At 41.7% G+C, this 141,256-nt stretch overlaps 9 protein-coding genes, 2 long non-coding RNA genes and 2 pseudogenes across 25 annotated transcripts; 6 read left to right on the plus strand and 7 right to left on the minus strand.

The window, feature by feature from the left end:
* Positions 1-2,955: 2,955 nt before the first annotated feature.
* Positions 2,956-17,648, minus strand: LOC115680702 (rust resistance kinase Lr10-like; annotated as a pseudogene).
* Positions 10,458-11,351, plus strand: LOC130135154 (ATP synthase subunit b', chloroplastic-like; annotated as a pseudogene).
* LOC115661892 (putative RING-H2 finger protein ATL21A) lies at positions 17,643-18,338 on the minus strand. Its single transcript, XM_030584085.2, has one exon. The coding sequence runs from the start codon at positions 18,336-18,338 to the stop codon at positions 17,643-17,645; it is 696 nt and encodes a 231-aa protein (XP_030439945.2).
* Positions 18,339-22,906: 4,568 nt separating this feature from the next.
* LOC115668385 (rust resistance kinase Lr10-like) lies at positions 22,907-25,607 on the minus strand. Its single transcript, XM_056303668.1, has 2 exons — positions 24,667-25,607; positions 22,907-24,257 (listed from the first exon to the last, which is right to left on the minus strand). Exons 1-2 carry the CDS (start codon positions 25,379-25,381, stop codon positions 23,128-23,130), a joined length of 1,845 nt encoding a protein of 614 aa, XP_056159643.1. The 5' UTR covers positions 25,382-25,607; the 3' UTR covers positions 22,907-23,127.
* Positions 25,608-33,606: 7,999 nt separating this feature from the next.
* LOC130135162 (rust resistance kinase Lr10-like) lies at positions 33,607-36,389 on the minus strand. The gene is made up of 2 exons (XM_056303669.1): positions 35,462-36,389; positions 33,607-35,050 (listed from the first exon to the last, which is right to left on the minus strand). The coding sequence occupies exons 1-2, from the start codon at positions 36,171-36,173 to the stop codon at positions 33,921-33,923; spliced, it is 1,842 nt and encodes a 613-aa protein (XP_056159644.1). The 5' UTR covers positions 36,174-36,389; the 3' UTR covers positions 33,607-33,920.
* An 8,051-nt stretch (positions 36,390-44,440) lies between these two features.
* On the minus strand, positions 44,441-47,207 carry LOC130135133 (rust resistance kinase Lr10-like). Its single transcript, XM_056303552.1, has 2 exons — positions 46,275-47,207; positions 44,441-45,865 (listed from the first exon to the last, which is right to left on the minus strand). The coding sequence occupies exons 1-2, from the start codon at positions 46,984-46,986 to the stop codon at positions 44,736-44,738; spliced, it is 1,842 nt and encodes a 613-aa protein (XP_056159527.1). The 5' UTR covers positions 46,987-47,207; the 3' UTR covers positions 44,441-44,735.
* A 4,116-nt stretch (positions 47,208-51,323) lies between these two features.
* On the minus strand, positions 51,324-53,072 carry LOC115668263 (nifU-like protein 2, chloroplastic). 6 transcript variants are annotated; one of them, XM_056303561.1, is made up of 3 exons: positions 52,746-53,072; positions 51,604-51,801; positions 51,324-51,475 (listed from the first exon to the last, which is right to left on the minus strand). In XM_056303561.1, exons 1-2 carry the CDS (start codon positions 53,025-53,027, stop codon positions 51,613-51,615), a joined length of 471 nt encoding a protein of 156 aa, XP_056159536.1. In that variant the 5' UTR covers positions 53,028-53,072; the 3' UTR covers positions 51,324-51,475; positions 51,604-51,612. The 6 variants fall into 6 exon arrangements, with proteins under 6 accessions (XP_056159536.1, XP_056159537.1, XP_056159533.1 ...); XM_056303562.1 differs by having other exon boundaries at positions 51,324-51,497; XM_056303558.1 differs by having other exon boundaries at positions 51,324-51,519.
* A 1,195-nt stretch (positions 53,073-54,267) lies between these two features.
* On the plus strand, positions 54,268-55,192 carry LOC130135137 (uncharacterized). The gene is made up of 2 exons (XR_008814626.1): positions 54,268-54,688; positions 54,725-55,192. It is a non-coding gene; the product is annotated as an uncharacterized LOC130135137 (long non-coding RNA).
* Positions 55,193-68,928: 13,736 nt separating this feature from the next.
* On the plus strand, positions 68,929-82,823 carry LOC130135165 (uncharacterized). The gene is made up of 2 exons (XR_008814638.1): positions 68,929-69,002; positions 82,729-82,823. It is a non-coding gene; the product is annotated as an uncharacterized LOC130135165 (long non-coding RNA).
* Positions 82,824-87,152: 4,329 nt separating this feature from the next.
* Positions 87,153-90,302, plus strand: LOC115675223 (probable protein phosphatase 2C 8). Its single transcript, XM_030597817.2, has 3 exons — positions 87,153-88,247; positions 89,187-89,292; positions 89,893-90,302. The coding sequence occupies exons 1-3, from the start codon at positions 87,543-87,545 to the stop codon at positions 90,192-90,194; spliced, it is 1,113 nt and encodes a 370-aa protein (XP_030453677.1). The 5' UTR covers positions 87,153-87,542; the 3' UTR covers positions 90,195-90,302.
* Positions 90,303-105,002: 14,700 nt separating this feature from the next.
* On the plus strand, positions 105,003-110,061 carry LOC115675323 (spermine synthase). 2 transcript variants are annotated; one of them, XM_030597929.2, is made up of 11 exons: positions 105,003-105,198; positions 106,279-106,499; positions 106,710-106,757; positions 107,169-107,245; positions 107,339-107,461; positions 107,799-107,903; positions 107,996-108,068; positions 108,174-108,245; positions 108,587-108,782; positions 108,984-109,113; positions 109,765-110,061. In XM_030597929.2, the coding sequence occupies exons 2-11, from the start codon at positions 106,310-106,312 to the stop codon at positions 109,846-109,848; spliced, it is 1,098 nt and encodes a 365-aa protein (XP_030453789.1). In that variant the 5' UTR covers positions 105,003-105,198; positions 106,279-106,309; the 3' UTR covers positions 109,849-110,061. The 2 variants fall into 2 exon arrangements, with proteins under 2 accessions (XP_030453789.1, XP_056159682.1); XM_056303707.1 differs by lacking the exon at positions 105,003-105,198 and adding an exon at positions 105,898-105,932.
* Positions 110,062-115,578: 5,517 nt separating this feature from the next.
* LOC115675228 (cyclic nucleotide-gated ion channel 1) lies at positions 115,579-121,243 on the minus strand. 2 transcript variants are annotated; one of them, XM_030597825.2, is made up of 8 exons: positions 120,959-121,242; positions 120,119-120,244; positions 119,243-119,810; positions 118,916-119,128; positions 118,420-118,700; positions 117,835-117,946; positions 117,257-117,493; positions 115,579-116,506 (listed from the first exon to the last, which is right to left on the minus strand). In XM_030597825.2, exons 2-8 carry the CDS (start codon positions 120,145-120,147, stop codon positions 115,808-115,810), a joined length of 2,139 nt encoding a protein of 712 aa, XP_030453685.1. In that variant the 5' UTR covers positions 120,148-120,244; positions 120,959-121,242; the 3' UTR covers positions 115,579-115,807. The 2 variants fall into 2 exon arrangements, with proteins under 2 accessions (XP_030453685.1, XP_056159684.1); XM_056303709.1 differs by lacking the exon at positions 120,119-120,244 and having other exon boundaries at positions 120,959-121,243.
* An 8,284-nt stretch (positions 121,244-129,527) lies between these two features.
* On the plus strand, positions 129,528-139,158 carry LOC115675229 (probable protein phosphatase 2C 76). 8 transcript variants are annotated; one of them, XR_008814633.1, is made up of 12 exons: positions 129,531-129,933; positions 130,218-130,534; positions 131,110-131,237; positions 132,169-132,267; positions 132,465-132,623; positions 132,958-133,044; positions 133,711-133,802; positions 134,242-134,316; positions 134,698-134,882; positions 135,133-135,224; positions 135,511-135,605; positions 138,617-139,158. XR_008814633.1 is itself a non-coding variant. In XM_056303646.1 (10 exons), exons 2-9 carry the CDS (start codon positions 130,275-130,277, stop codon positions 134,869-134,871), a joined length of 1,074 nt encoding a protein of 357 aa, XP_056159621.1. In that variant the 5' UTR covers positions 129,531-129,933; positions 130,218-130,274; the 3' UTR covers positions 134,872-134,882; positions 135,511-135,729. The 8 variants fall into 8 exon arrangements, 5 of the variants coding, with proteins under 5 accessions (XP_056159622.1, XP_056159621.1, XP_056159620.1 ...); XR_008814634.1 differs by lacking the exon at positions 135,133-135,224; XR_008814632.1 differs by lacking the exon at positions 138,617-139,158 and having other exon boundaries at positions 135,511-135,729.
* Positions 139,159-141,256: the final 2,098 nt, after the last annotated feature.

Raw genomic sequence — 141,256 nt, forward strand, 5'->3', positions numbered from 1 at the left:
TATTCGGTGGTCACGTGTATGTATTTTTTGCTGAAATCCAATCACAATGACGCGCGGCGATAACGCGGGTAAACATTAAAAAGATAAAAATCTGACTGTGGCTTTTGATTTGATGTTATACAGGCAGTCAATCGTTAGGAATGACTCATCAATGCGGTCATACATAAGTTTCCTCGTGCACCGAGTTGCTACGATCGCCATACGATACAAGCGGATTCTCACTGTTGCAACGTAGTAACACTGCAGATTATTCCCGCAGAGCAGGCTTGAATGGCTTCATCGTCTTCAGTAACGCTGTTGATATCACCAGGTTGTCGTCAGCACACCTTTCTCCCCGGCAGTTTTCATTAGGGTTGCGTCTGGATGTTCGATCGAGGCCCGTTTGGTTTGACTTTGAAGGAATGCATTTGGGAAATGTAAATACCTTTGGGTTAAAGGGATTTTTCGAAATGCAAATAGTGTTTGATAAGTGTTTTATAAAATTAACATGGGCTAAAGGACTTTGCTAATATTTAAAAAAAAAAAAAAAAGGCTCCGGTAGAGCTTAACCACCGGCCATCGCCGCCGGCCAGATCTGGTTGCCGGCCAACCGCCGACGGTCAGATCTGGTCTCTACCACCGCCGCTTGGGGTCGCGTAACCCCGGCGACCGCCGTGGTTGCCGAGGTCGGGCTAGCCCTCTGGCGGCGGTCACCGGCCGCTGGACCTGCCTCTGGGGAAAATGAACAGTGCAAGTTGTATTCCGAAAATGCAACTTCTCAAGGCACTTCTACTCTTGCATTGGCCAAAATTCTTTTGGAGAGCATTCCAAATGCAATTGTATCTTTCTAAAGTGAGTAAAAAAAGTTGCCAAATACTATTTACATTTGGCCAAGGGACTTTAGAGCCAAAATAAGCATTGCAAATATTGAATCAAATGAGGCCCAAAGCGCCAAGCGACGGCTTGTCCCACATATGAAACCCAAAAAGAAACGCCGATGCTTCTCGATAAGTCATATGAATTGTTAAATTATGATTCGAGTTTGAGCCGTTTACGAAACGTAACTCGCTTGGATAAATTCCCATATTTGACTCTGAAGATATCTTTACTGTTGGACATAATATTCAAGATTGCTCGCAAGAAATCCTCTTCTGGTACGTACTGTGGACGTCTTCAGCAAAAAAGGCATATTGGCACTACAGGACAAAAGATGGACACACATATTCTATAATTTATATATTTCATTTATGGGTAGTTTGTGGGCCCAAGCGTAAAAGAAAAGAAGACCAGAGCATTCACGTTGTTCGGTTGAAGAGTTTTGTTCTTTTGTCTTATCCAAGGGCATAAAGGTCATTGTGAGAGAAAACAGCAAAAACCAAGGGTTTGTTTTTCTCTTGTCTAACCTACAGTGGCCGCGTGGATATATAAGGGAAAAGAACTGTCGGTTTTTTCTTTTGAGCCATGAAGAGCCACACAAGAAGAAGTTGCGATCCCTGAACAGAAATCGTACGAAGGAATTCTCAAAACACGGTGATTTATGGGGTGAGTTTATTTCGTCCAATTAAGTTGTTTATTCGTAAACATTTTGAGTTTGGACTTAAATTTAGGTATGGAAAATATTCGAGCGTATGAGCAAATTGTAACTCTGTAGTAGATTATTTATTACTGATTCTTCCCGTGAATAGAGATACCGATATTCGGATCGAATCACGTAAATCTTTAATGTCATTTATCGTTCCTCATTTATTTTTTTGATTTTTTTATATTAATTTAATTCGTAAGATTTTACCGTTTTCGCGTTATATTTATATCCCGACACGGAGGAATCTCCTTCCCCCGCTTGTCTAAATCAAAAGAAAAAAGTGGACCTGAACTGTCATTTTTCCACGTTCGTATGTTGTCGGTTTGCGTGTACCGCACTAACGCACCATTATTGCTGAAGTGAGTGCGCACGCCACTTTGCCGGGTCAAGCTCCAAGTCGCGAAGCAAGTCAAGTCCTCCCCCCCTTCCTTTTCCTCGTCCGGCCCACCATCCACTCCACAGGCTCTGCCGATCGAGCTCAACCAGTGTTTTCTTCTTCCTGTTTGATTGGAGATGAGTTCTATTTTTCACAGGAGCAAAAGGGGTTTGGTCGATTCAATCGAACCCTTTTCGAGTTCAAATGAGAATTCTCCGAGAGGGCTGAGCAGGCCTTAGTAAATCACCAATCACCATGCGTGTGTAACCGAGTATTAGTGATGTAATCGAGCTACTCACATGAGATTTAGAAGGGGATGAAAAAACAAATTCATTTCGAGTCCCCAATAGACATGTGTGAGGGGATTAAATGTACGGGTTAAGTTCGATGTCTTGCATCATCGAGTGTGAAAAAGAGTTTAATAAAGCTCAGAGAACCCTCTCGAATAGAGGAAAATTTTAAATAAAGACTTGAAATGAGGTCATTTTCTTAAAACATGAGTCTAGAATGAACTTTGTTTCAAATTAGGGCATGAAGTGGCCGAGTTAATCTAAAATAGGTGCCTAGCTTACCATCTTCATCGGGGTCGGCATCCACGAAAATGTTGAGAAACTTCTGTGACTATGGCCTTGATATTGCCAACCTAGTGTCCCATCGGCTCGTCAAGACCGCTTTGGATTCTCAGCATACCTCCTTAAAACTTACAGCCAACATCTTCAGCTCGGCGTTCCTTAGCTCCTCCCAAGTAGACTGTTAGAATAATTAAATATTAAATCACGCCTTTATCTAACTGCTTAAGTTTTTAGAACAGTTAGCAGTGGTCCCACAAATCTCACACAGACAAAAAACACGATTCTTGTCCCAAAAACGAACTCCTGCTATATTTTCCGGATTTCAGGACATTAAATGCACACCAGAACGAACTGCATTTGCAATGGACGATCAAATCCCAGGACTAAAGTATCTCACAAACTTCCAATAAGTAGATAGATTCTAGTATTGCATCTAGTTACAAATATAAGACGAAAGGAATTCCTCTATACAATGGATCTGATACAACAGGCAAGTAGTGAGAGCGTATTCAGGCTATTTTTCGGTAGAGAGAGTTCCTAGATTTACAATATGGCTTCTTCATCACAGCTCTACTTATTTTCCAACTGTTTCACATCCATTTCGGTTAAGGAGAGATGACATAGTGCGAAAGGGCAATCGGACTTATTCCTCGATAATTTCTAGATTCGTGTTCCAGAGTCTCCCCTGCATGCTCGCAGCTTCCCCTGAACTGGAGGAAACGAAAGGATTTTTCGGCATGACGGGGCACTCTTCTCCCTCCAGCATCTGAACCACGACTTTCATGGGAGGCCGATCGGCCGGGTACCAGTGAATGCACCAGAGCCCTATGATTGCCAGTTTCGTGGCAATCTTATGGTCGCCGTCCTCTCGGATTCGTATTTCAAGCTCTTCACCCTTATTCAGATGGTTATAGACCCACTGCGGGAAGTACATCTGGCTCATGTTCTTCGCGTTCACGTCGACGTTTTTCCTGCCCCCGACCATTTCGAGCAGCAGCATTCCGAAGCTGTACACGTCCGACTTAGACGACACGCTTCCAAAGTTCCTGGAGAAGACTTCCGGGGCGATGTAGCCCATGGTACCTCTGGCCGCGGTCATGGACACCGCGCTTTTTTCCTTGGAACATAACTTTGCCAGGCCGAAATCTGCAATCTTAGGATTGAAGTTGCTATCCAGCAGGATATTGTGCGGCTTGATGTCGAAATGGAGGATCCTATGATCGCACCCCTGGTGAAGATACTCTATGCCTTTGGCCACTCCGAGAGCGATGTCGTGGAGCCTCTCCCAACTAAGGGAAGGGTTGAGAGCGTCTTCGCCCGGAAATATGAACTTCTCCAGAGACTCGTTCGGCAGGAACTCGTACACCAAGGCTCTTCGGAACCCGTCCGCGCAGAAACCAACCATCCGAACCACGTTGACGTGGTGAATCCTTCCCATAGTGCTCACTTCGTTGATGAACTCCTCTCCATTCCCGAACGCATCGTCCAGCATCTTTACAGCGACGAAAATCTCGTTCGAAAGCTTCCCTTTGTAGACCGTTCCGTAAGCCCCCTGGCCTAGTTTCTCCTCGAAGTCATTGGTTATCCTCTTGATGTCGTTGTAGGAGTAACGGGTCGGCTTGAGGGCCTCGTAGTCATGCAAGAAGCTCTCGATCTTGAGTCGGAATGCTTTATCTCTTCTTTTTTCGTTGAGGACATAGCCGAGTCCAATCAATCCAGCAAGAAGGAAAAACGTGCCCAGGACACCTCCGATCTCTAACCTTGTTTCTGCAGGATCAGAGAAGTCAGTACTGGAGCTTCCGCCGAAGTTCGTATGAATGACAAAAAAACTAGAAGGAAAGCCCTCAAAACTAGTTATATCAGCTTTTACTTAACACCGTGAGTGACCTTCACTTCAGGGCATCAGATAATTTCTATAGTAACTGGCAATCAGGATTCAGAACTCCATTCAATTTAAAGAACAGAAAGTATCATCTGAAACAAGACAAACTCGTGGAAATGCATCCACCCGACAGAACTGCACATATAAAAGTAATCTTAGTTTCGCAGAAACCCTTTTTCTTGTGTAGAAACTATGATTCTCCTTCCTCTGCGCTCCATGGATCTTATCTTTACTAAAGAGAAACTTGATGAATGTCAACAACCATAAGTCAGAAAGCAACCTTTCTATATCCATCACCAGAGTTTAAAAGGCTTTGGAACGAATGGCCTAAATAAAAGAACTTGAGGATTAACAATCACTTAAACTAAGAAAGTGAAATAACACAGAGTCAAGCAAAGTATCATGATGCAAAAAGAAGTTTCGGAACCGATAAACGCATGCGACTAGGATTGAAGCAATACCTTTGTGTCGATCATGACGCTTGGTGCAGCTGGTGCTGTTCCCGTTCCGTCGACACCACAACTCGGATCTCGTGCAGTTCCGGTAGTCCGGCTTGTCCCAGACCAATTGAGCCTCGCTCATCATGTACTCGATCGGCATAGGAAGCGAGTCTATGCTCCCGTTCCTTTCGCAGGACACCAGCGGCAAGTCTCCGACGTAGGAGTCGGATTCGACGGCGTAGACGTCGTACAACCCGGCTTGGCTCAGGCAATCCACCGAGGCCATGCCGTTCCTCGTGGCCGACGGCGGGCACTGGAACAGGGTATGGTTGTAGGGCGGGTTCGTAAACTGGTAGCGTTGTCTCTTGTCGTACGAGAAGCGAGTGTGGTTGAGGTTCGCCAGCAGGAAGGGGAGGCACCGGTTGGGGTCCTGCACGATGATGGACCGGTTGTCGTAATGGATGGACTTGACGAAGAGCGGTCGCGAGGTGTCTCGGAGCAAGAGCCGAGTGTGCCCATCCTGGTCGCAGAACAGGTTGAAGTCCGGATTGCAGCCGCAGTCGTCAAGTTGTTGTCTTCGTCTGAGCAGGAACGGGAACTGGACCAGCGGCCCGTGGCGGCAGCACCTTTCGGAGGCGCAACAGTCCTTGGCCGGCGCGGCGAGGACGGCGGTGCCATGGGCGAAGCAGAGGAGGAGGAGGATGAGGAAGAGGGAGGGATTGGAAGAGCGCATAGAGGATGTGCTGGTGTTTGACAAGCGCTCTCTCTCTCTCTCTCTCTCGTCGTTTATTCTCATCCAGGCCTGTCCGAGCGAGAGAGAAAAGCGAAGAAACCAATGTTCATCGACAAGCGCTACGGACGCATCGCATGACCTCCTTCCTCGGCTTGTCTAAATCGAGAGTTGACTTGGACTCTTGGAATTTACGCGGTCCATCCATTGTCGTCGGTGGCGAAGCGTATGCATGGAACTTTACTTAGTCAAGTTCGAGCTCACGCGGCAAGTTCCTCTTTTTTGGCCCCCATTTGACCGTCATCCTAGTCGGACTCTTGCTGATTGAGAGTTTCTCTAAGAGCCAAGCCGGCCTTGACAAATCAATCGCTAAGAGGTCGTGCACTGCACTGGCGTGATGCAGAATGCAGTGGTTGGTGGTGATGTGATCGAGCTATCAACACGGGAGTTAGGGGGAAAAAATTGCTGTTAAGAGTCCTTAGCAGACGTGTGTGAGGGGATTCGATGCCCGACCAAGGTTCGATTTCGCGCATCATCGGGTGTAACATGCGATGTTCCGGTGATCGCGATGTAAGAAACGTCCGATAAGGTTTGGAGAAGCCCTCTCGAATCAAATTTAGGGGCCTTTGGTTCATATCGATGTTCCCTCTCTGTGCATTTTTTTGCTCTCGGGCCACATTCAACCCAAGACGGAAAGGGTTACTCGCACCCGGCCCTCCTTTTTCTAGGCAGTGTCCGAGATTGAAAGATGGGTATAGTCGCGATGAACAGTGCAAGTTGCATTCCGAAAATATAACTTTTCAAGACACCTCTACCCTTGCATTGGCCAAAAGTCCCTTGGAGAGCATTCTAAATGCAATTGCATCTCCTCAAGGTGAGTAAAAAAAGTTGCCAAACACCATTTGCATTTGACCAGGAGACTTTAGAGCCCAAATGAGCATTCTAAATGTTGAACCAAATGGGGCCCAAAGTGCCAAACGACGGCTTGTCCCACAGATGAAACCCAAAAAGAAACGCCGATGCTTCTCGATAAGTCATATGAATTGTTAAATTATGATTCGAGTTTGAGCCGTTTATGAAACGTAACTCGCTTGGATAAATTCCCATATTTGACTGTGAAGATATCTTTACTGTTGGACATAATATTCAAGATTGCTCGCAAGAAATCCTCTTCTGGTACGTACTGTGGACGTCTTCAGCAAAAAGGGCATATTGGCACTACAGGACAAAAGATGGACACACATATTCTACAATTTATATATTTCTTTTATGGGTAGTTTGTGGGCCCAAGAAGAAGAACCGTGGGTTTTTTCTTTTGAGCCGTGAAGAGCCGCACAAGAAGAAGTTGCGATCCCCGAAGAGAAATTGTACGAAGGAATTCTCCAAACACGGTGATTTACGGGGTGAGTTTATTTCGTCCAATTAAATTGCTTATTCATAAATACTTTGAGTTTGGACATAAATTTAGGTATGAGAAATATTCGAGCGTATGAGCGAATTGTAACTCTATAGTAGATTATTTATTACTGACTCTTCCCGTGAATATAGGTACCGATATTCGAATCGAATTACGTAAATCTTTAATATCATTTATCATTCCTCATTTATTTTTTTGATTTTTTTATATTAATTTAATTTGTAAGATTTTATCGATTTCGCGTTATATTTATTTCCCGACATGGAGGAATCTCCTTCCCCGGCTTGTCTAAATCAAAAGAAAAAAAGTGGACCTGAACTGTCATTTTTCCACGTTCGTATGTTGTCGGTTTGCGTGTACCGCACTAACGCACTATTATTGCTGAAGTGAGTGCGCACGCCACTTTGCCGGGTCAAGCTCCAAGTCGCGAAGCAAGTCAAGTCCTCCCCCCGTTTCCTTTTCTTCATCCGACCCACCATCCACGGGCTCTGCTGATCGAGCTCAACCAGTGTTTTCTTCTTCCTTTTTGATTGGAGATGAGTTCTATTTTTCACGGGAGCAAAAGGGGTTTGGTCGATTCAAACGAACCCTTTTCGAGTTCAAATGAGAATTCTCCGAGAGAGCTGAGCAGGCCTTAGTAAATCATCAATCACCATGTGTGTGTAATCGAGTATTAGTGATGTAATCGAGCTACTTACATGAGATTTAGAAGGGGATGAAAAAACAATTCCGTTTCGAGTCCCCAGTAGACATGTGTGAGGGGATTAAATGTACGGGGCAAGTTTGATGTCTTGCATCATCGAGTGTGAAAAAAGAGTTTAATAAAGCTCACAGAACACTCTCGAATAGAGGAAAATTTCAAATAAAAACCTGAAATGAAGTCATTTTCTTAAAACATGGGTCTAGAAAGAACTTTGTTTCAAATTAAGGCATGAAGTGACTGAGTTAGTCTGAAATAGGTGCCTGGCTTACCAACTGGCCACAATGGCATGGGAATTTTGTCAAAGACATTTATTCTTTTTTTTCTTTTTTCCTTTTCATTTTCTTCCTTCTATTCTCTCTTTTTTTTCTCTTCCTCTTGCACATTGGTTGGCGAAGACTAGGGGTGAGCAACTTGGACCGCCCAAACCGGGACCGGACCGGACCGACTGGTTTGATCCAGTTCTTGGGACTATCGGTCCGGTCCCCAATTCTTAAAAGCGGAACCGGTTTCCGGGCAGTCCGGTTCCCGGTTCCAAGGGGGAACCGGACCGGACCGGACCAGACCGACCAGACTGGACAGACTATTTAATTTATATTTTTGTTATTTTTTTCTTTAAAAAAATTAATAAAATATGAACTAAACTTTAAGTGAACTTCATTATCATAAATTCATTGACAAAAATTAGTAAAATGTGAATTAAACCCTAAGTGAACTTCATTTACAGAAATTAGTAAAATGTGAACCAAGCCTTAAGTGTTTAACCAAAAAAAAAAAACTAAACTTTAAGTGACCGGTTCCATTGGACCGGACCGGCGGTCCAGTCCGGTTCCCAGTCCTAGAACCAACCGTTCCGGTCCGCGGTTCCCAAAATTGGGAACCAGTTCTCTCGGTCCGGTTCCCGGTTCCACCTTGGAACCAAACCGGACCGGGAATCGATCACCCCTAACGAAGATCGAGTCCCTAGCCGACTTTCTCTGCGACCCTCACCACATCTTCATTGGGGTTGGCATCCACGAAAATGTTGAGAAGCTTACGTGACTACGGCCTTGATATTGCCAACCTTGTGTCCCATCAGCTCGTCAAGACCGCTTCGGATTCTCAGCCTACCTCCTTAAAACTTCCGGCCAACGTCTTCAGCTAGGCGTTCCTTAGTTCCTCCCAAGCACACTGTTAGAATAATTAAATATTAAATTACGCATTTATCCAACAGCTTAAGTTTTTACACTACAAAAAAACTGGATTTTTGCCACGAATTTTTGCGACGAAAATTTTTCGTCGCAAATTTGCAACAAATTTTCCAACGAAAAGTAAAATTCGTCGGAAATTAGCGACGAAAAAATTTTCGTCGCAAAATTGGTTGGAAATTTCCAACGAAAAATTTTTCGTCGGAAAATTCGTTGGAAAATTATTTCGTGGGAAAATTCGTTGGAAATTTCCAACGAAAAATTTTTCGTTGGAAATTTCCAACGAATTTTGCGACGAAAATTGTACACACTAAAATAATTGCCTTGAAAATTGAAATTCGTGGGAAAATTCGTTGGAAATTTCCAACGAATTTTCCCACGAATTTCAAAAATGCCGAACAATACCGGGTTTTTTTTGAAATTTCCAACGAATTTTCCAACGAAAATTGTACACACTAAAATAATTGCCTTGAAAATTGAAATTTGTTGGAAAATTCGTTAGAAATTTCCAACGAATTTTCCCACAAATTTCAAAAATGCCGAACAATACCGGGTTGTTTTGAATTCGTTGGAAAATTCGTTGGAAATTTCCAACGAAAAATTTTTCGATGGAAATTTCCAACGAATTTTCCAACGAAAATTGTACACACTAAAATAATTGCCTTGAAAATTGAAATTCGTTGGAAATTTCCAACGAGTTTTCCAACGAAAATTGTACACACTAAAATAATTGCCTTGAAAATTGAAATTCGTCGGAAAATTCCAACGAATTTTCCCACGAATTTCAAAAATGCCGAACAATACCGGGTTTTTTTGAATTCGTTGGAAATTTCCAACGAATTTTCCAATGAAAATTGTACACACTAAAATAATTGCCTTGAAAATTGAAATTTGTCGGAAAATTCGTTGGAAATTTCCAACGAATTTTCCCACGAATTTCAAAAATGCCGAACAATACCGGTTTTTTTTGAATTCGTTGGAAATTTCCAACGAATTTTCCAACGAAAATTGTACACACTAAAATAATTACCTTGAAAATTGAAATTCGTCGGAAAATTCGTTGAAAATTTCCAACGAATTTTCCCACGAATTTCAAAAATGCCGAACAATACCGGGTTTTTTTGAATCGTCGGAAAATTCGTTGGAAATTTCCAACGAGTTTTCCAACGGAAATTGTACACAATAAAATAATTGCCTTGAAAATTGAAATTCGTCGGAAAATTCGATTGAAATTTCCAACGAATTTTCCCACGAATTTCAAAAATGCCGAACAATACCGGATTTTTTTTAATTCGTTGGAAAATTCGTTGGAAATTTCCAACGAATTTTCCAACGAATTAAAAAAAATCCGGTATTGTTCGGCATTTTTGAAATTTCCAACGAATTTTTCAACGAATTCAAAAAAACCGGTATTGTTCGGCATTTTTGAAATTTCAAAAATACAGAACAATACCGGGTTTTTTTGAATTCGTTGGAAAATTCGTTGGAAATTTCCAACGAAAAATTTTTCGTTGGAAATTTCCAACAAATTTTCCCCACGAAAATTTTTTCATTTTCCCCACGAAAAATCTGTCTCGTCTCCTTCTTCTCGTCTTCTTCTTCTTCCCTTTTATCAACATCTCTCCCTCTCTCTTTCTCTCTCCAAAACGCAGTCGGCAAAGAACCGTCGCTAGAGAGAGAAAGTCTCGCCGCCGCCGCCGTCCTCGGAATCGCAGCCATGGCCAAGATGATCGTGGCCTCCTCCTCCTCCTGCAAGACCCACATCCCACCTACCCTCTTCGCCTCAAAGCCCAAGCAGCAACCCCAAGTCACCCTCTCCGTCCCCAAGTTCAGGCTCCCGAAGCCCCTCGCCTCCCTCTCCGTGAAATCCCTGCCCCTCTTCGCCGCCGCCGCGTCCTCCGCCCTCCTGGCTCGCCGCTGTCGGCGCTGGCGGCGGAGATCGAGAAGGCGGCGCTGTTCGACTTCAACCTGACGCTGCCCGTCATCATGGGCGAGTTCCTGCTGCTGATGTTCGTGCTGGACAAGATCTACTTCTCCCCGCTCGGGCGCTTCATGGACGAGCGGGACGCGGCGATCAGGGAGAAGCTGAGCAGCGTGAAGGACACGTCGGCGGAGGTGAAGCAGCTGGAGGAGCAGGCGGCGGCGGCGATGCGGGCGGCGCGGGCGGAGATATCGGCGACGCTGAGCAAGATGAAGAAGGAGACGCAGGCGGAGTTGGAGCAGAAGCTGCTGGAGGGGCGGCGCAAGGTGGACGCGAAGCTGCAGTAGGCGCTGGCCACCCTGGAGAACCAGAAGGAGCAGACCATCAAGGCCCTCGACTCCCAGATTGCCGTCCTCAGCCAAGACATCGTCAACAAGGTCCTCCCCATCAAATGATTTTCACCATCTTCCGCTTTGCCCCACTCTGTAGTTGAAATCGATCATCAATGCCGGAGATTCTTCGCTCTGCATCTTTGAAAGAAGAAAAGGGAAAAGACTCTTGAATTGGGATGGATTTGGACGCAAGAATGTCTAGAATTCTTGAATTTTCTTATGTATCCGTGTAAAGAGATACTTTGCAAGTGAGTAATGTGAACCAGTTAGTGTATGCACAAACTTGTCCATTTCATGAATCAGCCCGGCACCCGATCCCCAGTCATGACGGCTCGAACATTTGACCAGGTCGTCGGGGCAGTCGGCCGGCTCGAAGGGCGACGAGGCTGGCCCTCGCCGGCCATGGCGAGGGCCGAGCTCGCCATGGTCGGCGAGCTCGAGGTCACCCAGAACTCGCCCAGATCTGGACGAGCTCGAGCTCGCCGGCCATGGCGAGCTCGGCCGTCGCCGGCGACGAGGCTGGCCATCACTGGCGGCGAGGCTGGCCCTCGCCCGCACGATTTTTGTCATGACGAATTTTGCAACAAATAATTACCAACTAATTTTGCCACAATTTTTCGACCCAAAAAAAAAAAATTTGTAGTTTTTCTAACAGATTTAGCAACGAATTTTCCAACGAAAATTGAAATTTTTCGTTGGAAAAATTTGCGACGACGAATTACCAACGAATTTTTTCAAATTTTTCGTTGGAAATTTCATCGGAAAAAAGATGTTTTTTTGTAGTGTTAGAACAGTTGGCATGGTCCCACAAATCTTATATAGACAAAAAGCACAATTCTTGTCCCAAAAACGAACTCCTGCTATATTTTCCGGATTTAAGGACATTAAATGCACACCAGAACGAACTGCATTTGCGATGGACGATCAAATCCCAGGACTAAAGTATCTCACAAACTTCCAATAAGTAGATAGATTCTAGTATTGCATCTAGTTACAAATATAAGACGAAAGGAATTCCTCTATATATTGGATCTGATACAACAGGCAAGTAGTGGGGAGCGTATTCAGGCTATTTTTCGGTAGAGAGAGTTCCTAGATTTACAATATGGCTTCTTAATCACAGCTCTACTTATTTTCCAACTGTTTCACATCCATTTCGGTCAAGGAGAGATGACATAGTGCGAAAGGGCAATCGGACTTATTCCTCGATAATTTCTAGATTCGTGTTCCAGAGTCTCCCCTGCATGCTCGCAGCTTCCCCTGAACTGGAGGAAACGAAAGGATTTTTCGGCATGACGGGGCACTCTTCTCCCTCCAGCATCTGAACCACGACTTTCATGGGAGGCCGATCGGCCGAGTACCAGTGAATGCACCAGAGCCCTATGATTGCCAGGAAAACCTGGCAATCTTATGGTCGCCGTCCTCTCGGATTCGTATTTCAAGCTCTTCGCCCTTATTCAGATGGTTATAGACCCACTGCGGGAAGTACATCTGGCTCATGTTCTTCGCGTTCACGTCGACGTTTTTCCTGCCCCCGACCATTTCGAGCAGCAGCATTCCGAAGCTCACTACAAAAAAACAAGGTTTTAGCGACGAATTTTGCGACGAAAAATTTGGCAAAATTCGTCGCTAAACGAATTTGCGACGAAATTTGCGACGGAAAAAAATCCGTCGCTAATTCGACGTCACAAAATTTAGCAACGGAAAATATCAATTTTCGTCGCTAATTTGCGACGAAAAAAAAATTCATCGCAAATTAGCCACGAACTGTATTCGTCGCAAAATTCGTCGCTAATTATTTGCTGCAAAATTCGTCGCAAATTAGCCACGAACTGTATTCGTCACAAAATTCGTCGCTAAAGTGCCACGGAATTTTTTTTTTTGTCTCTAAATTGCGACGAAATGTATTCGTGGCAAAATTTATCGCTAATTTTTGATGAATTTTTTTTTTTGGTCATTAATTTGCGACCAACTGATTCGTGGTGAAATTCGTCACTAATTTACCATTCCAAATTTTGACTTTTGCCACAGACGTTGGTCCGGAACGGATTTAGTGATGATTTTTTATTAATTCTTTAGCGACGAAGTGTGCGACGAATATTGTTTACGGACGATTTAGTTTTTAAATCTAATTAAAAGCAAAATTAATTTCTAGAATTTATATTTAACATTGATTAAATAATGGAGTAACTGCAGCTCCAACGGGCTCGGTGCGGTGGTCGGCACAACGGTCGGCCAATGAGCGATGCCTCGGCACGGTCGTCGGCACGGCCCTCGGCCACAGGCTAGGTGCTCGGCCACGGCAGGGCAAGTGGCCGGGCGAGCGGGGAGCGGCGACGGGCGACGGCTTGGGCGGCTAGACGACGAGCGGGCAAGCAGCACGGCCGGGAAGCGGCCAGGTGAGGGGTGAGTGGCCGAGGTAGTGGTTGGGACGGCGGTAGGCTCGGCCAGGCGAGTGGCCGGGCGAGCGGCTGGGCTGGCCGGGCGAGCGCGACGACGGCGAAGGCGTCGGCGATGAGAAGGCGAGTGATGGCGACGACGGCTGGCGAGCTGGTGACGACGGGGACGACGGGTTGGTGGTCTGGCGACGACGGGCTGGCCGGGACGGAGGGCGCGGCCAGAACAGGGGGGTCAGCGTTGATGGCAACAGCGTGCGGTGACTGGACGGCGGTTGGGGGCGGCACGGCGGCGTTGCCGGTGGCCGGACAACGCTGGGCGAGCGACTGGACGCGACGCGAGCGAAGGGCCGTGTGCGCGCGAAGGGGAGAGGAAGATAGCCGGCTAGGGAGCGAAAAACACGGCGGCGGACGGAGACAGCGTCGGCGACGGACGGCCGGACGAGCGCCGGCGCAAGGCGGACGGCGTGCGGCCACGGGGCGACGAGCGGCGGTTGCTGGTCTAGGCGGAAGGTCGCACTTGCGGTTGGCTCGGGGTGAGGCGCGGTCGAGGGGCGAAGGCCGTGGCACGTCGGCCGGGTGGAGCCTGACGGCCAGATGGCGACGCGGTGACCAGACGAGCGGCGGCGGCGGTGGGGGTCCCGTCGATGAGTTGTAGGCGGAGCAGCAGACGTGCGCGCAAGGAAGAAGAAGAAGAAGAAGAAGAAGAAGAAGAAGAAGAGGAGGAAGAAGACAAGAAAAAGAAAAAGGAAGAGAGAGAAGGGGGGAAAAGGACGGTCTGCATGGGCGGGAATTTTTTTTTTTTGGTCAAATGGGCGGCAATTAAAGAAGTGGCTTTTTGAGACGGGAATTAGCGACGGATATTCCGTCGCTAATTAGTGACGGAATTAGCAACGGATTCGAAAAATGGGCGCCATGTGCCGCGAAGATCACTTCGTCACTAATTCCGTCGCTAATTTGCGACGGAATTAGCGACGGATTCGAAAAATGAATCTGTCGCAAATTAACGACGGAAAAATAAATCCGTCGCAAATTAGCGACGAAATTTGCGACGGATTTATTTTCCGTCGCTAATTTGCGACGGAAATGATCTTCGCGGCACATGGTGCCCATTTTTTCGAGTCCGTCGCAAATTAGCGACGGAATTTGTGACGGATTTATTTTCCGTCGCTAATTTGCGACGGATTTATTTTCCGTCGCAAATTAGCGACGGATTTATTTTCCGTCGCAAATTAGCGACGGAAGTGATCTTCACGGCACATGGTGCCCATTTTTTCGAATCCGTCGATAATTAGCGACGGAAATGTTTATACCGACCAGTTTTTCGAATCCGTCGCTAATTCCGTCATTAATTAGCAACTGATTCGAAAAATGGGCGCCATGTGCCGCGAAGATCACTTCCGTCGCTAATTCCGTCGCTAATAATAACAACAATAATAATGATAATAACAATAACAATAACAACAAGAACAATAATAATTATTATGACAATCAAAATAACACATGCCGCAATAATAATTACACATAATTAGTGAAAAGTCACAAAAATTTTAATCTTCATCTTCATCTTCGTCTTGATCTTCATCTTCGTCCTCGTCTTGATTTTGATCTTCATCTTCTTCATGAGCATCATCTTCATCATCTGTCTCAAAATCAGATTTCTGTACCACATTCTACATTTGATTCGCGAATTTCAGTTGGATCCACATCTATCATTGCTCCACATGGATCTCGTAAAGTTGGAATGTTATATTACTCAGTTTCAACCGTGGTACAAACTTCCTCTTATTAATAGGCTCTATCTTTCCAGTGTTCCTCGATTTTTCTTCGTGCTTTGATTTTACATACAGCCCACCAATCAGCTTTGTCACGTTTCAAACTAGGATATGATGCATAACATACTTGAATTGCTTGTTGTGCCAAGACAAATGGTTCATATTTCATATACCTTTTCTTGTGATTTCTTTAGACCAAATTAAACTTCGTATGCACCTTCATTCCTTTGACGGGGTCGAACCACTTGCACTTAAATAACACAACCCGCATTAATGGTCTATGGTACTCTATCTCTATGATTTCATCCAACAAGCCATAAAAATCATCTTTTTAACTGCCACCATTAGATGACTGAATACACACCACTATTTATTGTAGCTTTTCCCATTCCATATTCTTGAGTGTGAAAATTATATCCGTTTATGAAATATGCTGGCCAACTTCGTACTCTTGACTTTGGACCCCATGACAGATGGTATAGCAATCCTTACTCTCCAACTTCATCATAATTACTGTGAACCTAAGGTCACACACGCAAAGTCAATAATATATATTTTAATAAATGATGTATAAAATATTAATAACTTGGTTTTGGTCCATAGGCAACTTACATATGTTTTGAACCATGCTGCAAATTGTTCATCGCACAAATGGTCAAACTCATTTGGTGGTAGTCCATACATTGAAGTTTGAAAAATCCTATTAGCGACGAATTTTTTTTCCGTCGCAAAATAGCGACCGAAAAAAAATTCGTCGCTAATTCCGTTGCAAAAATAGCGATGGAAAAAAATCCGTCGCAAATTAGCGATGGAATTTGCGACGGATTTATTTTCCGTCGCTAATTTGTGACGGATTTATTTTCCGTCGCTAATTTGTGACGAATTTTTATTTCGTGGCAAATTCCGTCGCAAATTAGCGACGAAATTCTGTCGCAAATTAGCGACGAAAAATTTTCCGTCGCTAAATTCCGTGGCAAAATCCTTGTTTTTTTGTAGTGGCTGTACACGTCCGACTTAGAGGACACGCTTCCAAAGTTCCCGGAGAAGACTTCCGGGGCGATGTAGCCCATGGTACCTCTGGCCGCGGTCATGGACACCGCGCTTTGTTCCTTGGAACATAACTTTGCCAGGCCGAAATCCGCATTCTTAGGATTGAAGTTGTTATCCAGCAAGATATTGTGCGGCTTAATGTCGAAATGGAGGATCCTATGATCGCACCCCTGGTGAAGATACTCTATGCCTTTGGCCACTCCGAGAGCGATGTCGTGGAGCCTCTCCCAACTAAGGGAAGGGTCGAGAGCATCTTCGCCCGGAAATATGAACTTCTCCAGAGACTCGTTCGGCAGGAACTCGTACACCAAGGCTCTTCGGAACCCGTCCGTGCAGAAACCAACCATCCGAACCACGTTGACGTGGTGAATCCTTCCCATAGTGCTCACTTCGTTGATGAACTCCTCTCCTTTTCCGAACGAATTGTCCAGCATCTTCACGGCGACGAAAATCTCGTTCGAAAGCTTCCTTTTGTAGACCGTTCCATAAGCCCCCTGGCCTAGTTTCTCCTCGAAGTCATTAGTTATCCTCTTGATGTCGTTGTAGGAATAACGGGTCGGCTTGAGGGCCTCCTAGTCATGCAAGAAGCTCTCGATCTTGAGTCGGAATGCTTTATCTCTTCTTCTTTCGTTGAGGACATAGCCTAGTCCAATCAATCCAACAAGAAAGAAAAACAAGCCCCCGACTCCTCCCCCGATTTCTCTTTCTGCAGAATCAGAGAAGTCAGTATTGGAGCTTCCGCCGAAGTTCGTATGAACGATGAAATAACTAGAAGAAAAGCCCTCAAAACTAGTTATATCAGCTTCTTCATTACAGGGCATCGGATCATTCTATATAACAGGCAATCAGGATTCAGAACTCCATTCAATTTAGAGTACAAACAGTATCATGTGAAATAAGACCAATTTATGGAAATACATCCATCCGACAGAACTGCACATATAAAAGTAATTTTAGTTTGGCAGAAGCCCTATTTCTTGTGCAGAAACTATGATTCTCCTTCCTCTGCGCTCCATGGATCTTATCTTTACAAAAGATAAACTTGACGAATTACGACAACCATAAGTCAGAAAGCAACTTTGCTATATCCATCACCCGAGTTTTAAAACTTTGGAATGAATGGCGTAAATAAAGTATGAAAGCATTAATAATCACTTGAACTAAAGAAAGTGAGATATCACAGAGTCAAGCAAAGTCTCATGAAAAATATCAAGTTTCGGAACCGTCCGCACGGGCCTTCGACTCATATTAAAACAATACCGGGGTGTCCATGAGGACGCGGAATGCATTCGATGTTGCTCCCGTTCCGTCGACACAACCTGTCCTTTGTGCACTCGCTACAGTCCGGCTCTTTCCAGTCGAAACGAGCCTTGGCGATCATGCTGGAGATCGGGTTTGGCAGCCAGTCGAGGCTCCCGTTCCTCTCGCAGTACACCAGCGGCCATTCTCCGACGTAGGTGGAGGAATCAACGGCGTAGACTTTGTATGACCCGGGCTCGCTTCGGCAAGCCAACTCTGTCATTTCGGTCCTCTCGGGCGACGGGCACTTGAACAGGGTGTAGTTGTAGGGGTCCTGGTACGAAGACGGTTCTTTGTAAGCGGAGAAGCCAAGGAGGCTGAGGTTCGGGATCCAGAAGGGGAGGCACTTGGTGGGGTCCTGCAGGATAACGAACTGGGAGTGGTAGTCGATGTTCTCGACGACTAGCCCTTGTGGGGTGTTTGGGACCGAGAGCTTAGTCTGCCCGTCCCTGTCGCAGGACAGGTTGAAGTCCCGATAGCCGCACTCGGGAGATTGTCGGTTTTTGAGCCAGAACGGGAAACGGACCTCTGGCCCGTGGCGGCACCTTTTGGCGCAGCAACCGTCGTGGTGGTGGCTGTCTGTGGTGCCATGGGCGAAGCAGAGGAAGAAGAGGAAGAGAGAGGGAAGAGGCGAGCGCATGGAGGATGTGCTGGTGTTGATGAAACTGAGATCTTACGTGAGGGTTTGTTTGGGTTATTGATAATGGATGGAGCGACTGGTTTTCCTTACACTTTCTTCTCTCGGAAGGAATGGTAGCTGATCTGGTGGCCCTTTTATTCTCATCTCTATAGGCAGTGGTCACGTACGGGTACCTTTTTTTTTTTTCTTTACTGAAATCCAATCACAAACTGACACGTGGCAACGACACGGGCAAGCGTAACGAAACCTCCCCTCGGCGTCGCTACCGGCGGAGTCTCGCTAGCACCACGTCCTAGCTGAGCCGCCTCCCGAGCCAGGGATGATGGAGGAGGAGGAAGACGGGAAACATTAGACGACAGAAGCTTTGCGGCCATGTCTTCTGAGGCCTCTCAGTACCTTTTGGCTGGTCCTAGGCCGAAAGATCCACTTTGTGTTTTGACCCATGTTGCTCCCTCCCCCAACTCTCAAATCTGAGATTCTTGCTCAAGGCCAAAAAAACCAGGGGCCATCTAAGCCGTGGATGATGGAGAGTAAAGCAGCCTCTTCATGTACGTCGCTAGAGGCCAAGGTCCCAGATCTAGATGACGCCGAGGACGGATCCTCGGCTGGGTGCTCCCCAGACTTCCAGATCCGGCCGAGGGTCTAGATGACCCCGCCGGCGGTGCCATGGCCGCGAGGGCCCAGATTGCCAGATCTGGACGGCCATGGACGAGTCAGGCTCGTGAGGATGATGGCCGGCGACGCTGCTGTTCATGGCCGCTAGCTTTTTGTCGTCCATGGCCTCAAAAAGCCAAAAGAAAAACAAGCAGCTCATTGGAGGTCCACGACCGCCGGTGGCTTCCAATGATTGCTTGTTTTAATTTGGAATAAGCGTAATGGAAGTCCTAAAACTTGTCATGAAGATATAATTGAGTCATAAAACTTTCAAAAAGTTCAATCAATTCTTAAAATTTGTCATGAAAGCGTAATTGAGTCCTATAACTTTTAAGAACTGTAATCGCATCCTAAAACTTTAAAAAATGCAGTCAATGAAAATTTGATTCGATTAATTTCATAAATTTTAAGATTTGATTTTATCTTTCTTTTTAAAAAATTTAAGGATTTAATTATATTTTTCGTGATAAATTTTGAGACTTTCCAAACAAAAAGTTGACTTGAACTGTCTTGTTTTTCACGTTCCTTTGCTGTCGGTTTGCGTTTACCGGACTAACGCACCATCATTGTTGGACTGAGTGCGCACGCAACTTTGCCGGGTCAAGCTCGAAGTCGTAATTTGATAAATTTTAAGATTTGATTTTACTTTTTTTTTTTAAAGTTTGACGATTTAATTATATTTTCGTGATAAGTTTTGAGACTTTCCAAACAAAAAGTTGACCTGAACTGTCTTGTTTTTCACGTTCCTCTGCTGTTGGTTTGCGTTTACCGGACTAACGCACCATCATTGCTGGACTGAGTGCGCACGCAACTTTGCCGGGTCAAGCTCGAAGTCGCAGAGCAAGTCCTCCCCCACGCCCCCTCTCTCTTTCTTCATCCGACCCACCATCCTTGGGGCTCTGCTGATCGAGCTCAACCAGCGTTTTTCTTTTTTTACCTTTTTGATTGGAGATGAGTTCTATTTTCCCAGGAGAAGAAGGGGGTTTGGTCGATAACCCTTTTTGAGTTCAAATGAGAATTCTCTGAGAGAGCTACGCAGGCCTTTATGAATCATCCAATCATCATTTGTGTAATCGAGTATTAGTGATGTAATCGAGCTATTTACACGAGATTTAGAAGGGGGACGGATAAACAATTCCGTTTCCAGTCCCTAATAGACATGCGCGAGGGGATTAAAGGTATGGGGTGGGTTCGATATTTCGCATCACCGAGTGTGACGTGCGATATCTTGGCAACCGCAGAATAAAAAAGTCCACTAAAGTTCAAGCAATCCTCTCGAATCATGCATTCCTAAAGTTCGAGCTGAGCCCCTTCCATACCTGAGCGGCTTAAACTTGAGCCTCTCAAATTAAATGTACAAGCCTTTAGTTTGTATGGATGTTCCGCTCTAATCTATTTAGAATTAGAAGTTCCATGTTTTAGTGCCAATCTTGCTCTCGGGCCACATGCAGCCCAAGACTGGAAATGTTTCTCAAACCTGGTCTTCTTCGTAAGCAATGTTCGAGATTGAAACACAGGTACTTTTTTTTTATGACATAATCGATGTTTGTTTGCCAATAGACATGCGGTCATGTTGGTAAATGGACTCGGGGGAGTGGGGATGCTAGTATTATAGGTGTGGGATTCGACTCCTACGCTATGCAAGAAGTAGAGCGGTTTCGAATTCTCTCATTTATGCTTACATTGAGCAAAATGTTTTCCTTTCTAGCAAAAGACTAGTTTTATTCTTCAGATTTTGTGTGGCCCGTCTGATTTGTTGTTCGGATGTTTGAAAGATCTCTAGATACTAGTTTTAGCAACAAAAAAAAAAAGATTTCTAAATATGAGATGAAAATTGCTTTGGCCGTGAAAGAAAAAATACTATACAAATGGACAATTACTGATAGGGTCTAGTTAAGAGAGCACTTGGCGTGAACATGTCGGGGGAAAATCGATATGTGGACGTATCCAAAAGAGGTGTCTATGAAAATCAACATTCACTAAAGTGATCAGGACATCGGACGATTGGAAAGTGATCGAGATCGCTTTGCGGTTATGTACTCGAGGACAAAACACGCTGAATGGGGCACCGTGCAATGAAAGGTTAATTACATTGAACTTTGCAATTATAAGGAAATGAAGTGCATATATTGGAAATTGCACGAAAGTGAATGCAGGGAATTGAAAGATACAATGAAAAGACAGAACTCCGGTGGCGTTAAAGTGGTAACACTTTAGTAGGGGAAATCAGTAATCACTACTTGCGCACTTGTCCCATGAACTTCCATCATGCTTTGACTTCTTTGACCAAATAACTTCCATCTAATGTTTGGTCAACAAGTCAAACTTGCAACCATTCAACTCCTTTTCCTTCCCCGCGATCTAGCATCGTTTCTCCAAAGTGCAACATCAGAGTACGGCCTGAACCCAATTGCCTGTCTCAGCGGCTCCAACTCCACGGTCTTCGCAACCTCCTCAACCTGGTGTCCTGAGCAGCCTCTCCTCCTCTTGCGCGCTCACGAAGACCGTCCCCGTCACGGTCGAATGGCCGTTCTACGAGCAGGTCATCTTGTCGGACCTCAGTGACGATCTCCGGTGCCGGCGGGGGTTGCTGCGGTGCGGGCTCAAGGGATTGCTCAGTTCCTAAACATCTCTGTCAGCAGTGGATAAAGTACTCCTATATTAGGTTAAATCTCGTTCTTTTACACTATTAACCACAGTAGATTGTTTCAGGTCTTGGAGAAAAAAACAGAGGTCCGACTCATTGGAGAGGGTTGTGGGACAGTGTACATTTGAAGTATACGCAAAGCGTGAAGTTTTGGGAGTTATGAAACGTCGAAGCAGATGACGGGTACATCTTGTCATTTACTTGATAATCCTGCAATTTTACATTTCGAGGACTCGAATTGATCGCCGCAGTATAAGACTCGTGATGGATAAACTCGAGACTTTAAGCTCTTGGTCCAGGTCGGAGGAGAGTAAATGATCTTGTATACTAGTGCAAAAGATTGTTCAACAGTCTGCCAAGTGGCCAATTATGCAGTGCATACGTCCAAATGAGACAGCCACCAACTGAAATTGGTCAAACAGGTTGAAGAAGTCTTCTCAAGAATTACTTTAGAATAAAATGCTCAGATGCGTCAAAAGGAGCATTTTCCATCTATGTGAGTTGGCTTTGAAGCCATTTTTTGGGTGGTGATTTTCCTGTTTCTGTGGTGCTTGAACTTTTGTGCATAGCGACTTCACAGTCAAAAAGTCTCCTTTTGTTGTATTTTTTAGCTGAAAGAGCTCAAGAGTGGTAGAAAAACCAGACGATTAGTTTTGCTTGGCTTGAATTGGAAGGCAATGATGGAGAGTTCAATCAAATGTACATGGATAAGATGAACGTCTTATTGTGTTCACTCAAAAGGACACGCAACTAGTTATTCGAAAGGACTGAAACGATAACGTTGTCCAGGTACGGCGCATATCAGTAACCAAATTCGTCAGCCGAGTCGCCATTCATTGGTAAGAACTCCCTCTGTCAATGAAGCCCTCGTGCTAGCCTTATTCACTGACGCAATCTCTTTCAAGCAGCTTCAAACCGAAGTCATTTCAAATCTTGATTGAATCGACCTCGAAAACATATTTCTTTTAGTGCTTCTGCAAATTTGTCGTCTGCGACTTATCATATTTTAAAATTTGTCATCCTCACGAGAAGGATCAATTTTTCTTGTAGTAGTACTTTCGTTCCTTCTTAAATTTGCTGAAGCTAGATATTTTCAACTCCTCAAGCAGACAAAAGCACAATTCTTGTCCCAAAAACCAACTGCTGCTGTATACCCCGGAGCATACAGGATGAACTGCATTTGCGATGGGTGATTAAATCCAGAATACTTAATATATTACAAACTTCCAATAAGTAGATAGATTCTAGTATTACGTAATAACTAACCTAGTTCGAAATATAAGAGGAAAGGAATTCCTCTATACATATTGCATCTGATACGAAAGGTAAGTAGTGGGTGCGCATCAATGGCTGTCAGGCTATTTCGCGGTAGAGAGAGTTCCTAAATTTAGCTGATGGCTTCTCGATCACAGATCTACTTACTTTTCTCACTTTTTGACATCCATTCCAGTCAAAGGGAGATGACATACTGCGAAAGAGCACTCAAACTTATTCTGCGATAACTTTTAGATCCGTGTTCCATAGTCTTCCCTGCATGGTCGCAGCATCCCCTGAACCGGAGGAAACGAAAGGATTTTTCGGCATGATGGGGCACTCTTCTCCCTCCAGCATCTGAACCACCACTTTCATGGGAGGCCGATCGGCCGGGTACCAGTGAATGCACCAGAGCCCTACGATTGCCAATTTCCTGGCAATCTTATGGTCACCGTCCTCTCGGATTCGTATTTCAAGCTCTTCACCCTTATTCAGATGGTTATAGACCCACTGCGGGAAGTACATCTGGCTCATGTTCTTCGCGTTCACATCGACGTTTTTCCTCCCCCCAACCATTTCGAGTAGCAGCATTCCGAAGCTGTACACGTCCGACTTAGAAGACACGCTTCCAAAGTTCCTGGAGAAGACTTCCGGGGCGATGTAGCCCATGGTACCTCTGGCCGCAGTCATGGACACCGCGCTTTTTTCCTTGGAACATAACTTTGCCAGACCGAAATCCGCAATCTTAGGATTGAAGTTGTCATCCAACAAGATGTTGTGGGGCTTGATGTCGAAATGGAGGATCCTATGATCGCACCCCTGGTGAAGATACTCTATGCCTTTGGCCACTCCGAGAGCGATGTCGTGGAGCCTCTCCCAACTAAGGGCAGCGTCGAGAGCGTCTTCGCCCGGAAATATGAACTTCTCCAGAGACTCGTTCGGCAGGAACTCGTACACCAAGGCTCTTCGGAAACCATCAGCGCAGAAACCGACCATCCGAACCACGTTGACGTGGTGAATCCTTCCCATCGTGCCTACTTCGTTGATGAACTCCTCACCTTTTCCGAACGAATTGTCCAGCATCTTCACGGCGACGAAAATCTCGTTCGAAAGCTTTCCTTTGTAGACAGTTCCGTAAGCCCCCTGGCCTAGTTTCTCCTCGAAGTCATTGGTTATCCTCTTGATGTCGTTGTAGGAGTAACGGGTCGGCTTGAGGGCCTCGTAGTCATGCAAGAAGCTCTCGATCTTGAGTTGGAATGCTTTATCTCTTCTTCTTTCGTTGAGGACATAGCCGACTCCAATCACAACAGCAAGAAGGAAAAACGAGCCCACGACTCCTCCGGCGATCTCTGCCCTTAATTTTTCTGCAGAATCAGAGAAGTCAGCACTTGAGCTTCCGCCTAAGTTCACGCGAATGATAAAATTACTAGAAGAAAAACCCTCAGAGCTAGTCATGTCAGCTTCACTTAACACCATGAGCGACCTTCATTACAGGACATCAGATCATTTATAGAGTAAGAGGCAATCAGGATTGAGGAACTCCTCCAAATTAAAGTACAAACGTATCGTGTGAAATAAAATCAACTTGTGGAAATGCATCCATCCAACGGAATTGCACATATAAATGTTTTCTTATATTCGCAGAAGCCCAAGCATCAATAATCACTTATACTAAGAAAGTGAAATAAGGCAAGAGTCGAGCAAAGTCTCACGAAACACAAAAAGTTTGGAACCGACAAAAGCACGCGCCTTCGACTAGGATTAAAGCAATACCGTAGTGTTTTCTAGGAGGCTCAGTGCATCTGATGTCGCTCCCGTTCGGTCGACACCACCAATTTACCTCCGTGCACTTCTGGCAGTCGGGCTTGTCCCAGGCCAAACGAACCTCGACCATCATGTTCTCGATCTCTGTCGGAAGTGCGTCAATGTTCCCGTTCCTCTCGCAGGACACCAGCGGCAAGTCTCCGACGTAGGAGCTGGACCTGACGGCGTAGACTTCGTACGACCCGGGAATGCTCAGGCAAACCACCCGGGTCATGCTGGTCCTCTCGGGAGGCGGGCACTTGAACAGGGTATAGTTTTGGTACCCGTATTGGTATCCATATGGGTCGTTGTTGTAAAGCCTTTGGTAGGAGAAGCGAGAGAGGTTGAGGTTGGCGAGCAGCAAGGGGAGGCACCGCTTGGGGTCCTGCACGACGACGGACCGGTTGGCGTAGTCGATGGACTGGACGAAGAGCGGCTCTGGGGTGTTTGGGAGCCAGAGCTGAGTGTTTCCATGCTCGTCACAGGAAAGGTCGAACCCCGGATGAAAGCTGCAGTTGGCAGGTTGGAAGGGTGCGAGCCTGAACGGGAACTGAACCTGCGGCCCCCGGCCGGGGCAGCTTGTGGGGTCGCAAGGGTCCTGGGTCGGGGCGGCATGGTGGGCGGTGCCATCCGCGAAGCAGAGGAAGAAGAAGAAGAAGAAGAGAGAGGGAATAGAAGAGAGCATGGCGGATGTCTTGGTGTTGATGAATACGAGGGGATATGCGTGACGTTTTGCGGTTTATGGGATGATGATGGATCAACTGCTTCCTCACACTCTCTTTCTCTAATTTATGCTCATTAGGATTGTCCGAGAGACGGAACCAGAACGGCAAATGTTCATCGACAAGCGATGTGAAGGCATGAATCTCCTTCCTCGGCTCGTCCAGATCAAGAGATGACTTTGACTTGGACTTTTAAGGGTCTACTCTGTTGTCAGTCGCCTCTGCGGAACTAGTATTGGTGAAGGGAGTTGCATGGAACTCACGAAGCAAGTTCCCCCCCTTTTCCTCAGTTGACCCTTCGCAGGGAAAAAAATGGTTTCGTCGATTAGACAAACCGTGTTCGAATGAGAATTCTAAATCACCAAGGGTCGGGCATGGTGCGATGTAGAATTCAGTGATTAGTGATGTGATCGAGCTATTAACACAAGACTTGAAAAAAAAAGAAGAAATTCCTTGTCGAGTCTCAAATAGACACTTGTGTGTTGAGATTAAATGCACGGTGTAGGTTCGATTTCTCACATCAACAAGTATACCGTGCTATATTTGCTCAACCACTGTATAATATAGTGCAAGAGAAGCCTCTCAAGTCACATGTATGGGACTTGCACTTCTTCCTAGTTGTTTGGCCTACAGTAGGCATCTGATTCATTGCTTTCGATGTTCAAATCTAATCTATATGGAATTAGAAATTCCATGATTTAGTGCCCTTTTAAGGTTTTCACTCTCGAGTAATCTATACTTGGTCTAACTTTGTTCAAAGTTTCATCAAATTGATTCATTCGACCAAATTTAAGGCATGGTTAAGCGGTTACCAACGGCTTATTTGCTTATGCTAAAAGTGTAAAATAGGAGTTTGAAAACTCAAAATGAGGGAAAGAAAAGAAAAAACCGTTGAAAAGTCAATAAAAAGAGAAAAAAAGGCACATTCGGCAATATAAGGCTTAGACGCACGCGAGAAAGGGGGAAAAAAAGAGAAAAGAAGGAGGAGGAGGAAAGGGAAAGACAGGAAAGGGAAAAAAAGGAAATGGATTTTTGCACATACACGCCAAGAACACATCACCGAGCTGGAAATGGTTACCAAGAAAGCGATGCAAGCAACTGTAATGAACGAAGAAGCAGTGACCTGTTAGGAAAGTTTATAAATCAAATTACTTTGGGATCTTGTACTACTTGTAGGAGACATCTTGGCAGCCCTTGTTACCGCAAGACGAGCATGCTTCCTTTGTGGCAAAATGGGACATATTGCACCTGATTGTCCTATGCAGAGGGATGTGCCTATGGATAGTAGAGTATGTTTTGTGTGTGGACAACCGGGACACTTAACACGCAATTGCTCCATGTGGAATAATGCTCTTGCAGTTGGTAGGCCTCAAGAAAATTTTCAAGGGCCATTGGAAAAGTTTTTGCGATAATGCGGGACAAGGAGGTAAGACGCAAATTCCCTCACTCGTTTACCAAATAATGTTTGGTGATTGAGGTATATTTAAATTTCGTAAAATATGGGTTTGAAAAGTCAAAAAAGGGGGAAAGAAAAAAAAAATTAACGTTGAACAGTCAACAAAAAGAGGAAAGAAGGCACAATATAAGGCCGAGACGCACGCGAGAAAGGGGAAAAGAAAGAGAAAAGAAGAAAAAAGAAAGGGAAAGAGAGGAACGGAAAGAAAGGAAAGGGGTTTTATGTGTACATGGCACAGACACATCGCCTAGCTGGATTATTACGTATCGCAAAGACCAGTAAGTCTTTGCGTCTTCTATTCATCCAATGGATGAAGTTTTCGAAATTAGGACTCAAACTCGAGCCTCGAAATTTAATTTTTGAGTTATTGAATTATGAGATTTCATGGAAATGGTGGAATATGGCATTATAGAGCTGTGGGTTTTAACGGGAGTCAATTTGGAGCAATGGATTCGTCGGAGCGAAATTTTTGGGTTTCGCATGTGAGTTTCGCGTTGCATTTAGGTTTGAGTAATCGTTTTGAGTTAGCGATTTGTTGTCGCGTAGAAGTCGTTTTGTTAGTGTTTAAGCCTAATTTAGCCGTTTCATAGATGTCGTAGTGTTTTACTTGGTTTTAACGTTGATTCTCGTTTAATTATTAGGATTACAAGATCGTCAGCTCATACAACTGCGCGCTGTTTGGTCTTTGGGCCTTCCCGAGTGAGTAGTACTTCTTTTCTTTGGTTTTATAAAACTCATATCTTGAAATGATAGAAATATACATATAATGAGTTAAAGAGGCATTACATGTTTGATATTATTTTGAAAAGGAAAAGTGATGTTTAAAGCATTAATGTTGCATAACTTCGAATCGAGCATTTACTATTCTAATTGTTATCTGAAATGGTTTAAGAAGTGTTTATTAAATGAGTTGCAAAAAGAATTTTGATGGATGAGTTCAGATGGGTTGTGGAAGGATTATGTGTTTTTGTTTGCGAAACCGATTTATAATATACATTTTTGGTTTGGCTTTGTGAATTGTGGATGATGCTGTTGTGAGTTTATGTTGGTGCTCAATATCGCCGCAAGCCTAATAAGGCGTTTGTGGGTATGCATACTAGTTTTGGATATCCTTATGAGCCAGCCACCGATAATATAGGTGGAGACCTTGCCAATGGAGAGCCTGGTCACCTTGTGTCAGTGCATTATGCATGATCATGGTTGATATTTGAGCTCGAGATTGGTCATTAGAATAGATCATTGACATATGTTTTGAGATTGATTAGTGGATTGGACCATTGATATTTGTTTCGATATTATTGATTTAAATGAGCAATTCTACTATGAATATGTTATGTTGAAGTAATACATACATATATATATATATATCTAATTTTGATATTGAAGTTTGTTGTATTTTGGATTCGGGCTAAATTAGTTAAGGTTTGGTTTTATAAATGTGGGCCTAATTCCTTAAAAAATCCTAAACTTTAGGTTTAGTCTCAATTTTACCCTAAACTTTTTTTCGTCTAAAAAAAACCCCAAACTCTCGCTTTAGTTCCAAATCTACCCTCGTTAATCTTCCATCCAAAATATCCGTGACTCGTCCAACGTGGCATTTCCACGTCAGCTGTAAATCCACACCATTTGCTTACGTGGGTTTTCTTCACTGTTCATCATCCTCATTTACTTCTTCTTCTTCTTTATTACCTCCATTAACGGAGGTGCTCAAGCACGGAGGCCAAATGCGGGTCGGCGATTTTATCGAAGCTTCCTCGCAATCTACCACGCAGCTTCCTCCTGCCTTACCGGAGCTGAAACTTGTTAGTTTCAACTCAGCAGTTTCTTGGTCAATCATTTCCAACTTAAAACCTGTTAAAGCTACGAATTTCTCAATCTCAGCTTCAAGAACTTGAATACAGTGGACTCGAACAACTGAAACTGAGAGCATTGATACTGACTAAAAGAGAACTCCTTGAGAGGTTAATCATCCCAGGAAGCTCAAAAAAGCTTAATGAATTGTGGGAATTGGAATGTCCAAAGTTAGTTGAGATTAAAGCCTCGTCACTGTTCATCGTCCTCTTCGCACGGATGCACTCGGCCACAGCTTCCCGGCGCTCATCCATCGTCACCCAGACCTCCGACGCCTTGCCACGACCTTTGACAACCCCTCCGTGACGGCTGGCAGTCGTCGGAATCATCTTCGGCCATTTCGACTAAGACCCTGTTTTCGATTCCTTCTATTTAAGCTTCAAGAAGCCATTTTTATAGGCCACCACCTCGCTCAGCCATCCCCGAAGCTTTGTAGACCCATTCCGTGCCCAGACAACAGCAAAACAACCCCAAGCTTTCCCTACAGCCACCGTCGCTGCGAAGGCACAAATAGTTTCCCCCACTATGTGCCCTTTGGTCGAACTCCATTAATGGAGGTTGACACCCGCGATTGATGCGTACGACCTCACATTCGAGGTCATGCGAACTTAGATCTAAGGTCGCACGACTCAAATCGGAGGTCGTGTAACCCAGAAGTGAGCTCCATGCCCGACCTCCATTAATGGAGGATGCAAGGAGCCAAGAAGAAGGAAAAGAACATAACGATGATGAACAGTGAAGAAAAATACACGAAAGCAAATGGTGTGGATTTACAGCTGACGTGGAAATACCACATTGGATGAGTAGCGGAGATCTTGGACGGAAAATTAAGGGGGGTAGATTTGGGACTAAAGTGAAAGTTTGGCGTCATTTTTTAGATAAAAAAAGTTCAGGTTAAAATTGGGACTAAATATAAAGTTTAGAGTTTTTTAGGGAATTAGGCCTATAAATGTGTATAGTGGTTGCTCGATCTATTTATAATAAATGTATTATTCGCTGAGCTGTGGTTGTTGCTCCATTCATCTTTCATGTTTTTCAGGTTCCTTAGCTAGCAGCCGATAATACAACAGCACTATCACGAGGACTTTTGGAAGTTGGATTTCGGGATGGCTTAAGGGAGTCGTAGAAATGGTTGTTGATAATTTGTTGGGCGCGCTGGGTTCTAAGTTGTACATAATCTTTTTGGTGGATTATAGAAACTTAGGGTGTGTTTGTTTCCCAGAAAACTTAATGATAAAGGAAAATATTTTTCGAAAAATCATTTTCCAGGAAAACGCTTCGTTTTCCTTTGTTTGGTGATACAAGATGGAAATCGTTTTCTAATGTTTGGATATCATTGGAAAATGATTTTAATCTCATGACTTTATTTCAGGCAAAAAAAAATCGAACTTTTTAATATTTCTTTTATTTTTAAAAAAATTGATATTTTTATTTTTATTTCTCATTTTTATTTTTTCTTTTCTTTTTTCAAAATATTGAAATTTTTTATTATTTTTAAATTTTCTTTTTTCTTTTCTTTCCTTTTCTTTTTCCTCTGCCAGGACCGGCCGGCGATGGCCACCGACGAGCTCGAGGCTTGCCCGGCGATGGCCACAAGCGAGCTTGAGCTTGCCGGCCTTGCCTGGATCTGGCGAGCCGCAAGCTCTCCGGCCTCGGCCAAGCCCAGGCTCGCCTGGATTTGGCATGTCACGAGCTCGCCAGCCTCGGCTGAAATCAATCGGCGGAGCTTGGGCTCGCCAGGATTCGTCGAGCCGTGAGCTCACCAACCTCGGCGAAGCTTGGGCTCGCTTGGATCGGCCGAGCCTCGAGCTTGCCGCTAGAGGCCGCCGCGGGCTCGCCGGCCATTGCTGTGGCCGGCAACCGGCTTGAGGTAGAAGAAAAAGGATGAAAAGAAAAGGAAAGAAAAAAAAAAAAAATAATTCGATTTTTTTTAAATAATAAAAAAATGTTTTTTAAAAAAAATGTGAAAAAAATAAAAAATCAATTTTTTAATTAAATATTTTTATAAGAACAAACGTTTCATTATTTATGGACCGAGCCGGAACACCAAGGACATGCGCACGACCTTTGTGGGATTGGGGTCAAAGGGTGGGTCGGGACTAAAGCTCGAGCATCGAGGACCTAAGCACTGCCTTTATGGACTCGAGTTTGGGTGCCGGAGCATCGGGTACGGGCACCAGGGGTTCGGGCTTAGCCTGGCATGAGCGCTGGGGGTGTAGGCCCTGGACACTGAGGTCTTGAGCTCGGCCGCTGAGACCTGGTCCAGAATGTCGGCACCTGAGAACTAACGTTGGAGTTTTTGTGTTCAAACGTAGATAGAAGTCATACTTCTGAAAAGGTTTTCCGGTTCTTTCAAAGGGGAAATTATGATCCAAAAAAAAAAGGGAAATCATTTTTCTGAATTTAAGCTTTAGGCTCTATTCGTTTCGCGGAAAATGTGACGATTCTGGAAAATATTTCCAAAGAAGCCATTTTCCAAGAAAATGACAATAATTTCCGCTATTCGGTTGAAACTTGAAAATGAACTGGAAAATATTTTCAATCGTTTGGTATGGACAAAATATTTTCTTCCTTGCACTCCTTTTAATAAAATTTTTAAAAAATTCGAATTTTTAATTTTTTAAATAATTTTTCATATTTCTTTTCTTTTCTATTCTTTTTCTCTTTATTTTTTTTCTCTTCTTCCTTCCTTTGCTGACCACGGCGACCGACCACAGGCCAGCCTTACCGGCCTTGAGCCAGGTCGAGCCAGATCCGGCGAGGCGAGGCTACTTTGGACCTTGCCTGAGGCCGGCGAGGCGAGGCTCGAGCTCGACCTCGCCTCGCCTCGCCAAATCTGGCTAGGCGAGGCTACTCTTGGCCTCGCCCAAGGCCGGCGAGTTGAGGCTCGAGCTCGTCGGCCTCACCTAAAGTCAGCGAGTGAGGTTGAGCCTCGCTTGCGACTGGTCGCCAGCCACAACCACTAGAGGAAGGAAGAAGAGGAAAAAAAAAAAAAGAAGAAGAGAAAGAAGAAGAAAAGAAGAAAAGAAATAGAAAAATATTAAAAATAATTAAAAATTAGATTTTTTAAAAAAAAAAGAAAAGAAAAGAAAAAATAAAAATAAAAATAAAAATAAATGTGTTTTGTGAAAGGAAGTGAGGTGAAATAAGATATGGAAACAAAGCCAAAAACATTTTCCTCACTATGGAAGGTGCTTTCTCTCTTGAGGGAAAATGTTTTCAATGACTAATTTATTTTCCGTGAAACGAACGTCGGAAAATCCGGAAAACGATTTATTGAAAGTTGTTTTCCGTGAAACGAACGGTGCCTTAGTAGGAAAACATTTTTCATTGACTCAATTTTTTAACAAAACCAAACGCTGGAAAATGAGGAAAGTGTTTTCTCGGAAAATGCTTTCCGCGAAACAAACGGACACTTTGTTTCTAGCATCGTTTCTCCAAAGTGCAACGTCAGAGTACGGCCTGAACCCAATTGCCTGTCTCAGCGGCTCCAACTCCACGGTCTTCGCAACCTCCTCAACCTGGTGTCCTGAGCAGCCTCTCCTCCTCTTGCGCGCTCACGAAGACCGTCCCCGTCACGGTCGAATGGCCGTTCTACGAGCAGGTCATCTTGTCGGACCTCAGTGACGATCTCCGGTGCTGGCGGGGGTTGCTGCGGTGCGGGCTCAAGGGATTGCTCAGTTCCTAAACATCTCTGTCAGCAGTGGATAAAGTACTCCTATATTAGGTTAAATCTCGTTCTTTTACACTATTAACAGTAGATTGTTTCAGGTCTTGGAGAAAAAAACAGAGGTCCGACTCATTGGAGAGGGTTGTGGGACAGTGTACATTTGAAGTATACGCAAAGCGTGACGTTTTGGGAGTTATGAAACGTCGAAGCAGATGACGGGTACATCTTGTCATTTACTTGATAATCCTGCAATTTTACATTTCGAGGACTCGAATTGATCGCCGCAGTATAAGACTCGTGATGGATAAACTCGAGACTTTAAGCTCTTTGTCCAGGTCGGAGGAGAGTAAATGATCTTGTATACTAGTGCAAAAGATTGTTCAACAGTCTGCCAAGTGGCCAATTATGCAGTGTATACGTCCAAATCAGACAGCCACCAACTGAAATTGGTCAAACAGGTTGAAGAAGTCTTCTCAAGAATTACTTTAGAATAAAATGCTCAGAAGCGTCAAAAGGTGCATTTTCCATCTATGTGAGTTGGCTTTGAAGCCATTTTTTGGGTGGTGCTTTTCCTGTTTCTGTGGTGCTTGAACTTTTGTGCATAGCGACTTGACAGTCAAAAAGTCTCCTTTTGTTGTATTTTTTAGCTGAAAGAGCTCAAGAGTTGTAGAAAAACCAGACGATTAGTTTTGCTTGGCTTGAATTGGAAGGCAATGATGGAGAGTTCAATCAAATGTACATGGATGAGATGAACGTCTTATTGTGTTCACTCAAAAGGACACGCAACTAGATATTCGAAAGGATTGAAACGATAACGTTGTCCAGTTACGGCGCATATCAGTAACCAAATTCGTCAGCCGAGTCGCCATTCATTGGTAAGAACTCCCTCTGTCAATGAAGCCCTCATGCTAGCCTTATTCACTGACGCAATCTCTTTCAAGCAGCTTCAAACCGATGTCATTTCAAATCTTGATTGAATCGACCTCGAAAACATATTTCTTTTAGTGCTTCTGCAAATTCGTCGTCTGCGACTTGTCATATTTTAAAATTTGTCATCCTCATGAGAAGGGTCAATTTTTCTTGCAGTAGTACTTTCGTTCCTTCTTAAATTTGCTGAAGCTAGATATTTTCAACTCCTCAAGCAGACCAAAGGCACAATTCTTGTCCCAAAAACCAACTGCTGCTGTATACCCCGGAGCACACAGGATGAGCTGCATTTGCGATGGGTGATTAAATCCAGAATACTTAATATATTACAAACTTCCAATAAGTAGATAGATTCTAGTATTACATAATAACTAACCTAGTTCGAAATATAAGAGGAAAGGAATTCCTCTATACATATTGCATCTGATACGAAAGGTAAGTAGTAGGTGCGCATCAAATGCTGACAGACTATTTCGCGGTAGAGAGAGTTCCTAAATTTAGCTGATGGCTTCTCGATCACAGATCTACTTACTTTTCTCACTTTTTGACATCCATTTCAGTCAAAGGGAGATGACATACTGCGAAAGAGCACTCAAACTTATTCTGCGATAACTTCTAGATCCGTGTTCCATAGTCTTCCCTGCATGGTCGCAGCATCCCCTGAACCGGAGGAAACGAAAGGATTTTTCGGCATGACGGGGCACTCTTCTCCCTCCAGCATCTGAACCACCACTTTCATGGGAGGCCGATCGGCCGGGTACCAGTGAATGCACCAGAGCCCTACGATTGCCAGTTTCCTGGCAATCTTATGGTCACCGTCCTCTCGGATTCGTATTTCAAGCTCTTCACCCTTATTCAGATGGTTATAGACCCACTGCGGGAAGTACATCTGGCTCATGTTCTTCGCGTTCACATCGACGTTTTTCCTCCCCCCAACCATTTCGAGTAGCAGCATTCCGAAGCTGTACACGTCCGACTTAGAAGACACGCTTCCAAAGTTCCTGGAGAAGACTTCCGGGGCGATGTAGCCCATGGTACCTCTGGCCGCAGTCATGGACACCGCGCTTTTTTCCTTGGAACATAACTTTGCCAGACCGAAATCCGCAATCTTAGGATTGAAGTTGTCATCCAACAAGATGTTGTGCGGCTTGATGTCGAAATGGAGGATCCTATGATCGCACCCCTGGTGAAGATACTCTATGCCTTTGGCCACTCCGAGAGCGATGTCATGGAGCCTCTCCCAACTAAGGGAAGCGTCGAGAGCGTCTTCGCCTGGAAATATGAACTTCTCCAGAGACTCGTTCGGCAGGAACTCGTACACCAAGGCTCTTCGGAAACCGTCAGCACAGAAACCGACCATCCGAACCACGTTGACGTGGTGAATCCTTCCCATCGTGCCTACTTCGTTGATGAACTCCTCACCTTTTCCGAACGAATTGTCCAGCATCTTCACGGCGACGAAAATCTCGTTGGAAAGCTTTCCTTTGTAGACAGTTCCGTAAGCCCCCTGGCCAAGTTTCTCCTCGAAGTCATTGGTTATCCTCTTGATGTCGTTGTAGGAGTAACGGGTCGGCTTGAGGGCCTCATAGTCATGCAAGAAGCTCTCGATCTTGAGTTGGAATGCTTTATCTCTTCTTCTTTCGTTGAGGACATAGCCGACTCCAATCACAACAGCAAGAAGGAAAAACGAGCCCACGACTCCTCCGGTGATCTCTGCCCTTAATTTTTCTGCAGAATCAGAGAAGTCAGTACTTGAGCTTCTGCCTAAGTTCACGCGAATGATAAAATTACTAGAAGAAAAACCCTCAGAGCTAGTCATGTCAGCTTCACTTAACACCATGAGCGACCTTCATTACAGGACATCAGATCATTTATAGAGAGTAAGAGGCAATCAGGATTGAGGAACTCCTCCAAATTAAAGTACAAACGTATCGTGTGAAATAAAATAAACTTGTGGAAATGCATCCATCCAACGGAATTGCACATATAAAAGTATTCTTATATTCGCAGAAGCCCAAGCATCAATAATCACTTATACTAAGAAAGTGAAATAAGGCAAGAGTCGAGCAAAGTCTCACGAAACACAAAAAGTTTGGAACCGACAAAAGCACGCGCCTTCGACTAGGATTAAAGCAATACCGTAGTGTTTTCTAGGAGGCTCAGTGCATCTGATGTCGCTCCCGTTCGGTCGACACCACCAATTTACCTCCGTGCACTTCTGGCAGTCGGGCTTGTCCCAGGCCAAACGAACCTCGACCATCATGATCGCGATCGCTGTCGGAAGTGCGTCAATGCTCCCGCTCCTCTCGCAAGACACCAGCGGCGAGTCTCCGACGTAGGAGCTGGACCTGACGGCGTAGACTTCGTACGACCCGGGAATGCTCAGGCAAACCACCCGGGTCATGCTGGTCCTCTCGGGAGGCGGGCACTTGAACAGGGTATAGTTATTGTACCCGTATTGGTATCCATATGGGTCGTTGTTGTAAAGCCTTTGGTAGGAGAAGCGAGAGAGGTTGAGGTTCGCGAGCAGCAAGGGGAGGCACCCCTTGGGGTCCTGCACGAGGACGGACCGGTTGGCGTAGTCGATGGACTGGACGAAGAGCGGCTCTGGGGTGTTTGGGAGCCAGAGCTGAGTGTTTCCATGCTCGTCACAGGAAAGGTCGAACCCCGGATGAAAGCTGCAGTTGGCAGGTTGGAAGGGTGCGAGCCTGAACGGGAACTGAACCTGCGGCCCCCGGCCGGGGCAGCTTGTGGGGTCGCAAGGGTCCTGGGTCGGGGCGGCATGGTGGGCGGTGCCATCCGCGAAGCAGAGGAAGAAGAAGAAGAAGAGAGAGGGAATAGAAGAGAGCATGGCGGATGTCTTGGTGTTGATGAATACGAGGGGATATGCGTGACGTTTTGCGGTTTATGGGATGATGATGGATCAACTGCTTCCTCACACTCTCTTTCTCTAATTTATGCTCATTAGGATTGTCCGAGAGACGGAACCAGAACGGCAAATGTTCATCGACAAGCGATGTGAAGGCATGGATCTCCTTCCTCGGCTCGTCCAGATCAAGAGATGACTTTGACTTGGACTTTTAAGGGTCTTACTCTGTTGTCAGTCGCCTCTGCGGAACTAGTATTGGTGAAGGGAGTTGCATGGAACTCACGAAGCAAGTTCCCCCCCTTTTCCTCAGTTGACCCTTCGCAGGGAAAAAAATGGTTTCGTCGATTAGACAAACCGTGTTCGAATGAGAATTCTAAATCACCAAGGGTCGGGCATGGTGCGATGTAGAATTCAGTGATTAGTGATGTGATCGGGCTATTAACACAAGACTTGAAAAAAAAAAGGAAAAAGAAACTCCTTGTCGAGTCTCAAATAAACACGTGTGTTGAGATTAAATGCACGGTGTAGGTTCGATTTCTCACATCAACAAGTATACCGTGCTATATTTGCTCAACCACTGTATAGTATAGTGCAAGAGAAGCCTCTCAAGTCACATGTATGGGACTTGCACTTCTTCCTAGTTGTTTGGCCTACAGTAGGTATCTGATTCACTGCTTTCGATGTTCAAATCTAATCTATATGGAATTAGAAATCCCACGATTTAGCGCCATTTTAAGGTTTTCACTCTCGAGTAATCTATACTTGGTCTAACTTTGTTCAAAGTTTCATCAAATTGATTCATTCGACCAAATTTAAGGCATGGTTAAGCGGTTACCAATGGCTTATTTGCTTATGCTAAAAGTGTAAAATAGGAGTTTGAAAACTCAAAATGAGGGAAAGAAAAAAAAAACCGTTGAAAAGTCAATAAAAAGAGAAAAAAAGGCACATTCGGCAATATAAGGCTTAGACGCACGCGAGAAAGGGGGAAAAAAAGAGAAAAGAAGAAGGAGGAGGAAAGGGAAAAAAAGGAAATGGATTTTTGCACATACACGCCAAGAACACATCACCGAGCTGGAAATGGTTACCAAGAAAGCGATGCAAGCAACTGTAATGAACGAAGAAGCAGTGACCTGTTAGGAAAGTTTATAAATCAAATTACTTTGGGATCTTGTACTACTTGTAGGAGACATCTTGGCAGCCCTTGTTACCGCAAGACGAGCATGCTTCCTTTGTGGCAAAATGGGACATATTGCACCTGATTGTCCTATGCAGAGGGATGTGCCTATGGATAGTAGAGTATGTTTTGTGTGTGGACAACCGGGACACTTAACACGCAATTGCTCCATGTGGAATAATGCTCTTGCAGTTGGTAGGCCTCAAGAAAATTTTCAAGGGCCACCGGAAAAGTTTTTGCGATAATGCGGGACAAGGAGGTAAGACGCAAATTCCCTCACTTGTTTACCAAATAATGTTTGGTGATTGAGGTATATTTAAATTTCGTAAAATATGGGTTTGAAAAGTCAAAAAAGGGTGAAAGAAAAAAAAAATTAACGTTGAACAGTCAACAAAAAGAGGAAAGAAGGCACAATATAAGGCCGAGACGCACGCGAGAAAGGGGAAAAGAAAGAGAAAAGAAGAAAAAAGAAAGGGAAAGAGAGGAACGGAAAGAAAGGAAAGGGGTTTTATGTGTACATGGCACGGACACATCGCCTAGCTAGATTATTACGTACCGCAAAGACCAGTAAGTCTTTGCGTCTTCTATTCATCCAATGGATGAAGTTTTCGAAATTAGGACTCAAACTCGAGCCGTGAAATTTAATTTTTGAGTTATTGAGTTATGAGATTTCATGGAAATGGTGGAATATGGCATTATAGAGCTGTGGGTTTTAACGGGAGTCAATTTGGAGCAATGGATTCGTCGGAGCGAAATTTTTGGGTTTCGCATGTGAGTTTCGCGTTGCATTTAGGTTTGAATAATCGTTTTGAGTGAGCGATTAGTTGTCGCGTAGAAGTCGTTTTGTTAGTGTTTAAGCGTAATTTAGCCGTTTCATAGTTGTCGTAGTGTTTTACTTGGTTTTAACGTTGATTCTCGTTTAATTATTAGGATTACAAGATCGTCAGCTCATACAACTGCGCGCTGTTTGGTCTTTGGGCATTCCCGAGTGAGTAGTACTTATTTTCTTTGGTTTTATAAAACTCATATCTTGAAATGATAGAAATATACATATAATGAGTTAAAGAGGCGTTACACGTTTGATATTATTTTGAAAAGGGAAAGTGATGTTTAAAGCATTAATGTTGCAAAACTTCGAATCGAGCATTTACTACTCTAATTGTTATCTGAAATGGTTTAAGAAGTGTTTATTAAATGAGTTGCAAAAAGAATTTTGATGGATGAGTTGAGATGGGTTGTGGAAGGATTATGTGTTTTGGTTTGCGAAACCGATTTATAATATACATTTTTGGTTTGGCTTTGTGAATTGTGGATAATGCTGTTGTGAGTTTATGTTGGTGCTCAATATCACCGCAAGCCCAAAAAGGGGTTTGTGAGTATGCATACTAGTTTTGGATATCCTTATGAGCCAGCCACCGACAATATAAGTGGAAACCTTGCCGATAGAGAGCTTGGTCACCTTGTGTCGGTGCATTATGCATGATCATGGTTGATATCTGAGCTCGAGATTGGTCATTAGAATAGATCATTACATATGTTTTGAGATTGATTAGTGGATTGGACCATTGATATTTGTTTCGATATTATTGATTTAAATGAGCAATTCTACTATGAATATGTTATGTTGAAGTAATACATACATACATACATACATACATACATACATACATATATATATATATATATATCTAATTTTGATATTGAAGTTTGTTGTATTTTGGATTCGGGCTAAATTAGTTAAGGTTTGGTTTTATAAATGTGGGCCTAATTCCTTAAAAAACCCTAAACTTTAGGTTTAGTCTCAATTTTACCCTAAACTTTTTTTCGTCTAAAAAAAACCCCAAACTCTCACTTTAGTTTCAAATCTACTCTCGTTAATCTTCCATCCAAAATCTCCGTGACTCGTCCAACGTGGCATTTCCACGTCAGCTGTAAATCCGCACCATTTGCTTACGTGGGTTTTCTTCACTGTTCATCATCCTCATTTACTTCTTCTTCTTCTTTATTACCTCCATTAACGGAGGTGCTCAAGCACGGAGGCCAAATGCGGGTCGGCGATTTTATCGAAGCTTCCTCGCAATCTACCACGCAGCTTCCTCCTGCCTTACCGGAGCTGAAACTTGTTAGTTTCAACTCAGCAGTTTCTTGGTCAATCATTTCCAACTTAAAACCTGTTAAAGCTACGAATTTCTCAATCTCAGCTTCAAGAACTTGAATACAGTGGACTCGAACAACTGAAACTGAGAGCACTGATACTGACTAAAAGAGAACTCCTTGAGAGGTTAATCATCCCAGGAAGCTCAAAGAAGCTTAATGAATTGTGGGAATTGGAATGTCCAAAGTTAGTTGAGATTAAAGCCTCGTCACTGTTCATCGTCCTCTTCGCACGGATGCACTCGGCCACAGCTTCCCGGCGCTCATCCATCGTCACCCAGAACTCCGACGCCTTGCCACGACCTTTGACAACCCCTCCGTGACGGCTGGCAGTCGTCGGAATCATCTTCGGCCATTTCGACTAAGACCCTGTTTTCGATTCCTTCTATTTAAGCTTCAAGAAGCCATTTTTATAGGCCACCACCTCGCTCAGCCATCCCCGAAGCTTTGTAGACCCATTCCGTGCCCAGACAACAGCAAAACAACCCCAAGCTTTCCCTACAGCCACCGTCGCTGCGAAGGCACAAATAGTTTCCCCCACTATGTGCCCTATGGTCGAACTCCATTAATGGAGGTTGACACCCGCGATTGATGCGTACGACCTCACATTCGAGGTCATGCGAACTTAGATCTAAGGTCGCACGACTCAAATCGGAGGTCGTGTAACCCAGAAGTGAGCTCCATGCCCGACCTTCATTAATGGAGGATGCAAGGAGCCAAGAAGAAGGAAAAGAACATAACGATGATGAACAGTGAAGAAAAATACACGAAAGCAAATGGTGTGGATTTACAGCTGACGTGGAAATACCACATTGGATGAGTAACGGAGATCTTGGACGGAAAATTAAGGGGGTAGATTTGGGACTAAAGTGAAAGTTTGGCGTCTTTTTTTAGATAAAAAAAGTTCAGGTTAAAATTGGGACTAAATATAAAGTTTAGAGTTTTTTAGGGAATTAGGCCTATAAATGTGTATAGTGGTTGCTCGATCTATTTATAATAAATGTATTATTCGCTGAGCTGTGGTTGTTGCTCCATTCATCTTTCATGTTTTTCAGGTTCCTTAGCTAGCAGCCGATAATACAACAGCACTATCACGAGGACTTTTGGAAGTTGGATTTCGGGATGGCTTAAGGGAGTCGTAGAAATGGTTGTTGATAATTTGCTGGGCGTGCTGGGTTCTAAGTTGTACATAATCTTTTTGGTGGATTATAGAAACTTAGGGTGTGTTTGTTTCCCGGAAAACTTAATGATAAAGGAAAATATTTTTCGAAAAATCATTTTCCAGGAAAACGCTTCGTTTTCCTTTGTTTGGTGATACAAGATGGAAATCGTTTTCTAATGTTTGGATATCATTGGAAAATGATTTTAATCTCATGACTTTATTTCAGGCAAAAAAAAATCGAACTTTTTAATATTTCTTTTATTTTTAAAAAAATCGATATTTTTATTTTTATTTCTCATTTTTATTTTTTCTTTTCTTTTTTCAAAATATTGAAATTTTTTATTATTTTTAAATTTTCTTTTTTCTTTTCTTTCCTTTTCTTTTTCCTCTGCCAGGACCGGCCGGCGATGGCCACCGACGAGCTCGAGGCTTGCCCAGCGATGGCCACAGGCGAGCTTGAGCTTGCCGGCCTTGCCTGGATCTGGCGAGCCGCAAGCTCTCCGGCCTCGGCCAAGCCCAGGCTCGCCTGGATCTGGCATGTCACGAGCTCGCCAGCCTTGGCCGAACTCGATCGGCGGAGCTTGGGCTCGCCTGGATTCGGCGAGCCGTGAGCTCACCGACCTCGGCGAAGCTTGGGCTCGCTTGGATCGGCCGAGCCTCGAGCTTGCCGCTAGAGGCCGCCGCGAGCTCGCCGGCCATTGCTGTGGCCGGCAACCAGCTTGAGGTAGAAGAAAAAAGGAAGAAAAGAAAAAGAAAGAAAAAAAAAGAATAAATAATAAATAATTCGATTTTTTTTAAATAATAAAAAAATGTTTTTTTAAAAAAAATTTGAAAAAAATAAATTTTTTTTTTAATTAAATATTTTTATAAGAACAAACGTTTCATTATTTATGGACCGAGCCGGAGCACCAAGGACATGCGCACGACCTTTGTGGGATTGGGGTCAAAGGGTCGGGACTAAAGCTCGAGCATCGAGGACCTAAGCACTGCCTTTATGGACTCGAGTTTGGGTGCCGAAGCATCGGGTACGGGCACCAGGGGTTCGGGCTTAGCCTGACATGAGCGTTGGGGGCGTAGGCCCTGGACACTGAGGTCTTGAGCCCGGCCGCTGAGACCTGGTCCAGAATGTCGGCACCTGAGAACTAACGTTGGAGTTTTTGTGTTCAAACGTAGATAGAAGTCATACTTCTGAAAAGGTTTTCCGGTTATTTCAAAGGGGAAATTATGATCCAAAAAAAAAAAGGGAAATCATTTTTCTGAATCTAAGCTTTAGGCTCTATTCGTTTCGCGGAAAATGTGACGATTCTGGAAAATTTTTCCAAAGAAGCCATTTTCCAAGAAAATGACAATAATTTCCGCTATTCGGTTGAAATTTGAAAATGAACTGGAAAATATTTTCAATCGTTTGGTATGGACAAAATATTTTCTTCCTTGCACTCCTTTTAATAAAATTTTTAAAAAATTCGAATTTTTAATTTTTTAAATAATTTTTCATATTTCTTTTCTTTTCTATTCTTTTTCTCTTCTTTTTTTTTTTTCTCTTCTTCCTTCCTTTGCTGACCACGGCGATCGACCACAGGCCAGCCTTACCGGCCTTGAGCCAGGTCGAGCCAGATCTGGCGAGGCAAGGCTACTTTGGACCTTGCCTGAGGCCGGCGAGGTGAGGCTCGAGCTCGACCTCGCCTCGCCAAATCTGGCTAGACGAGGCTACTCTTGGCCTCGCCCAAGGCCGGCGAGTTGAGGCTCAAGCTCGTCGGCCTCGAACTCGGCCTCACCTAAGGTCAGCGAGTGAGGTTGAGCCTCTCTTGCGACTGGTCGCCAGCCACGACCACTAGAGGAAGGAAGAAGAGAAAAAAAAAAATGAGAGAAAAAAGAAGAAAAGAAGAAAAGAAATAGAAAAATATTAAAAATAATTAAAAATTCGATTTTTTTAAAAAAAGAAAAGAAAAAATAAAAATAAAAATAAAAATAAATGTGTTTTGTGAAAGGAAGTGAGGTGAAATAAGATATGGAAACAAAGCCAAAAACATTTTCCTCACTATGGAAGGTGCTTTCTCTCTTGAGGGAAAATGTTTTCAATGACTAGTTTATTTTCCGTGAAACGAACGTCGGAAAATCCGGAAAACGATTTATTGAAAGTTGTTTTCCGTGAAACGAACGGTGTCTTAGTAGGAAAACATTTTCCATTGGCTCGATTTCTTAACAAAACCAAACGCTGGGAAATGAGGAAAGTGTTTTCTCGGAAAATGCTTTCCGCGAAACAATCGGACACTTTGTTTCTAGCATCGTTTCTCCAAAGCGCAACGTCAGAGTACGGCCTGAACCCAATTGCCTGTCTCAGCGGCTCCAACTCCACGGTCTTCGCAACCTCCTCAACCTGGTGTCCTGAGCAGCCTCTCCTCCTCTTGCGCGCTCACGAAGACCGTCCCCGTCACGGTCGAATGGCCATTCTACGAGCAGGTCATCTTGTCGGACCTCAGTGACGATCTCCGGTGCTGGCGGGGGTTGCTGCGGTGCGGGCTCAAGGGATTGCTCAGTTCCTAAACATCTCTGTCAGCAGTGGATAAAGTACTCCTATATTAGGTTAAATCTCGTTCTTTTACACTATTAACCACAGTAGATTGTTTCAGGTCTTGGAGAAAAAAACAGAGGTCCGACTCATTGGAGAGGGTTGTGGGACAGTGTACATTTGAAGTATACGCAAAGCGTGAAGTTTTGGGAGTTATGAAACGTCGAAGGAGATGACGGGTACATCTTGTCATTTACTTGATAATCCTGCAATTTTACATTTCGAGGACTCGAATTGATCGCCGCAGTATAAGACTCGTGATGGATAAACTCGAGACTTTAAGCTCTTTGTCCAGGTCGGAGGAGAGTAAATGATCTTGTATACTAGTGCAAAAGATTGTTCAACCGTCTGCCAAGTGGCCAATTATGCAGTGCATACGTCCAAATGAGACAGCCACCAACTGAAATTGGTCAAACAGGTTGAAGAAGTCTTCTCACGAATTACTTTAGAATAAAATGCTCAGATGCGTCAAAAGGAGCATTTTCCATCTATGTGAGTTGGCTTTGAAGCCATTTTTTGGGTGGTGATTTTCCTGTTTCTGTGGTGCTTGAACTTTTGTGCATAGCGACTTCACAGTCAAAAAGTCTCCTTTTGTTGTATTTTTTAGCTGAAAGAGCTCAAGAGTGGTAGAAAAACCAGACGATTAGTTTTGCTTGGCTTGAATTGGAAGGCAATGATGGAGAGTTCAATCAAATGTACATGGATGAGATGAACGTCTTATTGTGTTCACTCAAAAGGACACGCAACTAGATATTCGAAAGGATTGAAACAATAACGTTGTCCAGTTACGGCGCATATCAGTAACCAAATTCGTCAGCCGAGTCGCCATTCATTGGTAAGAACTCCCTCTGTCAATGAAGCCCTCGTGCTAGCCTGACTCACTGACGCAATCTCTTTCAAGCAGCTTCAAACCGAAGTCATTTCAAATCTTGATTGAATCGACCTCGAAAACATATTTCTTTTAGTGCTTCTGCAAATTCGTCGTCTGCGACTTATCATATTTTAAAATTTGTCATCCTCATGAGAAGGGTCAATTTTTCTTGTAGTAGTACTTTCGTTCCTTCTTAAATTTGCTGAAGCTAGATATTTTCAACTCCTCAAGCAGACCAAAGGCACAATTCTTGTCCCAAAAACCAACTGCTGCTGTATACCCCGGAGCATACAGGATGAACTGCATTTGCGATGGGTGATTAAATCCAGAATACTTAATATATTACAAACTTCCAATAAGTAGATAGATTCTAGTATTACATAATAACTAACCTAGTTCGAAATATAAGAGGAAAGGAATTCCTCTATACATATTGCATCTGATACGAAAGGTAAGTAGTGGGTGCGCATCAATGGCTGTCAGGCTATTTCGCGGTAGAGAGAGTTCCTAAATTTAGCTGATGGCTTCTCGATCACAGATCTACTTACTTTTCTCACTTTTTGACATCCATTCCAGTCAAAGGGAGATGACATACTGCGAAAGAGCACTCAAACTTATTCTGCGATAACTTTTAGATCCGTGTTCCATAGTCTTCCCTGCATGGTCGCAGCATCCCCTGAACCGGAGGAAACGAAAGGATTTTTCGGCATGATGGGGCACTCTTCTCCCTCCAGCATCTGAACCACCACTTTCATGGGAGGCCGATCGGCCGGGTACCAGTGAATGCACCAGAGCCCTACGATTGCCAATTTCCTGGCAATCTTATGGTCACCGTCCTCTCGGATTCGTATTTCAAGCTCTTCACCCTTATTCAGATGGTTATAGACCCACTGCGGGAAGTACATCTGGCTCATGTTCTTCGCGTTCACATCGACGTTTTTCCTCCCCCCAACCATTTCGAGTAGCAGCATTCCGAAGCTGTACACGTCCGACTTAGAAGACACGCTTCCAAAGTTCCTGGAGAAGACTTCCGGGGCGATGTAGCCCATGGTACCTCTGGCCGCAGTCATGGACACCGCGCTTTTTTCCTTGGAACATAACTTTGCCAGACCGAAATCCGCAATCTTAGGATTGAAGTTGTCATCCAACAAGATGTTGTGGGGCTTGATGTCGAAATGGAGGATCCTATGATCGCACCCCTGGTGAAGATACTCTATGCCTTTGGCCACTCCGAGAGCGATGTCGTGGAGCCTCTCCCAACTAAGGGCAGCGTCGAGAGCGTCTTCGCCCGGAAATATGAACTTCTCCAGAGACTCGTTCGGCAGGAACTCGTACACCAAGGCTCTTCGGAAACCATCAGCGCAGAAACCGACCATCCGAACCACGTTGACGTGGTGAATCCTTCCCATCGTGCCTACTTCGTTGATGAACTCCTCACCTTTTCCGAACGAATTGTCCAGCATCTTCACGGCGACGAAAATCTCGTTCGAAAGCTTTCCTTTGTAGACAGTTCCGTAAGCCCCCTGGCCTAGTTTCTCTTCGAAGTCATTGGTTATCCTCTTGATGTCGTTGTAGGAGTAACGGGTCGGCTTGAGGGCCTCGTAGTCATGCAAGAAGCTCTCGATCTTGAGTTGGAATGCTTTATCTCTTCTTCTTTCGTTGAGGACATAGCCGACTCCAATCACAACAGCAAGAAGGAAAAACGAGCCCACGACTCCTCCGGCGATCTCTGCCCTTAATTTTTCTGCAGAATCAGAGAAGTCAGTACTTGAGCTTCCGCCTAAGTTCACGCGAATGATAAAATTACTAGAAGAAAAACCCTCAGAGCTAGTCATGTCAGCTTCACTTAACACCATGAGCGACCTTCATTACAGGACATCAGATCATTTATAGAGTAAGAGGCGATCAGGATTGAGGAACTCCTCCAATTTAAAGTACAAACGTATCTTGTGAAATAAAATTAACTTGTGGAAATGCGTCCATCCAACGGAATTGCACATATAAATGTATTCTTATATTCGCAGAAGCCCAAGCATCAATAATCACTTATACTAAGAAAGTGAAATAAGGCAAGAGTCGAGCAAAGTCTCACGAAACACAAAAAGTTTGGAACCGACAAAAGCACGCGCCTTCGACTAGGATTAAAGCAATACCGTAGTGTTTTCTACGAGGCTCAGTGCATCTGATGTCGCTCCCGTTCGGTCGACACCACCAATTTACGTCCGTGCACTTCTGGCAGTCGGGCTTGTCCCAGGCCAAACGAACCTCGATCATCATGGTCTCGATCTCTGTCGGAAGTGCGTCAATGTTCCCGTTCCTCTCGCAGGACACCAGCGGCAAGTCTCCGACGTAAAAGCTGGACCTGACGGCGTAGACTTCGTACGACCCGGGAATGCTCAGGCAAACCACCGGGGTCATGCTGGTCCTCTCGGGAGGCGGGCACTTGAACAGGGTATAGTTATAGTACCCGTATTGGTATCCATATGGGTCGTTTTTGTAAAGCCTTTGGTAGGAGAAGCGAGAGAGGTTGAGGTTGGCGAGCAGCAAGGGGAGGCACCGCTTGGGGTCCTGCACGACGACGGACCGGTTGGCGTAGTCGATGGACTTGACGAAGAGCCGTCGTGTGGTGTTTGGGAGCAAGAGCAGAGTGTTCCCATGCCTATCGCAGGAAAGGTCGAACTCCGGATGAAAGCTGCAGTTGGCAGGTTGGAAGGGTGCGAGCCTGAACGGGAACTGAACCTGCGGCCCCCGGCCGGAGCAGCTTGTGGGGTCGCAAGGGTCCTGGGTCGGGGCGGTGTGGTGGGCGGTGCCATCCGCGAAGCAGAGGAAGAAGAAGAAGAAGAGAGAGGGAATAGAAGAGAGCATGGCGGATGTCTTGGTGTTGATGAATACGAGGGGATATGCGTGACGTTTTGCGGTTTATGGGATGATGATGGATCAACTGCTTCCTCACACTCTCTTTCTCTAATTTATGCTCATTAGGATTGTCCGAGAGACGGAACCAGAACGGCAAATGTTCATCGACAAGCGATGTGAAGGCATGGATCTCCTTCCTCGGCTCGTCCAGATCAAGAGATGACTTTGACTTGGACTTTTAATGGTCTTACTCTGTTGTCAGTCGCCTCTGCGGAACTAGTATTGGTGAAGGGAGTTGCATGGAACTCACGAAGCAAGTTCCCCCCCTTTTCCTCAGTTGACCCTTCGCAGGCAAAAAAATGGTTTCGTCGATTAGACAAACCGTGTTCGAATGAGAATTCTAAATCACCAAGGGTCGGGCATGGTGCGATGTAGAATTCAGTGATTAGTGATGTGATCGGGCTATTAACACAAGACTTGAAAAAAAAAAAGGAAAAAGAAACTCCTTGTCGAGTCTCAAATAAACACGTGTGTTGAGATTAAATGCACGGTGTAGGTTCGATTTTTCACATCAACAAGTATAACGGGCTATATTTGTTCAACCACTATATACTATAGTGCAAGAGAAGCCTCTCATGTCGCATGTATGGGACTTGCACTTCTTCCTAGTTGTTTGGCCTACAGTAGGTATCTGATTCACTGCTTTCGATGTTCAAATCTAATCTATATGGAATTAGAAATCCCACGATTTAGCGCCATTTTAAGGTTTTCACTCTCGAGTAATCTATACTTGGTCTAACTTTGTTCAAAGCTTCATCAAATTGATTCATTCGACCAAATTTAAGACATGGTTAAGTGGTTACCAATGACTTATTTGCTTATGCTAAAAGTGTAAAATAGGGGTTTGAAAATTCAAAATGAGGAAAAGAAAAGAAAAACGTTGAAAAGTCAATAAAAAGAGAAAAAAAAGGCACATTTGGCAATATAAGGCTTAGGCGCACGCGAGAAAGGGGGAAAAAAAGAGAAAAGAAGAAGGAGGAGGAAAGGGAAAGACAGGAAAGGGAAAAAAAGGAAATGGATTTTTGCACGTACACGCCAAGAACACATCACCGAGCTGGAAATGGTTACCAAGAAAGCGATGCAAGCAACTGTAATGAACGAAGAAGCATTGACCTGTTAGGAAAGTTTATGAATCAAATTACTTTGGGATCTTGTACTACTTGTGGGAGACATCTTGGCAGCCCTTGTTACCGCAAGACGAGCATGCTTCCTTTGTGGCAAAATGGGACATATTGCACCTGATTGTCCTATGCAGAGGGATGTGCCTATGGATAGTAGAGTATGTTTTGTGTGTGGACAACCGGAACACTTAACACGCAATTGCTCCATGTGGAATAATGCTCTTGCAGTTGGTAGGCCTCAAGAAAATTTTCAAGGGCCACTGGAAAAGTTTTTGCGATAATGCGGGACAAGGAGGTAAGATGCAAATTCCCTCACTCGTTTACCAAATAATGTTTGGTGATCGAGGTATATCTAAATTTCGTAAAATATGGGTTTGAAAAGTCAAAAAAGGAGAAAAGAAAAAAAAATTAACGTTGAACAGTCAACAAAAAGAGGAAAGAAGGCACAATATAGAGAAAATATTGGCTGCCCCTTGTGATTCCACCGTGGAGAAATAACAACCCTGAGGTGGCGACACGTGTGCCAGGGGACCCACCGTTGTCAGGAGGCCTCCACGGTGGAATCACTCTCACGGCAACGAGCTAAGAGCAGCTGAGCTGAAAATTTTTGAAAAACATCAAGCGCCCTCTCTCTCTCTTTCGCGCTCCCCATCCACATCTGCTCTGCACTCCGTCTCGCTCACGCCGCGCCGACGCCGACGCCGACGCCACCTCCGACGAGCGAGGCCCTAGCCTCCGCCTCCGCCCTAGCCTCCGATGCCGATGACGCCTCTGACGAGCAAGGTCCACCGCTGCCCACGAGCGACGTTCGTCGCCTCCCACGAGCAAGGTCCGCTGCCTCCGACGAGCGAGGTCCGTCTCCTCACGCTGACGCCGACGCCGCCTCCGACGAGCGACGCCCTTGCCTCTGATGCCGCCTCCGCCCTAGCCTCCGACGCCGACGCCGACGCTGACGCCTCCGACGGGCTGGGATTTTTCCACGGTGGAATCACAAGAGGCACCCCATATTTTCTCGACATCTCACAGTTCCGTTTTCTTGAGGGAGCCGACTAGAGTCCCACAAACTGAAATCCAAAGTCCGTCTCGCTCGCGCTGCGCCTCCGCCTCCGATGAGCGAGGCCCTAGCCTCCGACGAGCGAGGTCCGCCGCTGCCCACGAGCGACGTCCGTGGCCTCCCACGAGCAAGGTCCGCTGCCTCGGACGAGCGAGGTCCGTCTCCTCACGCCGAGCTTCCAATTTTGGCAATTGCTGCGTGAGTTCCAGTAATTTGTTGTTTAATCTCCAGCCTCATCCTGGCTTCACTGTTTATGTTGATATTTGTTTGCCTTGTTTGTCTTTGCAGGGGCCAAGATGTTCTACTTCTTAACACAGGACTGGGTAATGAAGAAGATCAGAAAAATATTAAGGAACTTCTCCAGGTTGAAATATCTGGGACAGCAGGTGACTCTGGTAAGGTTTAGTTACCATGTTTATGCAATTGCGAAGATCAGACAAGTTTCCTGACATTTTTGAGTCGGTGAAGATAGAGCTTAGCATGGTTTCACAATTCAATGAGGAGCTCTCATTGGATTGGGATTCTTCTCCTCATTGAGCAAGTAGTTTTATCCCCTTGGTGTCCTATAGTAAATTTCTCTCTTCTTTTATGAAGAATTAGTAGTCTTATTTATTTATTAGTAGGGTTTTTTTTTTTTGGTAAGGATTATTTATTTATTAGTAGGGTTAATACTACTAAAAACCCTAAACTGGTACACCTGTAATAATTTTTTCCCAAACTTTTTTTTTTACCACAAAAAACTCCAAACTAGTAAACCCCGTGACAAATTTATCCTAAACTATTTTTTTGACCACGAAAAACCTTAAACTGGTACACCTGTGACAATTTTATCCCGAACTAATAATTTTTAAATATTATTTTTTCGAATTTTTTTTATTTTTTCTTTTCTTTTTTTTTTCTTCATCTTCAACCTTTGGCCGGTCGCGGGAGGCGGAAGCCGGGAGGTCGGCCCCAGCCGGGCGGGCGGCCCTCGCCCCGACTCGAAGCGAGGGCGCCTCGCCGGATTTGCGAGGCCGCCGCCAGCGGCGTCGGCGAGGGCCGCCTTCGCGGCGTCCCAGCGAGGGCCGCCTTCGTCGGCGTTGGGTGAGGGGCCGCCCTCGCCCGAGGGCCACCCTCGCCCGAGGGCGGACCTCGCCCGACGCCGGCGAGGGCCGACCTCGCCAGATCTGGCGAGGGCTGTCCTCATCCGCCTAGGTGATGGCGACCCTCGCCTGAGTCGGGCGAGGGCTGTCCTTGCCCGACTCAGGCGAGGGTTGCCCTCGCCCACCCAGGCGAGGGCTGGCCTAGCCTGACGCCGGCGAGGGCAGCCCTCGCCCGACGCCGGCGAGGGCAGCCCTCGCCGATAGCTGACGGGGCCGACCTCGCCAACAGCCGGTAGGGTTGACCTCGCCGGCTTCCGCCTCTGGCTGGTCGCGACGACTGGCCAAAGGTTGAAGATGAAGAAAAAAAAATTAATAAAAATTTGAAAAAATAAAAAAATAATATTAAAATTTTAATTCAGGGTAAAATTATTACATGTGTACCAGTTTGAGGTTTTTTGTGGTATGTTCAGAGTAAAATTGTCACAAGTGTATCAGTTTGGGGTTTTTTAGGATATGTTCGAAGTAAAATTGTCACATTTGTACCAGTTTTGGGTTTTTGGTGATAAAAAAAAAATTCAGGATAAAATTGTCACACGTGTACCAGTTTAGGGTTTTTGGTGGTATTAACCCAATAAAGAACAATGACGAAAGAATCGAAGACCAACAAAAGGGAAGGGAGAGAGACTCCAGTAGAACAACCGGGATATAGGAGATTCAGTTCCAAAGCAGGAAAAGCAGAGGAAAAACTCTACAACCAACCTTTAATTCTATTATATACCCTACTACAACTATTATGTTGGCCTGTAAAAGTAAACTAAATCAAGATAAGCACTGTTGGAATTCCAGAAATATTTCTTATTTAACTAAAACATGAAAGTTATCACATAAAATTGTTAAAGAATCCCATCGAATATTGTTATGGTTTTAGTATTTCCTGTTAACTCATCAAGGTAAAATATATACGTGTATTCTGTTAAACCCCATGAATTCTACCAATGCTGTTGATCAATTCCACAATGACTGTTGCAGTAAGAATAAATGTGAGAATATTTACTTCCATAATATTGCTATTTTTTATTATTATTTAATAACTCGAGAAAATTCCCAAATAGATCGACCTTTTGAACTTGTGTACAACCTGGAATACAATCATAAAGTTGAATGCAGAGGCTCAACCACTGCTGCAGCTCAAGGTGGGAAAAGCTACACCAATGACGAATTATCTCTGCTTCAAAATTAGAGGACTTTTCAAAACTGTACACAATTTACTGCACTGATGAGACCTTAAATGCTTTATACCTTTCATTACCCAATGACATTACAGAAGTTGGACAGCTGCAATGGCTGGAATTTTCTCTCGTAGTTTCTGCGTGACAGCAACTCGAACAGTCATGACCCCAGCCGCAGGACCAGTTATTCTAACTTTAACTATTGGTTCTTCAATGGCCACTAGCTCAAGTGATCCGACAGCTGCACCAACAAGGTATGGCCTTAGCTCTTCAAGAACCTGAAATAATCAAGCAATAACATGTTAGCCAGCAGATTTCCAGGTCACGCGCATAAGGATATCTTAATGGGGTTGCCTAAGCGACCCGGGGCTTGTTCAAGCAAATGCAATTTGAGACAGACATATGGATAGACAAGGTCAGGAATGCTATGGCAAACAAGTGTGTGAGTTCAGTCCCAGGATAAAGAGAATATCTGAAAAAATGCATATCTCAACTTGCTAACTCCTTTTCTGACCAAAAAAAAAAATTGTTAACTCCTTTCAATGACCGTCTCTATTCTTTTGGTAAGTTCTAAATTTTAGTGCATGAGTTGCACACATGAATTTCCTACACTACATTTGTGTAGACCGAGATTCAATACTTTTGAGTTATTTGCAGTACAGCTCTTTGTGGACTCGAGGACCTGAACCTGATGCTAAGGGGTAAATAGAAAGACAGATCAAACTTAGCAGGAAAGGCAAAGGACAAACACACCATTACTTGAGTTGAGAGCCCAAGGATCCAAACCTATCATTAGTTAAAATATCCAAACTAATTCCAGGAGACCTAGTTGGCAATGTAGTCAGGCTCAACTGAAAAAGAGGTCAGCAATTAATCCTCAACTGGTGAAGGTTTCGTAAAGTTGAGGAGTACCACATGTTGAGCATTCATCATTAGCAAGGGATAGATAAGGACAGAAATCAAGCTTAGCAGGAAAGAAAAAATACAAACCAATCATTACTCGAGAGCATAGGGATCCAATACCACCATTACTAAAAATATCCAAAACCATTTGTTAAAAAAAGAAGCAAGTAGAGATACCTAATTAGAGACCCCGAAGCAGTTAACAAAAAGAAATTCTTTAAGGAGAAATATCCTAGAAAATCAGTCCTAACAGTTGGGGAAAAGGACAAAAGCGTTAATGATACCAAACAACATATATTTGCTGCAATATCTTACTTACCTTCTCTATGTTTTCCTCATTCATCTCAAGGCCAGTTTCTTCATCGGCTATTGGTTCCACTGCAACAATTTCGGGAATTTTCTCCATCAGACGACGCTCAATGCCCATCTTCATTGTCATTACAGAACTTGGACAAGAACCACATGCTCCTTGTAACTTCAACCTTACAACATTGCCATCAATCTCATGCAATGCAACATTACCCCCATTAGAAATTAGATAGGGTCGGATTTCATCAAGCACACTCTCAGCATTCTCTGCTGTCAGTGGAAGTTCCACCATTGACTCGGGTGTAGCGACAGCCTTCACAACTACAAGTCAAGAAAGGAGGAACACTTAGCAAAATTCACAGAAATCACAATCTTTATTCCCCGAAAAAAGAGTGCCCCAGATGAAGAAACAAGAACAGGATGCTGCTTGGGTTAAATCGGGAGCCAATTAGGGGAAAGTATGTTTCAACATTGAGTAGGATGGATGGCTCCTACTGTAGCTATCAATTCCAGAAGATACCTCTCAAAGATTGCCAGAGGAAGATAAGAAGAGATGTGCACAGATGCTTGGGTTGGTAGAACCATAGTAGAAGACTCACTGGTATGTCCAAGTAACCGATAGACCTTAACAAGGTCTTTCTTCACTTACCCAAGAGGAAACAAACCTTAAAGTTCTCTCTCCTCTCACTCTTATGCAGTGAAAGAGATGGCTAACCCAACCCAACCCAATGTCACCACGAAACGATGTAAACTGAATATTCTGACATTCAATATATAACCAGGTGCATGAGAATTCATCTGCAAATTCAGAGACCAGCATGTTAATCAAGGAACCAACAAGATGATCATCTTTTTTGCAGTTTCTTACAGTCAACACGCAAAACCAAAAGGTTAAATAAAATTGAAGTCTTCAGAGGTGTTTGAGAGGACTTTTCAACCCTCGCTTCTAGCTTTTAAGAGGTGCTATATTTCCAAAAACTATAGCAGTTAAAACAGATATAAGCTGATTTTTAATATCTGTCTATATGCACTTAACAGCTTCTAATCCTTCATTCTGAAAAGAAAATTTGATTACTTGGCATTGTGCAGAACAACTTGCGCAATGCCAAATCCTTGCACATAGCATTTTCTAAAAGTACAACACAGTAAAAGATCACTCAATCACTTCTGTGGCCATCACTACAACCATGCACAGGACAACAGAGCTCTAAAGCTACAACACCATAAAAAAATTGACAGCCACTCCACACCCACATTGCTTCCTTCCTCTCTTTTGAAAGAGAGATCAAATAGAGCATCCTCTGGGGCAATTGAAGCACAGCCGAACTGTGCCCTCCTTAAAATAGTGATCGAGAAAAGCCAAGAACCAAAAGAAAAACACAAGGAAGAAGAAATCCCTCCTCCAGATAACAAAATTAGAGTCAAGTTTAGATTTTTTTTTTTACCATTCCCTCGAAATACCATTCCAATCAGCACCACAAGCATGCACTCGGTCAACGTTCACACAGAACAAAACCCACTCCTCGAATTTATCAACAAAAAGCGAACTTTATCAACTGCAGACCTCGTCCCAGTCACGAATCATAAGCAGCAAATAACATCCCACCGCAATCGATTTCAAGAATCTAACAATTCATCACCCAATTTCAGGGACCAAAACAGGAAGTCAAAAGAGACCCAAGCAAAGAAAGAGCAAGAGAGATCGAGAGAAAGGGGGGAAAAACAACAAAAGCGAAGAATGTCATGCCTTATGGATCAGCTCTCAGATCAGGCGATGGCTTATCAAGCGATGCGAAGGGAAGCAAAAGAACACTCGGACTTCGGATTTCAGTTTGTGGGACTCTGGTCGGCTCCCTCAAGAAAACGGAACTGTGAGATGTCGAGAAAATATGGGTTGCCTCTTGTGATTCCACCGTGGAAAAATCCCAGCCCGTCGGAGGCGTCGGCGTCGGCGTCGGAGGCTAGGGCGGAGGCGGCGTCAGAGGCAAGGGCGTCGCTCGTCGGAGGCGGCGTCAGCGTCGGCGTGAGGAGACGGACCTCGCTCGTCGGAGGCAGCGGACCTTGCTCGTGGGAGGCGACGGCTCGTGGGAGGTGACGAACGTCGCTCGTGGGCAGCGGCGGACCTTGCTCGTCGGAGGCGTCATCGGCGTCGGAGGCTAGGGCGGAGGCGGAGGCTAGGGCCTCGCTCGTCGGAGGTGGCGTCGGCGTCGGCGCGGCGTGAGCGAGACGGAGTGCAGAGCAGATGTGGATGGGGAGCGCGAAAGAGAGAGAGAGGGCGCCTGATTTTTTTCAAAAATTTTCAGCTCAGCTGCTCTTAGCTCGTTGCCGTGAGAGTGATTCCACCGTGGAGGCCTCCTGACAACGGTGGGTCCCCTGGCACACGTGTCGCCACCTCAGGGTTGTTATTTCTCCACGGTGGAATCACAAGGGGCAGCCAATATTATCTCCACAATATAAGGCCGAGACGCACGCGAGAACGGGGAAAAGAAAGAGAAAAGAAGAAAAAAGAAAGGGAAAGAGAGGAACGGAAAGAAAGGAAAGGGGTTTTATGTGTACATGGCACAGACACATCGCCTAGCTGGATTATTACGTATCGCAAAGACCAGTAAGTCTTTTCGTCTTCTATTCATCCAATGGATGAAGTTTTCGAAATTAGGACTCAAACTCGAGCCTCGAAATTTAATTTTTGAGTTATTGAGTTATGAGATTTCATGGAAATGGTGGAATATGGCATTATAGAGCTGTGGGTTTTAACGGGAGTCAATTTGGAGCAATGGATTCGTCGGAGCGAAATTTTTGAGTTTCGCATGTGAGTTTCGCGTTGCATTTAGGTTTGAGTAATCGTTTTGAGTGAGCGATTTGTTGTCGCGTAGAAGTCGTTTTGTTAGTGTTGAAGCGTAATTTAGCCGTTTCATAGTTGTCGTAGTGTTTTACTTGGTTTTAACGTTAATTCTCGTTTAATTATTAGGATTACAAGATCGTCAGCTCATACAACTTCGCGCTGTTTGGTCTTTGGGCATTCCCGAGTGAGTAGTACTTCTTTTCTTTGGTTTTATAAAACTCATATCTGGAAATGATAGAAATATACATATAATGAGTTAAAGAGGCATTACATGTTTGATATTATTTTGAAAAGGAAAAGTGATGTTTAAAGCATTAATGTTGCATAACTTCGAATCAAGCATTTACTATTCTAATTGTTATCTGAAATGGTTTAAGAAGTGTTTATTAAATGAGTTGTAAAAAGAATTTTGATGGATGAGATGAGATGGGTTGTGGAAGGATTATGTGTTTTTGTTTGCGAAACCGATTTATAATATACATTTTTGGTTTGGCTTTGTGAATTGTAGATGATGCTGTTGTGAATTTATGTTGGTGCTCAATATCGCCGCAAGCCTAATAAGGGGTTTGTAGGTATGCATACTAGTTTTAGATATCCTTATGAGACAGCCACCGACAATATAAGTGGAGACCTTGCCAATGGAGAGCTTGGTCACCTTGTGTCGGTGCATTATGCATGATCATGGTTGATATCTGAGCTCGAGATTGGTCATTAGAATAGATCATTACATATGTTTTGAGATTGATTAGTGGATTGGACCATTGATATTTGTTTCGATATTATTGATTTAAATGAGCAATTCTACTATGAATATGTTATGTTGAAGTAATACATACATACATACATATATACATACATACATATATATATATATATATATATCTAATTTTGATATTGAAGTTTGTTGTATTTTGGATTTGGGCTAAATTAGTTAAGGTTTGGTTTTATAAATGTGGGCCTAATTCCTTAAAAAACCCTAAACTTTAAGTTTAGTCTCAATTTTACCCTAAACTTTTTTTCGTCTAAAAAAAACCCCAAACTCTCACTTTAGTTCCAAATCTACCCTCGTTAATCTTCTATCCAAAATCTCCATGACCCGTCCAACGTGGCATTTCCACGTCAGCTGTAAATCCGCACCATTTGCTTACGTGGGTTTTCTTCACTGTTCATCATCCTCCTTTACTTCTTCATCTTCTTTATTACCTCCATTAACGGAGGTGCTCAAGCATGGAGGCCAAATGCGGGTCGGCGATTTTATCGAAGCTTCCTCGCAATCTACCACGCAGCTTCCTCCTGCCTTACCAGAGCTGAAACTTGTTAGTTTCAACTCAGCAGTTTCTTGGTCAATCATTTCCAACTTAAAACCTGTTAAAGCTACGAATTTCTCAATCTCAGCTTCAAGAACTTGAATACAGTGGACTCGAACAACTGAAACTGAGAGCATTGATACTGACTAAAAGAGAACTCCTTGAGAGGTTAATCATCCCAGGAAGCTCAAAAAAGCTTAATGAATTGTGGGAATTGGAATGTCCAAAGTTAGTTGAGATTAAAGCCTCGTCACTGTTCATCGTCCTCTTCGCACGGATGCACTCGGCCACAGCTTCCCGGCGCTCATCCATCGTCACCCAGAACTCCGACGCCTTGCCACGACCTTTGACAACCCCTCCGTGACGGCTGGCAGTCGTCGGAATCATCTTCGGCCATTTCGACTAAGACCCTGTTTTCGATTCCTTCTATTTAAGCTTCAAGAAGCCATTTTTATAGGCCACCACCTCGCTCAGCCATCCCCGAAGCTTTGTAGACCCATTCCGTGCCCAGACAACAGCAAAACAACCCCAAGCTTTCCCTACAGCCACCGTCGCTGCGAAGGCACAAATAGTTTCCCCCACTATGTGCCCTTTGGTCGAACTCCATTAATGGAGGTTGACACCCGCGATTGATGCGTACGACCTCACATTCGAGGTCATGCGAACTTAGATCTAAGGTCGCACGACCCAAATCGGAGGTCATGCGAACTTAGATCTAAGGTCGCACGACTCAAATCCGAGGTCGTGTAACCCAGAAGTGAGCTCCATGCCCGACCTCCATTAATGGAGGATGCAAGGAGCCAAGAAGAAGGAAAAGAACATAACGATGATGAACAGTGAAGAAAAATACACGAAAGCAAATGGTGTGGATTTACAGCTTACGTGGAAATACCACATTGGATGAGTAACGGAGATCTTGGACGGAAAATTAACGGGGGTAGATTTGGGACTAAAGTGAAAGTTTGGCGTCTTTTTTTAGATGAAAAAAAGTTCAGGGTAAAATTGGGACTAAATCTAAAGTTTAAAGTTTTTTAGGGAATTAGGCCTATAAATGTGTAAAGTGGTTGCTCGATCTATTTATAATAAATGTATTATTCGCTGAGCTGTGGTTGTTGCTCCATTCATCTTTCATGTTTTTCAGGTTCCTTAGCTAGCAGCCGATAATACAACAGCACTATCACGAGGACTTTTGGAAGTTGGATTTCGGGATGGCTTAAGGGAGTCGTAGAAATGGTTGTTGATAATTTGCTAGGCGCGCTGGGTTCTAAGTTGTACATAATCTTTTTGGTGGATTATAGAAACTTAGGGTGTTTGTTTCCCGGAAAACTTAATGATAAAGGAAAATATTTTTCGAAAAATCATTTTCCAGGAAAACGCTTCGTTTTCCTTTGTTTGGTGATACAAGATGGAAATCGTTTTCTAATGTTTGGATATCATTGGAAAATGATTTTAATCTCATGACTTTATTTCAGGCAAAAAAAAATCAAACTTTTTAATATTTCTTTTATTTTTAAAAAAATCAATATTTTTTATTTTTATTTCTCATTTTTATTTTTTCTTTTCTTTTTTCAAAATATTGAAAATTTTTATTATTTTTTAATTTTCTTTTTTCTTTTCTTTCCTTTTCTTTTTCCTCTGCCAGGACCGGCCGGCGATGGCCACCGACGAGCTCGAGGCTTGCCCGGCGATGGCCACAGGCAAGCTTGATCTTGCCGGCCTTGCCTGGATCTGGCGAGCCGCAAGCTCTCCGGCCTCGGCCAAGCCCAGGCTCGCCTGGATCTGGCATGTCACGAGCTCGCCAGCCTTGGCCGAACTCGATCGACGGAGCTTGGGCTCGCCTGGATTCGGCGAGCCATGAGCTCACCGACCTCGGCGAAGCTTGGGCTTGCTTGGATCGGCCGAGCCTCGAGCTTGCCGCTAGAGGCCGCTGCGAGCTCGCCGGCCATTGCTGTGGCCGGCAACCGGCTTGAGGTAGAAGAAAAAGGAAGAAAAGAAAAAGAAAGAAAAAAAAAGAATAAATAATAAATAATTCGATTTTTTTAAATAATAAAAAAATGTTTTTTAAAAAAAAAATTGAAAAAAATAAAAAATCAATTTTTTTAATTAAATATTTTTATAAGAACAAACGTTTCATTATTTATGGACCGAGCCGGAGCACCAAGGACATGCGCACGACCTTTGTGGGATTGGGGTCAAAGGGTCGGGACTAAGCTCGAGCATCGAGGACCTAAGCACTGCCTTTATGGACTCGAGTTTGGGTGCCGGAGCATCGGGTACGGGCACCAGGGGTTCGGGCTTAGCCTGGCATGAGCGCTGGGGCCGTAGGCCTTGGACACTGAGGTCTTGAGCCCGGCCGCTGAGACCTGGTCCAGAATGTCGGCACCTGAGAACTAACGTTGGAGTTTTTGTGTTCAAACGTAGATAGAAGTCATACTTCTGAAAAGGTTTTCCGGTTCTTTCAAAGGGGAAATTATGATCCAAAAAAAAAAAAAGGGAAATCATTTTTCTGAATTTAAGCTTTAGGCTTTATTCGTTTCGCGGAAAATGTGACGATTCTGGAAAATATTTCCAAAGAAGCCATTTTCCAAGAAAATGACAATAATTTCCGCTATTCGGTTGAAACTTGAAAATGAACTGGAAAATATTTTCAATCGTTTGGTATGGACAAAATATTTTCTTCCTTGCACTCCTTTTAATAAAATTTTTAAAAAATTCGAATTTTTAATTTTTTAAATAATTTTTCATATTTCTTTTCTTTTCTATTCTTTTTCTCTTCTTTTTTTTTTTTTTCTCTTCTTCCTTCCTTTGCTGACCACGGCGACCGACCACAGGCCAGCCTTACCGGCCTTGAGCCAGGTCGAGCTAGATCCGGCGAGACGAGGCTACTTTGGACCTTGCCTGAGGCCGGCGAGGTGAGGCTCGAGCTCGACCTCGCCTCGCCAAATTTGGCTAGGCGAGGCTACTCTTGGCCTCGCCCAAGGCCGACGAGTTGAGGCTCGAGCTCGTCGGCCTCGAACTCGGCCTCACCTAAGGTCAGCGAGTGAGGTTGAGCCTCGCTTGTGACTGGTCGCCAGCCACGACCACTAGAGGAAGGAAGAAGAGAAAAAAAAAAAAAGAAGAAGAGAAAGAAGAAGAAAAGAAATAGAAAAATATTTAAAATAATTAAAAATTCGATTTTTTAAAAAAAAGAAAAGAAAAGAAAAAATAAAAATAAAAATAAAAATAAATGTGTTTTGTGAAAGGAAGTGAGGTGAAATAAGATATGGAAACAAAGCCAAAAACATTTTCCTCACTATGGAAGGTGCTTTCTATCTCGAAGGAAAATGTTTTCAATGACTAGTTTATTTTCCGTGAAACGAACGTCGGAAAATCCAGAAAACGATTTATTGAAAGTTGTTTTCCGTGAAACGAACGGTGCCTTAGTAGGAAAACATTTTCCATTGACTCAATTTCTTAACAAAACCAAATGCTGGAAAATGAGGAAAGTGTTTTCTCGGAAAATGCTTTCCGCGAAACAAACGGACACTTTGTTTCTAGCATCGTTTCTCCAAAGTGCAACGTCAGAGTACGGCCTGAACCCAATTGCCTGTCTCAGCGGCTCCAACTCCACGGTCTTCGCAACCTCCTCAACCTGGTGTCCTGAGCAGCCTCTCCTCCTCTTGCGCGCTCACGAAGACCGTCCCCGTCACGGTCGAATGGCCGTTCTACGAGCAGGTCATCTTGTCGGACCTCAGTGACGATCTCCGATGCCGGCGGGGGTTGCTGCGGTGCGGGCTCAAGGGATTGCTCAGTTCCTAAACATCTCTGTCAGCAGTGGATAAAGTACTCCTATATTAGGTTAAATCTCGTTCTTTTACACTATTAACCACAGTAGATTGTTTCAGGTCTTGGAGAAAAAAACAGAGGTCCGACTCATTGGAGAGGGTTGTGGGACAGTGTACATTTGAAGCATACGCAAAGCGTGAAGTTTTGGGAGTTATGAAACGTCGAAGCAGATGACGGGTACATCTTGTCATTTACTTGATAATCCCGCAATTTTACATAATGAGTTAAAGAGGCATTACATGTTTGATATTATTTTGAAAAGGAAAAGTGATGTTTAAAGCATTAATGTTGCATAACTTCGAATCGAGCATTTACCATTTTAATTGTTATCTGAAATGGTTTAAGAAGTGTTTATTAAATGAGTTGCAAAAAGAATTTTGATGGATGAGTTGAGATGGGTTGTGGAAGGATTATGTGTTTTTGTTTGCGAAACCGATTTATAATATACATTTTTGGTTTGGCTTTGTGAATTGTGGATGATGTTGTTGTGAGTTTATGTTGATGCTCAATATCGCCGCAAGCCTAATAAGGGGTTTGTGGGTATGCATACTAGTTTTGAATATCCTTATGAGCCAGCCACCGATAATATAGGTGGAGACCTTGCCAATGGAGAGCTTGGTCGCCTGGTGTCGGTGCATTATGCATGATCATGGTTGATATCTGAGCTCGAGATTGGTCATTAGAATAGATCATTGACATATGTTTTGAGATTGATTAGTGGATTGGACCATTGATATTTGTTTCGATATTATTGATTTAAATGAGCAATTCTACTATGAATATGTTATGTTGAAGTAATACATACATACATACATATATATATATATATATATATATATATATATATATCTAATTTTGATATTGAAGTTTGTTGTATTTTGGATTCAGGCTAAATTAGTTAAGGTTTGGTTCTATAAATGTGGGCCTAATTTCTTAAAAAACCCTAAACTTTAGGTATAGTCTCAATTTTACCCTAAACTTTTTTTCGTCTAAAAAAAACCCCAAACTCTCACTTTAGTTCCAAATCTACCCTCGTTAATCTTCCATCCAAAATCTCCGTGACTCGTCCAACGTGGCATTTCCACGTCAGCTGTAAATCCACACCATTTGCTTACGTGGGTTTTCTTCACTGTTCATCATCCTCATTTACTTCTTCATCTTCTTTATTACCTCCATTAACGGAGGTGCTCAAGCACGGAGGCCAAATGCGGGTCGGCGATTTTATCGAAGCTTCCTCGCAATCTACCACGCAGCTTCCTCCTGCCTTACCGGAGCTGAAACTTGTTAGTTTCAACTCAGCAGTTTCTTGATCAATCATTTCCAACTTAAAACCTGTTAAAGCTACGAATTTCTCAATCTCAGCTTCAAGAACTTGAATACAGTGGACTCGAACAACTGAAACTGAGAGCATTGATACTGACTAACTCCTTGAGAGGTTAATCATCCCAGGAAGCTCAAAGAAGCTTAATGAATTGTGGGAATTGGAATGTCCAAAGTTAGTTGAGATTAAAGCCTCGTCACTGTTCATCGTCCTCTTCGCACGGATGCACTCGGCCACAGCTTCCCGGCGCTCATCCATCGTCACCCAGACCTCCGACGCCTTGCCACGACCTTCGACAACCCCTCCGTGACGGTTGGCAGTCGTCGGAATCATCTTCGGCCATTTCGACTAAGACCCTGTTTTCGATTCCTTCTATTTAAGCTTCAAGAAGCCATTTTTATAGGCCACCACCTCGCTCAGCCATCCCCGAAGCTTTGTAGACCCATTCCGTGCCCAGACAACAGCAAAACAACCCCAAGCTTTCCCTACAACCACCGTCGCTGCGAAGGCACAAATAGTTTCCCCCACTATGTGCCCTTTGGTCGAACTCCATTAATGGAGGTTGACACCCGCGATTGATGCGTACGACCTCACATTCGAGGTCATGCGAACTTAGATCTAAGGTCGCACGACCCAAATCGGAGGTCATGCGAACTTAGATCTAAGGTCGCACGACTCAAATCCGAGGTCGTGTAACCCAGAAGTGAGCTCCATGCCCGACCTCCATTAATGGAGGTTGCAAGGAGCCAGGAAGAAGGAAAAGAACATAACGATGATGAACAGTGAAGAAAAATACACGAAAGCAAATGGTGTGGATTTACAGCTGACGTGGAAATACCACATTGGATGAGTAACGGAGATCTTGGACGAAAAATTAACGGGGTAGATTTGGGATTAAAGTGAAAGTTTGAGGTTTTTTTTTAAATGAAAAAAAGTTCAAGGTAAAATTGGGACTAAATCTAAAGTTTAGAGTTTTTAGGGAATTAGACCTATAAATGTATATAGTGGTTGCTCGATCTATTTATAATAAATGCAGTATTCACTGGGCTATGGTTGTTGCTCCATTCATCCTTCATGTTTTTCAGGTTCTTTAGCTAGCAGCCGATAATACAACAGCACTATCACGAGGACTTTTGGAAGTTGGATTTCGGGATGGCTTAAGGGAGTCGTAGAAATGGTTGTTGATAATTTGCTGGGCGCGCTGGGTTCTAAGTTGTACATAATCTTTTTAGTGGATTATAGAAACTTAGGCTCCGTTCGTTTGGCGGAAAATATTCTTCCGAAAAATATTTTTCGGGTTTTCCGGTGTTCGGGGGGCGGAAAACGTTTTCCGTGGAAAAATATTTTCCTTCCCTCCTCACAAAATAGTCTAAGTCTATGGAAAATGACTTCCGCTTCTTCAAAAGCGGAAATCATTTTCCGGAGCTTCTTCTTCTTCATTAAGGTCGCCGGCCGCCGCCGGTCAGCTTGTCGCCGCCCAGCCGCCTTGGCTGCCCAGCCCGCCCGCCCGACGCCGGCCGGCCGCCGCCGGCCGCCGCCGGTCGCTTGTCGCCGCCCGCCGCCGCCGACGCCGCCTCGCCGGCCGGCCGCCGCCGGTCGCCGGCCCGCCGCCCGCCGCCGCCCCGCCGCCGCCGGTTGATGCCGGACGTTGGCCGTCGGTCGCCCGCCGCCCGCCGCCGCCGCCGCCGGCGAAAAATATTTTTCGAAACTTTTTCATATTGGTCGCCGAACACCGGAAAATTATGTTCCGGGAAAACATTTTCCAGGAAAATGACTTCCGGGAAAATATTTTCCAAAAGGATAATATTTTCCGCCAAACGAACGGAGCCTTATGTGTTTGTTTTTCGGAAAACTTAACGATAAAGGAAAATATTTTTCGAAAAATCATTTTTCAGGAAAACGCTTAGTTTTCCTTTGTTTGGCGATACAAGATAGAAATCGTTTTCTAATGTTTGGATATCATTGGAAAATGATTTTAATCTCATGACTTTATTTGAGGCAAAAAAAATCGAACTTTTTAATATTTCTTTTATTTTAAAAAAAATCGATATTTTTATTTTTATTTTTTCTTTTCTTTTTTCAAAATATTGAAATTTTTATTATTTTTTAATTTTCTTTTTTCTTTTCTTTCCTTTTCTTTTTCCTCTGCCAGGACCGGCCGGCGACGGCCACCGACGAGCTCGAGGCTCGCCCGGCGATGGCCACAGGCGAGCTTGAGTTTGCCGGCCTTGCTTGGATCTGGCGAGCCACAAGCTCTCCGGCCTCGGCCAAGCCTAGGCTCACCTGGATCTGGCATGTCACGAGCTCGCCAGCCTCGGCCGAACTCGATCGGCGGAGCTTGGGCTCGCCTGGATTCGGTGAGCCGTGAGCTCACCGACCTCGGCGAAGCTTGGGCTCGCTTGGATCGGCCGAGCCTCGAGCTTGCCGCTAGAGGCCGCCACGAGCTCGCCGGCCATTGCTGTGACCGGCAACCGGCTTGAGGTAGAAGAAAAAGGAAGAAAAGAAAAAAAAAGAAAAAGAAAGAAAAAAAAGAATAAAGAATAAATAATTAAATTTTTTTAAAATAATAAAAAAATGTTTTTTAAAAAAAATTTGAAAAAAATAAAAAATCAATTTTTTTAATTAAATATTTTTATAAGAACAAACGTTTCATTATTTAAGGACCGAGCCGGAGCACCAAGGACATGCGCACCACCTTTGTGGGATTAGGGTCAAAGGGTCGAGACTAAAGCTCGAGCATCGAGGACCTGAGCACTGCCTTTATGGACTCGAGTTTGGGTGCCGGAGCATCGGGTACGAGCACCAGGGGTTCGGGCTCAGCCTGGCATGAGCGCTGGGGGCGTAGGCCCTAGACACTGAGGTCTGGAGCCCTGCCGCTGAGACCTGGTCCAAAATGTCGGCACCCGAGAACTAACGTTGGAGTTTTCGTGTTCAAGCGTAGATAAAAGTCATACTTTTGAAAAGGTTTTCCGGTTCTTTCAAAGGGGAAATTATGATCCCAAAAAAAAAAGGGGAAATTATTTTCCTGAATTTAAGCTTTAGGTTCTATTCGTTTCGCGGAAAATGTGACAATTCTAGAAAATATTTCCAAAGAAGCCACTTTCCAAGAAAATGACAATAATTTCCGCTATTCGGCTGAAACTTGAAAATGAACTGGAAGAAAATATTTTCAATCGTTCGGTATGGACAAAATATTTTCTTCCTTGCACTCCTTTTAATAAAATTTTTTAAAAATTCGAATTTTTAATTTTTTAAATAATTTTTCATATTTCTTTTCTTTTCTATTCTTTTTCTCTTCTTTTTTTTTTCTCTTCTCCTTCCTTTGCTGACCACGGCGACCAGCCATAGGCCAGCCTCACCGGCCTCGAGCCAGGTCGAGCCAGATCCGGCGAGGCGAGGCTACTTTGGACCTCGCCTGAGGTCGGCGAGGTGAGGCTCGAGTTCGACCTCGCCTCGCCAAATCTGGCTAGGCGAGGCTACTCTCGGCCTCGCCCAAGGCCGGCGAGTTGAGGCTCGAGCTCGGCCTCACCTAAGGTCAGCGAGTGAGGTTGAGCCTCGCTTGCGACTGGTCGCCGGCCACGACCAGTAGAGGAAGGAAGAAGAGAAAAAAAAAAAAGAAGAAGAGAAAGATGAAGAAAAGAAATAGAAAAATATTAAAAATAATTAAAAATTCGATTTTTTTAAAAAAAAGAAAAGAAAAGAAAAGAAAAAATAAAAATAAAAAAATAAAAATAAAAATAAATGTGTTTTGTGAAAGGAAGTGAGGGGAAATAAGATATGGAAACAAAGCCGAAAACATTTTCCTCACTATGGAAGGTGTTTTCTCTCTTGAGGGAAAATGTTTTCAATGACTAGTTTATTTTCCGTGAAATGAACATCGAAAAACGATTTTTTGGAAGTTGTTTTCCGTGAAACGAACGGTGCCTTAGTAGGAAAACATTTTCCATTGACTCAATTTCTTAACAAAACCAAACGCTGGAAAATGAGGAAAGTATTTTCTCGAAAAATGCTTTCCGCGAAACAAACGGACACTTTAATGTTGTAACCAACCTACATTTTGTCATATATATAGATGGAAATATATGTTGATAACATATTTTTTGTTTAAGACTGTGTCATTCAGGTGGAAAAACGGTCGTGTCATCCTCAATTCTTATTAGTTTTGGGTGTGACAAAAATTATATGATAAAAATGGTGTACTTATAGAAACTAAAGATAGAAAGAACTATTCTAAATGGACATTGACGAATATTGAATATTGAAAATCTATTCTCTTTTTAGTACGTCGTCGTAAATAAGGCATGTCTCAAAGTATAATCTTATAAAATGTCCTAGGGACAATCTTTAACAAAATCCTTATTTGTTAATTTTCTCGGGAGAACAAATCTCAATGCCTCCAGAACCGGAGCATTCACCTGGCGATTTATAGAACCAGATGTTGTCAATAATCAAACTACTAATGGCAGAATAAAAATTACCTATCACTTTTATGAATATTTTTTGAAGATTTTAAATGCTTTGTGTTAAGTAAAAGTTAATAGAGTGTGATCGCTGCAAAAATTCATAATAACCGTCATAAGTAAAATCCGAACCTTACATACACTACAAAAAAACAAGGATTTTGCCACGGAATTTAGCGACGGAAAATTTTTCGTCGCTAATTTGCGACGCAAAATAAATCCGTCGCAAATTAGCGACGGAAATTTTTCGTCGCTAATTTGCGACGGAATTTGCTACGAAATAAAAATTCGTCGCAAATTAGCAACGGAAAATAAATCCGTCGCAAAAATAGCGACCCAATTTGCGACGGAAAATAAATCCATCGCAAATTAGCAACGTAAAATAAATCCGTCGGAAATTTCGTCGCAAATTTGCGACGGAAAAATAAATTCGTCGCAAATTTGCGACGGAAAAATAAATTCGTCGCAAATTTGTGATGTATTTATTTTCCGTCGCAAATTCGTTTAGCGACGAATTTTGTCAAAAATTTCGTCGCAAAATTCGTCGCTAAAACCTTGTTTTTTTGTAGTGTTCTAAAACTAAACCTAAGTTCTTCTAAGTCTAATCACGATGATTACCATGTCTCAATCTCTCGTGATAAGGACGAGGACTACATAAGGAATATACTCCATCACAAGACAAACTAAATATTGCCTAATGAAATCAATCTAATGCAAACTAACAATTATTAATTGAAATTCAAACTAAATTGGATGATTGTAACAAGTTCAAATTCAAAAGAGATTGGACGATTTGCTACACGTCCAATTCTAAGAGAGATTAGATATTACAAATTCAAATTAGATAAGAAGATCTATTATAAACTCAAGATATTAGATAATTTCTTAAAATGTTCTCGTCCTAAATAAGCTTTTTTAGATTCGATAGGTGCAAATCTTATCTTATTTTTTTTTCAAGACTTAGATATAGATAACATAGATATCTATTTAGTTGAATATGGCGGTTTCCTCCGCACGTAGCTCTTATGTATGCGTAAATATATGGGTAAATAAATTATAGCAATTTTCAAATAGATCGGAATCGGGTGGATGTATCAAATGTAAAGTCAATGTATCTATATGGAGATATCTATAGGAGATCATATAAAAGAGATATTCTTATTTAGATCTAACCAATTTGATCTAACCAATTAGATGAATTACTCCTAAAGGGTTACATCCGAATGATGAGTGAATAGAAGGCATTAATTCCATTAGAGAAATATTTAGAAGATTCCCTATATTTCCTTTAATTGATTGTAATTGATATTTTCCCTTTTACATAGTCATCCTATAAAACCGATAAATAGGTTTGTGTACTCTTCATTTGACAATGATATATATATATATATATATTGCTCTTATTTTTTTTTATCACATTCTTGACTTGGTATCAGAGCCCTATTGTTATTTGAGAAAGCGTTAATCGAGTCTGTTTGTAACAACGACATCCACATCAGTCATGTTTCTCCACAGTGTTCATAATGCTAGTCACATTGGCCCATTTCGTAACAACGTCCCGTAGTTGTTTGACATTCCTCCGCTACTCTAATGAAAAAAAAAAACATTACCAGACTTGCCGCCCTTAGACGAATTAGATCATGACATTTACTAATTCGTCAAATATAAGTAATGTATCATTGTATGTAAAAGTGTAGAAGCATATCTACTCAAGGTTCCGACGGAATTAGCGACGGATTCGAAAAATTGGTTGGTATAAACATTTTCGTCGCTAATTCCGTTGCAAATTAGCGACAGATTTGAAAAAATGGGTACCATGTGCCGCGAAGATCACTTCCGTCGCAAATTTGCGAAGGAAAATAAACCCGTCGCAAATTTGCAACAGATTGGAAAATGCCCTTTATTTTTGGAATCCGTCGCAAATTTGCGACGGATTTATTAATCGCGACGAAAAATAAATCCGTTGCAAATTTACGACGGAAAATAAATTCGTCGCAAATTTGCGACGAATTTTGCGACGGATTTGACCAAAAAAAAAGAAAAATTCCCGCCCATTTGACCAAAAAAAAAAGAAAAATTGCCGCCTCCTTTTCCCCCCCTTCTCTCTCTTCCTTTTTCTTTTTCTTGTCTTCTTCCTCTTCTTCTTCTTCTTCTTCTTCTTCTTCTTCTCTTCTTCCTCCTCGCGCGCACGTCCGCTGTTCCGCCTACGACTCACCGATGGGACCCCCACCGCCGCGCGCCGCCGCTGCTCGTCTGGTTGCCGTGTCGCCATCCGGCTGTCAGGCTCCACCCGACCGCCGCGCCACCGCCGTCGCCCCTCGACCGCGCCTCGCCCCGAGCCAACCATGAGTGCGACCTTCCGCCCAGACCAGCAGCCGCCGCTCGTTGCCCTGTCGCCGCGCGCCGTCCGCCTTGCGCCGGGTCTCGTCCAGCCGCCCGTCGCCATCCTGGCCATGGAGATTCTTTTATGGGTTTTGGCGAAATTGACCCTTTTCGCGTAATGTCTGTTCAGGTTAGATGAGTAGTCTTGTTTAGATAGTTTTGTGTACTAGACGTAAAAAAACGAGGAAACAAGGTCCCCTGATGATCCAAATGGCTTTGAATTTTTCATATTAGTGTTCGCTCGTTTTATGACGAGGAATATCCTTCATCGAAACTTTGATTTTCGGTTTTTATTAAGGTAGGTTCTGTGGCTTGACTTCTAGGAGAATTGTGGCAAAAAAACAGAGTGTAACACAGGATTATATGGAATGGATAGAAATTGAATGGACTGGAAATGGATCTGAGATCAACAAAGTTCCAAGCTGCGTTACAATACTCCTATGAAAACTGTAAAGGACTTGAAAGTTAACTAAAGCTACAGGAAGGTGTAAATACAGGAAGTAAAGGTGCATAGGAAACTAAAGTGCAGATAAGCTTGAGTATTTTTGCATTGTTGTTGGTCGTGTCTTCCTCTTTGCTTCCTCTAAGTATTTGTATCTCTTCCTATCCTGTAACTGCTTGTCGGTTACTTCCATGTTTTCGAACTTTGAATTTTGGCGCTTCCAATAACTGCCTTTTCTAATCACGTTTTTCCAGTTTTATTGTTCACCAAAACTTGATCTCAACCGCTGAAATGACTTCAAATCTGGACAAGTAACTTCCCACGATATGCTCGTGCTCACTATCCCCGTTTTTGCTCACAACTTCTTGCTATCGTGATTTACGTGGCTGGGCTGTGATTCTTCAGTATATTCCCGAAGTGTAAACCTCCCGAGTTTCGGGAAAGGGTCGCCGTCTTGAGGCATAAATATTCCAACTTCCCGAACTATAACTTTCCATGTTTCGGTAAATATACATATTTTCATCAATTACCGAATTCAGGACATGATGCCATTCACGCTTGCTTCTCAGCATGTTTCCCAATTTGGTCCAGACGTGTTTCGGAAGATGGCTGATTTCCATTATACACCAAATTCGGCACTAAAGCCGACTCAGCGTTTATGCCGAATCTTATTTTGGTGTCAACATATGCCCCATTTTAAAAGGATTAAAAGAACTTTTAATTCTTTTAAATGCCAAAAGAAAAGACACTTACGTTGTATTCTTGCTGTCGCTTCGTCACCTTGCTTCGTGCGCTTTGCCCTTTCGTCTTCAAAACACTTCTTCTAAAAATCGTTCCTTTCTTCATTCCTTTGTATTCTCACCTTCTCGACTCTCTGCACTCTCTCTCGATATTCGTCTGAACCCAATGGCTTCCAAAGCTTCCAAGGATCAAACTTTTCCCTTTTCCGCATCAGACGCTCTTGATCGCTACCATATATTCCGAGATTCCGAAGATTTCAACGAAGAATTTCATCTGTTGTCCGTGGAGAATGACTTCGAGGATTCTTACATCCTTGGTCCAGCAGTTCACAATCATTTCTCTATTCCAATGTGCCTATCAAGCCACTTCCCACGTCACCAATTTGAGGTGCTTCCAGTCCACGAGTCATCTATCTTGGCATATCAGTGGCACTCTCGTCCCCCTCGCCTTAGGGCTTTTTCTGACTTTGAGCCAGATTTCTACCAATGGTATCTTCGACTCCTTCCTTCTAAGGGTCCTCTTTGGGATACCCTTTCGATTCATAATGATTTGCGTCTTAGCTGCTTTGATTACCATTTGAATCGCGAACTGATCGGAGCATTATCTTGCTTTTGGTTGACTTCCACTAACTGCTTCTTTTTCCCTTTCTCTCCTATGTCGGTAACTTTGCTTGATGTATACTGCCTTACTGGGCTCTCTCCTTTAGGTACAGACCCATCTACCCTGTCTCCAGATTCCCGCTCAATGCTTGGTAAATTATCTGATTCTGAAATGGCCTATGGGGCATTCATAAAAAAGTACTTCAAGAAGGAGAGTATAGTTACTGACGAGGAGTATACTGCTTTTCTTTTGTACTGGCTTTGTAAATTCTTTTTCTGCCACCCCATAGTTAGGATTTCGAATGATTTTGTTGTTGTTGCCTCCGCTCTAGCATCAGGGACCTCACTGGCACTAGGCAAAATCATGTTAGCTTTGCTATATCGGGGTTTAGCCCATGCTTCCTCCTCCATTGCTTCAGAAGAAGTTAGTGGAGTTTTTGGTGGTCCTCTTTGGCTTCTTCAAGCATGGGCGGCTTTCTATTTCTCTGCCTGGTTTTCTAAGGATCAAGTTATCCAACCCCTTTCAATTTCCATTCCTGACCAACCAGTCTGCCAGGCCTTGAGTAAGAATCCCTGTTCCCGAAGAGCTATCTTCTTATCTTCGGTATTTTATTTCTCAAATCTATTCTGTGGAAGAGAACCCATATTCCTTCTCTCCTTTCTTTGTTTCCCGATTCAAGTCCTACCTTTCTGCTTTCCAGAAAAATAGGAGTGACTTCTGGCAGACTGTTCTGACTTCTGTTGATCTTCCTGTAAGATTTTCAACAAATGGTAGATTCGTTGCTGGTTTTGAAATCTACTCTCCCCAATACTGTGCCAAACAGCTTGGGCTGATTCAAGGGGTCCCTGTTCCGGCCCTTTATACTTTCTCTTATGCTTCCTTTGATAAAATATCCTGCAAGCTAAAAGATAATCAACCTTTTGTTGAGCTGACCACACTGGTTCGGGGTATTCATCGATTGTCTCGTGTTGTCGAATTCACTGGATATCCCAACCATTCTTCAGCCGATTTTGACCTCTGGTGGGATGGTTATCGAAAGACCGTGTTTTCAGATTCTCTAGATCAAATTCTCCTGAAGATAAGGGATGATATTCCCCTTATAGTGTCAAAAACAATCGAAGCTGCAAATGTACCTTCAACCAAACCAACAAAGTCTTCTAAAGGTAACTTGATTCTGCTTTTCCATATTCATGTATTTTGTTTGATACTCAACCTCCATATGATAAAGCCACGCACTTCAAAAGGTAACTCTCATGCTTTACTTTTGGAGGTTATTACAGCACTAACTTGTTTATCTTCTGATTAATCCAGGAACTCTTAAGACCTATCAGCCCAGTACTGCTTCTCCTGTTTCTCTTTCTAGCAAGGCTCCTACCCCACCAGCTTCCAATCCTTTACCAATGTTGGCCTACCACCAAAGGATACTCTTGCCCCTGTTATAGGATCTGAAAAAGATCTTTCTTCATCTTTCATCGGTAAATATTACTATCTTTTGTTTGATTCAAGATTTTATGCTGTTATCTAATATACATAGGCCAACATTTGCAGTTACTGATGAGCCCACTCCGGTGCTTCAAGAAACTCCAATTTCTGAAGGAGCATCAAGTGTACCACTACTTGCAATTACCGATAAGCCCATCCCTGTACTTCAAGAGACTCCAATTTCTGAAAGAGCATCAAGTATACCACCACTTGCAGTTACTGATGAGCTCACTCCTATGCCTCAAGAGACTTCAATTTCCGAAAGAGCATCAAGTGTACCATTGCTACCTGCTACTTATACAGTTACTGTTTTGCCTCCCTCCACATCTCGTGCTGTGCCTAGTCCACCTGCCGAGATAGAAATTTTTTCTCAAGCTGAACAGGCAGAAATGGAAAGGATATTAGCAGGTACTCATCCTAGCTCTTCCACAGCTCCTGATTCTCCAGAGTCCTCAACTTTATCAATGTCTGCCGAAATTTCCAAAAAAATAGCCAAAGCTAAATGGGAAAAGCTCTTTAACTTATTGGAACCTGGCTATGAAAAATTGAACAATGACTCTGATAAGGAACGCCAGGCAAGGATTCTCTTCCAGGAAGTATGCTCTGGTAATCCATCCTTTGTTTTATCTTAGCCTTTCCAGGACAAGATTGATCTCTTTGCTGTTGGCTTTGTGGATGCTGTAGGCACAATAAGAGTCAACCTTGATCAACTCCCTTGCCTTCTCTTTGGGGAAAATCGAGGACTGGCAATCCAAGATGAGCTAGCTCGTAAGCGTGAAGATGCTCGTCTTTTCTACAACAATTTCAACGTTGAAGAGAGCAAACTTCAACGCATGGAGGCCAGGAAAGAAGAGCTTGAGGCAGAGCTGAGGATGGTGAATGCTCAATTAGAAGAACAGAAGCTCACAGTTTCGACTTTTTGTCCTACACTCAGACGCAAAATGAAGCAGTGTTGGGAGTTGGAGAAAGAATTTGATGCTTCTATTGGAATGGTCACAGTCCATGAAAAGAAGAGAGCTGAGATTATGGATGAAAACCATAGGCTTGAGACTGAATTGAGAGATTTTGTAATCGAGGCCAAAGCTCTATTGGCCAAATGGAAATAAATTGAAAGACCCACTTGCTGGATTTTGATCTCCTTTACATTCACTTAATATCTCGATGATACAAATTCCTGACGATGTGCTTTGTTCACATCAATAATTTAACCCTCTTAACCAAAGGTTAAACGTAATCTCCATTTGGCTCCTTTGACATTTAAACCAACTCAAAGAAAATTGTTCCATTGCAACTCTCATAACTTAAAGGTCAAATAATAACCTTCCTTTCTGCTTATCCTCTCTGAAATTACTAACTTCAAAGATAACTGTTTGTCCATATGCATAAACCACGTTCTGCCTCTATCTTAGTTCCCCAAAAAGAACTCTGGCGTATTACTACCCACGATCTGCTCCATATCCTTTACCTTTATAACTACCCAAGCTACCAAATCTTTCCTGGAAACTTACAGTCCTGTTCATGATGTCTTCACATGGCTCTTCATCTCAATTGCTTCTTTGGTCCCGATCATAAAGACGTCGCATTTCCTATGAAGGTAAATTTTCCACTGAACATTACCAGATTTGGGCTTTGACAACTATTTAACATGGGCACCTTGTTTATTCCACTATCTAGGTGATCGGTCCTTATGGAGGCGACTGCACAAATTACTGTCTCAAGGACATCATGCTTTATTATTGAATTACAAGCATAAGGTAGAAGTTACCGATTTGACAAACTTCTTTAGATCCAAAGTGTTTCTGTCTACAGATTCTGCCTTCTTGGATCTGGTTTGGGAGCTATGCTCTTTATTCCCTGCTAGCTTTGATGAATTCGAACATAATGTGAGGGAAATTTGGAATTTGGAGCCTATTATTGTGGAAGCTGACGCCCTTCATCTTCAAATTGAGGAAGAATCTTCTCGATTACGAAATTCCAAAGAGAAATATGCTCAAGCTCAAGACTCCTGTACTCAAGCTAGAGATGACATTGAGATGACACGTCAACTTCTCAATTTCTTTTCCAATCATCATCGTGTGGAGCGGAGGATACTCAGAGATGAAATTTCCCGTGTTAAGTCTATGGTTGAAGTTTCTTCAAACAAGTACAGGCAATTGCTTCAAGAAGCTTGGGAGAAGTTTGAAATCGTCCGCTTTCATTCTCGTCACCTGGAGTATCTCGAGGGACAACAATCTAAACTCCATCAGGATCTTGCCTTGCATTATCATTATGTAGCCCAAAACCTCAAACTTGTTAAGTCTATGGTTGAAGTTTCTTCAAACAAGTACAGGCAATTGCTTCAAGAAGCTTGGGAGAAGTTTGAAATCGTCCGCTTTCATTCTCGTCACCTGGAGTATCTCGAGGGACAACAATCTAAACTCCATCAGGATCTTGCCTTGCATTCTCATTATGTAGCCCAAAACCTCAAACTTGTTAATGATTTGCAGATTTTTGTTACCAAGATTAGAATGTACTTTCATTTCGAGTGAATAAATTAATTTTCTTGTGTTTCCCAGATTGATGGATGATATTTCTTCAAAAATTTCCCATTTATAGAACGTGATAGTTCTTTTCCATTGACATCCATCAATCGATATGCATTCCCACTGAGCACTTCAGTAACTAAATATGGGCCTTCCCAATTTGATGACCATTTACCGAATTTCCTGTTTTGGAGATTAAATGGAAAAATTGCTTTCCACACCAAATCCCCCATAATAAACTGTTTGACTTTAACCCTTTTATTAAAAGTTCTGGCTACTCTTTTCTTTTGTGCAATCAACTGATCCAAAGAAGCCGCACGAACTTCGTCTAGCTCATCCAAATTTATGTGCATCCAATCCCTATAATCTTCGGACAACATTTCGCTCTGCAATTGGACTCTTAAAGATTGTACTGTTATCTCCATCGGTAAAACTGCTTCTTGTCCGTATGTAAGCATATAAGGGCTGATACCTGTACTTGATCTTCGTGATGTTCGGTATGCCCACAACACCGTCGACAGTAGAACATCCCATTTTCTTGGATTTTCTTCTAGATGTTTCTTGATCAGTCTAATAACATCCTTATTAGTTGCTTCAGCTTGTCCATTCGCCTGGGGATAATATGGTGTGGAATAGACCATTTTGATTCCTCTTGATCGTGCAAATTCTATTACTTTTCTTCCAGTGAATACTATTCCTTGGTCCGCAGCAATTGACTCAGGCAGGCCAAACCGATGAATTATGTTTTCTTCAATAAACTTGATCACAGTCTTCTGTGTAATACTCTTATATGGAATGGCTTCCACCCACTTTGTAAAGTAATCCGTAGCCAATAAAATGTAACTATGCTTATGAGAAGAAGGTGGATACATCTTACCTATTATGTCCATTGCCCATCCCCTAAATGGCCATGGCTTTATGATAGAATGGAGCTCCATAGTAGGTACATGCTGCAACGGTCCATGCTTTTGACACGAAAGACATGCTTTGGCATAGTTAATACAATCCTGCATCATTGCTGGCAAAAAATATCCATACCTTTTTAACAGCCATCTCATCTTGATTCCTGTTTGATGTGCTCCACATATAACTTCATGTGCTTCTGCCATAACCAATTTCGCATTATCTTCATCAAGATAGCGTAAGAGCAATCTATCTGAGGATTTTCGGTATAATTCTTCTCCCAACATAACATATTTCTGGGCTTGCATCCTCAGCCTTCGATATCTTGAATCTAGGTTCTTCAAATATTCGATGATGGTTTGTCTCCAATCCTTTTCTCGAACTACTTTGCTAACTACTATCGGTATCTTTCTTTGTTCAATAGAAGGTACCGACAGCGTTATAGTAGTTGTGATGTCTGCCAACTCTTTTGATATTCGGTATCCAGAAGCTACTTGAGCCAACTCGTTAGCCTCGAAATTTGTGTCTCTTATAACATGGATTATGTCATACTCTCTGAATTGCTCTAATTGCTTCTTAGCCAAATAGTAATAACCAATTAAATTTTTATTTGAACATTGGTATTCTCCCTTTAACTGTTTCACCATCAATTGTGAACCACCAAATACTTTGATAAACTGTACTTTCAGCTCAATCAATATTCCCAAGCCAATAATTAGTGCTTCATATTCAGCCTGATTATTTGAACATTCAAAATCCAACTTACAAATGCACCTTGTAAATTCCCCATCGGGAGAAATTATTACCAATCCAGCTCCAGCCATACTCTTAGCACGCGAACCATCAAAATACATAGTCCATGGTAGCACTTGACTGAGGCTTTGCTCATTTTCTTCCATTTGTAAACATGGGTATTCGGTAAGAAAATCAACAATGGCTTGGCCTTTTACTGCTTTGATCGGCATATATATCAAATCAAACTCAGATAAAATAAATGCCTACTTGGCTATACGTCCTTTTATAACAGGTCGGGATAGCATATATTTTATTATATCGGTCTTACCGATCACATGTACTGTAGTTGGCAACAAATAATGCCTTAACTTCATACAAGCAAAGTACAAAGACAGACATAATTTTTCAATTGCGGTATATCTTTTTTCAACATCAGTTAATATCCTGCTCAAATAATATACCGCTTGTTCTTTTCCACTCTCATTCTCTTGTGCCAACATACTCCCGATAGTTATATCGGTAGCCGATAAATACAATCTCAGGGGTTTGCCTGCTTTCGGCGGCATTAATACAGGAGGATTCATTAGATAGGCTTTGATCAAATCAAACGCTTTTTATTGTTTCTCTCCCCATATGAATTCGTCCTGATTTTTAAGACGCAGAAGCTGTGTCATCGGCTCCATTTTACTAGACAAATTGGCAATGAATCTTCTATGAAAGTTTATTTTTCCAATCACCATCCGCAATTGTTTCTTTGACGTAGGATGGGAAAGCTCCATGATAGACCTTGTTTTGTTCTTGTCAATTTCAATTCTCCTCTGATTGACCAAAAATCCCAGGAAATTTCCTGCTTGCACTCCAAAGGCGCACTTGGTTGGATTCATCTTCAATTTGTACTTCCTCATCCTAATAAATGCCCGTTCGAGATAATCCAGATGATCTTCTTGGGCTGACTTAACCACCACGTCGTCAATATAAACTTCTAAGAATTTACCGATCATATCATGAAAAATAAAGTTCATTGCCCGCTGGTATGTAGCTCCTGCATTCTTCAATCAGAAAGGCATAACTACCCACTGAAAAGTCCCGATCGCACCAGGACATCTAAATGCTGTCTTCGGGACGTCTTTTTTAGCAATAAAAAATCTGGTTATAATCCGAATGACCATCCATCAATGATAACATCTCATTTCCCGACGCTGAGTCTACTAACATATCTGCCATAGGCATTTGGTATTCATCCTTTGGAGTGGCATTATTTAGATCCCGAAAATCAATACAAACTCTCAGCTTTCTATTCTTCTTTTTCACAAGGACAATATTTGAAAGCCACTCAACATACCTGGCTGTTTCAATAAATTTTGCCTTCAGCAACCTTTCTATTTCCTCTTTGACTTTATCAACCACATCTGGAGCAAATCTTCTTGCTAACTGTTTATGCGGACGAAACCCTTTCTTGATTGGAATGCGATGTTCTACAATATCTCTTGACAAACCAGGCATTTCATGATAGTCCCATGCAAAGCAATCTTTGTACCCTTTGATCAGGTTAACCAATTTTTCTTTCATGCCCCCTTGCAAAAACATACTTACATACACTGGACGGAAACAACCAGGTTCTTCTCTATCAACCTCTAATAATGGATCTTGAGCCTCCATTGTTCTGTTTTCTTTGACTAACAACTCTTCCCATTCATCAATACAATCTGAGGCTTCGACATTTTGCTGTGCCATTTCTGCCAAATGTGTGAAGTACCTTTCACAAACTTCTTGCAATACGAAATCGTTTTCCATAAAGAATGTCTAATTCTTCTAATGCCAAGCTTGACTTGGGGATCTATTCAGCTTTCATATCCCCGAAGCGGCAATAAGCAAAGGACTGTAGATCTGTCGTTGGTGATTCGACAGCATAACCCTTATGTGAACAATCTCGAATATCAATCCATCCGATTGAAGCATATCCCAAATCTGCCTCAACATATTCCACTTTCTCGCCATTCCAAAATGCCAATATTTGATGCAAAGTTGAAGGTACACACTGATTAGAGTGTATATAATCTCTTCCGAGCAACAGATTATATGAACCATCAGATTTTACTACAAAGAAAGTCGTTTTGGACGACTTGGACCCTATAGTTAAATCAAGTACTATTGCCCCCTTGACTTCGGTAACTTCCCCAAGAAAATTAGATAACTGAACATTGGATGAGATAATGTCGTCGTCATCTTTCCCTAATTTCTTGAAGTATTTATAAGATATAAGGTTTAAAGTAGCTCCAGCATCTACAAAGATTTTACCGACAGACCTACCATTGACCCTGCCTGAAACAATCAAGGATCTTAATGCTTTGCTTTTTCAGAAGGTACCTTATCAAACTTGATGGCTTCTTTGTCGGGGAACTGAAATTCTGCCATGGCTATCTCCTTTTCTGAAATGTGTTCGATATCTTCTTCCACTATCAAATTAGTTTCATACTTCGCTGGAAGTTTAGCATACACCATGTTTATCCGTAATGGAGAACCATATTTCTTTGATATCTTGGAGTAGCCAGTTCGGTAACTTCCGCCATCTTCTTGTGACAATTTAGGATCCAAGTTCTTTCGCTCCACTTTTCTTTGTTGTTTTGGGTTGAGAGCTACTGTGATCTGCCCAAAATTAATTGTCTGTGGAACCTGAGAGACTCCCTTTTTTACTTCAATGTGAGAGCTACTTCCCGAATCACCTGGTTCTGGTTTAATCCGATCTTTTTCATCAGGGTTTCTTTTTCAGACCCAATTACCTTTTCTACTGACAGATGTGAAAGGTAAATTTTGCCTTACTGTACCTTTAGCTCGACCACTCTGAAAATTCCTTTATCTGTTTCTCATTAGTTGGAAACGCCTTTTGATGGTTATGTAAGATGTCTGTCCCGGCGCTCTAACTGTTGACTATTTTCCTTCGGGAGGGTCATACGGCACCTTAACTGTTTTTCTTTTGTGGACTTCCTGAGAAATTGATGGTGGTGGATCATCAAATTCATCTCCCCAGCCAGTCGGCTCGATTGGTAATGATGGAGGTGGATAATCATCCGTATCTCCATAATTGACCACATAGTCAAATTTCCCACTAGGCTCTCCAAGTAATCTGACTTTGGGATCACCTTCCTTGTATAGCTGCCATAAACTTTTTTTCTTTGCAGGCTTTGGTAATGTTTCGTTTTCCTCATGAACTTGCGTAACCAATTCCCGACTTGGAGGGGCTAGTTGAGATGAATCAGGGTGGTATTCCTTCCTTTCACCGATATCTTTTCTTTCAAATGCTTGTGCTGTCTATCTTGGGTGAATTTCCTCCTCTCTTACTTGTACCGAAGAGTTTTCGGTTGCTACAATCTCAGATTTCACCAGTGGTCTACCTATCCTGCGGACAAACGATCCCGATCTGTATCTCCCTCTCGTTCCTCTCATGTATTGGAACCTAGGAAACTCCCGATCTTGCCGAGTCAGCTCTTGGTGACAACGAGTGCAAAGTTGTTTGTTGTCACTGTCTGTCGTCTCTCGTATATTAACCATGCTGATCATGTTCGGGAAATGGTCTGTGTCTACTTCCATTAGGGCTTTGCCTTTGTCTTCGGCAAATTTAATCTTGCCTTGGCGAATTGCCTCTTGGATAGTCTTCCTAAACACAATGCAATTCACCGTATCATGAGTTGTAGAGTGATGCCATTTGCAATATCTCTTGTTTGTTATTTCCTCCTTTGACGGGATTACTTGTCTTTCAGATAATTTGATCATTCCATCTTTCAACAGCAGGTCAAATATTTCATCTAACTTGTAGATATCAAAGGAGTAGTTATTTGTCTCCTTAGCCTTGAACTTGGACACATCTCTCACTCTAGCCAGTTTAAGTGCTGGACACACATACGGTTTTTCAAGCACCATGGTTGCTACGGCTATCTCATTCTCCTCTTCGGCTGTAGCACCATGTTCGGTACTTTCAGAAAGTGCCACTGTCTGCCGATTGTCCTTACTCGGCTTCTTATCTTTCTCCTTCAACAAGTGTTCGTACTTAGAAACATGAGCATTTAACTGAAAGACATCATCAAAGGCTTGTCTTTCAAATCTTTCCTTAAGGTTAAACCTCAAACCATTAAAAGCCAAATCTGTGAACTCCTTCTCAGTGAGTGATGTTAAACATCGATTTCTGGATTTCTTGAAACGTGCAATAAACTGATCTACTGTCTCGGTACTATATTGATACATCCTGGCCAAATCGGCTACCGTTACCTCTGGTACCGTTCGGTAAAATTGAGAATGAAACTGCCTTTCCATCTCGACCCATGTTTGAATAGAATTCGTGGGCAAATTTGTATACCAAGTGAATGCTGTTTTGGACAAAGACAATGGGAACAACCTTAGCCTTAAATACTCATTAGTTCCGGCTTCTCCACATTGTGCCAAGAATCGACCCACATGCTCCACAGTTGACTGATCCTCCTCTCCGGTAAATACAACAAAATCTGGCATCTTGAAACCCTTTGGATATGGTATCTTATCAACCCAATCGGGATGTGGCTTCCTATATACTGGCCTTGGCAATCCTCTCTCTGCTCCCAATTGTTGCATTACCAATTCTGCGACTCTATCTGGGTTCCATGGCCTTAAATTTTGCTGGCCTAACCAAGGATCTTGACCTCTAGGATCGAACTGTTGAGGTCGATTCACCCCTTGCTGCTCCATGTTGAAATTAACGGGTAGTGGTGGCCTTATTTATAGCATTGATCACGATGGGCTTCATCACATCAGTCACATGTCGCACTATATGATTGGTAAGGTCGTTCTGCTGTTCCTCAAACATTCTTTTCATCGTGGCTACCAAGGTATTATCTGGTGCCAACGCGCGGGCTTGTTCTTCAGTTAATTGCCGAGGAATGTCGGCATTCTCCTCAACTTGATTAGCCGCATAATGCTCAGAATGTGCTCCATCAACTGGATTGTTGATGTTACCCACCGGTATTCCTTCAGATTGCCTGGTTCTCACCATTTCTCCAAATCTTACCACGCAAGTCCCACCGGGCGTGCCAAAAAGATGTTCACTCGTTTTACGACGAGGAATATCCTTCACCGAAACTTCGATTTTCGGTTTTTATTAAGGTAGGTTCTGTGGCTTGACTTCTAGGAGAATTGTGGCAAAAAAATAGAGTGTAACACAGGATTATATGGAATTGATAGAAATTGAATGGACTGGAAATGGATCTGAGATCAACAAAGTTCCAAGCTACGTTACAATACTCCTATGAAAGCTGTAAAGGACTTGAAAGTTAACTAAAGCTACAAGAAGCTGTAAATACAGAAAGTAAAGGTGCATAGGAAACTAAAGTGCAGATAAGCTTGAGTATTTTTGCATTGTTATTGGTCGTATCTTCCTCTTTGCTTCCTCTGAGTATTTGTATCTCCTCTTATCCTGTAACTGCTTGTCGGTTACTTCCATGTTTTCGAACTTTGAATTTTGGCGCTTCCAATAACTACCTTTTCTAACCACGTTTTTCCAGTTTTATTGTCCGCCAAAACTTGATCTCAACCGCTGAAATGACTTCAAATCTGGACAAGTAACTTCCCACGATATGCTCGTGCTCACCATTCCCGCTTTTGCTCACAACTTCTTGCTATCGTGATTTACGTGACTGGGCTGTGATTCTTCAGTATATTCCCGAAGTGTAAACCTCTCGAGTTTCGGGAAAAGGTCGCCGTCCTGAGGCATAAATATTCCAACTTCCCAAACTATAACTTTCCATGTTTCGGTAAATATACATATTTTCATCAATTACCGAATTTGGGACATGATGCCATTCACGCTTGCTTCTCAACATGTTTCCGAATTTGGTCCAGACGTGTTTCGGAAGATGGCTGATTTCCATTATACACCAAATTCGGCACTAAAGCCGACTCAGCATTTATGCCGAATCTTATTTTGGTGTCAACAATTAGTCTTGGCTTTCTTTACTGGGGTCTGGTTCATTGTGCTTTTTGAGTTACATTTTGTCACTAAACGCTATGGGTGACCAGGCTAATGCAAGTTCTGGTCATCTGTTGGTTTAATGCGAGGACAACCGTTCCAAAGAGATCGATTCCGTGTAAGGGACCTCTGATTGTAACCTTGTTTCTGGATTTCATGACCACACCGGAGAATGATATCATCCATATGGGAAGGTTTAGAATAGTGGATTCCGTTATTCAATCATATTGTCGGTGCCGACCACTTTCTTTACATTGCTCGGGACGTATTTCTGATGCTCCGATTCCATGAATGTCGCTAGTGATCTGCACAGATGTCTGACAAGTCTCTTTGCATTTATGGGTTGCTGATGAATGTTTGGTCTAGCCAATCATGGACAATTTAGCTGAATTTTGGGATATGAATGGTTTATTAACCTCATTCTTTTGTTTGGTGGAAGGTTCTTATTGAGGAGTGCATTTGGCAGTGGAGATTGTCCCTGTTTGCCAGAGAGGATTTTGGCTATTCAGCAAATGACAGGAAACAGAAAGGGACTAGATATTGATGATTTTGAGAAGCTTCTCTGTGAAATACCCAATGGTACTTCTGGATTTCGACAGCCTGAGGATACTGGACTTGAAAGGGTGTCTTTGGGCGATTCGATGTCTCCTATCTTGGTTGAGTCTAGTAAAGGGCCTCACAGTGAGAATTTTCCAAACAATGGCGGTTTGCCCGGGAGAAAAGCATCAGCTGATTAAGTTGACAAGAACCCTCAAGTGAATGAAATAAGACTGCCTGATGAACAATCTGTTGCTTTTGCATTTGCAGATTTGAATTTAGAGAATGGTTTGGCTGGGGAAGCTGTGTGTATTCCTTCAGCTAATGGTATGCCTATGCACAGTAATGCCTTTTTATTGGAAAGCCAATATTGCAACAACTTAAAGATTCATAATCTAGCTGCACATTCACAATGGAACACTGTCTATCCTTTTCAGACAAGAATTAGTGCTCCCTCTGGTTTTGATGACTTCTCTGGGACCCAAATTGGCCAAGGGTGTCTGGATTTGAGTAAATTTGATGCTCAAGGTCTAAAAAAGTGGCAAGTTAGTGGTTTTCAGTCGGTTGGTAACTCCAATGCTTCATCAACGGCAGCAACTAATGGGGTCCATTTGCAGCAACTAAATCCGTTCCGGACCAACGTCTGTGGCACAAGTTAAAATTTGGAATGGCAAATTAGTGACGAATTTCACCACGGATCAGTTGGTCGCAAATTAATGACCAAAAAAAAAATTCATCAAAAATTTACGACGAATTTTGCCACGAATACATTTCGTCACAATTTTTAGACAAAAAAAAAACATTTCGTCACAATTTAGAAACCAAAAAAAAATTTCGTGGCACATTAGCGACGAATTTTGCGACGATTACAGTTCGTGGCTAATTTGCGACGAATTTTGCCACGAATAATTAGCGACGAATACAATTCGTGGCTAATTTGCGACGAATTTTGCGATGGACAATTAGCGACGAATACAGTTCGTGGCTAATTTGCGACGAATTTTTTTTCGTCGCAAATTAGCGACGAAAATTGATATTTTCCGTCGCTAAATTTTGCGACGCCGAATTAGCGACGGATTTTTTTCCGTCGCAAAATTCGTCGCTAAAACCTTGTTTTTTTGTAGTGATATCTTTCATCAAGTTGATTATGTGGTAACATATGCTGTTCACTTGGATGATTACAGAAATGAGGCCACTCCTATGCATGCGAGCCTTCCTTCCGTAAAAAAAAAGGAAAAATTAGAACATCTTGCGTTAGTGTGAAGAAAACTCTTAAGTAAGCGGTCAAATGCATCCACTATGCCCATTTTGCCGTCAAGCCCCAGAAACAGTAGAACACCTCTTCCTGCTATGCCGATGGACAAAGGAAATTTGGTCAGACCCGCGCATCAATATTTCCATCTCCAGACTTACAATGACAAGAATTGAACTATGGATACAGGAAGTTACGGAGTGTAACGACAACACACCTTCCTGGGAGATAATGGCTAGTGTTTTGTGGGAGATCTGGAAATCAGGGAACGCATTCATGTTCCAAAACCTGAAGCCGGACCTAAGCACAATAGTGGAGGCAGCGTTCGCTACAAACAAAAGCTACACGCGTTGGAACCTCACGAAGGACTCGAAGCTGATAGAGAGAGATAGCAAACCTGCGAGGTGGAAACCGCCTAAAAATGGCGCCTTTAAGCTGAATGTTGACGGATCTTTCGTCGAGGGTGAACCGGACGGAGCGATTGCTGGCATACTTCGAGATTCGAGAGGGATTGTTGTCGCCGGGTTTGCGAAATTGATCCCCTTTGCAACGGCTGAAGAAGCGGAAGCCCTAATTGATATGAAGGTAAAGATCGAAAGTGATAGCTTATCAGTATGTGGGCTCATAGTAGGCACTTATCCAAGCCCATGGCGCATCCGGGCTGTTATAGAGGATTGTAAAAGGAGTTTGGCCCAGTTTAAAAGTGCTTCGTTGGCTTAGGCTGCTCATGACAACTTGCCAAATAGTATTTGATTCTGTTCTTTTGTTCCCAGAATCAGTTTGGGAACAGAAATGCGTTTGTTTAAATTTTTGATTCTGGGCACAATTTTGTCAAAAATTGTTCCCAGAATCAGTTTTAGAGCAGAATCAAGAATAAAAAAAAGTAGCTTCTTGATTCTAGGAACAATTTTGAGAATCAATTTTTTTTTCTTCTTCCTTTTCTTGGTTTTTAATTTAGCTTCTAATGTCCGGCCCGAGGACCGCCCTCGCCGGATCTGACGAGAATAAAATATTTTAATAAAAAATATTTTACCGGCCATGGCCAGCGACCAGGCCATGACCATAAAAAAGAAAAAATATATATTTTTAATAAAAATATTTTAATAAAAAATATTATTACTAAAAAAAATATTTTACCTGCCATGGCCGGTGACCAGGACATGGCAGAAAAAGAAAAAATATATATTTTTAATAAAAATATTTTAATAAAAAATATTATTAATAAAAAAAATATTTTACAGGCCATGGCCGGTAATCAGGCCATGGCAAAAAAAAAGAAAAAAATATATTTTTAATAAAAATATTTTAATAAAAAATATATTTTACCATCCATGGCCGGCGACCAGGCCATGGGCAAAAAAATAAAAATATATATTTTTAATAAAAATATTATTAATAAAAAAAATATTTTACCGGCCGTGGCCGGCAACCAGGCCATGGCCCAAAAAAATAAAAATGTATATTTTTAATAAAAAATATTATTAATAAAAAAATTATTTTACCGGCCATGGCCCAAAAAAATAAAAATGTATATTTTAAATAAAAATATTTTAATAAAAAATATTATTAATAAAAAAAATATTTTACCGGCCATGGCCGGCAACCAGGCCATGGCAAAAAAAAATAATAATATATATTTTTAATAAAAATATTTTAATAAAAAATATTTTACCGGTCATGGCCGACGACCAGGCCATGGCAAAAAAAAAGAAAAAATACTTTTAATAAAAATATTATTAATAAAAAAATATTTTACCTGTCATGGCCGGCGAGCAGGCTATGGCCAAGAAGGAGGAAAAGAAAAAAAGAAAAAAAAAAAGAAAGAAATATTAAAATATTTAAAAATATTATTAATAAAAAGAAATTTTGTGGCGTTACCAAACGCATTTGCATTCTTTTTCTATTCCAGGGATGGAATTTTGGACCGTTAACAAACGCCTTAAAATGCTCAGAATCAATTCCGGGCACAGAATCAAAAAGAATCATTTCTGAGCAGAATCTGTTCCCGGGCACAGAATCGTTGTCATGCGCAGCCTTATTGTCCGCGAGAAGCAAATCATGTGGTGGATTGGATCGCTAAAGCTCTATGTAGAAATGTCCTCCCCTCTAATTAGATTACTAAACCCTCCCAACCCCCTTGGGATATTTTATGTTTCGATATTAAACATCTTTATTTTGATCATGGCACTTAATGACTTTTTCGACCAAAAAAAAAAAAAGTAGTCAAATGCATCCTTAATTTGCTTCTCCATCATATTCTTTTTCTCGTGCATTATCGATGGCAATGTGCAACTGTGGACTGATGCAGGCACGATTTAAAGCGCTCATTCAGGTGCATAAGCACGACTCCAGTTAGTAAAGAGGAGAAAGGACGAGATGGGTTCGATAGAAAGACCGAACTCCGTGGCATTCTCTCTTTGCGTTTCCTTCTTGCGATGCTTTGCCCAACTGCTCAGCCATTTCTGGACTCTCGTGATTTATTTCTCCTCTGACCTCCACCATACGAGAGAGAGAGAGAGAAATAGAAGACAAAAACATAGTCCCAATGCGAATTCTCCAGTTCATGCGTCACATGCGCGGAGCCATCGAGATCTGCTGTCATCCTGCGACCCGTGCGATCGGTGCATGCAACGAAAACAACACCATCTTTTGACCACAATCCCTCTTACGTATCATACTCTCACGGCGCATCGTATTGCACAAGGTTGTCAAAATTTGAACTCACGAGAACCAATCAAGATAGGCCAGCTGGATTCCCGGCGATGCTCCGGACCAATCGGCCCTCGACGCGCGAACGAAAACAGGGCCTACGCATGCACGAAAGGAGGGAGGAAATATCTTGGTCATAGCCTGACACATGGTACGTAGGTACATGCTCTTTCGAAACGGCGACCGCCGTGTGTTCCGACACGTGTCCCCGGGAAGCCCCGACGGGTCAACATTCCTTGTCAGAGGCAAAAACACTCGAAAGCCGTGAAATGTCTCCCCCTCCCGGGCCTCCCTAACCCCTTCGCTTTGCTTCACGAATAATATAATAAAAAAGGTGGAAACCCACATAACGCAAGCATCGCAGATCCTCCACGTTTTACCCCTCCGTGGGCCCCGGCCGTACGAGTACCCAGGATTACTAGCCTCGAGATCCGGCCTCCGCGTGTCCGGCCAGCCCGATCCGAGCCGTCCACGTCTCCGTTTTGCCGATATCCAAGTAAAGAGGCGCGTAGCCTGCCCATGTGGCGACCACCGGCGGACGGACCCCCTTCGAGCTGGACGGCCACGATTCGATTGCCTTTTTCGTGCTGTCGCATCAAATAAATGCCCCACACATCGGTGTCGTCGCTGCTCCGATCGCGCGCTGTGCACACTGCATCATCACCACCCTTTTCTTTTCCTCTTTGCTTTTTTCTGCATGCAATGAACAAGGACCGAAAGCTGTACCCGCCGGCGAAGAGAGCGATTCCCGGAGGATGACGACGGCCGCCGACGGAATGATGTTTCCGGGGGCGGCGGCCCCGGAGAAGGCCGGGAACGGCTCCCGGAGGAGGTTCAAGATCCGGAGAGCTCACCGAAGCGGCCGTCGGCGCGCGCGGAAGAGAGAACCGGTCGCGAAGCGTCCGGATGGGGAGGAGAAGCCGATCGAGATATCCCTTTCGTTCTCTTCCTCGTCGTCCGAGAACGACGGGGTTGTGGTGGGCGAAGAGGAAGACGGAGCCCGCGAGAAGAGAAGCGAGCGCTCGATCAATCACGGGTCGCTCTCGGTGATAGGGAGGAGGAGAGAGATGGAGGACGCGGTGAGGGTGGAGCTAGGGTTCGCGAAGAGGCTGAAGGCGGGCGAGGTGTACGATTTCTTCGGGGTCTACGACGGGCACGGCGGGGCGCGGGTGGCGGAGGCGTGCAGGGAGAGGCTGCACCGGCTGGTGGCGGAGGAGTTGGAGGGCCTTGACCAGGAGGCCGGGTGGGAAATGGACTGGAAGGGGACGATGGTGGGGTGTTTCGAGAAGATGGACGGAGAGGTGACGGGCGGCGGCGCGGCGGAGGAGATGAACACGGTGGGGTCGACGGCGGTGGTGGCGGTGGTGGGGAGGGAGGTGGTGGTGGCGGCGAATTGCGGGGACTCGAGGGCGGTGTTGTGTAGAGGAGGTGTTGCTATGGCCTTGACGGATGACCATAAGGTATATATATGTATAAATACACACAACATATATGGTAGGTTCTAGGTTTCATATTTGACCGTTACAGTAGTTGCTTTAGCTAGAAGCGCGATTTCTTTTGTCAAACATTTTTGTGATGTCTTTCTTGATCTTTGTATTGTTCACGAGGGTTTAGGCAATCTTGATCTTTGGCGAAACTGAGATTTTCCAAGAGGATTTTCCCTTGGGAATCATACATCGTGGAGATCATGGACTAGATTGGAGCAACTTCAATTTGTCATTTTGAGCTTAGTCCTTTAATTTGTGGAATAAGAAGCATTCCAATTCTGGAAATCCACGATACTTGTTGGATCAAAAGATGTACCAAATTGAAATTTGCGATTGCCACCGGATCCAAAAGAGGGTAGCATACACCGTGGCATGAAGTGCTTTCTCGTGATTTTACCGCAACAATAGAAATACGCTCCGCTTGCGTAAAATGAAAGGTGAACTATATAGTAAAGGCCCCATGGGATTATAAAGTGGGGCATCCGATGGACCTTTCGGCGATTTTAAGGATGCTGCATTTCTCATTTTCCCCCCTCAATTCATTTGGCTAATGCTATTCTTTTAATAGATTTAGATCTCGTTTGGTACCCATATAACTTAGTCATGATAGGCACTTCACAACGGTTCCGGTTAACCCCGATGTAGACGTCAAAATTAATCTAATTCTTATCAAACTCTCAGATGTATTTGTCTTGCTGTTTATTCATCTGTTCGGTCCCATCTGATAACCCCTTTTGCTAGAGTTTTCTGGTCGAAACTTTTTTATCTGTTTAAACAGTGTTAGTTCTTTAGGCCAAGAATGAAATTAGAAATCAGTATGCTAACAATGCTGGGTATCATTTCCATGTACAAACCGTTTTAGGTTTTGCATACGTTGATATTTTTAATGACTCTTGCTCATGCTTTGTGCAGCCTAATCGGCCCGATGAATTGAAGAGAGTTGAAGCTGCTGGGGGACGGGTCATAAACTGGAACGGGCACCGCATTCTCGGTGTCCTCTCTACCTCGAGATCTATAGGTCCGTAGGCGCATTGTGTTCGGGTTCTTCATGAACATTATATAACTTGCGATTGAAAGTCGTCCCCAAAGTGCCCAGCTTTGTTTTCTCGCAATAGAGTAGAGATGGTGTATTAGTATTTGCGAGTCTTTTGGCATCAACTGGTTGCATAATGGTCTCTCGTTCTGTCTTAATAGGTTTCTTAAGATATCATAAGAAGAATTAAACGCGTCAATAGGGGAGAGAGATGTTTGAAGATGCAAATTAGAAGTTGGTTAATATAATGTGAGATTATTGTCGATGGTAGTAAAAACTATGAAAGTTTAAGCTGTGAAATGAAGGCTGATTTGATATTTAAATATTTTAACGGCACGATACTCATGAGATCAATTCACATTTATCTTTATTATTTAAATTATGCTATTTGTCCATTTTATTACTATACTTGTACAGTTTGCTTTTATACAGAAGAGGATATCTAAATAAATTTATTTTTGAATTACTTTAAGTCGAGAAATGCATATCCCTTATAGCACTAGCGTGGGGGAGTTTCTATATTTATTGCAATTCAAAAGATTATAATTTCGGGACGACTCTTCCGTGCGTGTTTCTTACATGTAGGAGATCAATATATGAAACCATTTGTGATCCCGGAACCGGAGATCAACGTGAGCAGACGAACCGACGCGGACGAATTTCTGATCCTTGCCAGCGACGGCCTGTGGGACGTCGTCTCGAACGAGTTTGCCTGCCAGGTCGTGCGCCAATGCCTGGCGGGCCGGATGAGGAGGAGAACTCGGGAGGGCGACGCGATCAAGAACCGCGCCGCCGAAGCGGCGGCCATGTTGGCTGAGCTCGCAATGGCGCGGGGAAGCAAAGACAACATCAGCGTCATCGTGGTGGAGCTCGCCGGACCGAGCTAGCGGTTCCCTTTTTAATTATCGAACTGGATTTGTTGTGTTTCTTGATGCTACTCTGGACATACTTGTCGATCTTGCTTAAAGGTTGCCTTCTCTGGGTTCACGCTTGAATATCCTGTACGATTCACCGAGTCAATCCAGGAACTCTGGAGGGATCTGTGCAGTTGCAGTGTCCCTGATCCTGATTTTCTCTCTTTTCGGATCCGTGGCTCGTGGTCATGTGCTCCGATTCTCTGAGCTACGGGCAGCCTCATGGTTCGTCGAAAGGAGCGGAAAAGTTTTCGCGAAGAATAATCCCTAATGGTTTCATTGTAAAACGAAGGTGAACGATGGGTAGGTTCTTAACTTGAAATTTTGAAGAAATCATGTAGAACTAGGAATTTATCAGTAGTAATGGCGATGAAAAGGCAAATGAAAGCGGTCATCAAAAAAAAAAAAAAACGGCAAATGAAAGTTGATAAAAGATTATAAAGAGATGTAATATGCATACTTTTAAAAGAAGAAGATAATTTCATAAGAGTTTGGGTATGGTATCTACTATTTATTGGGGAATGGGGCAATACGTAATTTCTTTCACGGTTAATACCACGAAAAACCCTAAATTGGTACATATGTGATAAAATTTATTTCAAATTAATTATTTAACTACCAAAAATCTCAAAATAATACACTTGTGACGAATTTACCGCAAATTAATTCTTTGACCTTAAAAAACTACAAACTTTTACATCTATGACAAACAAAGGGAAAAACCTCAAACCGGTACATTCATAATTTATTACATGTCATCCAACTTAGAAATTTGATGATAAAATTTAACAGAAACTAATGAAAGGTAAATTTATCATGGATGTACCAGTTTGGGGTTTTTGGTAGTTAAAAAATTTATTTGTAGTATATTTGTCACAAATGTACCAGTTTAGGTTTTTCGGGGTATTAACCCTTTCGTTTACAATATTTTTTTTGACACTTCTCAAATTTTTTAGACATGTGTCATTACGAAAAAGTGTCGATTTTTGTGGACCGGGAGAGTTGAATTGTTCGATTAATGTTTTTATTTTTTATTTTTGAGTAAGGTTAAATCAATTTATCGTAGCATTTCATGGGAAAATTGTCTAAAAAAACCTAAACATGTCGTGCGAATGCCAATTTAGTCTTAAGCTTTACAATTTAGCCAATGCAGTCTTAAACATTTTGATGGAATGTTGCCTTCGGACAATTCTTTGCAAAGTGACCTTTTTTGTTGCAGTCAGTCTTTATTGTCGCTTGATAGAGTTTTCTTTGTTGTCTCATATTTTACCGCCAAGATTTCCTTGAAGGTTGAGTGATAATGCATTTCACTTAGCGTAAATTTTCCACTTTTGTGTCCACAGATCTTACGCTTGCCATCAATTTCTTCAAATAAAGCAGCAGTCCAATATTTTCTGGCCATTTAGTATATGGAATATCATCAAGAGTGAAATAGTATTTGGAGGTCGAAGACTCAGAACAAGAGTTTTCTTTGGTGGGATTGATATCTTCATTTTTCTTGAAAGGTAAATGGATATGAATTTTTCCTAATCCATTTTTTGGATGGGTTTATAGAAGAGTATTCACATCTTAGAACTGCTTTATAGTAGCAGAATTCTGATGCACAGGTTCCATACTGTGGCAAGTGCAGAGCATGCTACCAGGACTAATCAGCGCAAGTATATTTGTTTAGAGAATCATATCAGGCAGAAAGGTAGAAGTGAAGATTCAGGGTTTCATAATACACACAAGTTTTATTTCTTGAGGAGCGGATTCTGTCCGCTAATATTACAAGTGTGGCATTTTATAGGCACGAATACAGACCTAGAGGAGTTTAATTTTCCTATGTAACTTTTCCATTTCAGTAGTTTTGTCTTCCAAATAATAATGGGAAATATATTTACCTGATTCCATCTGCTGCAATTTTTTCTAGAACGTCTCAAGCAATTTGTTTGTGATCAAACGGCCCTCGGACTTTCCGCCTTTGGAAAGGACCTCTCTTGAGAGAAAAGAAGTTTAAGCATTTGGGTGACATGTTTAAATGACAAGCGACACATAAAGACTTTTACAACTAATAGACGACTGAAACACTTTTAGACGATGGGACCTTCTTTTGGGGCTTCTGCAATGATTGAGGCAACTGAACTGCACATGCTGCAAGAAGGGTTTGGATGATAGGATCTAAATTTGGAAACAGTGTAACAAACACTGTTTTGGCATTTAGAGTGCTTTGGATTGTACCAATGCAGGCATGTCGGTAATCCAAGAAATAGGAATAAATTTTCCTTCCTGGATGAGTTTAATTTGCTTACGTAACTTTTCCATTTCAGTAGTCTGGTCTGCCAAATAATGATGGAGAATACATTTACCCGATTCCATTTGCTGCAATTTTTGTCTGTCAAAAACACTTTTAGACTACAGTTTTTCTTCGTTTCTGCATGTTTTTCTTCTTGCTGCAGTGTTGCTACAATGCCGAACAGTGTATTAACAGTACATGAATAGTGCCAAACAGTGCATGAACAGTGATTTCCCGAAAATTGGGCTGGTTTTTCAAACACAATGAGCTGATTTTTTCAACACGCTTGGCAAGGCTTCAAAGATCATATTTATGGATAGGTTCCTCAGTGTTGTCATCATCAGAGCTGTTCGAACTACCTCTGTCCTTTTGTCTCATGTAATTCCTCAGGGAATTCATCTTCAAAATTGAGGGAGATAGGATGAATGAAAGGATATTCTGGATACAGCCCGTTGAGTTTGAGACTTAATCCTCCGAACTTGCTGAAAATTAACGGTTGATATTTTCACATTAATGATGGCAGATTTTCATAGCTATGTGCAAAATCTTCTGGCCTATTTTGGCCAACGCTTAAATTTACATTGATGATATCCTTCTCTACAACGCAGATGAGGATTCTCATTGCAAATTATTAAGCCAATTTGCTGAATTGGTCCAAAAATATGGCATCATGCTGGAATTTCTCTTTCAAACAGGTACAATAATTTCTTGGGATAGTAAATTTTTTCGGAAATTTCGTTCCCAGCTTTGAGGTCAAATTTGGAATAGACCTTAGCTTGAGTAAGGCTGGAGAATTTAGGCTACAAAGTTAGCGACTGCCGTCCTATGTCGCCCAACCGGTGACTAATGTGATGGCCCAGAATGTCACGTGCAACACGTGCATATTTTATTTATTTTTTTATTTTTTATGCAAGCGGAAAACATAATGAAATATTCACATCATTCCATACAAGAAATCCAACAAGTTTAAAATTAATATACATATGTACCTTTATATTAACATTTGTAACTATTATTTGATACGGACATCCAAACAAAACATAATACATTACATAAATTCTAGGAAGATGGTTTGGCTAACTACCACTACTATACTCATACTAACCCAAAAGCGAGCATGTACATATCCAAACCACCATCCAACGCGGGGTTGATGGCCTCTGGCACCATCACGTCCCCTCCATCGTCATGCTCAAGGGGACCATCAAATCCTCTCAAAGGTCCAACCGTCTCGCCATTTACATCTACATCTACATCTACATATCATGCAACGGTTGTGTAGGCATACTTTATGCATCTTGACACATGTTGTAAATGTCACAAGCATTCATTCACAATAAATTATGAAGAGGTGGACAAAAACTGCAAAACAAGGGACTATGTTGGACAAAGCTCTCCTGATGAGGTAAAGCCAAAACGTTGCGCTTGAAGAGGTTGATTCGATTGGCTTTCAGTGTTATGAATGTTAGTGCAAATCATGATATTACGGAGGAGCTTGCAACTACAACCTTGCTGCGTCTTCGCTCCCGTATCACAAACAAAATGCAATCTTTGACTAGTAATGATTATATTAATTTCTTGGAGAAAAGTGATGAATCTGAAGATGCAGAAAATTGTGAAAATTCAAATACTTGATCCCCTTCGGAGAAGGCCAACAGGTGTACCAATTACTCGGTTGAAGGGCACTAGTGATAGCGAAAGAGAAAAGCCTCTTCATGCACAAGAGGCACCTCACACAAGTTATGATGCTTGTAATGTTAAATTGGTGGATTGTGCGCCCGCATGGTCACCCCATATGTTAGTAACTAGGTAATAAAATGGATCCAAACTGCCTGCTTAAATATTGTTTTTTGAAAAGAAAAGGTACCGAAAGGGCTTTAGATTAAATATAGCGTAACCAAGTCCCCGAACTCAAAATCTCTAGTTCGTAGAAATAAAACATATTTCCCTATGTTTTATTTGGGTTTCTAATTGACCCACCGCAAATAGATTAGTGGCGACTCTAGCATGAAAATATTTGCATGTTAAGAACTTAAACCCTAAGTTGCGAATTGATAGGGCTTGGGAGGGCCTGAATTAGGTTTTGACTTAATAATCCATTAGCCGAACCCCTAAGTGGTGCACCGCGGGAGGTGAGGTCATGACAAATACATAATTGGAAGTTTCAGCAAGCCTTCTGCAACATAATTGGAAGTTTGCAGCACTTGAACAAAGTTGTAGAGGTACAGATCAACATAATTTGAAACTGTTGTGAAGTGAGGGCAAGCACTTTTGCATTTCGATACACTTCATCGCCAAATAATTACCCTTAATTGAGGATGATACCCAAATTTAGATAACCCGCAAGGAGCTCGAATGCATCGTGGACAACACAGCTCGTCCTGAAATCCCAATCAATCCCCAAAATGGGGACTACACGTAAGAAAAATTGTGGCACGCGTGATATTATTAACGGTTTAATATTTATTTAAATGCTAAAAACATATAAGCTATGGAAGTTGCAATTTTTACAAAGATATCATATGACAAATTGCAACTTTTATGAAGATAGAATATAAGAATTTGCCACTTTTATGAAAATAGAATATTTTATGTGTTTTGATGGGAGGCATTTATTGAAGGCATCTATTGATAACTTATAAAAGAAGTATGGTCCTCTCTTCACCTACATTGTATTCCATCATCCATCTAATAAGAAATCGGATTTCATCGTTTCTCCTATTTCTGCAACAATCAAAAGCTCGGGGTTATTGCTTTATCAAAAATATTACTTTCTCAAGTTTATTGCTATGGACTAAGGTATTGCCTTAATCCCTATTATCGTGAATAAATCATGAAGATCTAAGATTATTTTATAATGAATTTCTGCATTATCGATTGCATTATTGCTAACACTACATAGTAGATACGCTGTGTGTTGGTATGAAATCAATGTGTTGTTTGTATCTTAGACAGTCTGTCATTTATAATATTGTCACATATTATACCCAAATTCAATTGTCTAATTGTGGACTCAAAAGAAATCAATTTATTTTTGGGAAAATTAAGGGTTTGAAGTGCCCTTATTTTCTCAAATAAGATCTGAAGTGGCCAAATTGTCTCAAATATGGACTTTTGGCCGGCCGGTGACTATTTTTTTACTTTCTTTTTCTTTTCCTTTTCCTTTTCTTTTTCTTTTCATTTCATTTCTTTTTTTCTTTTTCCCTCTTTCCTCCCCTAACCATCGCCGGCGACCTTCGCCGGCCTCAAGTGAGGCAGCAAGGGCGACCCTCGGCCTCGCCTGGGCGGGCAAGAGCAGCCCTCGCCTAGGCTAGTGAGGGTGACCCTCAGCCTCGCCTGGCCTACGAGTGCGAGGGTTGTCGGCCGCTCTTGCGCAAAGAAGATAAACAGTAACAATAATGGGCAAAACTGGAATATTGGAGAATAAGCTAGGCTAGTTTGGGAAGAAAAAAAAATTAGTTTCAGCATTTACCAAATACTGAAAGTTCAAAGCTGGTTCGGACCAGCTTTGAGCTTTGAGCATTCCCAATGCTGGCTTTTGGCCAAAAGCTCATTGGGAATGCTTGCCAAACGCCCTAGCATTTCCCCAAGGGGCTTTCGAGGCCGAAAGCCCCTTGGGAATACTGAACCAAACGGGGCCAATCTTCGAATTCCAACCATAAAAGCACCGAAAAGATGATGGGATTGATTACTCTCCTTCGGGTCTAGCCTTTTTTAGGGACTCTTCTATCGACTTTTTTACAATATGTCGTGACTCATAAAGCTGATAACCCCAAAACGAGTATGGCAGCCAATTCAATTATAAACCTTTTAATTGTGTCAATTTGATCCTAAATCTTTTGACAAATTATTAATGTAGTTTTTTCGGCTAATTTTGGCTAGAAATCGCTGACATGGCGGTCCAACCAGTACTAGCCGTCCTACGTTAGCCCACGACTGGCGTGGCCAGCGCTGACGTGAACAATCTTTTTAATTTTTTTAGTTTCCCTTATTCTTTATTTTTTGTTTTCTTGTTCCTCTTTTATCCAAAGGGCAGGCGACCTATGCCGGCCACTAAGCGCAGACCGGCGGGGATCAGGCCCTTGCCGGCCACAACGACCATCTACAACCGTCAACGCGACTGCGGATGTCCACATCTTGGAGAAAAGAGGAGGACCAATCATTGTGACTGTTGAAGATAAAGCTCTCATGTACGAGGCCACTTTGGATTCTTCTCTATCTCTCTCGTATCACGTGTTTTGCATGGACTCACCGCGTGGGGACTCTCGCACGGGATCCCACAGAACACTGGCGCATTAAGACCACAAAAGGATCGTGCATACAGTATCAGCCACTATTCTATGAAATATTCAGGTGTAATCAAGAATCACGTGTAAGAGATATCATGTCCGCACTTCGTGGAGATCGCTTCTGATCGCTTCTTTTTGCCCTTGATATTCAATTGCGTTAGCCTCTCGATCGCCGGGTGGCTTTTTACTTGTTCTGCTGTAAACTTCCCTTTCATAAGCCGCATTTGACATCGCTAGGATTTATATACTCTTTATATGCACGCGCTCTCTCTTCGATCTTTATTCTCGAGTTTAAATTTTTGGGTTAGATTTTTCATTATCTTGGATATGTTCTTCGGCACCTTTCCAACCAAATAGGTCAGATTAGGTAGAAAAATGAACGATGGATTTCAATCCTTGTGATTATTATGCTAACTCGATGATTTTCTCATCATGATAGTGCGATTCGAATTTTTTTCCTTTAAATATTTGTGTGGACGGTAGAGAAAAGCAGGGGAAAGTGGGTGGAGCCGTGGAGGGGCAACCCATCATCCATCGTGAATATGTCGCGGACGTTATTTTGCCTTGGACCGACCACATGGTGCAATTTCCAGTCTTCACAATTTCTGTCGCCTTTTTCCCATGGTTTAAAGATGATTAGTGACATAAAATTATTGATAAGGGTAAGTAGGGACCTTTTTGCCTTTTCTACGATGTGTTTGTAATTATTTGTTGCTTGTCTAATCATTACCTGAAATGGGGCATTCCCCTGAGGATCGAATGCGATTCTAGAGCAATTGCTATTGAAAAAATTATAGGGTTAATATCACAAAATTTTTTAAATTGGTATACATATGACAATTTTACCCCAAATTATTTTTTTAATCAACAAAAACCCTAAACTTGTACATTTGTGATAAATTTATCATCAGTTAATTTCCGTTAAATTTTACCGTCAAATTGCTTTGTTAAATGACACGTGATAGTTGGCGGATGTATTATTTTGGGTTTTACCCTCCGTTTGTCACAGGTGTACCTGTTTCTTATTTTTTGTGATATTAATCCAATTTAACGGAAACTAACGGAGAATAAATTATCACAAATATACTAGTTTGAAGTTTTTGATGGTCAAAAAATTAATTTAGGGTAAATTTGTCACAGGTGTACCAATTTGGGTCTTTTCATGGTATTAACCCAATATTATATAATTATTTTATCATTTTTATTTTTTTCAACAATTTAAAATTGTAATTATGTATCTTTTAAAATCAAAGAATGAAGAGTTATCGTATGCAGGCTCTAAATCCAAGCCTACCAAAACATGACCTAGTAAGTACTTAAGAAGTAAAGGATGGGTTGTAAAGGCATCAAGATGTAAGACCCTCCTCCTAAACTGAGTTTTTAACCTCTCATTCCCCTTTTTGGGAAATCCTATATTCGATGCCCTTTACTCTTGTAATTGAGCTCGGGTTTAATGAAATGATATCTTTGTTTCGACAAAAAAAAAAGGACTTAAGAGATGGTTTTTTTTTCTTTTTATGTCTACTTTGCTTTAGGATAAGATCATGTTTTTTTTCTTTATAAGGAGATTGTACTTTATATGTCATGTGAAAAAGAAGCACCACCTGATCCTTCTGATGAACCCTAATGTGATTTCCTCTAGCCACCACCGCGTGAGAAAACGGAAGAGAGCAAAAAGTGATGGCAGAATTGATATAAAAAAGCAAATTAAGATAGCATTTCCTTGCTGCCATATAAAGATGTTAAAGTATATCACATTGCTTGTTTACGGATTTATGTGCTCTTTATATACATGTATCTCCCTTCATATATTAATTTAAATTCTTAGGTTGGACATTCTAACATACTATAAGAGTCGGGTTTTGCGTCAGTTTGTTTTGCTTGTGTGGGTTCCAATTTGTCAGATTCTATGTATCATTCTATATCCAGTTTGCCTGTGAATGGAGTGTTAAAGTATTTCACGCCATTTGTTAAGCAGGGTTTGTATGCTTTTAACATATATATCTTCTCTCTCTAACTATTAGCTTAAACTTTAAAATTGGACATTCTAACATAAGCTTCGCAAAAATCAATTTCTACCAAGTTGGGGCACGTGAAAATCTAGAGTTACCTTGGATGTATGAAAAAGTAAAAACAACCATATAACAGAAGTGTTGAAATTGATTTCATGCTACTCATGGATCTTATTATCATTTCACCTTCGAGCATATAGTAGATTTGTTAAAATAGGTCATAGACCTATTTCTTAACCCATATTTAATGGGCTGAATCATTATATAGGTTAACTAAATGTAGTAAATGGGTTGTGAATGGGTTTAGAATGACAAAACCCCAAAAAAAATATAGGTATTAAATGGATTCTCAGTTTACCCAAATCCAACTCACCTCTACAATTATCTCTTTACCCTCTATGAAAAAATAATGGACTCCTCGTACTGTTCCAAATTTAGAGAAGTCTTAGTAAGCCCGCAAGATGGGCTGACTTCACCTTTATTAAAAAATATCAAGATGGTTTCTTTCTTTCCCTATTATTTTTTATTTTTATTAATATTGTAAGTTTCGTTTGTATTCGACAAATATTAGTTCTTGTCATTGCAATCCAAGATTAGCATAAATCATCTTTTTCAATATCATACATTCCATTAATTAAAATTTCAATTCCTCCACATTATTTGTTGCTGTAATTTTATAAATTCACTACCAAGTACTAAATTTCTCTTTTTTTTTTTATTTCCACAAAAATTGAAAATTGTATGCAATGTTAAAGCCATAGCATCTTGTAGTCGAAATAGCGATTTTATCTAAATAACATATACAGTGGGTTAACTAGGTGAATACGGATTTTCATAGGTTGGATTAAATATGAAAATATTTTAATAAATGGGTCGGGTCGAGTATGGGTCACTAAATTTGTATTGCATTAAAAAGGGAAAATTTGAATCGGACCATATTCGACCCGATCTAAACCCAACCCAACCCACCCATCTGACGTAGGGGTGAACGGTTCCAAGTTTCTTATAGGTTCTACTTGGAACCTGGAATTTACCATCGGTACAGGTTCCTCATTTTTTGGAACTTGGAACTTACCCGTTGGAACTTGGAACCTAGAACCTAACCTGTCACAAGTTTCAGGGTAGGTTCCAAGGTCTAACAGGTTCTTTTTTTTATTTATTTCATTTGTAGTTAAACAAGAAGAAAATGAACACAACAATAATGAACAAGCTTGTCATTCACCAAAGAGAATACAAAAAACTAGTTTTTCCGGCATTACGGTTCAAATAAATACAATTAAAATGAGAATTCATTATGTGAATCAATACTAGGAGTGAGCGATTCCATGTTCCGTACAGGTTTCACCTGGAACCTACTCATGAGAATAGATCCCTCATTTTTTGGAACTTGAAACCTACTCTATCAAGTTCCAAGTCGATTATAGGGTCTACCTAAGTTTTGCATGTATTATTAATTGAACAATTGCAGTGAATCATCACCTTTAATGATCACCACTTGCTGTTATGATCCACTGGCCATAACTTATATTTTGACACACGAAGAGTATGAAATATTAACTAGTCATAAAATGAAAGCTCAGACTAGTGATTCTAGATTATTCACTCATCATCTAACGCCATAAAACACCGCAAGATCACCCGAAGACATAAACCAAGAAAAAACATAAAAAACTATTTAGGTTTTAGGTTCCAAGTTCCCCCTATCTATAACCTGGAACCTACCCGTCGAAACAGGTTCCTCAATTTTTGGAACCTGGAACCTACCATGTATACCTTGAAACCTGAAACTTACAGGTTCCCACCGGTCAGGTTCTCAGGTTCCAGGTTCTACCCTAGAACTATGTTCACCCCTAATCTAAAGGCCCTAAGCATAGTATCCCGACAGAGGGGTTTTGTTAACTTGTGCCTTGTTATGAAAATCGAATTGGAATAGAAAGAGGGCTAGTTCCACCTAAGGATTCACATCTATTTTTTTTCCCTTTTTTTATGACGAAGAAGTCTGCAGTAGCTTTGTCGGTCGTACTTCTGCTAAATATAAAATTAGGGAGAGTTGCAAGTAAACTTGACATCTTACAAGTCTCCACATACTGTTCGTCCACAAATATGATATGAACTTTTGACATTTTTTTTGCCCTCCGTTTCTGGTAAAATTGCATTTGCAGCGTATAGCTTGAGCAATGAGCATGACAAGTTGCTATCTTATGACAGCAATGACGAATATTTCCATTTCTTTTTCCTCTTTTATTTTCTATTTTTATGTTTTTGACCTGTTGAAAATCAGGTGTGAAAAATGGTAGGACGAGCAAGACTTCTATCACTCTTAGTTCGTGCATAAGAGCCTAATTGCACACAGAATTTGGAGTACAACAATAAAACCTTGGGGCTTGATCTAACAATTGTAAAGCCAATAAACTATTATATGCTTTGTGAAATTTGTTTTGAAATCATCGAGAGATACAAATAGAAGCTTTTTTGTTTAGAATTCAGTTAAAGTAAAAAAATAAAAGTATTTATTTCTCGTTTTTCTGTCAAAACTTAAGATATTGTTCAATTTTTGGAAAATTGCAAAAAAAAAAAACATACACCTAAATCAAAATGTCAACAATTGCATATTGTAAACTTAGGGTTAAGAAAAAATCGAATTGCAACTATCGCAAGATTTAAATTAAACGAATAGTAAAGAGCAAAAGTTAATTCAGACACGTTATGAAATCGAGACCGTAGGCATGTGCAAAAAATGACGGATCCATTGATCATGAAATGACCTGATTCTTTTTTTTTCTTTCCTCTCTTTCTTCTTAATTTATATGACTTATTTTTAGAAAAATTTAGTCTGCGTGTGTCGAAAAAGTTGAAATGATGGAAAAAAGAAGATATAAAAATAAAATTTGAGAGCCGACGATCGTGTTTTGAATTGATGCCAACATTAAAAAATCGGATCTTTAGCCCAAAAAACAAAGACATTAAAAATCGGGTCCCGACCTCTCTGGTCACTGCCAAAGTCCTGTTAGTTGAGCTGTCCACGTCGATTTGAAACGTGCGCATCTCAAATCCAAACCATATTTGACAGATTTCAAGTGCGCCATTCCTTGATTACCAAAAGTGGGTCATGTTCAAGAATTCGATTTTCGTATTTATGGATTGAGGTGTATTCAAGTAGATATTAAACTATGCATCGAATAACCCGACTCAAACTTTTGAGGTCATGGCAAAATATCGTATCTATATACCACTTTTGTCATTTTCTCCTAAGAAATACGGTGTCATCTGGTTGTTGCCGACGTGCCTGTGCCGTCTTTTGGCTCAAGCCGACATGTCTTCTATACATGTCAGCACTGTAGCCACGTCACATGCCACATCAACTAGCATGAAAGGAAAATTTAACAATGGCCAATTTTATCCCTTGGGGCTTTTTTTGAGTCATTTGAAAAGTCGGGGTAATTTTGTCCATCAAGTAAAATTTCGTGAGTTTTATGTTTTTGGGGATTCGGCTTGAAAAGTTGTGTACTAGCCATCTCCTAAACTCTTAAAAGTAAGTCTCGCTTTGTCTTCATTTCTTTTAATGATGTGAATTCTTCCGTCGATGGATTTAGTCCGAATTCATAAAATGCCGACTAATCTCATGAATTAGGTAAAAAAGAAGATTTCAAGAGAATGATCCAAATATGCAATTATTTACACTTAGCAACACGAGGGATGAAATGAAGTGTCAAGTTCTTCCGTAACCTTATGCTCGTGCTCTGTCACTTTCTTCTTTGATTTCGATTACTCAAGAATCGAGAAAATTATCAAAGTAGTCCTAAACCGATTATAAGAATGCAAATTTAGTTCTAAACCTTTTAATTTAGCCAATTTAATCCTAAACCTTTTGACAATTTGTCAATGAAGTTTTTCAGGCCAATTTTGGCCGAAAATGACTAACGTGGACCCTGACCGTCCTACGTGGCACTGTCATATTGGCCAAATTGAAAGGTATATTACTGAATCGATATTCGCACAGTTAAGTTTATGATCGTTTTGATAATTATCACTACGAGAATGTCCCATTTTTCTATGTGGATGGCTCATGTTGGTGCTCTAGAAGTAGATGCGATGCTCATCCAGGCATGATGATCACGAACTCAAAAGCATCGCATTATCATATACGTGATGCCTCTTTCCTCTACCGAGCAAGAGGTGCCTTTTAGCTTTTGACAAGAATGAGAAAAGAAGCTAGAGGGCCCTGAAAATGCACTTGCTATACCTCGCAAAAGCACACACGACAACGGGGAACATACGTACATTCTCAACATCTCTATTCTTTAAAGACTTAATCAATCAAAAGGAAGAGTGATTATTTTCCCAACTCCATATATGCCCGACAGTGTAAAAGAATGGCTTGTATATATGGAGAGCTCGAACAGTCCATCTGGGGAATCATATTCTCTTCCCCTTTGTAATTGTTGCAATTTTAAACTCGTGTAGTAAGCGCAGGTAAGAGAACAATCCCAATAACTTTCATTATATAACGATCATCCGACTAGATATTCGTAGCTTACCCTATTGTAAGTCTTTGTTATTTGAAGCTTTCGAGGCATGACTTTAGTCTGAAAGATGTTCAATAGATTCATCCTAGGTATGATTTTACTTGACCAATAGTGGTGCAATCAAGCAAATACGTTTTTCTGATTATAAGCATCCCGTCTAATTTTGCTTTGGGAAAATGATATTAATAGTCCCTGAATTTTGGCCCAATGTGCAATATAGTTCTAAAACTTTTAATTTGTTTAATGTTGTTCTTAAACTTTTGATCTATTGTTCAATGTAATCAGTGACTACAGTTTAGGGACTATATTAAACATGTACCAAAAGTTTATGAACCACATTGAATAAATTAAAAGTTTAGGGACCACATTGGGTTAAAGTTCATGGACCCTATTGAACAAATTGGAAATTCAAGCATCACATTGCACATTTGGACAAAGTTCATAAATTATTTGTGTCATTATCCCTTTTGCTTTTGAATCTAGATGATTGCCTCGGATGTCTCTCTCCCTCAGCGCTGCTCGGTAACAAGGCCCGATCTCGAGGCTAACATCCCGCACAATCCGATCAGGTCCGAAACCACCATAGACCCACCTAGGCTCATCGAGATTAAACCCTCTTCTAGACCCGATATCCGATCCGTCCCATCCGGTACCGTCCATTCATCACATCTACTCGCAGACTTCTCCCTTTCCTTTCGTCCACGCACGCACGCACGCACGCTCGCAAGACCTGTGCTAACTACTGGCTCGGAAGAGCGAAAGAACTTAGGATCCGACAGGTCGGTGTCAAAGCGTGGTCGGAGAGGAGACGAACGTAATTTCCGAACTCTCTCCATCATCCACCGCAAAGACCATCATCATTCAGCTCATCAGATTCCACGGGAAAGATGATTTGCGAATCATGCCCTTCTCTCCTTTTTCTCGATAAACCGCGAACACTCTCTTTTGTGGGGGGAGCGACCTCGCCTCTTTTGTCTCGACTTTACTTTTCCCTCGCGTGCGTTTGGACCAACCATCCCTTCGATTCTTCATTCCCCACCTCATCATAAACAGAAAAAAGAAAAAATTTCTTTACGGCCAATCACATCAAACAAAAAAATAAATTAATTAATATCACGAAAAATTTCAAATTGATACGTTCATAATAAATTTACTCAAAATTAATTTTTTGATCATAAAAAACCAAAAACTGGTATATTTGTGACAAATTTACCTTCCGTATATTTCCGTTAAATTGGAACAATACCGCAAAAAATCACAAATTGGTACACATGCGACGAACGGGGATAAAACTCCAAACAGGTATATCCGTCAACTGTCACGTGCCGTCCAACTCAATAATTTGACGATAAAATTTTACAAAAATTAATATTAGATAAATTTATCACGGGTGTATTAACTTGGGATTTTTCGTGGTGTTAACCGATTGCGAAAAAGAGAGCGGAAGAAAATTGACCCTTTCCCATTCGGGCGACGACTGAGCATGCCAGTCTTTAAAGATCGAATTTTGCTCAATATTATAAAGGAAGTACGTGGGAAAAGGAATAAGAGTTCACGGTGGGAAAAGCGCGGGGCTTGAACACGTTTTTGATATTGTAATCTAATTAGCATTTATATATTTTGCGCCATATTTATTATTTATATTCCCTGATGTTACAAATTTGCAGGTGTATATATACTTTCATCTGGGGCTCGAGCAGAAGCTGCAGAAGGGAAGAGAGAGAAATCTGCAGGCGGAAAGGGAGAGGGAAGCAAGAGGCAAAGGAAAATTTCGTTACTGCTTCTTCCTCTCGGTTTACCTCTTCGTTATTTGCTTCCTCTTGCTAGATTTCTTGGCAAAGATTACGTCTTAGTCCCAACTGTTATTAACCACAGGCAAGATCTCTCTGTCTCTCTGTCTCACTTCATCTGTCTTCGAAAGTTGTTTGCTTTTTTCCCTTCGAATGAGCTGCTCCTGGATTCTCTGTTTGCGTCCTCGATGTGTTTTTTGAGCCCGGGCTCTCTTCGAGCTTGGTTAAAACGAAGTGGGTGTGGATAAAAATCGATGCTTGAGTCCTTTCGCGCTGGAAAAATTGAATTTTTTTTCGTTTTTTTTTTCTCGTTTTCTGTTGAAGGTATTGAAATGGGTATGCCGCTAAATGCTGCGTATGCGTGAAAAGAAAGGGAAAAGAAAGTTGTTTTCACTCCACCGAGCTGACGGGGACTGTTTGGATTTGGATTTGAATTTGATGATGTCGGTGTTCTCATTTTATATGTTTGACTTTGATCACTAGTTGCTTGGGGAATTTTAATAGAATGGGAAGTTATTCTTAATGAATTTTATATCCTTGGTTTTAAAAGGGCACTTGTGTTGTTTAGTGTTGATTATCGTAGATCTTCTTGGTGTAAATTGGGGTATAAAATGTGCTTCATACTTTGCTTGATATTGAGACCTGACATGCCCATTATTCTGTTTTGTTATTTCAATCGATTCTTTCCTAATTCATAGCCAAAGTGGCAAAAATTTCCTATTTTGTTGCTGGATCTGTTCTCGATAAAATATTCTGTTTTGGGATTGCACAGTTCTTGGGATTGCACAGTTCGTAGTTCTTTGGAGTTCTCCCCAACAGGTATAGTTCTTCCATTGTCTTGTGGCTTTGGTGCTCGCTGAGTAGCTTACGATCTGGTACTATTGTTTGAACTTGGCGATCAAGATGTGTCGTGCAAGCTCTGTTTTTTTAAAATCTCGTGAATGATCGATTTGATATCTTCGTCCTGTGTATTATATGGCCTTTCAGAACTTTTCCAATCCCTGACCTTAAAATTCTGATTGTATGTTCGTTATCTATTGTCAGATGTAAATGGATGCTGTAATCTAAAGCAGCTTGTATGTCTGTGGGTGCTTCTGTGCAATGATACTTGAGCCGTTCTATTTCAAAGATCATCTAATTTCTAACTATTTGGTGGAACGTTCAGAGACTGGAGCCTGAGAAGAAAAGGATTATATATGGAGGGAGGCGCAGAAAGAGGTTTGGAATGCCTGAAGACTATGGATGGGAGGGAGAATAACGGGAATGGTTCGGAGAAGGTGATTCCTTCTTGTTGCTTAAAGGCTATGGCCTCCGCCCCCGAGCTTGATGCGAAGTGCCACTCCACTGTTGTTTCAGGGTGGTTTTCGGAGTTCAAAACTTTTGCTGGTCTGTTTGTTGACTCTCACTGTTTGTATCTTTGATGTTTTAGTCCAATGCTCAGGTTTTAGATCATTTGATTATTAGGTTTTCTCTGTGGGACCAACATCTAATTATCAGGTTAATTAAGAACTTTATCCAATGTATTATACATAGGGTTTAGGAGCTTAAGATAGGTATGAGTTTATATTGACACTTCTCGAATGTTGATCTCTGCAGCCGATGAAGCTGGCAAAGAGGTTTACTTCAACAACCCAATGTGGCCAGGTGGTTATTAATCTCTGTTCTTTTATTTTGCAAGATTTATGTTCTACCAGTATTCGTTTCCTGGCGGCGAACTGTTGACACATGAAGAGTTGCTTAACCGCTAGCATTTAGAGATTGAGGTTCTGCATCGTTATATCAAGGAGTAGGGAACTTTGATTGTTATTTTTGTATATCTAGCACGGTCGAGATTGCTGAATTCCTGTTGAGATTCCTAACTCCTTAGGTTTAGTTTTTACCCTTGTTGTTCAGCCTGATTTAGCTTGGCATGATTGGGTGATTCTTTGGAAGTATCTTATGGGTACCTTTGTTTTCTTTTCTAGCTGAGTTTTGGATATAGCATTTTGCTGGAAAATGCAACACTTCCTATGGTCATCATGCATAAGTAGTGATGACTTGCATTTTCTTTGGCAGGGGAAGCACATTCTCTGAAAGTAGAGAAGATATTGTACAAGGGAAAGTCGGAATATCAGGAGGTTCTGGTTTTTCAGGTGCTTTTCTTCATTTTATCTTTGATGCTCCGCTAAAAGTTGAGTTGGACTTAGAGAATGTGGCAATCAGTTTCACAGAAAATTTTTCTGCAGTCCTCAGCATATGGTAAGGTGCTGGTTCTAGATGGCATTGTACAACTGACTGAGAAAGACGAATGTGCCTACCAAGAGATGATTACACATCTTCCCTTGTGTTCAATACCATCGCCGAAGAAGGTAACTTACATTGACTTATTCCTGATTCTGTCCTATATCTCGAGAAAGGCAAAGGAAGAGGAGAAATTATATATGAGCTATATCTTTGTCGCTAATCCTTTTCATCGTTATTCTTTTATAATCAATTGATAATATTCCTCTGATGGTAAAATTGCGCGACCAATCATAATTCAGAGATGGAGGAAAATTTTGCTTATTTTCTGTGGGCATAGCCAGTTACTCTGAACCTCTATGCCTAAATAAGTTAGACTATCGATCCTTGGGTATATTTTACATTGTATTAGGTTTTGTTTTGTTTGATGTTAGTTCAGCGGCGTAAAAATACTTTTTGATGCAGGTTTTAGTTGTTGGTGGAGGTGATGGTGGGGTACTGAGAGAAGTTTCTCGACATATCTCTGTAGAGCTTATTGATATCTGTGAGATAGATCAATTGGTAATTGATGTAAGTAACTTTTTTGCTATTCTTTGACTTTTGACAATTTTGTTGGTTCTTTCCAAGTTAGCGAGCTGATCTTTTTAGCATCTAATCTTCAGGTGTCTAAGAAATTTTTTCCAGAGTTAGCAGTTGGATTTGAGGATCCCCGGGTTCACCTGCATGTTGGTGATGGTATTCAAATATCCATGTCTCTTGTTTGCTCTCTTGGTTTTGTACTATCCTTTATGCAATTTGCTAGTGTATCTTATTATTTAACTCTTTTGGTATGTATTCAAGCCGTGGAATTTCTTCGGAGAGCTCCTGAGGGCAAGTATGATGCAATTATTGTTGATTCATCGGACCCTGTGGGTATGTGAATTGTGATCTGTGTTAATAATTCTGTTTTATTTGTCGAATGTGGTTATGGATATAATCTATTCTGGATTCACCTTGAGTTCAAAGTAAAATTTGTGAGAAGGAATTCTAGATATCTGCAACGATGTGGAGCAAATTATGTTTTGTACACTTGTTTTAAACAATATTTCTACTGCCTTGATGTTTAAGTAGAATTTTTTGACGTTTTTTTATGCGATTTGAATTTGTTGATAACTATGCATTAAGTTTTTCGGCTTCTGGGTCTCCTAAAATGCTAGCATCTAAGAAAAATATCAAGAAGAAATGTTCTCATCAGATTGCACATCTGTGTGCAGGTCCCGCTCAGGAGCTGGTGGAGAAGCCATTTTTTGAGACCATAGCTAGGGCATTAAGACCAGGTGGTGTTCTCTGCAACATGGCAGAAAGCATGTGGCTCCACACGCATCTTATAGAAGCCATGTTCTCTATCTGCCGTGAAACATTTAAAGGATCAGTCCACTATGCATGGGCAAGCGTTCCTACATATCCAAGGTAATTGTTGAAGCAGTCCTGCTGAAGTTTTAAAGAATCATTATCACATGATTTGTTGAAATAATCACGGTAATGTTTGTGTAAAGTGGTTTCTTTAGCTTCTTGTAGGTATTGATGTGATATAACATGAGTAGGTGTGTAAATGCCGATATGAATACTATGGAAATATTTCTCACTTTGGGCTGTTTACTTGCGATGCAGTGGAGTGATTGGATTTCTGTTATGCTCGACAGAGGGCCCACCTGTTGATTTCATTCATCCTGTTAACCCTATTGAGAAGTTAGAAGGAGCCACAAAGCATAAAAGAGAACTTAGGTTTTACAATTCGGAGGTAAGCACTTTTGGTCTGGCTGAAATTCAATTAGATTGCATCGGTGACTTCAATCTTGTGTAATTCACAGTATGTTTTGCTGACCTAAGATCATGGATGGGATCTATACCTAGTGGGAAGATTAAAGATGCATAAGTTATGCTTAGCAAAATGTGAGCCATGCTGATTTGAGGCATTTTTTGGCAGTGATATTTATTTGATCTTTGATAATATAAGTAACCATCGATTATATTGAGAATCAGCAAAATCCTGGCAGTTGCAACTGCTCCTTGCGTTCAGTTTGTTTGTGGCAGTTTAATTCTTGGCTTCTATCTCCTGTTTTCTCACCACTTAACTACTGCAGTCTCATGACCCAAAAAAAAAATAAAAAACTACTGCAGTCTAAACATAGGTTGATAGCATTTCTGGTGCTGAAACAGTATAAATTTCGTGAGAAGGGCTTGGCCCAAAAATATTTTTCTAGGGCTAGAATCTCTTTTTTTTTTCCTTTTGTCACAAAACATGTTAAAGTTTTTTCTATACATGGTATCGATCAGCCATGGGGCAATAAACACAGTTCTATGCAGGGGATTGCTAGAGAAAATTTAAGGATATAATTCTAACAAAATTACTCTAAAATGAAATGACGTATTTTTATTCGTGAAATGCCAGATGCACTCAGCTGCGTTTGCACTGCCGACATTTCTGAAGCGGGAGGTGAGCTCACTGCGAGAAATTCTGAATCCAGTGCGATGAAGTTGTGCTCTCTTGCGGGTCGAAGCAGCAACTCTATTATTTAGCAGTATAGGATTATCCCATACGGAAAATTATGATTATTGCTGAATATTGAATTTGAGTGAATCATGGAGACCTAGCTTTGAGGCTCTTGTGCAATGATGACTTCTTATGTACTGTTTCTTACAATTTCTATGCACATGATATAAAGTATTGTTAGTATTCTTAGGATCACACTTGCGAGTACTGATGTCTGATCATCCATAGGAGTAGACTTCCAGAAAAGAAACAACACGCTAGAGCTTCTTGGCTGTTAAAATACGAGCTATTTGTGCGGATTAGATAAACAAGTCAGTTTTTATGGATGGTTTTTCTCATCTGATAGAGATGAGGTCCGGCTTTTGTCGTGGTGATACATGGTTTGATTTCATCGCTGGCAGTTCACATTGACAGCGAACTTGAGCCAAAACTCCATTGATGGTTTATGCAGGCCTTTGTTTTTGTTGTATTTGTGATACTGTGGAATTGAGTAAGTTATACCATCATGTTGTCGCTTAACCCAGGAGACATTGCACCCTATTTCAACTGTTTTGCCCGAATGATAGTGTTGAAAGCAGCATATATGATGTGCAGTCTTCCTGCGCTATAATTGACGAAGGGATACTAAAATTGCCAGTGCGAACCATTTTGACCTGATGGACTACATTTACAAGAGGAGCAACAGGATTGCAATCTCAGATAACCTGAAGAAATTAGAGCACATACAGAGTCTAGACACAGGAATGATGGCACACAACCCTGTGTTCATCACGTTATCAGTGTCTTATCACTCACCGTCATTGGCATCATGACCAACCAGTATGACCTGTTGCTGCGTAATGGAAGACGACAGCATCAAGTCCAAGGGGTCCTCCCTTCCCAGCTTAAGAAACTTACCCTCTTGCCTCGCTGGGGCACATTATTCGTTGCTTCCTTGATGCTTTGGCCATGCTCTTTGTATGGTTTAGGCTGCCAGAATCTCTTTCCGCTCCAGACGGATGAGCACGTCCCTCAACTCATCTGCTGTTACAAGGCTGGGACTTCCCCTAAGGCTTTGGATAATTAGGGCGGCCAGAGGTAGTTTGAATGAAGGGAAATGCATGAACCGCTCTAAGTGTCTCTGAGATGGTTGCCACATGACCCCCAAGCCCATAACGCTTGTTGACGAAGGATGAAATCTCGCCTTCTAATATAAAGACCCTCTTGTGGACTAGGTCTCCGGCGTGAAGGATATAGCTTCTTTCTGCAAAGTGCACTGGCTTGAGACGGTCGCAGAGGCTTTCCCACTTGGAAGATCCTTTAACTAGCGCTTGGAAAGTCGGCGCCTTCATATGCATGCAAGAGGAGGAAATTTCTATGTGACTGATGTCATGAAATGGTCAAAGCCTGCATAATGCTTCAACCTCTTTCTTCCAAATGTGAAGCAGGAATGCTCGACTAACGCAGCATTTCATGGAAACATGTATCTTTGGACCAGATGCGAGGTTTATATAACTTAGAGAACTCACTCTTTTCAAGACCTCCTTGCAGAGATGGGGCTTCATGTCCCTCCTCAAGTCCAGAAGGATATTGTGGAGCAATTTCTCAAGTTTGACACCTCTAGTCTCCTGCCATCTGATGGCTTGACACCAACTTATTTGCTTCCTCAGTTTCTTCAGGATTAAAGGCTACTGTGTTCACCTCTCCAATTCTCGCTTTTTCTCCCACATTTTCTCCAATTTCGATGGCGTCTTCGTCTGAAGATACGAATGCCTCAACTGGAAGCTGACGCAACACATTTTCTCCAGGTAAAGCTGAATTATGCAGCAGAAATTATTTGCATGGTCTCAAAATGGGGACAGTCTAAATAACAGGCATAAATATCAGGTACAGGTGCTCATAACCATCTTTTCTCTCCCTTTGGCAAAGTACCAACCTGCATATTTTCAATAAGCAGAGATACGACCAAGCCCGAGATGGAAATACAAACCGCACAGCAGATTTCCCATCGATAAGCACTTGATTTCAGGTTCTGACCAAGAGTACTGCAAAAGATTTGCCAGTAGTGTGCACTAGCCAGAAGATAAGCCCTGAAGCCGAGTCATAAATGAAGCTTCTAATTTAGGAACTTTAACTTCTGTTAATTTAGCATGGGATAAAACCCATGAAGAAATTTTAAGAGGCTCTAATGGAGCACAAGGTCAGGTTTGGCGGGCACCATCAAAAGCAGTAATAGGACTCGTTCTCCAAATCAGTGGAGCCCTGAATGCAAGATTGAAGGCATCGAGGCATTCACCGTCTGTGCTTGAAAAGGGGAAAGATCTTCCAGGAATATCTTATCTCCTGAAGTGCATCACTGTGCAATGATGCAACAACACAATTCACGCGGCTTTTGCATGCTTGTGTCCAACACACCATGTTTCTTTGACGACAAGTACCAAGGGGCTCCAAATACCTAGAATACAAGCAAGCCACCAGATAGAAATGTTAAACTAAGTAAGAGGTTTACGAGATTCTGATTAAATTTGCATTGCATGACGAATTGAGAACCTCTCCCATCTCCTTGGGGACACAGGTCTATTACCTGTTTCTCAACATGTTCATTCCTTCCTAAAAAGATGCAACAAACCTCAGAAGATGCCCATTTCCAATGACATACAAGCCAAGATGTGGCGTTTTGCTCAGATTTCTAGAGAAAACCATTTGGCTAGCAATACTTACATGACTAGCAAACATGTAAAGGATGAGATTTAGTGCAGCATCAGCCCATCCATATTTAGAAAGTGGACCAGATGTTTTTTGGCTATCACATATGAGGGGATGATTCAAAGAACACGGGAACATGTTGGAAAAGCGCAACTACTTTCAGTATATTCATTGCTGGAAGGATCTTGGGCCTCTCATTAATGAAATGACAACTAAAATCATCACCTAACCGTTAAAACAGCATAACATCGACACTAGCTGCGTGATTTTAAGGAGGGTCTCTTTTGAATAAGCGTTGGATAACATAATTCTACTAAATCAACATAGCATCGAGTAGGCAATTGAAAATATCAGCTAACAATTGAGCTGTTGGGTCCTTTTTATCTGTGGTGATAGAGGTATGGTTTAAATCTTCCACTATCTGACATACGATGAGTCATTTAATTGATGACTCCCGTAGGAACATGAGAAAGCATTTAAATTTAGTTTACCAAAAACTTCGGGCATTTGCTTTTTAGCTTCTGCAGAAAAAGTTTTCTTCTTAACTGAGGAAGGGAAAGATCTGCAAGAAGGCTGATTAGCTGGGCAATTCTATTAGATCCAGGTGATGGGTTTTCAGTACAGAGTGAAAGCAGCAGAAGTACCGCATGAAGAAGATCTACTGCTGAGTGCATGACAATTGCTGCAGTCCTTAGGCTTTTGTCCAACTCGAGGTGTTTGAACCATCTTTGATCTTCGATATATAAAAGAGAAAAGGATCCACTGAGACTCAGACGGTACACAACACCAAGATATCTTCCTTGACAGAAGCCTCCATCGGCCTTAACAAAATATTCTTCATCCTAATAAGGATTGCAGATAAGACCACGGTCATGGCCACAATGCAGAGTTCCTGTCAGGTTCTTTTTTCTTTTTTCTTTTTTTTGCAATCGTTGCACAGTCGAGTCCAGTAATATTAGGATACTCCTCAACACGCTTCTCAGGTTTCTGACTCTGAATCCTGAGGGGAAAAAAGACCTTTAAGAATAGTTCCCTCGTTTTACATCTGTACAAATCTATAATCCCAGAAAGATGAGAAATGCCTTTTTGCCAACATGTTCGAGTTTCCATATTAGAATTGGCAATGGCTTTTTCTTCAGAGTTAGGTTCTCAGATATCATAGAGGCATTATGCTCTAGAAGATTAGGGCTCACAATCATACAGGTGAAATGTAAACCAAGTGAACTGATGCATATCAACATCACAAGAATAGCAAATTTTGCGACAAACAATATGCACAACTTCTTATTTTCATGATGATTTTTGTAAACAGGAGTTCGGGATTTCTCTTATAAGGCCCCTATAATAAGTTTCTTCTGCAAGAGAATATGTGGAAACTGTCGAATTACGACTGTGATCAGCACGCAGGATTTCATCTCCCATAGTTATTTCCTTCGGATGCACAGTGATTCAGCTCCAGAATTATTAGTGGACCCACGGATTTTTCTTGTCTAGCCGCAAGTCTATCAGAAACTGAGAACCATCTTAATACTTTGGTTGACTCATGTCCAAAACACGTGAACATAGATGGTTAACTTGTCCCATAAGCACATAATCCTCCCTTGTTCAGCTTCAGTTTTTTGTTTGCTGAGTGAGACATGGAAATTTCCAACTTGATTTTACCGAGTCATGGCTCTCGGAACTTTCATTCGCTAAAGATTTGTTTGACAAGCACAAGTTTTGAGGGTGTGAACGAGATAAAGCATTGTCGTAGGCCCGTAGTAACATCAATATTGTCCAGATTTATTCTACCAGATCAGGTCTTCTTCAACTCGAGATATTGAGTTTCAGCACCATTTTTTCTCTTGCTGATTGGTGACAAAGAATATTAGAGGCATAAATAGACTCGTAATTCCTTCACATATTTTTCTTTCTATTCCAGGATAATAAAACAGCTCAAAGCGAGTATATTCTTCTGCAGAGTAGCATAGAGAATCAATCTTTTTCCAGTTGAATGGAACATAGTACAAGGTGTCATCACAGCAAGCATCGACTTCACAGAACTAGAGTGAAAAACACTCACTTCCAAGTCCTTTTCTTTTCGTTGTTTCTGCTTGATTTTTCGACAACCCAACAGAATCACTTTATGAAGTCTAGAGCGAAGCATCTCATGTCCACAACTATCACTCTAGCCGTGAAAGGAAAGTCTAGTTACTGGATCCCCTTCCCAAATTGGGCGAGGGCAGCTATATTGCCTGCGCTTAGGCCAGCGACCTCCGCCGGCCATTGACGATCCCCTGCATAGTGAAAAAGGGAACAACAAAAAAAAGAAGAAGAATAGAAACACAGAAAAAAGTGAAATAAATATTATCTATGTTAGTGCTGACTATTCCACGAAGGACGGCCAGGGCTAACTTGACCATCACGTCAGCAATTTCTAGCTAAAATTGACAAATCGTTAAAATTTTTAGAATTAAATTGGCAAATCATCTAAAAGTTTGAAAGATTTAGGACTAAATTATCATAATTGAAAGATTTAAAACTGACCTGGCCCGCCGTGAAATAAATTTAGGACTTTTTGGACAATGCAAGAGCATATATCTGCTCCTCTGAGTCAACAGTGGATATGCAAAATTTGGAAACCCTCAAGTCTTATCCTCTCAACATCAATTGCTGCATTATTGACAAGAAAATAACAGAAGTTGGTGACTGAAGTGTGACTTTCGCTCTGGACAAGTGGGCACCAAAGGTCTTTTTTTCTTATTAATTTCTTCATGTTCCCTCCAGAAAAGGGTGGGAACAGAAAAATAGAAAAGAAAGAAGCAATCAGCTACACAAAACAACACGGTCTCTGTAACACCGGGATGAATGCTTGCATTCAAGTTGGTTTTTTCATTACAGAAAAAAAAAAAAAAACATGATTTTCGGCACTATATAATCTGCAAATAGTGGCTGACATAATAGTACTTTGGGATAGAGGGACAAGGTAACATCATCAAGGAGACTAATCGTGGTTCTTCCAACACTTAAGCTGGAGAAATCCAGAGAGAAAATACGAATCTCACCGATTTTTTTTGGCTGTGAAATGACTGATTACATATGATTCGGTTTAATCACCTGTCTTAACTCCATATGACAAACAGCGGCAGCAGTGACCGTATATAAAATATCAAAAAAGATATACACAGACCTATGGCAAGCGACGCAACATTGCTCTAATGCAATGAAATTTTCTTTTTTATACATCAGCATCACATAAATCACCGAATGCTACCGACTATTGCTCTTCAGCAGTAAAGTCGGGCTCTGCCGGCTTCTGAAGTAGTATTGGAGGTATTCTCTCCGGCATCCTCGCCTTCCTCACCCCTTTACTTCGTAAGGCGCGAAGGGCATTTGCTGCAAAACGTGATGCATAGATGGTGGCACCTAAACTTGGTGAGCTCCCACCACCATTCGCCAAAGCATCATGTAACCTGTTTTCCTCCTCTCGAAGAGACTCTTCCAGCTTCTTTCTCGTGTAGCGCCTCCACGCGGCTTGTATAAAACAAGCTGCCCATGTCCTCCACTGCTGTGAGTAAAACCTGAAAGTGTGTCGTAGCTGCTTGCTGTGAAGCCGCCGAAATTGAGAGGCAACAAACTTAAGGTCATCTGCGACCAGGGCAAAAGCTTCCACTTCTATTAAGGCTTGGACAGTTCTGGTCGAGATTGGGAGGTTTGACGAGGAATGTGGGTCAAGTGCCCATGTGAGAAGTTCTTCTCCACAAAAGTCGCCAGCTTTGAGATATTCCAAGTTGAAAAATCCCGTCCTCCCACCATTGGTGGTCGTGGTCAATAGCCTGCCTCGCATGATAAAGAGCATCACGTCAACTGGGTCCCCTTCCCGAACGATATAGCTGTCCTCCGTGTAAAGAACTGGCTTAAGACGGTCGCACATTGCATCTAACAGTTGCTCATCCATTTTCTCGAACATTGGCACCTTTTTGCATTGAAAAAAGGGAGAAAATAACAATCAGTGTTTTCACGATCCGGTAAAGCACCACTTATAACAAGAGATACCCATTAACACTTACTCTTTTCTCCCCCATTCATAGGATTTATATCTAAAGATAAGACTTATATCCGTCCTACAATCACAATGCCATATTACAATTGGGAAAATGACACAATCCGTTCTTGAATTTGGGCCCAATATGCAATGTGGTCCATGAACTTTTAATTTGTTTAATGTAGTTCTTGAACTTTAGCCTAATTTTTAATGTAGTCCTTGAACTTTTAATTTGTTCAAAGTGATCCCTGGACTTTTGGTACATGTTCAATGTAATCCCCGAATTATAGGAAAATGTTCAATGTAGTCCTTAAACTAATTCAAGTTTAAGGACTACATTAAACATTTTCCTATAGTTCGGGGACAACATTCAACATGTATCAAAAGTTCAAGGACCACATTGAATATTAGGCTAAAGTCCAAGGACAACATTGAATATTAAGCTAAAGTTCAGGGATAACATTGAACAAATAAAAAGTTCAGAGACCACATTACATATTGGGCCAAAATTCAGGAATTGTTTGTGTTATTATCCTATTATATTACAATTCTCAAATATTAGCACCCATTATGAAACTCTAGCCAAATGCTCATGCTAACAATAAGAAAATCAAACAAAAATATAGAAGAGATGAATAAGCACTATGATAGATGAAAACAAATTAATTCAAAAACACTCACTCTCATGAGAAGAGCCAAACAGAGATGGCGTTTAATGTCCCTTCTAAGATCCTTGGGTAGATTGCGTAGAAGATTCTCTTCATCAACACCTCTGGTTTCCTGCCATTTGTAGTGTTCGTACCTCCTAATCCTGTCCTTCAAATTCTCAGGCAGCAGACGATGGGACATCCACTGCTCCGCATCTCTTCTTTTTACTCTCATCTCCTCCAATCTTGTTGTTGTTGATTGCAAATATGTCTGTTTCAAAGAAAAGATCTCGCCTATCAGTACAGACTTCAGCTAACAAGATCATTAGTAATAAAGACACAACTAACCAATACAAAACAGAACTTTTCCTAGACATTCATAGCCCAGATTAGCTTCACTAAACATTCTAACAGTACAGTCCATGGGATACAAGATCAGAATCCACAAACTGAGTGACAGGGAATTGGATGGAGGCGGCATGGTAACCCTGAGTTGAAAGCTTATGAGGACACTCCTTCAGACAAGGAGTAAGCCCGACTTTACAAGTGGCCCATTTCACACATAAACATTTGAATATAAGTCTTAAAAAAAATAAAACGAGCGAAACCAACCTGCATATTTCCAATGAGAAGAGAAAACAACACCAAGCCAGCAATGGCAATGAAAACTGCAAAGCAGATTTCCCAGACAAATACACTTGTCTTAAGGTTTTGACCAAGAGAACTGCAAGGAAAAGCATGTATAAGTTCAAATTAATTTACAAAGTAATCAACCGCAGAGATCCCATCGATTACTCCAACCAAAAGATTTACATACACGACAACTAAAGCCAAGCTCAACAGATCACCCCAAACGAGCTGAAGTGTCCTTCTCTATTGAAACCGCGTTTGAGATAGGCATAACATATCATCTACCTAAATAAGGATGGCTCAGCAATAAATGTTCTCCACAGCTTCACTAACTATCCATTCTCTTTCCAAATGACTCCTTAGACCAGGAGATAACGACGTGTCTACTACAACAATGGAAGACTCAGTGCCACCGTACCGAATCACAAAGCGATTGGAACAGCACATGCTACCATAAGAAAACTTTAATCTTTGATATCTTCATCCATGCAACAAGAAGATATAAATCCTTAGTATACGTAATCAGCACTTGTAACAAGTGTAAAATGCTTAGACTTTCATGTGTACCTCAAATTCTGCAGTCCCCACCAAAAGCAAAAAAAGAACTTCTGTGGAAAATCAGTTGACTCCACGACACCAGCTTGAAGGGCATTCAGGAATATTCCAAAATCAAATAGAGTTGTATTTGGTGTCTGTATAGGGCAAGAAGAATCGAGGAATGCATTGACTGTATGCTGAGGGTAATCACAATACAGAGAAGCACGGTTGCATCCATGTTGATCACATGCTTGCTGCCAACATGTGGTCTCTCGTTCTATCGAACATAAGTACCAAAAGGCACCAATAACCTATAATAACCACAGATAAGTGACAGCTTAACAGAAATTGCAAGAGAAAACTAATTTCTCTACAACGGCTTGTTCAACTTAGTAAATAAAAAGGAAATATAAAGAGTATGAAAGCAACATGTTTCTATGAATGTAAGATAGCACAAGATGATATATATCAATATATAGCAAGAAATGAGGCATCCATGAATAGGCAAAAGAGTAACAGAACTTACATGACTAGCAAGCATATACAGGATCAGATTAAAGGCAGCTCCAGCCCATGCAGTCTCTGTGATGATGCCTGAACTTCTTGTTACTTCTCTGTACAATGGGTATATACGAATAACCCTTGGAATGTATTGAAAGAAAACTACGAATTTCAATAAGTTCTTCGTATTCAAAGGTCTCGAACCCCTCAGTTTTGGTATAACAATCCAAATCACAACCTGAATGATACACAAAAATGACAAAACCCAGCAAGAAATTTGTGTTAGTTAATATAGATATGAAATGATAAGAAATATATTTCTTGAGAAAGGTCATTGAAAATTTTCCAGCACCTGTGGAAGGGGAAGGACCGCGAGAATGTCAATTAGAAAGTACGAAACTATGTACTTCTTTGCTATAGCCAATGTATCTTCAACTAAAACACCTCTTCCGAACACTCGAGAATCTGGTGCAATGAAGCCTGTGCTGAATTGAAAGATAATATGTAGGATGTAAAAGATATCTGTGAAGGAACGTAATACACTGGCTGTAATCTCCATCCTTCTATCCAAGTCAAGGCACTTCTCGTCATCATTAATAATAGGAACATAGAAGAACAGAGGGTCCAATGACACAGCGAGAATGCACGAAAGCACAAATATCTTATTCCATTTCTGAAGAAATGGACCTTGTGGATCAAGAACTCTCTTTTTGGATTGCAATACTTTTGCCAGGATGGTAGTGAAAGAACACGATTTCCATGATTTTCCAATGTCTTTCATACGTCCAGAACCAAATTCGAAGCCTCGCTGAAACTTGTCTGAAGCTGAACTTAGGACATTTCTAAATTTCCCTGTCCGTAATCCTATATTTCCACCATATCTCCTTTCATTAGCTTTATCAGAACTATGGGGCTGAAACCTGAAAAATGCCATAAACCACATAATAATGGTAGAAGATACTGTTAACATCTTGTCGCATCGAAACCAAAGCAACGTTGTGTTTGAGCAGTAAAATTCCAAACTTCAATGCTTAGAGTTCAAGAGAAACATATTCAGAATAGGTCATCATATATCCTGGTTCACATAAACTAACCTTTCTTCCATGTTCAACACAGTACAGGCAAGTTATCTCGTACCTAAGATATTACAAATTCAATGGCTACCACAACCCATAGGAAAGCGAGAGAAGCAGAAGGAAGAGCTGCTTTGGGATTTCGGATGAGATACCTTACGAATTTCTCTGCCTGATAATCCATTTCTATCAACAGTTACAGTATACCGTCACGAATAAGAAATCCCGAACAATACACTGTCAGAGTCCGAGATCCTCTCCATGAACTGAACTGGCCCTAGCTGTAAACACAGATGCAAAAGGAGGGGGGGGAAAGAATTTACATTGTCAACAAATTCTGCAGATAGTGAATCACACATATGATTGGGAAAACATAAAGATCGCACTAGTCACATATCATAATTTTCAGAGACAGGAAACCGAAATCTGGGATAATTCCCATGATTTACAGCAACCCCAGAGGAAAAATTACTTCCTTAATCAGTCCATTACCCACTGCCAGCGCCAGCACCCTCCATTTCCATATTCGAAAGCGTCACTCACCAATTACCATAAAAGCACTGGCAAAACATAATTGCTCCATCATCTCTACACAAATTCAGTATCAAATGCCTCTATGAAACGGTGTAGCTTCACACAAGAATCAACAAAACCTTTCCGTGCTAGTTGAAACCAAAGCAATCATCCCTCCCCAATTTCACTCCAAACACCAAAAACGCAAGCGTGCCTCCATATCCAATCCCGTAAAAAAGGCAGGAGAAACACGGCAACACGTCATTCAAGAGAGCCGCCGGAGCTGCCGCCGCCGCCTAAATCCAGAGTCTTAGGAAACCGAGGGAGCAAAAGGGTAACCGTCCGCGGCGACAGTTAAAGGCGAGTCTCGACACAAGAACCAAAGCTCGAAACGGCGTAACCCCCCCTCCAAAAAAAAAAAAAAAACACAGAAAACAGAAACAACAACACAACAAGCAAACTCCGCCGAGACAAAAACTGACCTCAAGCGCCGCACCGGAACCGGAACACAATCGTCCGCGACGGCTCGGGCCGGCGGCATCCGCGGCGGCGTCCGGCGGAGGGAGAGGAGGCGAAGGCGACGAGGAAGAGGAAGGCGACGAAGAAGCTGCTCGGGAGGAGGGCGGAGGAACTGAGCGCCGCTGACTTCGATGGCGATGGAATTATAGGCGCACACGGCGAGAGAGAGAGAGAGAGAGAGAGAGAGAGACGGAGGAAGGGAGGGAGAAAGTTCGAGGAAGCGTCTTAGGGCGAGTGTGTGTGTGTGTGTGGGTTACTGATGACTGACCGATTGCGCTTGAATTTGTTCCTCCTTCTTTCGATGTTGTTTGTCTTTTTCCTTTTGCCTTTTTCCTTTTTCCTTTTTCTTTCTTTCTTTCTTTTTTTTTTGTCGGAAAACGAATTATTAATTCGTGTTTTTGCTTTTTTTATTTTGGGGGGGGGGGGAATAGTATGGAATTGGAAAGAGAGAGAGAGTGAGAGAGAGAGAGAGAGGGAGGAGCAAAGTCCAAAGAGAGAGCACGGTCACCACCGATGAGGCGATGACGAGCGCGGCGACAGACATTCATTTTAAAGGCGCAGGTTGGGTGATTTTCTACTGCAAATTGCAACCCAAAGATTAAAATAGAAAGAAGTAAAAAATAAAGGAAAATACTTTTTTATTCTTTTTTTTGGACGAAGACGTTTTCTTTTGGGTCGATACCACGAAAAATCTCAAACTGGTATACCTGTGATAATTTTACCCCAAACTAATATTTTGACCACCAAAAACCCCAAACCGGTACAGTTGTGACAAATTTACTCTCGATTTGTTTCCGTTAAATTTTCCGGTCAAATTGCTTTGTTAAATGACATGTGACAGTTAACTGACGTACCAATTTTATGTTTTACCCTCCATTTGTCACAGGTGTATCAGTTTGTGATTTTTTATGGTATTAATTCAATTTAACGAAAACTAACGAAGGGGTAAATTTGTCACAAATGTATCAGTTTGGGGTTTTTAGTGGTCGAAATATTAGTTTTGGGTAAATTTGTCACATGTGTACCAGTTTGGGATTTTTTGTGGTCAAAAAATTAGTTTTGGGTAAAATTATCACAAGTGTATCAGTTTGGGGTTTTTCGTGATGTTAACCTTTTTCTTTTTCAGCACACTAAACAAGTGCATAGATCTAGTTTCGATGTTCTTCTCTTTTTCAGCTTTTGATTTCGATGTTTACTTGCATTTCTTTTCTACATTTTATTGTTACTTGTGTTACATATGGTAAGCGCGGGCTTGGTTTGGAATGGACTGGTCATGAGCTTGCCCCTCAGGCGTTACTTTGCTTTGGACTCTGGCTTCGGTCGACATTAATTGGTGCCTCGGCTTATTAATGTCTCGGGCTTTGTTTTTTTAACTCGTGGTATGAACGTTCCCGTACTGTAAGTCGGGTTTAGGTGGAGGGGGTGGAATGTCATCAACCTTAATGGCCTTTCCTTTGTCTTGCGATGGGGGCCGAACTTCGATTTAACCCACTAGCTTCTCAACTTGCTTTCCGACCGACTCCATAGATCTTTGGTTATCTGAAAGCATGGTTTTGAGGATAGTAGCCTTTTGTTGGATCATAGCCTGCATCAACTCATTATTTGATTGCACAATCTATCTGTTGTCTTCAGTAAATCACTATCCTTAACGAGCAATCCTTTATTAAGTTTTCTTGATTCATCCTATATTGGTCTCGATGTTTGAAGTAAAGTAATCTTTTTCGTAGCTCCATATGTGAATGAGATGGTCACCGGCTGACTAAGGGTGCATTTGGGAGAGCTTTTGAGAATTGTAAAGTCATTTCTTCAAAGATTTTTTACTCGAGGTATATTTGCTCAAAATAAATATCATTGGGTCAATTCACATTGGGTGTATTTTTATGCAAAGCAACTTTGAAGTAAAATAAGAGAGAGGAAAAAACAGAGGGCATGGCTACTAGAGAATGGAGAGGATTGAATCGACAAACTTGGGAAAATCAATCGAAGCTGACAAGGATTAAGTCGTCGAAGAGGACAGGCGAGACAGGCAAGGCGATGCCAAGGTTGTGCAATCTTGAGAGACCTAGAGAAGGCAATGCTAAGGGTTGTGTGAACCTTGGTGGCCCTCCCCTCAGGTCGCGTTACCTTAGGCAGTCCTCGCAAAGTGAAGTCAAGGGTCGCAAGATCGAGACTTTTTCGAGATAAAGCCCATAGTCTTCTGTTGGCCAAGGTGAGGCGAGGCCGAGGGTCGCATGACCTCGGCGACCCAAGTCGCAAGAATGCAAATCCCATAAACTCAGATCTCAGCGACCATCGGTGACACTCAACCCTCGACGAATGTCCCCTGGCAACCGTCGACTCTAGACTCGATGTCAACCGGAGATCTGGAGTAGTGGACGATGGGTGCTTTTGGTTGAGAGAGACCATGAAAAGTGAAAATGATGGCAAAATAGGAATTCAATAGTATTAATGTGACCAAAGTTGAAAGAAAAAAATCGACTAACTCATGAGAAAACTTTCCAAGAATGCTGCAAAGGCAAAACAATGGAAGATTTGCTTGGATTTTGCCAATGCTAGCTTTGAATAGAAATGGTCTAAATTTATTTTACCAAACACTTTAACTTTCGCTCAAGGAACTTTGGACTAGCCCCTAGGTTCAAGAATTTCCTTTAGTTTAAAGGGAAAATAATTTAAAAAATATCTAATACATACTAATTTAATAAAAAATTTGTATCTCATCTTCTCAAGCTCGAACTCTTATGGAAAATTACATAAATAGTCTCTGAATTTTGGCTCAATATGTAACATGGTCCTTAAACTTGTAATTTGTTCAATGTAATTCCTAAACTTTTAATTTGTTCAATATCATCTTTGAAACTTTTTGTATATGTTCAATTTAGTCCCTAAACTATACAAAAATATTCAATATAATTCTTCCATTAATTCAAGTTATGGGACTACATTAAATATTTCATATAATTCAGAGATTACATTAAACATGAACCAAAAGTTTATGGACCACATTGAATAAATTAAAAGTTCAGGGACCATATTGAATAATTAAAAACTTCAAGGATCACATTACACATTGGGCCAAAGTTCAGAGATTGTTTGTGTCATTATCTCAATTCTTACCTATTATCCGAAGTAGTTATATCTTAAAAATTTCTCCTTATCAAACTACAATTGGGCCAAAAGAACTCTTTTAAGTAAAAGCTTGGATTGACCAGGGTGATGATACTAAATTGCCGGTAAGTTCAGGGCGCGCGTTTGGCAATGTTTGGGGTAAATGCAAAGTGATTTTCTCAAATTTCATTGACTCAAGATGCATTAAGCAAATATCCTCTGGTTAAGTGACGTTTGGTGTATTTTTCCAAAGTAGCTTTGGAGTTAAAGAAAAAGAGAAAAAACAGAGGGCAAGACTATTGTTCATCGTCTCCATTGTGGAAGCAAACCTGATGAAACAAATCAATCGCTTTGCCCCAAAATCAAATCGTGGTTAGGCATTGAAGAACGAATCTCGGTACATGAATAACTTCTTCACCCACTTAGCTAGCTATTAAGAATCAACACTAAACCGCAAGCTAAAAGTATTCGACCTTCAGTTTCTCCATCTTCTAATAAAGCAGGAGAGCAAGCAATTAGTGTGCTTCGAACCAAAAAGTACATCAACAAACCAACCTTATTCCAAATAAACTTAAACAACACTCAAACTAGCAATCACCCCAGAATTCAAGTACCAACGCAGTTTCATCTAAGCTTAAATTAACAGACTCAAGCCCCATACAACACGAACCAAAGATGGGTCCTTGAGAAACTGACAAACCAGTGGTCTCGACGATGACGACAACACGAACCGGATTGATGCTAGGGTTTCCGGAGCGATCAACTGGCAAAGATCGAATTGTCAAAGAGGTCGGGCGAGGTGACACCGAGGCTCCCATGAATTTGGCAATCCATCCCTGCAATCGTTGACTAAGTTGCGCGAACCCAGACCCTCTGTCACACTGAACAACCGTTGGCGAGCCAAGTGACCATTAGTGGGGCATCATACCAGCAACCAGATATGGATTTGGAACGTTTGGTTCAGTGAGGAGGACATGAACAGTGATTTTGAGGGCAAAACTGAAATATGAGAATATTGGTGAGGGCAAAGTTGGAAAAAAAAAAGAATTCATTAACCTTGAAAGGAGCATTCTGAAAATGCTAAATGCCAATACTAGGTGGGACTTGCATTGAATTAAGGACTTTTGGAGATGCTAAGTTAGATTCAAAGGCATTTATAATTTGGAAAAAAAAGTTACCAAAAAACTTCAAATTGTACTCACTGTGACGCATTTACTTTAAACTTTTTTGTGATACCAAAAGGCCAAAACTTGACTTGTTTGACACTTTTACCCTCGTCAATATTCTGTTAATAAATACCGTTAAAAATATCCCTTCATGAACTGCGGAAGGCAAACTGTGTTGACATGACGTCGTTTTGGCTAAAAAATCATGTACTCTCGATGGAAGGTAAATGTGTCACACATGTTCAAGTAGAGTTTTGATGTCACAAGAAAAGTTCAGAGTAAATGAGACGTCATGTTGTGAATACAGTTTGAGGCTTTTATATTACAAAAAAATGTTTAAAATAAATGTGTAATGGTGAATATAGTTTGAAATTTTTTTATAATTTTTTCTTTTATAATTTTGTTTCCAAAACACCTCAACTCAAGAAAATATTGGCGACCAAAGCGATGACAAGTTAACAAAAGACTAGCCCATTCATCGTTTGTCATGTGTCAGCTCGCGGGCCCACCAATTAAAATATTCTCTCTCTTCTGCACTTGCTTTTCTCGTCATCTCTCTCTCCTGCACTTGCTTTTCTTCTCACTTCTTTGCGACCACCATGGCCATAGAGCTTGAGCTTGAGCCCAACATCTCGGCCTCCATGGCGATATAGCTTGAGCTCGTGGTTGCAAGCATGTTCGAGCTTCAAGCTTATGGCCATGGCTTATCATGGTCGCTTGAGTTTCGAATCTCGTCCATAGCCGCTAGATCCAGAGACTTATGGCCAAGGATTCTCAATCCGAAGTCTCGCGATCACCATAGCCTCAGAGCTTGGGATTCGAGCCTAGAGCGCGAGCTCGAGCACAACCTTTTGACCATGGCTGACATATGTTGAGTGTGACGTTCAAAAATTTTTGTGTTCTGTAATAATATTTTTGGATTTATCGATATTGAGAATCGACACCGATTTCCTTGTTACGTATTAATTTAGTAGATACTTTAGTAACCTAACAAATATTTATTATGAAAATCTTATAATCGAACCAATTGGCAATTTTCCCATTAGTGCTTATTTTTTCTATTTTTCCTAAGTATTTAATCCCTCACACGTTTTCCTTTTAAAGATATGGAGCTTGATAATGATGAGGTCATGCATTGCCTCATGAAATTTGGCCTTGGTTCATTAATGCTTAGAATGATTATTGCTAGGGATGAGTGGTTTCAGATTCCTTACAGATTCCAGTTACCTACCATCGGGTACAGGTTCTTCATTTTTTTGAACCTGAAACCTACTTGTCGGAACTTGGAACTTACCTTGTCACAGGTTCCAAGGTCTACCCAGGTTCTACCTGTATTGTTAATTGAACAATTACAGTGAATCATCACCTTTAATAACTACCACTTACTATTACGATCCACTAACCACAACTTATATTTAGACAAACGACTAATACGAAACATTAACAAGTTACAAAATGAAAGCTTAAACTAGTGGTTCAAGATTATACACTCATCATTTAACGCCAAGAAACATTGTAGGATCACGCGAAGACATAGATCAAGAAAAAAAACAAAAAACTTGTTTAAAATTTAAGGCTTCAAGTTCCAGATTCCACCTACTTAGAACCTACACGTTAAATAGGTTTTCCAAATTTTGAAACCTGAAACTTATCCTGCATACTTTGGAACATGAAACTAATAAGTTCTCATCGGTCAAGTTCTCAGATTCTAGGTTCTACCCTAAAATCATGCTCACCCCTAATTATTGCTCACACTTGACCAAATGAAATGAAGGCTTCACATAAATATCACTTTTCTTGGCTGATGATATCAATCCATTTGCACCCTAGCTATTAGCATACGGGGCACATAAATCAATTTCATTGGAACACTTACTCTATACACTTATTATTCTAACCCTAAGACAATTAATGCCTTAACCATGGTTAAATCAATTCCACTCTTTTCTTCCTTGTTTTAGTCGACTGAGAGGGACTTTCAAAAGAACACAAGCCCCCACTTCATCAACTTTCACTCGTCAACTCATTTCTTCAACTTACATCATTAAAACCGTGAGGAAAAGCGAATGTACCACGCTCATATTATCAAAGTTTCTATCCCAATCTTTCGAGTTGGATGAGGTGACCAAAGCCTTAAATAGCCTAATCTTGTTCAAGGTAATTAAAAACTCCAGGGGTTAAGTTAGATTGATCTACTTAGTATCTTGACTTTGTTGGTTGATGACCGTTATATTTTGTTGCCTTTGCTGTCTAGTGTAGGTCAGTTTTAATGATGGTATTTGAAATCTTTGCGTTCACTTGAATTGGATCGTTAAGCTTAGGAAGTGTTTGATGGATTGTCTAGGAAGTGTTTGATGGTTTTCCTAAGGGGTGTTTGATTTTTCTCTACGATGTGATGACAATTTTTGTGTGAAAGATGTGGAAACAACGAATACTCAACCTGAAAGTGATATTTTTGTATTTGATTAAGTTATCAAATTACTAGCTAAGTGTATCGATTAATCACGTGGTCAATCTTTGAGTTGTTGATGTTCACATTGTCCATTAATTGAGTTGTAGATGTTCACGTTATCAATTATTTGAGTTGTTGATATTCATGTTTTTAGATTATATGAATTGTCAATGTCACGTTGTCGGTTATATAATATATTCTAGGGGATGCCAAACTTGGACCCTCTCTAGTAGGTGTATGATTTGGGGACGAACCAAGCGGAAGCTGGTGAGCCTGTAACTACCCGGTACGATGAGGGTGGGAAGTGATCGCTGGGGCTAAAGGGCTTGGACAAGGAGCGGTTCTTAGCAATGTGTTTGAGACGTGTTTGGGATGCCCCATGAGTGTTTAGGACGCCTCATAAGTCAAGATGGATCCTAACCAGTGGCAAGTACAAATTCACTTGTATGGGTTGGTGGACTTCATGACAAAACTGAATAGATATTCCCCATGCATCATGAAATAATTTGCCATCTGCTTGCATTTGAGTGAACGATCTTATGCAATATCGTTAAAGATTTCTATTGGCATATCATTTTAAGAAAGATGAAGTGTGTGCTTCTACAATTGTTATTCACTACTTGAACTCACGGTATTTGTTGGTACTAGGTTAAGTGTCAAAAGATCTTTTATCTTAAATTTGGAGATTTCATTTACTGAGTTTCGGCTCACCCATTATTTTTCAGTTCTATAGAATGGTCCTAGAGATGACGATGGAGGGAACAAGAAAATATCGAAGGCCATCAACCCTTGGGGTTGGATGGTGATTTAGTTAGCATTGGTGTACTAGTGTTAGTCAACCCAACTTTTTTTCCAGGATTTTTGTATTTTGTTTGGACGACGTAAAGTTGCGAATTGATGTTTTCTATAAATAGAAAAGCATATGTACATTAATTAAACTCATGCGATTTTCTTGTACGGGAGTTTGTTGACGAAATTTTGTTTAGCTTCCGCATGTAAATAATAATTAAAGATTTATAATCGAAAAGGACACGTGTCGCACGTAACGTCCGGGGGTGTCGCATCGAGCTGTCGGCCATGACGGCCTGAGTTGCGAAATCTCGTGGCCATGAATGCTTAAGCTCAAGCTCACATAAGCCATGCGGACGGAGCATCGAGCTTGCGGTAATGGCAATTAATCCCAGAGTCTCGTGGCCATGGAAGCTTTGATTTGAAAACTTGCAGCGGCCATGGACGCGGAGCTCGAACTCGAGCTAAGGGCCATAGCCGAGAAGAAACTGTAGTGAAGAGAGAGAGAGAGAGAGAGAGGAGAGAAAGCAAGTGCCGAAGATAGAGATTTTTCTGACAGGTGGGCCCACGAGCGACACGCGACGCCCGACGAATGGGGCTAGTTTTTTTTTTTTGTCTAACTTGTCATCACTTCAGTAGCCAGTATTTTCTCCCTCAAGCATTTTGTCAAGCTCTCTTTAGGCCGGGCGGGCGGGGGCCCGTTGACAGCCACAGGTGACGTGGCCGTGAGGTGGCAAAGGGAGGAGGAGGGGGGGCGCGCGTCCCGTAGTCTCGACCGCATCGTATCGGATCTCCCAAGTGGGGATGCATGAAGTGTGCCACGTTGCCTTTTCCCTCTTCGGTGCGCCGAGCTACGAGAAGCCACCACTCTCTCTTTCTGCACCGTTTCGCAATCTCACTCCTCCCTCCCTCCCTCCTTCCCTCTCTCTCTCTAAGTTTCACCTGCGCTCGTTGCCTCCACTATATAATCCTCCATCTTCAACCCCTCTCTCTCTCTCTAGGGTTTGCAGAATCTGTGTAGAGAGAGAGAGGGGGAGGGTTTGCAGATTCTGTAGAGAGAGAGAGGGAGAGTGGTCGCCTGTTGCTCTTTGGTATATGCAGCGTCGGATTCGGATCCCTCCGCCCGCCCCCCCGCCGCCGCCGCCGCCCGGGCCGGATCGCCGCCGCTCCCTCCGATCGGCCGGATCTTCAGCCGCTTCGTTCCCGGAGCTGGAGCTCGCCGGCTTCGTCGCGCGAGATCTGCCGTGATGTGAGCGTTCGCACCGGCTTCCATTCGTTATTCGACTTAAGAGATTCAGCTCGGCGGTCGTTCGATGATTCCGCTCTTTCGATCCGTTCTTCTTGATTAATTGGATAGAGGCGCGTCCTTTCGGAGACGCGATCGAGCAGCTCGAGATCGAGTCGTGCGGTTTGGATTGTTTACTTTGTGCGTCTCGTGATTTTTTTCCCCCCCCTTTTTGGTCAATTCTGGTTTCTTCCTTTTTCTAAGATTAGCTTTTTCCGAGCCGTAAATCCATCTTTGACCCTTACGATTAATACATATATATATATATATATATATATATATATAGCTTTTTTGTGGCACGGATGATTCTATTTGTCAGGTCGATTGGTATATAAATGATCTGTTGATATTGGTTGCGGTCTGGATAATTCTTGGAAAGATAAAGTAATTGCCTTTGTGATTATCTTTGTTCTTTTTCTTATCAGTTGTGTTGGTTTCATTCGCGAAGTATCCATCAGGAAGGCCTGGATCGGGTGATTTAGATGGTATGCACCAGCTGCATAAGGAGTGTCATTGTTCAAGCTGGGCACATTGGAATATCTACCCGTGGAGGGCTTCCGTCAAGCGGTTTCGTGAGAGCTGTACGTTCTGGTTTAGCTTTGGATCGGCCGTGGAACTGCAAAATTAGAACGGGCATCAAGATGATGGTTGACACAGGAGCGATGGAGAATCAAGAACCAGTTGTTGATATGACGGTGGAGAAAGAGGATGATGGTGGAATTGCTAGTGGAGGATGGAAGAGGTTCTTTTTTACCAATAGCTTACTCTAACATGGTTTTTTCTTGTTCTAGCTAATTTTTTTTGGGTCAAATTGTTCTAGCTAATTTGGGCAGTCTCTTTCTTGTCATCATTTTTCTCTAGTGGTGGGGGTTTGATTTCGTAGAGAGCTCACATTTCGATGTTTGTTTAGTTTCATCTGAGTCTCCTCACTCATGTGATGTATGTCATGTGTTTAGCGAACAATCTGAAGTCCATTTCTACATTTTCAGAGAAAGAACTTTTTCTTTGTAATTACTATGATGCAATTGGAGCTTATCAGCTAGTTCTTTGGATGCAGATATTGAAATACCCCTTCATGCTATATTTTCTGCTACTCCATTTGACTCCCTCATCCATTGCCAAATCAGAACCGTTTCGTCAAACACTCACACCTTCTTTTTAAGCAGTTTCTCTCTTGTGGAGATTGGCAAGAAATAATTGGAATTTTTGCGTAGGCTCATGATTGCGTGCTTTTGGCTAGTTTGACTCGATGTTTATTGTTCTAAGGTGAAACTGGTTGTTTAGTAATCGATTCTCCTTTTCTTTTCTTTTTTGCAGCGAAGACGGAAAACTGAGCTGTGGATACTCCAGTTTCCGTGGAAAGAGAGTTACCATGGAGGACTTTTATGATATTAAAACTTCCAAGATTGATGGAGAAACAATCTGCATGTTTGGAATATTCGATGGTTAGATTCTCTCTTTTACACTTATATATGAAAAGATAGAAGAGTTTCATGTCCTGTTGTCTATAATTATGTCAAGTGAAGATAAGGTTGCTGACTTCTTAGAAAAAAAATAGGGGTGTCTTGGAGTCACGATTCCGCTTCGTTACAGCTTTTGAAATGGAAGTTGGTGTCTCGTCTTTTTTTCAATTCGTGCCATTTTGTGGGGTGGAGGTATGAGGGTGAATGGTATAGGCACACATATAGCTGTTTATCACGGATCAGGTTTAACATTTTGTCATGCATGCATGCCAAGACACATTGAGGACGTGGACAAGTGAAATGATCACGTGAGCTCGAAGTTAAGTGGCAGCAGACTGAATGAGGACAATACAGTCTTTAGTTTGAAGCTGTTAAACCTCCAGACGTTATCGTTGAAGCTAGTTAATTGAGGATGATAAGATGGGAAGCTATTGCCAAATCCTGATCAAACTTCCAGGAATTTGAAAAGACTTAATTTCATTGTCGCTCGTGTTTACCTTACTAGGAAAGTTTGTCATTGATAAGTTGCTATTTCTTAAACTTCTACAATTACAGGTAGGTGACATTGTCAGTGTGTGGGGGAGTTATTAGTTTTGTTTGTTGGTTAGGCTCCTTGCTCATTCTGATCGTGGTCATGTAAATCTGTCAATAAACATTTATCTCTAGCCAAAAGGTTGGCGTCACAGTCTTGTAATTCTGTAGATCGTTTCCTAGGACTTTGCCCCAGAATTGATGATGTATTGTTGGAAAGTGAAAGTTAGCTAGGTGAAAGTACTGTAATAATCAAGATAAGATACTTCTATGAGCAAAATAGTGTGATGTTATTAATAATAGATTTAAAGGCTGTTAATACCACTTCATACTTGTATGGCAGAGTATTTAAAGTATATCATGCCATTAATATATCTTACAGGTCATGGTGGTTCTCGCGCTGCTGAGTATCTGAAGGAGCATTTGTTTGACAATCTTATGAAGCATCCACAATTTATGACGGACACAAAATTAGCAATAAGTGCGTTCCTTTCCTTTGTATAATTACTTTGATGCTGATAGTTACTTTTGAGACGTGAACTGTGACGGTGCAGTATGTTGTTTACTGCAAACATCACATTGAAAATCACTTGATACATCTAATAATGCAGCTTTTCTTTGCCTACTATCAGTTGGTGTAATTCCATGACATCTCTCGGAATTTAACATTGATTGCAGGTGGAACATATCAGCAGACTGATGTGGAGTTTTTGGAATCTGAACGAGATACTTTTCGGGACGATGGTTCCACTGCCTCGACAGCAGTGCTGGTGGGTAGCCATCTGTTCGTGGCGAATGTGGGAGACTCTCGGACTGTAATATCAAAAGCTGGCAAAGGTACCATTCATGTGAGGCATGTTGTCGTCTGAGCAAATTCTACTGATGTTGTTGAAAACTTTCCTGTGCCTTTTGGCATGCATTATATCTGTCATCTTAGTTTTAGTACCTTTAATTCGTGTTGTTAATAACAGTTTTTTTATTTATTACCGGGCGATAAATCTAGTGACCTCAAGAAATCCATTGCCACCCTAAATGGATACTTTTGCTTCAGCAGAGTATAATCATATATAGTAAATATATACTATTTGCAGTTATATCCACATGTTAAAGAGCCAATTAGATCTTTGGAGCTGTGGTTTGAGTTCACTAAATACTTCTATTGTTTGGACAGCTATTCCTCTTTCTGAAGATCATAAACCAAATAGAAGTGATGAAAGAAAGAGAATTGAAAATGCTGGAGGTGTTGTTATGTGGGCAGGTATGCTTCTGTTCTATCTTCTTCATGTGAGAGCTGAAATTTTGAGAGATGCATGTTGTGTTGAAATTGAGTCTTGATACCCTTGTTTCTGAAATTGCTTTTACACTCAATCCTGTAGCCCCGAGGTAGACTGTTCATTGGGGCAATGAGACTTGAAATGCAATTCTTCCTTTAGAAGTGCAGAACACTGATGTGGAAATATGGACATTCTTCCTACCTTCAGAGCCGACAATTTGTTAATTACCCTTTGCAATTGACACTTTTATTAAAATGGACTCATTGTGGTTGGATTCAAATGTTTGAAACTCTCAACGCTTTTGGGCTAACATCACAGGGGCAGCTTGAGAAGAATTGGCTTTCTCAAATTGACACGTTAAAGACATGCTTTTATGTGCATGGTCACCCCCTTGTTTTTGTACTATACCTCTCTGACTTCAATTGTCAGGATAGCATGTCTGATTTTATTCATTCTTTTGCCACTACTTTCTTGTAATTAACTGCTGTCGTTGCAAAAGGCCGACATGGTCCTCATGTGTACTGCATTATGCACCAGCTAGTGGTGTTAAATTGTTTATTTGGATAATATCTGTCATTTATTGGCGCTGTGCTGTTACTTTGATTAGAAATTTTAGCGACAAGTTGTCAAGATGTTTGCATATTCACCAGGCACCTGGCGGGTAGGAGGTGTTTTAGCTATGTCTCGTGCTTTTGGGAATCGGATGTTGAAGCAATTTGTTGTTGCAGAACCTGAGATTCAGGTAAGCATTGATTGGCATCTAGTCATCTTATTATGACCGAAAAAAAGGATTTCGAGTGTGTGACATAAGCCAGAAGCATGAGTCTTATTCTCTTATCCATGTAGGGTCGAATGTTTTGGGTCATCTTATATTTGTTGATTCGCTAGGTGCCCCTTTTCAACTTCAATAAAAATGCAAATCTGAGCTTATTGTCATCTGCGCGTCCTTTGTCTGCTTGACTATCTATTAACTGTTCCGGAATTCCATGCCTTGTTTAAGAGTCGTAGCGATAGCAAACGTTCTGCCCATGAGGGTTCCAAGACTTCTGTTGTATGAAGGGAGATTTAGCCTAAAAAACAGAGATTGGTTTGGCAATGATAGAATTGTTGGCATTACATGATGTAGAGCCAGGTTTGTTTATCAAGATTAGCATGCTTAAGTTATGATTATGCCGTTTCAGGATCAAGAGATAGATGAGGAATTTGAATTGCTTGTGCTAGCAAGCGATGGACTATGGGATGTGGTCCCTAATGAGGTAAAGATACTGTACATCTTTCATTTGGTTGCATTGTCCCCTTTCTTTGCAAATAATAAGCGTAAGCAAATGGGCGAAATGATCTAACAACAATATATCTGAAGGTCCTCGTAACATTGTCTTACCTTTGAATTTACTTGTAAGCAGACTAGTGTAGCTACAATTACTGAGGGGTAGTCAATTTTCAACTATTGACTTCAAGAAAACATCAGGACTGAACATAATGTCCAGATTCAGCATCGACTTGCTTCAATCACAATGAGTCTTACAATGCTTATGAATTTTACTTTGAATCATATTTGATTCTCAAAATAAGAAACCGAATCTTCCTGGCTCATCATTTGTTTTATCGTTATTTCACCATGGGTCCTTGATTCGCAGGATGCTGTTTCACTCGCCCGTGGAGAAGAAGAGCCAGAAGCAGCAGCCAGGAAATTGACAGAGGCTGCTTTTACTCGGGGAAGTGCAGACAACATCACGTGTATCGTGGTAAAGTTTAATCACAACCGAATTGGATCGACTGTTATGGAGGATCAGCGCCAAAACTCTGATTAGGGAGTCTCAAGGTGACGTTGCATGTGTAGATTCTGTATAAGATGTAAGTAATTTAACGTCGTGATCTGCGCACGCATGCTGAGCTGATTGTGCTCGACAAGGAGGCGGCAATTTGTTCATTCATTGTTTGTGTTCCTCGTTCCCACGTAAAGCCAGAAAACCTGGGACTCATTGCTCGCTCATTGTGCATTGTTTATCTTTGAAAGCTGTGGTTCATTAGTGAGTATTGCGGTTTTTCTAATTATACATACAATTTTGCAGTTTGGATCTAATCGAACCTTTCCTCCCTGAAACGAGTCTTGCTTGCTGGTGTTTATGAATTCGACTTTCTAAGAAGTCCCGAGACATCATGGGTGTGCACCTATTTTACTGTTCGACTTAGGCTTCGTTTGCTTTGTGAAAAATAAATGATGTGGAAAATATTTTTCAAAAATGATTCATTTGTATTGCTTAAAATAATTAGTATGTTTCAGTTATATGTCTAAATATTTTTGTGAACGATAGAAATATTTTTTGTTTGATCACAAACTATACGAATGATCTTTTTAATGGATTTTTTTTCAAATTTATTTATTTTTAGCAATACAAAGGCTGTTGATTTGTACTGGGATGTTCTATTCGTTCGGTTTGTTTGCGCAGATGGGTACAAGGTGGTTCGAGTTGCTGGGCGATCAATTTGAATCTGTGTGACCTTAGGGACTAGCAAACCGCCGCCAGTGCAGCCGTATATTTATGTGAGACTATTCCCCATACTTTGCACAGAAACTATTGTTAATAGGCTGTTGAAAATTTCAATTTGGGTACACGCTCATTTATAATATTTTTCCTTTTCTTTGGGATCTGTATCCCGAATGACAATTTCTCTAAACCTACTAAGGATGTGTTTGTTAAAGTGTTTTCCCGGAAAGTGTTTTATGGACTTTCATCTGTTTGGTAGTGTTTTATGGACTTTCATCTGTTTGGTTCTTCGAAAATGATTTGGTCAACGGAAAATACTTTCCGGTCAATACAAATATCATTTTTAATTTTAGGAAAGTGAATTCCCTTTATCTAAGAAGGTAAAAACACTTTCCGGAATTGTTCATCTTGAATTTGTTAATATTTTTTATTTTATTTTCTTTATTTCTTTTCTTTTTCTTTTTCTTTCATGTATTTTCTTTTCTTAATAAAAATAATTTAAAAATAACAAATAATTTGAAATAATTTAAAAAATACAAAATTTTTTGATAATTTTCACCATCAGATTTTCCTCACCAAATAACTAAAAATACTTTTCAAGTTTTTTTTAGGTTTTAGCCAAACACCAAAGAATGAACTCATTTTCTTGGAAAATGATTTCCAGGAAAACATTTTTCAGAAACGGTACGTTTTCCGTTAAACAATGTTTTGGTGAAAGTGTTTTCCCGGAAAGTGTTTTCTGGATTTTCATTTGTTTGGTTCTCCGAAAATGATTTGGTCAACTTTTCGTTCAACACAAATACAATGTTTTATTTTAGGAAAAATAATTTCCTTATCTAAGAATGTGAAAACACTTTCCGGAATTACTCATCTTAAATTTGTTAATATTTTTTATTTTAATTTATTTTCCTTTTCTTTTCTTTCTAAGAAGGAAAACATTCATGTATTTTCTTTTATTAATAAAAATAATTTAAAAATAACAAATAATTTGAAATAATTTAAAAAAATACAAAAATTTTTGATAATTTTCACCATCAGATTTTCCTCACCAGACAACTGAAAATACTTTCGAAGTCTTTTTTAGGTTTTAACAAAATACTGAAAAATGAACTCATCTTCTTGGAAAATGATTTCCCCGAAAATATTTTTTAGAAATTATACGTTTTCCGTCAGAGAGAAAGTGTTTTTCAGGAATCCGTTTTCCGGACTTTCATCCGTTTGGTTCTCCGAAAATGATAAGTCAATCCCAAAACATTTTCTGGTCAAGAAAAAATTCTTGTATAAAATTAGGAAAATGAATTCCCTAATTTAATAAGGTAAAAATACTTTCTGGAATTACTCATCTTGAATTTTTTAATATTTTATTTTTTCTTTTCTTTCTTTTTTTTCTTGATTATTGAAATTGTTCTTATAAAATATATTTTTTTAAAAATCTAATTTTTAATTATTTTTAAAAAATCGATTTTTTTTTATTTTTTAAAAATCTTTTCTTCTCTTTTCTTTTTTTCTTTTCCCTTTTCTTTCTTTTCCTTCCTCCTCCTTCCTTCGCAGACTACGTGCTCGGTGACAGCCAGCAGCCCAACGACCGGCCAAGACCCAGGCTAGTGAGCTTAGGGCTCGGCCGATCCAGGTGGGCCCGAGCTCGGTCAAGCTCGCGGCTCGCCAGATCTAGGCAAGCTCGGGCTCGGACAGGCGAGCTTGCGGCTCACCAGATCTAGGTGAGCCCGAGCTCTGCAGAGGCCAATGGGTTCGAGGCTCAACCGAGGCCGGCAAGCTTGCGGCTCGCCAGATCTAGGCTCGACTGAGCTCGACCAAGGCTGGCGAGGTCACGGCTCGCCCGACGCCGGCGAGCTCGAGCTCGCCTGTGGCCGTCGCCGGTCGGTCGCGGAGGAGGAAGGAGGAGAAAGAAAAGGAAAGAAAAGAAAAAAGAAAAAGAAAAGGAAAAAAAGAAAATTAAAAAAAATCCAATTTTTTCAAAAAATAAAAGAAATACAAAATAATTAAAAAATTCAATTTTTTTTTAGCCTGAAATAAAGTCATGAAATTGAAATCATTTTCCAATGAAATCCAAACATCAAAAAATAATTTCCATTATGCATCACCAAACAAAGGAAAACTAAGTGTTTTCCTGGAAAATGATTTTCCGAAAAATATTTTCCTTTATCATTAAATTTTTCGCAAAACAAACGCACCCTAATGCGGTATACATCCTTTCCATACTCATCCCTTGTCAAGTTAAGATGAGGTCATTATGCTTAGAATGGATGGTTGAGATTTAACCATATGTCTTCTCTATCTCTATGACATTAATATCATACAAATTTTTGTTTCATCAAAACCAAAGACTATCTCCACCAATACCCAATTTTTTTTTTACTAAAATCACCAAAAATTTATCGGTATAACATAAATACCATTTATTTACCAAAACTTTGGATTTTAGAAAATTTGCAGTGAATTTTCACAAAAATACATTTGGTTGCTAGTACAAGTTTGGAAATAGTGGTAACACATTAGGCAAATTTTAGGATTTTTTGTGGTAGTGGACGGTATTTTGGTCACACATATTAAGTTTGGATATTGAGGATATTGAGAAAAAGTTTGTGGTATCGAGTTAATACCTCCGACACTCGATTCTCTCTCACTGACACCATTTACAAGAAGACGAAAGTGCACAAAGTTTGGAGTTTTTGATAATAAATCGAGCATATTTTCGTCACATTGGTAAACATTTAAGGATTTTGGTGAAAAAAGGTTTGAGATGCTAGTATCGCGCATACTTTTGGATTTTTTATTCTATTACTAAAAGAAAATATGAAAACAAAGACAAAATAAAAAGGTCTATTATCTAAAATACTACCAACTTAAATCGAGTCTTTATTCTATCCCAAACTTTTTTTTTTTGCCTCATTAAAAATATCAATTTTCACTCCTTACCCAAATCTGCCTTCCTTATCTTTTCGTCCAATCTTGCCGTTAATGGTCTAATATGACAATTCCATGTAAAAGATATACATTATTTACTATCTTTTTCCTTCTTTTTTCTTTCGCTTCCACCATGGACAAGATCAACTCAGCCCGCGATCAGCTCAACCCCGTGTGTCGCCTTCCACCACCGCCTCACTCGATGGCACAGAGCTTGATGCCTTTGATCTCCCTCCCATGGCTGAAAGCCATTGAATTCGCAGCATTCGATATAATAGGGCTCGTTGAGGGAGACCCAACGGAACTCATGCTGCATCAAACTCCCGTTGGAGCAAGGAGCTCGACGCCTTGTTGAGAGCTCCGTCTAGTGACAGTTGGAGTCGTGAGACAGAGAGAAAGGCACCCATAAGTGGCGGATACGGAGGCCTGCGACGGAAGTGTTCGTGGTGGTGTTGGCGGCCGTGTTGGCTGAATTAGGTTCAGATTTTCCCAATGAGAGGAGGGAAGATTGGGGTTTTAACTTTCAATTCTTGTCCATTAAAGGCTTAGGTTAAATTCTTCAATCAGAAGAATTCAGTTTAGATGTAGGTTACTTATCCAAAGTTTTTGCCGGTTGAACAAGGCAACTACAAAATTTGTCTATTTTTCAATCGATGAGTTAATAATAGTGTACAGGCACTATTAGGGTGTGCATGGCAACGATTTTGTGCCCGAAAACTGATTCTGCACAAAAATGATTCTTTTTTATTCTGTGCCTCAGGAACTGATTCTAAGCATTTGAAGGCATTTGGTAATGGTTCAAAATTTCCATTCTTGGAATAGAAAAAGAACAGAAATGCATTTGGTAACGGCACAAAATTTCTTTTTATTAATAATATTTTAATATTTCTTTTTTCTTTTTCTTTTTCTTTTCTTTTTTCTTCTCCTCCTTCTCGGCCATGGCAGGCAACCGGCCACAGGCCAGGGCTGGCGAGGGCGTCACGGCCCTCGCTAGCCTTTTCCAGCCCTCGTCCGAGCTGGCGAGGGCTAGATTTTCACCGCCACCCTCGCCCAGGCCGCGAGCCTCGAGGGCGACCCTCCCTGGCTCAGGCAAGGGCTGGAAAAGGCCGGCGAGGGTTACCCTCGCCGCTAGCGGCCTGGGTGAGGGCCGCCCTCTCCGGATCCGGTGAGGGCGCGTCGGCCCTCGCCTGTGTTGCCGGTCGCCTGAGAATGAAGAAGAAGAAGAACAGAAAGAAGGGAAAGAAGAAGAAGAAAAAAAAATTTCTTTTCCAATTCTGATTCTTGTTCCCAGAATCAAGAAGCTACTTTTTTTTGCTTCTTGATTTTGTTCCAAAACTGATTTTGAGAACAATTTTTTGCAAATTTGTGCCCGGGCACAAAAAATTTAACAAACGGATTTCTGTTCCCAAACAGATTTTGGGAACAAAAGAACAGAATTTTTCACTATTTGGCAACTTGCCAAATGGACCTTACTCACCTCACCAGGCCATTTCCTTTTATGTTTTGCTCTCTTGTGAGGTGGTGGTGAAGGTCGGAGTTGATGGTGTCCAGCGCCACGCAGGCAACACTATCACAAAGCGTGTGGAGCAAGCCGTTGGACTAGATCTAGTCGGGGACAACACTAAGGCCGAAGACGGACACCTTGAAGTTGCCTGTGTTGTCGAGGAGGAGGTTCTCGGCCTTGAGGTCACGGTGGAAGACCCCACGGGTGTGGCAGTAGCCGACAGCAAAGATCATTGGGGAGTCCTCAGGGAGGCGGCCCCTGGAGACTTTGGTGAAGAGCTTGACAACTGAGATCTTGGAACAGGTGGCGAGGATCTATGTTTATCTATCCTATTATAGTCACGTGATTTTAATGTTGGCAAACTTTCAATTTAAGGGAGGGATTGTTGAGTCACGTGATTTTATTTGACCATGTTTATCTATCCTATTATAGTCAGTTGTTTGTTGTCCTAGTTTTTAGGAGTTTGTTTTATAGTGGTGCTGAACATGGGTTAGTGTTTTACCAAGCCAGTAGGTGGTTTATGCACGTTGCTATTTTTTAGAAGTTAGTGGATGCACTTTCTTTCTTAACCGTCATGTATTAGCTCTTTAAAAGAGCATCCGTTGTAAGCATTCTATTTTTTTTTTTAAGAAGTAAGAAATAGACGTACTTCATTGCATATTGTTAGTTTTTCTTTTTCTCTAATACTGTAACAGTGGTATCAGAGCCTGGTTGTGAGAAGGCAGCAGCAATTTTTCAATGGCCACTAATAATTTCGTTCAGCCAGCTATCCCTCGCTTTGATAGTCACTATGATCATTGGAGCATGTTGATGGAGAATTTCCTGCGGTCCAAAGAGTACTGGCATGTCGTTGATTCTAGAGTTGCACCAGCGGTTGGAGTGGTATTGACTGACACACAAAAAGCTGACTTAGATGCATTGAAACTAAAGGATCTCAAAGCCAAGAACTACCTTTTTCAAGCTATCGATCAATCAACCTTGGAGACAATTCTTTGCAAAGACACCTCCAAGCATATTTGGGATGCAATGAAGAAAAAGTATCAAGGGAACGCGAGGGCAAAGCATGTGCAACTTCAAGGGCTTCGGATGGAATTTGAGAACCTACGCATGAAGACCTGCGAATCCGTTACTGATTACTTATCAAGAACAATGATGATCGCTAACAAGATGCGGATCCATGGCAAGAAGATGGATGACGTCACCATCATCGAGAAGATTGTTCGATCAATGACACCGAAATTTAATTTCGCTTTGTTCTATAGAAGAATCTAAAGATAT

This window comes from Syzygium oleosum, unplaced genomic scaffold (assembly GCF_021117445.2).
Source record: "Syzygium oleosum isolate NSW1041296 unplaced genomic scaffold, Sole_v2.1 Sole_v2.28, whole genome shotgun sequence".
In the NCBI taxonomy this organism is placed as follows: domain Eukaryota; kingdom Viridiplantae; phylum Streptophyta; class Magnoliopsida; order Myrtales; family Myrtaceae; genus Syzygium; species Syzygium oleosum.

Coding starts and splice junctions, on each gene's coding strand:
- LOC130135133 (XM_056303552.1), bottom strand. CDS start 46,986: ATGCTCTCTTCTATTCCCTCTCTCTTCTTCTTCTTCTTCCTCTGCTTC. Junction 45,866..46,274: donor GCCTCGTAGAAAACACTACG/GTATTGCTTTAA, acceptor CTGATTCTGCAG/AAAAATTAAGGGCAGAGATC.
- LOC115675323 (XM_030597929.2), top strand. CDS start 106,310: ATGGAGGGAGGCGCAGAAAGAGGTTTGGAATGCCTGAAGACTATGGAT. Junction 108,783..108,983: donor AGCGTTCCTACATATCCAAG/GTAATTGTTGAA, acceptor CTTGCGATGCAG/TGGAGTGATTGGATTTCTGT. Junction 109,114..109,764: donor TTAGGTTTTACAATTCGGAG/GTAAGCACTTTT, acceptor GTGAAATGCCAG/ATGCACTCAGCTGCGTTTGC.
- LOC115675229 (XM_056303646.1), top strand. CDS start 130,275: ATGGTATGCACCAGCTGCATAAGGAGTGTCATTGTTCAAGCTGGGCAC. Junction 130,535..131,109: donor GCTAGTGGAGGATGGAAGAG/GTTCTTTTTTAC, acceptor TCTTTTTTGCAG/CGAAGACGGAAAACTGAGCT. Junction 132,624..132,957: donor AATATCAAAAGCTGGCAAAG/GTACCATTCATG, acceptor TTGTTTGGACAG/CTATTCCTCTTTCTGAAGAT.
- LOC115668385 (XM_056303668.1), bottom strand. CDS start 25,381: ATGCTCTCTTCTATTCCCTCTCTCTTCTTCTTCTTCTTCTTCCTCTGC. Junction 24,258..24,666: donor GCCTCCTAGAAAACACTACG/GTATTGCTTTAA, acceptor CTGATTCTGCAG/AAAAATTAAGGGCAGAGATC.
- LOC115675228 (XM_056303709.1), bottom strand. CDS start 121,017: ATGCCGCCGGCCCGAGCCGTCGCGGACGATTGTGTTCCGGTTCCGGTG. Junction 119,129..119,242: donor CGGTCCTTCCCCTTCCACAG/GTGCTGGAAAAT, acceptor TGTATCATTCAG/GTTGTGATTTGGATTGTTAT. Junction 118,701..118,915: donor TGTATATGCTTGCTAGTCAT/GTAAGTTCTGTT, acceptor TGGTTATTATAG/GTTATTGGTGCCTTTTGGTA.
- LOC115661892 (XM_030584085.2), bottom strand. CDS start 18,338: ATGCGCTCGCCTCTTCCCTCTCTCTTCCTCTTCTTCCTCTGCTTCGCC.
- LOC115675223 (XM_030597817.2), top strand. CDS start 87,543: ATGACGACGGCCGCCGACGGAATGATGTTTCCGGGGGCGGCGGCCCCG. Junction 88,248..89,186: donor CCTTGACGGATGACCATAAG/GTATATATATGT, acceptor TGCTTTGTGCAG/CCTAATCGGCCCGATGAATT. Junction 89,293..89,892: donor CTCTACCTCGAGATCTATAG/GTCCGTAGGCGC, acceptor TCTTACATGTAG/GAGATCAATATATGAAACCA.
- LOC115668263 (XM_056303561.1), bottom strand. CDS start 53,027: ATGGTGGAACTTCCACTGACAGCAGAGAATGCTGAGAGTGTGCTTGAT. Junction 51,802..52,745: donor ATGAGGAAAACATAGAGAAG/GTAAGTAAGATA, acceptor TGATTATTTCAG/GTTCTTGAAGAGCTAAGGCC.
- LOC130135162 (XM_056303669.1), bottom strand. CDS start 36,173: ATGCTCTCTTCTATTCCCTCTCTCTTCTTCTTCTTCTTCCTCTGCTTC. Junction 35,051..35,461: donor GCCTCCTAGAAAACACTACG/GTATTGCTTTAA, acceptor CTGATTCTGCAG/AAAAATTAAGGGCAGAGATC.